This window comes from Ursus americanus, chromosome 9, assembly GCF_024610735.1.
Source record: "Ursus americanus isolate L20-20 chromosome 9, mUrsAme1.1.p, whole genome shotgun sequence".
Lineage (NCBI taxonomy): Eukaryota > Metazoa > Chordata > Mammalia > Carnivora > Ursidae > Ursus > Ursus americanus.
The window spans coordinates 31,860,688-31,991,648 of record NC_142135.1 but is presented as its reverse complement, the minus strand read 5'-3'; the positions used below and the strand labels follow the sequence as shown (position 1 = coordinate 31,991,648).

Here is a 130,961-nt window from a genome sequence, read left to right as displayed (position 1 = left end):
AAAGTTGCTACATCCAAGATAACGGCATTTTGTTTATCTAGGAAATGGTAATGATCATTGGTGGATGCAAGAGAAATGCCAAGACCATTAGTAACCAAAGTCATAAGATGATTGTATCCCTTTATTCTTATTGTTAGCTATATATTTCTCAGAAATCCTTTTTGTTGTCCACAAAGGCTGTGAATCAGCTATTATCACCGAATTTAGGGCTAAAATATGCACATTTAATTATAACTGAGTTAACAAAAGCTAAGTGCTGAGAAAAACTATTAGAAGTTTTTGTGTAATGATGATTATATTCCCAGACTCCTAATTAGGATGGGATACAATAATTATTGTATTGATTAGAGCTATATACTGCTTTAGTTTGACAATCAGAGCCAAAGACATAGCAATCTTCCTTCAAATACATGAAAGGCCTGTTCTGTTGAATGACTCACTACAATATTTCAAATAATTTCTTTTATGATCAAACTTGAACAATAAATAACTATGTAGACGATAGAGTAGATAAAAATAAATTCAATTAACGAATGCCAACAAAACAAGGCATTGTCATATTAGGAAATATAAATTAAGATGTTTAGGTCTTAATACTCACTATTTTGATTTGAAGCATTGGACTGTTGACTATGTACTGCTAGTTTAGAAAGCTTTACTCTGTTTTAGATGTGCTATTTATACCCAACTTTAAATGGGCCATTTATGTAAAATTAGCAAAAAAAAAAAAATGTCGGTAGAACTGATTTTAATGTGTTGCTAACTACTCACATTTCAAAATTATTTTCTATACTAACCTGTGACAAAAGATCCTAAAGGACTTCCTATTCAAGAATACCATGAGAGAGTGCGATTGGAGGATAAGATAAGGAGAACCATATAGTGTTTTCTCTTTACAAGAATCAAGAATAAAAATACGCTTCACGTGGAATATTAAGTATCATCATAGTGACTGCTTCTTTGACCAACAGGAATCATCATAGACCAAAAGCTTTGTCAGTTGTGCCTTGAACGAAGTTATTGTTTTGTCAAAATCAAGTGAATGAATGAAAAAATAAATGGATACATTTAAAGAACTAAGTTCGTAATATCTGTGCACAGCTCTATGGTTCCCTATTGAACAGGTCTCATACTGAGAAAGCAATCAATTAAGAGTTCCAGGTAAAGATGGAGGACTGAGCATACACATCTAAGTTTCAGTCCCTAAATTCCCACTTAATAACAATAAATGGATTTTTATGAGTTAGTTTTTGCAGCATAAGAAAATACTACAAAACGTAGTGGCTTAAAACAACACCTGTCTATTTAGCTCATGATTCTGAGATCAGTGCTGTGACCTGGGCTCAAAAAACTGATTTATCTGGTCTCAGTAGGTCTTCCTAAGTCAGCTGCAAGTCAAGTTCAGCTTTGCTCACCTTGGCTGGGCTTTCACATCTCTGGGGCCTCCACTGGGACCACAGGGCTGACTCAAGCTACCATCCTCTATCAGGCCAGATTGGGTTTGTTCATATGAAAAGGGAGGGGGTGACTAAAAAAGAAGGCGAGTGGAAATGTGTAAGCTCTCCTGAGGTTGACCTTTAGAACTGACACATTGTCACTTCTGCTTCATTCTATTGGCCCAAGCAAGTCACAAGTCCTGTCTAGATTTAAGGGATGGGAAAATTGGCTCCATTTCTTGATTGGAGGAGTAGCAAATTTATATTGCAAGAAGGATGAATATGAGGAGGAAAAATTAGAGGTATTTATAAAATCAATCTACCACAAAGGCACAAGGACAAAGAGAACAGAAGAGAAGAGAACAATAATGAAATTTTGGAAGCTGGAAAGAAAACACATGAGTCACAATTGACTTAAAGACATCCAAGAAAGCTGAATCCTAACCTGGCAGAAAGCCAAGAAGCAATTCAAGGTACTGGTATAATTCACGCATCTTCCAAAGTCTCAGGAATTGGTATGTCTGGTGTATATACTAAGCATTTGTGGAAGCAGAGGGTGGGCAGAGAAGATAGAGATAAAAACAGGAGGATTCATAGAAATTCTCTTTAAGAAGTACTGGGGCGCCTGGGTGGCACAGCGGTTGGGCATCTGCCTTCGGCTCAGGGCGTGATCCCGGAGTTCTGGGATCGAGCCCCGCGTCAGGCTCTTCCGCTATGAGCCTGCTTCTTCCTCTCCCGCTCCCCCTGCTTGTGTTCCCTCTCTCGCTGTCGAATAAATAAAATCTTTAAAAAAAAAAAAAAAGAAAGAAATTCTCTTTAAGAAGTACTGTAGCTGGACGCTCCAAGCAGATTCGCTAGTCTTCCTACTCATTAATTGCCCCCTCTTCTACATCCTATCACAGAGAAAATAGGAGATTTACTTTATAAAGAGGGTAAAACCAAGGGTCCCTAGGCTTGTTGATACCTTAGGCACAACTGAGCACTGAGATGACATGGTAGACAAAATCATGGCCACCAAAGGTGACTACACCCCAGAACCCATGAATATATTAGGTTACAGGGAAAAAGGGAATTAAGACTACTGATCAACAGACTTTGAGATGGGAAGTTACCCTGGATGAGTTGGGCAGACCCAATGCATTCACAGTATCCTTGTAAGGGGAAGAGGGAGGCAGAAGAGGAAGGATCAGAGGTAGGCAGTTTGAGAAGGACGTGACTGTTGTTGGTTTTGAATATGGAGAAAGAGGGCACGAGCCAAGGAGTGTGGGTAGCCTCTAGAAGCCGGAAAGGGTAGATTTGGAAATGGATTCTCCCTAGAGGTTCCAAAAAAAAAACCTAGCCCTGCTGACACCTTGATTTTATTCCAGTGGAACCCTTTAAGATTCTGAACTCTAGAACTGTAAGGTAATCAATTTGTATTCTGTTAAGCCACTAAGTATGTGGCCATTTGTTAGACCAGCAATAGGAAACAAATACAGGTGCTTACTGAAAATGGAAGGACAGAGTAAGCATTTATGTATTAAATACTAAGACTCTTATTAGGCTTGGTCTGTACGGTTTCCAGAATGCTGGCAGCCAGGCATTTACCCTTTAGTCAGGAGCCTCAAGGATCTTCTCTGACCCGATCAGTCCAGACAGATTACTTAAGGATGCTGACATCTGGAATTGGCCATAGAATGGTTCAGTCAGATCACTCTACATTAAAGCCCACAGTTGAAAAGCACCGCCATGTATCCAAGCTTACTAAAGTTTTGAGTGTCTCATTCCTAAGGCTGAATAGACACCTGAGGAGAACATGTAAAAAGAAATTTATAGAGCAAAACAAATAGAGTCTGAGGAATACAGATGAAGCTTCTTGAGGAAATAGTATGAAGCAATGATGAAGAGAATAGTAAATAATTAAGCAAAGGTTGGTGGCAGGGGGTGGGAAGAGGTCATTCCAGTTAGAAAGAAGCACATGTTTAAATCCCTGAAGAGAACCACATCCGGGTGTGGTTTTGGTTTAGTTAGTCAGAATGACTAGAGCTTAGAGAATGAAAGAATAAGGAAGAAAGTGAAGCAAAAAAAGCGAAGGAATAGTGTGAAAGAATAAAGCATCAGAGTAGTCAAGGGCCAATTCAGGGCTTCTCTAAGCCCACAGTCTAATCACAAAGAAAACATTTATAGACATATAAATACACACATCCATGTCCATATACACACATTATACAAATACATAATACATACATATATATTTATGTAAATCTCAACTTCTAACGAGTATTTGATATTCTTTATGTTTTCTGATGGACAGATAGGAGAAGATCATCAACTTTTTGCATATTGAACATGCGTGGGGAGGAGAGGTTGTAAGAATTGTTGATTCCTTTGTGTGTAATGGAGGCAAAGAGGGGCCCGGCCTTCACAGGAGATAGTGGCAGAATCTAGGAATGAGATGTAGTCAGACTGACAGTTCTGTTTACTGTTCCCCAGGTCCCATGACTGTCACAGCTGATGAAAGACATGTGACAGGTCTATTGACTATTGTATCTTTCCCCTTAATGTCATAGCTTGTGTCATACCCACCTATTCCCATGACTTATGACTAAGAAGCAAAAATTCAATCTCATGGCATTTCTGGAGCTGGATGACCCGGAAGTTTAGGCTTTTTGTTTGGACTGGCTTTGCTTTTTCCCTGAAATTTTTCAACCTTGGGAGCGTTGTATATACAGAGAAGGGAAAGGACCCCCTCTTTGGCAGCACTTATGATGGTGAGTTAAGCAAAAAAACAGAACTTGCTTTTGCTAAATGAAAAAAGAACCTTTAAACTCATAAAAAGGGAATCTCTCTCTCTCTCTCTCTCTCTCTCTCTCTCACACACACACACACACACACACACACACACACACACTAGACCATGCTGTTAACTGTCCAAATGTGCAATTAAGGACATTGGAGTTTTAAGTGGCCTACAAAATGGTTTCTGAATAATCTAGTTAACATGCGGCAATGGCTCCACATTAATCGTGACTCTTCAAATGGAGTAACTCTCCGTGCCCTTCTCTGGAGAGCACACTGGAGGGGGAAAAAAAGTTGGCCCTTCTGACTCACTCTGCTTGTTCTTAAAACAGCAACAGAAGCAGCAAAATGCTGGGTTTAGCCTGTTGTCTTTCTCGATGCTGCAAGAGTTGCTGAAGGAGGCTGGGATCTGTAGCTAGCCTGAAGCTGTCAGCTGCATCCCCCACAGCTTGACAGCAAATAGTGGTTACGTTTCAGCTTGCCTACTCTTTTTTTCCAGAGCCGTCTAACTTTTCTTCATGGGCACGCGCCTTTTCAGAGCTGTAGTGAGAATTTTACTGAAACGGCGCTGTGGGTACAGCGTAATGAGGCACACAGAGTAGACCCCTCAATAAATGTGGGTTCGAGTGGGCTGAGTAAGATTTAAAAGGTAACTGAAAAGGTGGATTAGCAAAAATCTTATTTATAGAATGTGTTGTAAACCTCCTTTAATTATAGGCATCGTTTTTAGGTCCAAGTATTTTATGATTATATATTGATTCAATTTAACAAATATTTACTGAGCCCTAATAGCCATACTTCACCAAGAGTCTAGAGAAGGAGGAGGGTGTCATATAAAACTATAACAGATCTGTTGCTGTCATGAAGCTTTTAATCCAGCAGGACAGATGGACTAGAATGATGATTTGTCTTTTAAAAGTTGGGTGACACAGTTGGAATGTCCTTGAAGCAAGAATCTCTTTTCATTTACTCAAGCAAAATCTCTCTTCATTTACTCTCTTCATTACTCATTTAAATGAAGAGAAAACTAAGGTGACTAGTCTAAGGTTGTGAAAAAGAAAAAAAAAGGTTTGGGTGCATGGTATTCTCTGAGAGTAAATGAAATGCTTCTGGAGCCATTCCACTAAAAGCCAGGGCTTCTTGTTCCAGAGTTAAGACTAGCTCATAGGCTGGTTCCCATCCTTTCCAATGTCATCCTGTCCCCCTACTCATTCTTCCATCTCTCCTTGAGTAACTCTGTTGGGCTTTGGTATTAACTGTTCAAGAGAAGGGAGCTTCCATTCCAAATGGTGCCACCCTCTCCCAATCCCCCATGCCTCATAGATGGCCTTTCCTATTCTGGCTTGCTCATGAACTATCATATTAAGAATTCAGTTTCCAAAGTCTGAGATTTGTAAGACTTCTTAATAAGAAAATGCTTAAATTGGCCTTGGAGGAATCTTTCTGGGTGCTCTTTATCTCCTGGGACTGTGCCGTCATCATGGGGCATATTCCAGGAGTTGGATGGAACCCCCAAACCAAACAGGCACTGGTGGAGAGAATGACCCATGGAGGAGCCTACTTGCTTTATACTTTCTAGGGAGACAGGAAGCTACAATGATATGTTGTTATCTCTCAAACTTCTTCCAAATGGTTTGCATTCATGCTGCTTTGAGAACAGTAGTACACATCTGTAGTTTGTCTGTCTGGGGCCTTCTGGAAACAGTCTCATTCTTTTGGGAACTACTTTTTCTTTCATTCTAAACATGTAGTTCTAGAGGGCATCACCACGGTCTTACTTGACTTGAGTCCCTGTTTCCTGTTGCTCAGGAGGCAAAGCTTAACTCTGCATGGATTTGGTTGTTTAATCTTTCCTTTAGTTACTAGATATACACCAGTACACGACCAAATAACCCCTACCCCCTGTTGTGTATCTGGCCTCACACTGAGTTTTTATCACTTTCAACCTTTAAAAGAGTCTTGCTTAGTAAGTGGATCTGCTCTGACCCTGGTCCCGTGTCTCCCCTTCTCGTATATTCTTCTTTTCACTTTTATAAACTACCAGTGATTTCCATTCTTTCGTACGTAATTATCCCAGTCTATCTCCTCTCCAGTTCTCCCTGGTCTTACCTTCTTTCCTTTTCCTTTTTCTCTCTCTCTGTCTCTTTTTAAACACTGCTCAGATGTCCACTGTTCTTCCTTCCTAGTGATTAATCAACATTCATTTTATGTAAACAACCAGTTTAAAGATGTTCTCAATTACATCCTGAAGCCCCCTTTGGAAGTGATTCTTTCATGGTTATTATTTGGGATTATGTTGAAGGTAAAGATTTAGAAAATAGAAATAAATGTGTTCCTGTTGATTACCTGTGGGTTATTTATATTACAGATGATTTTTTTGTTCTTTGCTTTTGTATATTTGAGGAAATTCCTATAATAAACATATTTTGCTTTTATTAAAAAATCATTAAAATATTTTGTCATGGATCACCTAAACTTGGTACATGAATACCAACCCATTTCTCATTTGTCCTTTTTGGTAAACTACTTAATTTTAAAAGATCTAAGGATAAAGCCATCAAAATATCTCGCCTAGGAGAGTCAAGGAACTTAATAGCTTGATTCTCCTTGGTATATGGATGGGAAAATGAATAAATACATGAATAGGTGAACGAATAATATTTCCCCTGAACAAAAAGCCAATACCATATGGGAAAGCCTGATTCAGTATAAGGCCCTCAGATAATTTGTTAAACTGTCAACTTCTTTCAGCAGATACTTCTGGACTATTTGACCAGAGATGAACATTCAGTAAACTCTTTGGGCTAAACCTAGTAATGGTATGTTTGATAGCTTTAAAGAGGGAAGGGAAGCTATGCTTCTGGACTCATCCCAGCTGGTAGAGGAAAAACAGACGCTCAATACAAATATTTTAGCACGCTACAAAGACAGCGAGGAAGAAAAAGGTCAGACTGAAAATAATGGTCTCTCAAATGAAACATCTGGTCACGGACCTCACAGATGCAGTATGTGGTCTAAAGGGAGGTATAACCCATACGACTTTAGCCAGAGTTGCCACATGGATGGCAAATTAGGAGAAAAGAGCCAGTTAAGGAGAAACTGAGGTGATTTAAAGAGAACGATAGTACCCAGAATACGGAGAAACTGGCACATCATATAGATACAGTACCATGAAAGTATATATGGGATCCACATTTATGCAAAATACTCTGGTCCTATGCCTCATGCTTTCTAACCAACAGATCCACCTGAACTATTTTATATTAAGGAAAGTTTCAGGAGATTGTACAGATGCATGTATAAAGATGTTGATTGGAGTATTTTTGTAAATAACAAGGAAGACATTGAAATAAGTTAACATCAACAGGAGGTGCCTGGTTGAATTAGGGCACATCTAAAAAAATGAATATTATGGAGTAGTTAGAAATGACATTGGTTTAGGGGTGCCTGGCTGGCTGTCGGTGGAGTTATGTGACTCTTGATCTCAGGGCTGTGAGTTTGAGCCCCATGTTGGGTGCAGAGATTACTTGAAAATTAAATATTTAAAAAAAAAAAAGATATTGATTTATATACATGGACATGGATATACATCCATTCCATTCACATGTATTTTTAAGTAAAAAAGCAAATTTTAAAGTGGTATGTAAAGTGATCCTGCTTTTGTTAAAAATATTAGCATGCATACGAATACAAGCCTGTAAATACAGAATTTAAAATCTTCTGAAAAGTGCCAAATTGTTTGCAGCCATCATATTTAGGATTACAGGTATTTAAAAATGTGTTTGCAGGGCACCTGGGTGGCTCAGGTGGTTAAACGCTTGCCTTTGGGAGAGATGTTGGGCTCCCTGCTCAGCAGGGAGCCTATTTCTCCCTCTCCCTCTGCCACTTCCCCTGCCTATGCTCTCTCTCTCTTAAATAAATAAGTAAAATCTTTTTAAAAATGTGTTTGCTTATCTTAATTTTCTGTTTCTGTACAAAGAATACAAGCTACTAGTATAATAATATAAATTAAATTTTAAAGGGGAGATGGGGACATTGATAAGTCAATTACTTCTTCCCTTCTCCCATTCCTTTCTTAGAGACCCCGCTCTCCCCAGCACCTTCTTCCTACCCTCAGTCCCTGGAAGATGTAGGCATACTATATGTCACAGGACGCCATCTGTCCTGGACACTCCCCCTAGAAATCTGGAATTGAGACACTGAAAGGCACAGGTAGACAAGCGGTGCCTGCACTGAAAGGTCGCGCAGAGCGGGATCCAGAGTTGGCACGGTGACAAGATGAAGGCACCTGCAGGCTGAACTATGGGGGAGCAGAGAAGCCCTGAATCAGCCCTCAAAGCCAGCCTGCAGAGAGGGAGCAGGGGTGGAGGTGGGGGCGGGAGGGGAGCTGAGATGAGCTGGGAGGCCCACTGAGGAAGGGATGGGCTAACCTTGGCACTGAACCTCCAGCTTCTGTTCCTGCGTGACCAGACTTGATTTCATTTTGGGCCTTTAGAAGGTCTATGAAATTGTCTCTTTTATTTTTTTAAATAAAAAATCCCTTTTACCTGGGTGGATTGGAGTGAGTTTCTGGTCATTGCGATAGTCTCAATAGGGACAGCCAGGCGTCCTCGGGAGAAGCAGCGGGATGGGACTGCGGAAGAGAGGCTGCCCATCGCCACCCACAGCTTCCGCAGGAGGGTCCCCCGCGCGGCCAACACCCACCTGGGCTTCTACTTGTCCATCCTGGGCCACCGAGACTGGGACATCAGAGGGGCAGTTCCCTTTCAAGAACCAGGTGAAAAAAATGAGGAAGTAAAATCTGGACAAATGTCTCACCTGTGGCCGCTGGAATTCCTAAGTCCTATCTAACCCCCAAAATGTGGTTTTGTGCATTTCCTTAAAGACTTTTGAAGGTGAGGGATTTTACAGTGCAGCTCTCCTTTTCTATATTCTGAATTCTGTTGTGCAGAACTTAGCCTAATGGGCTTGACAGCCTTGGCGAAAAAAGCGCTATATAAATGCATCATCAATATAATAATATAAATTGAATTAGAATGTTCATTCTGTTCTGCCGAGTTTCTTTCCTGAGCTGATTATGTCTGAAATGGCTCTTGTTAGAAGCTTTCTCATTATGAGGAACTCGCTGTTCTGTTCCAGCCCTCTGTCAAGTACCACCTGTTTGGCACTTTCTACTCTGTTTTTTTTTTAAGTCAAGTAACCCATCATGTGAGGATTTGAAGTTTGGAGTCAGAGCATTAGAATTGCAGCGTGCTACTTCTCCTGGTTAAGTTTTTCTGCTAGGAAGTTAAGGTTGCATTTTGAAGAGTAAAGGACGACAGTGCGGTTACGTGATTGTTGACAAGGTCAAATTGTGGCCCAACACATGACAATCTTAACATTCTCTCTGAGAATCTCCCAGTGGCACAACTCGTCTTTTATTGTTACACAGAAGTATTTGCAGTGTTCCAAGTCACTTGCCTTTCAAGCGGACTGGATGAGTGTCTAAATTATGTGTTGGAGGGATGGGGTGTTTTTTTTTTTTATTATTATAGACTTTATTTTTTAGAATAGTTTTGGAATTACAGAAAAATGGATCAGCTAGTACAGGGAGCTCCCATGTGCCTCTCCCTACCACTCCCAGTCCAGTCTCCCTTATATTGTTGACATCTCATATCAATATGGTACCTTTGTTACAATTAATGAACTAATATTGATACATTATGAACTTGAGTCCATAGTTCATTCAGATTTATTTAGTGTCGCCCTAATGCCTGTTTCTGTTTCAGGACCCTAGCCAGGATACCACAGTACACGGCGCTGTCACGCCTCCTTAGGCCACCCTCAGCTATGTAATATAAAACTCAGAACAAACAGAAGCTCCTCAAAACCAGTTCTTGGGCAAGAGACTCAGCTTCTGAGATTCACCTCCCTGTGGTCTCACAGTGGGCATGTCCCCCTCTTCCCTCCCATTGGCTCATCCCTTAACATTGGTTAAAACGGGCTGTAATTTTCACAAATGACTGAAAAGGTGAGAAACAAAAAAGTTTAAAATGTATAAAAAAACCCCAAACAACTCAATAATAATTTTCTGAATTATAACTATAGTATTCACCATCACAACAGAAGTATCAGCATGCTTTATTAAGCCACTAAAGATCTTTATTACAACATAAAGTTGGTACTCATGTATGGCTTTTCTCCCTCCTAGCGTCCTAGGTCACTTGTCTTGGTACTGTCTGGTCATTATGTTCATGGCCTTCTATGGTCCTTTCATGGCCATACAAGTACCAAAGTCCTTTCTTTATTAAAACTTGAACACTTTTTGAGTTTGAAGGTTCTAGATTATTTTTTTTTCTCTGCTCAGTTCATAGTTTGAGATACTTGCTGCAGAGGATAGATCAAGCTTCAGAATGCCTGCAAAATCTATGATCCTTTTATAGAGAGCCACTTCCTTCTTTGCTGAAGAAAGGTTCTAGGCAGTGCTTTATGAAAATATGTTCCTATTGGTACCATTGTGACCTTGTTTTCTTAGCTATGGCTGATTAGACCAGATGCAGATACCGGTCCAAGGACAATCTATAAGCCATGAGGTCATTCATGTTGTCATCCAAAGTGATAGCTTTGTTCAACCAGAACAATGGGGATTAAATTGGACAAATCAGAATTTCTGAACAGAAATCCAGAGAATGAAGGCAGCTAAGCCATAGGGCAGAGGGCTGTAAAGATCATGAAAAACAAATTGTGAGTAAGCAGAAGTCATGAGTAAACCAAAATGATGAGTAAAAGGAAACCAGATGACATAGGTGCTTTAGGGCAGTAGAAGAGGCACAAGGAGGAACAGTAAAAAGCTGACTCATTATCCTAGTGGAACTCTCTGGGCTCCTGGGGATGACAAGGCAGCTGGGATCTAGAATTGCCTAGGATCCCAGGCCACCTCCTGGTTCATGCGCTTCTTTCCTTCTCTGGGAGGACTAATCTTCCAGTATCCTCAGGTTGCAAAGACATTCACGTTGCTCTCATTTCCATGTGCACACTTACATTATGTAGGTTTGTCCTTCAAGGTCACATAAGGGAGTTTAAATAGCACTTACGCCTTGTCTCTGTTCAGGTTGGCAGGAGTTGTGATTAACACTGCAAGTGATCTAGCCTGTTCTTTGCACATCTCAGAGATGTTCCAACTTGTTTCATAGAGGTTTGACAGTCACTCCCAATGGGGAAGTAGTTTTATGAAAGCCCAAGTAATGCAATAAAAAATAATTTATATCATGGGTAAAAAAAAAAAAAGGTTGTACCCCCCCAAATTCCCTTTGTCAGCTCCTCCCCATTTGCATTGGGTCCTTACCACAATCAAGTTAGTTACTCATTGCTTGATTTCAGACTCGTTATAGGCCTGTTCTTCATGCGCTCTCTGATAAAAAGAGTCACTAATATTTATATGGGCAAGTTACTGTTCTAAGAAATGTGCATATATTAATTTATTTGATCCTCACATCAACCTTCTAAGAAGGTGTAATCATCATTCTCTTTTTGTATGTAAGGAAGTACATTGAGGCTTGGATAGCCTAAAATCAAACAGAGTTCTTACAAGTGGTAAGAGTTGAAGTATAATCTGAGAATAGAACCTTAGTTCTCAACTAGGGGCCGTGTTCTCTGATGCCTACCAGCTTGGTGACTGAGTCCTTCTTACCTTCTGATAGTTGGCTCTGTGGCTAACATCCAGTTGACTACTAGCCTGGATCTCCCTTGGGTCTAGATTCCCTGTGAGTGTGCTCTGCCCGCCTGCAGGCAACTCCCTGATAAACACCGTAAGGGTGAGTATTGGGGGAAATACACTAGAATGGCGTTTTACTTTGGAGCCATAGGAATCCAACCCCCAATGTCTGTTTCCTCAAAATAACCTGTCTGAACCAGATTTCCTCGATATCCAGTCATTTCCACAACATTTTCTCATAGAGATTGATGTTTTTTTTTTTTCTATTTCATATACTGTTGGCCTTGATCCTTTTCTCCAAACATCAGAGATTCCCAGACAAGAGGGGAATGAAGGCAGTGGTGTTAGCCACTCTCTTCATGCAGTTGCCCCACGTAGACAGTTCCCTGTCTTCCAGTGACAGTGACTTCCTGCTGAGTTCCTCTTCCCTGGGGTCTGGCTGCCCCGCTTTGGCTGCATGGTTCTGTGGCAGACTCCAGCAGATGCTGTACTGGAAGTGCTCTGCTTTGTTTCTGGAAACTTCCATTACAGAAGTTGCCATTTCCCAAGGAGGCCTCATATTATGCTGATTTCTTGCTAAGGGAGTAGGTGACACTCCTCATTCAGGCTCCTAATGCCAACCTCAAGCTGTCTACTAGCATCTTTTTCTCACTTAGGAATTTCCTACTTCCAGAGAAAGGCCCCGTGGTACAGGACTGATAGCTCTCCATCCTTTCTGAACAGTGTCTTGAGGGAGAACTAGCCTAATAATAAGGGTGGTGACACAATTAGTTGCCTTCCCAGGAGCCACCCTTTTCCTCGCCTTATTGGACAAGCCCTCTCCTACTACCAAAATGCCAGTTGCTCTTTTCCCAGCCTCCCCTATAGGCAAGTAACTCAATATTGATTAGTAAAACTCAAAGAGATGTCTGCTAAGAGTTTTAGGGAAAGTCTTCTCTTCCTAGAAAAAGTGGAAGCATCCCATTTTAAAAATTTCTGAATATGATGTGCCTGTCTGTGACCTCTGGAACCACTGTAGCCTTTTTGGGTCATGAAGGGGAGAACTCAAGGTCACATTGTGATTGCCAGAGCACAAAGAAGAAAAGTGCTTGGGTCCTTGAGCTATTGCGCCAACCTTGCAACTTCCCTGCCTTCTTGTTATAATGACTGTTATAGTTGTTATTACCATCAGCAATAAGAACAGCTAACACTTCTATATAGCCTGTTATGTACCAAGTGCATTTAATTATTATGTGAGATCTTAAGTGTCTAGATTGTTTAAACCACACCCTTTAGTAGGGTGTCCTATTATTTGCAGCTGAAAACACCCTAACCGGTAGGCTTGCAATTCTGGTTCTTATTCTCTCCAAGCCTTTGAGGTCCTTGAGAGGTTTCTGCCGGAAGCAGAGTTGAGTCTTGCCCTCTAAAATATCTGATCTTCCCATCATGTGATGGATCTTCTTTTTCCAGAAGCCTTCAATGAAACCCCTTCAATGAAACCCCTTCCAAGTATCTTGAAGTCTACACATAAAGTGTCCTCGGAAACCAGATGTGAACTTGCCATGCCTTCATTTCCAGCCTAGTGATTTCTGAGTTACACAGCAAACAAGAATTAGTACACATATAGTTCCTAGAGGACCACGCTGTCACAAAAACATCTGAAAGTAAGAGCTTGGAGTGAGGGTGGGGAAGTGCTCCTGAGATTCCTCCATTTCCCTCATTCCCTCACTATAATATTTCAGGAAGTCAGTCAGGTTACTCTAGGGGCTCAGGCTTCCCCTGAGGATCTGTAATTAGGCCACCGCAGTGAATGTTCATCTGGACACATCTGCCCAGAGCAATTACTTTCCAGGATCACATGCTCCACTTGACAAGACCCCGTCCACATTACATAACTTTATATAATAAAATAAACACCATCACCAAAGAGCTCTATAAATTGTAAAATACTATACAGATAGAACTTTCGATGATCACAAAGATTTATTCATTACCTGCTTTCAATATTACTGGTTCTGGGTCCTAGAAATATATTTATGCCCTCGTCTGTTTTATTGCCTTATTCAACTGTCAACATAACCTGGTTCTCCACCAAATATATTGACTGTGTCAGACCTGGTAGTGTTTTCTTTTATTGCTAGGGAATACATCTCACATTTTTATTAATAATTATGACTAATGTTTGTCAACATTTTACAATTTACAGTTTGCTTTCCAGATATGTTCTCTCCTATGAGCTTCATAACAACCCCCATTAAAAATGAGAATATGGAGGCTCAGTGTTGCCCAAGATGATTCAGGAAAAAGTGGTCAAGTCAGGGAAGGAGTAGTTTCTTCTGAAGCCAAGGAACGTTCTTTCCACTGAAATGCGCTAACACCCCTTTAGATCGTGCGTGGCTTCAAGATGGAGGAGGGAGCACAGGGGCAAGATGGCGCAGTTGGGCGAGAAAGGTAAGCACACTGAAGTCCTGCTAGGCAGAGTCTGCTGGGGCCGGAAGTGGTGTGGGGGAGAGATTTCATGAATTGGCAGAAACCTGAATGACCACATCACAGATTTTAGTGACTCCTGGGCAAGATATTTGGGCAAGCTGCTTGCCCTAGTTTCCTCATTTGTAAAATAGAGTTCCCAATACACCCATCTCATTATATTGTTGGTTTACATGAGCTGGAAGAGTGTTTACCATATAATAAGCACTTAATAAAAATTTGCTATTTTGGTTTCTACCCTGTAGAGGCGGCTGTGCCTCCTTCGGCAATATTTTACTTTATAACTGGGACGTTTTAGGTGGCCTGTCCTTCTGTATATGGCTTGAGGAGAGGGGTAGGGCAACTCAGCCGCTTTTCTCTCCTTACAGATCCTTCCCTTTTCTCTCTCTTTGGAAACGTTCAGGATAACGTATAGATTACAGAGCCTGTGCGCAAAATGTCCTCAGGGATCATCTAACCTTGATTGTATGCACCCTGGTAGTAAAGGGAATCCTGAGCTTAAATGAAAACTCTAATATTCAGCCGGCTCACTGTTTAAAGAGTTCCTTTAAAGAGCTTAATAAAGAGGATCAGCCGGATTCTTGGGTATTAAACACGTCTCTCAATGCAATATTTTCATGAGGTAAGTGTAACGCAGCAAGCCCTTGGATTAATCTTCTCTTAAACTACCCATGAGCTCAAGATGCAGAGAAAAATATCCTCGAAAAGTTGCGGGCACTTTTATTGAACCCACAGGTCGAACACAAGAAACAGGGGGCTCGATTCCTAACTCCCATCAGGACGGGCTTTGCCGCTCCTTAAAAATCCCGAGGCAAAAATGACGACCACTGAGGGAACTTGACAGTATCATTTCTGTGCCGTCCCTTTTCAGGTCCTGAGGCAGCTGTCTCTGCCTCAGTTTACCCTGGGGGCTGGTCGGAGGGCTGGGCCAGCGGGGCCCACGGAGGTTGCTCTCAGTGCCAGGGACGGAGGGCTGCTTTGCTGAAGGCACAACAGTGTGTCCTCAATGCAGAGACTGTTTTTCCTCTGCGAGCTCACGGTTTATTTTTAACCGCCGGTACGGAGACTTGTGTTGTTTGCCTGCATCAGAGCGTGGGCAGCGAGGACGCGCACAGGCAATTTCCGAGCATGGGAGCCGTTTGCCTGGTGTTAGTCATTAGAGGGCGGCCGTGCCCCCTTCGGCAGTCCTTGTGACGGGGCCGTTTTAGGTCGCCTGTCCTTATGTATACGGCTTAATTTTGAGCTCTTTCGCTCAATTTTGTCCTTTGACATCCTTTATAAATTACAGCATCTTGTGATGATTGTTTGTTTTTCAAAAAGGAAAGACTAGTATGTAAGTCTCTGAAGTGAAAGAGAAAAAGGATGAGGAAAGAGAGAGGAAGAGCAAGGTGTGTGTGTGGGGGGGGGGGGTCTTCTCTTTTCTCTTAGACACGGCGAGACAGGCACAAGGGACCCCGGTGGACTTCAAAGGGCAGATGGACTCGATGATTTCTGCGGGGCTCGATTTGCTAAGCTGGACATGGATCGTCCGATGACCTCAAATAACCTCTCCACTTCCTGCTTTTGATTTACTCCTTTGATGTAGGCATTGCCTTTCTCTATGAGGCTCTTTAAAAGGGAAATCTCTTGTGAAGGCTAACCAGGAAGTTTTAAATGCCTGATGAATGAAATTCTCAGATTGGTGGTGCCCCAATCTAGCCGGTCATCCCAAACCCCGGGGTACTTGTTAGGCATATGGATTCCGGGGCCTCACCCCAGACCTGGGAAGGAATCAGAATATCTAATACCTGCATCTATATTTATACAGAAATTTCTCCGATATTTGAATGATTTGGAAATTTCTTACAGACTCCCAGACATGCTTCCATGTCTGATTTATCTTCCTAGGAAGAAAGGAAAGGCAGGGAAGCAGAACTGCACTGTGTCCTTTGGGAGAATGAAAATTCTAGAAGGAAGATCCTAAAATAGAGGGGATGGTTTTTTTAAAAAACCAGTGGAGGGTTCCAAAACGAGTTTGCCTACCTCACAATCTTGCTCTAAGTTAGCTGTGTCAGTGGAGTATAAACCTTCATCAAAAGCCATCTTTATTACTACAATTTCACGAAACCATTAGAGAAGTCCTTGTTTTCCTTCTAGCATACACTAGTCTAATGTTGATGCCAGTCTACAAGTTAATGCTGCTTTTCTGGCCTTGATATTTTGCCCATTTGAACAAAGAGCTAGTTTATGTCAAAGAAAAGATAGCTTCATTAATTAATTAAAAAGAACACACATTCACTAAAATCACCAGGTTATTTCAGTTTACCTGGAGGTGCCACAGTCATGGACATAAGTCCTATTGCTGAAACAGCATCATTTTGGCTCTGTTCCTTTCTTCCTTAGTTTCCTTATTCCTAAAATAAAAGGAAGAGATGAGAGTAGATTCTATTCTTGGGGCACATGAAGGTAATAATGGGAGTCCATATGCTATTTGCCATATTTGAAAAAGAAACCAGGATTAAACATCATATATTTACTTTGCAATAAAAGTGCATAAACTAACAAAAAGAAACCCCATGCTTCTTTGTTTTTTGGTAATAAGTGTGTCCAGTCCATTTATTAATACTGGCTCACTCATGTTGAATTAAAGTTGTGATTGGCATTATATTGTTAATAAACGAAAAAGAAGCAAAATGTTTGAAAACATCGGGTCTATTTGTTCATTCATTTGGTCGTTCTAGCTAAGAGTAGGTTCAGAGATCACTCCCAGAAGCATTTAGAAAACAGAAATAAAAAATATTCCAAAGGTTTCAAAACACAAAGCAATGGGAGAAATATTTTAAATAGGGCACTTTCGATAGGCCCACAAGTATAAAATCCTGTCACAGGATAAGACCTCTGTTTTATGGTGGGGCTCTTCAGGAAATAGATTCTGAGATGGGGATTTTCACTCAGGAAGTTTATTGGGGAGTGCTTATAGGAACTCCTGTGAGACAGTGAAGGAAGTGCTTTTGGGCAAAGCAGAAGTCCCCAGCCACCCCCACAGAGAGCTAGGGAAGCAGAGTGGCCCTTCAGAATAATGGCGATTTCCAGAGAGGGACTCAGCCGAGCCATCAGCCTCTGGGACTCCAGAGGGTATCTGGAAGTGCAACAGGCTGGCTCTGGTGGTGTGCAATCCCTGGTGCACCCCCTGTGACACATGTGCATCCTTGTTTCCCCCAAATATAGAATCTAGAATGCCGTTTCCTTTAGATGTCTTGGTTGCTGAAGGACATAAACTGGACACACTGAGCAACGCTAAAATGCCAGTTCTTTGCTTGTTTTCATAGGAGGTGGGTCTCAGAGTTGAAAGCTCATGAATACCCTTTTTGGTAATAAGATTTTGGCCATGAAGGGAGGGCTAGGCCAGGGAAGAGAAACTAAGAGACACACGTAGCTACCATATGCTGGGTTCTATGAATTAGACACTTCAGGAATGCACAGACTTGCAAATTAGTAATTACAGCAAAGTAATATGGGTGCTCGGAATAAAGTGTGATTAGAATACAATGGAGACCATTAAAAAGACTGTGGTTAGCTTACCGTGAGGAGTATTCAGGCAAAGCTTTTCTATGTAATATGAAATTTGAAATGACTTTTGAAAGATGACTGAATATTGACCAGGGAGTGGCACAGTGAATGATGTTCCAGGCCGAAGAAGCAGGGTATGCAAAGGCCTGGAAGTCTGGACGTGCCTGGGGAGTTCCAATCCTTATGACGCTGTGCAAGCTTAGGTTTGGGGGAATGTCAGGCTGAGTGGCAAAGCTTGAAAAGGAGGCAGATCGCAGAGGCTTTGATATCTCGCCAAGCGATTTGACTGCGACTTGAAGGTGAAGGGGAACATCTGAAAGGGGTGTGTGTGTGTGTGTGTGTGTGTATGTGTGTTTCCTCCTTAAGGAGAAGAGTGACATGATCAGATGTACATTTTTGAGAACCCGCTTGGGCAGTACACATGGGTACTAGGCTAAGGCACATTGTAAACTCTTTGAGGGACAGACCTTTTTGATCTTCATTTTATGTAAATGTTGTGGGTATTCAGGAAATAAAAGCTGAGAATGGTGGTGCTTAAAATATGCTGACTTCACTTCATATTTGCTTTTTTCTGTTAAATAGAAGAAAATGTGAGGACCTATATTTATCATCCCTATTATAGTCTTCAGCAAAATTAAAAAAACTCAATTAACCTTTGCCAGACCACTTTAGAAATTCATGCTAGTGCTTTCTGTTTATCCGGAAACAATCTAATAAAATTTAGACAGATAACTTCCTTCGAACATGTTTGGCAAAGAAAGGCATATTCTTAGATATAATGAAAATGTAGAGCAGAGATGTAGTCGTAGACCCATTGATCCATTGATACACCCATCCATGTATTTATCCATTTATATCTTTCCTGGCCCGTTCCAGGCATTGTGTGAGACACCGGGGATGTGAAGATGAGTAAACTCAGCGTCTGTTCAAAGAACTTAGTATCTAGGGGCGCCTGGGTGGCGCAGTCGTTAAGCGTCTGCCTTCGGCTCAGGGCGTGATCCCAGCGTTCTGGGATCGAGCCCCGCATCAGGCTTCTCCGCTTGGAGCCTGCTTCTTCCTCTCCCACTCCCCCTGCTTGTGTTCCCTCTCTTGCTGGCTGTCTCTCTCTGTCAAATAAATAAATAAAATCTTTAAAAAAAAAAAAGAACTTAGTATGTAAGTTCAGAGACACATTATAAGCAGATGATGGCAATACTATGTGGTAATGTAAATGCTATTTTAAAAAATTGTGTGTCAACTATACTTCAAAATATAAACTTCCAAATAAATTAGACACATTATTTATCTTGAAAAGACTAAGCATTTGAAATTGTAATAGCAGGGTTTAAATTCCAGATGAAGAATTTACTACGAGGAGACCTTGATCATGTTATTTAACCACACTGACATATTAGTTTTGTTCTTTGTTTTTTGTGTTTTTTGTTTTTTTAATACAGACAAAGGGAATAATGATTGTACCTTATCCCAAAGGATCAATTAAAAAGCCATTCAAAGTAAGAGTTCACTAAAGGTGCTGCATGCAAGACCATTCATATATATCTTTTGTGAGAGCCAGTCCGCCATCGGTCCTGAGTATCCTTGCATGTTCTTGCTGATATGCCAAGATTTCAAGGCCCTGGCCTGACCGTTCTTTATTTTGGCCATCTCTCATGGTTGTGTTTGCAGCAAGCTATTTTGAGGGATGAGATAACATCTCCACCCAGGCAAAGAGTGGCTTGCTGTTCACTATTCAAGCAGAGACTACCCCAATTTCAGCGTCTGCAAATGCTGCGCCCGGTGTGTGCAGGCACCTGTGATGGGTGCTGTGTTTCCTCCCCATGTACTTGTAGGTCTATATACATATATTTAATGTAGGTGTATGTATATGTGAGAATACACATGTCTGTGCAAATATATACATACAGTATATAGATACACAGATATTTATAATAAAAATCTATTCACAGGTGAATAGAAAAGGGAAACGTATATATATGCTCATATGTAGTATGTTCATTCATACACACATACGCATATATATAATAAGATGCCTACTTCAAAAGGTTGGGAGTCAGGGCCAAATCCAATGAAAAGATAGCTCCCCAATAGACTAATAATTTAAAAGAAAATCCCTTAGAACATGCTAAACCTTATTTGGTATGGAATCCTAACCACTAGGAAATACTTTATGCAAAATTCCCATTGAATAAGCTCTTCTTTCCTGTTTCTTTAGGCTGCCAAAACCAAATACAGTCCGTAGTGCAAAGGTTAATCACATCCCTTTAAGGGGAGAACCCTCTAAAATCTGATTGCCAAGTGTTAGGGGAAAGTTGTAAATATGTAGTAAGTTCTGAATTAAATGTAAGGCTATTTTAATTATAAAAGCATTAATAACAGCAGGAAATTTAATGAAATAGTGGACCATGAAATCAGTGTTATCATTTTAATACATAACAGAATATGACAAACTCTATAAGATTCCTGTTCTCTTTCATGTCTATTACAATTTTCTTCTATTAGTTTCTACAAATAGAAAATTACATATAAAATTGAGTTTAACCAAATCTTTGTTAAAATCAGACAATCTGATTTGGTATTATATAACCACACTGAAATTTCATTTAATTTAGAAAGGGCTTCTCCTGGTGCCTTGAATACTAACTACTTTTCTAACAACACGTATGTAGCTCTGGGTTTGACAGGGGAATAATCCTTGTGCTGAACAATAGATCCAGATTTTAACAGAAAGAATGAAATCGGATAGAAATGGAGAGCTTGACCCAGCCTCCTATAGGAGAGATTTCAAAAGCATTTCTTGAAATGGTCTGAAAATATTTACTCTTGCTTATCATCTCACAAAAGAATTCTTTCTGAGAAAAAGCTGAAGATTCAGATGTCAGTGCTGACTGTCTCCAACTGAGGCATGTCTGGGTCTCCCCTGTGGTCTCTATGAAGAATAAAAAGCTCGGGAAAACAGGTCTTACGCGCTTCGGCTATACCAGCGGGATCGTCATTATAGCGGTCTATTGTAAGTTGTAACTATTTGAGGTTTGCCTACTCTTTCACGCAGATGAAGAGTGCTTCAAAACGGAGTGTTTTGACAGAAGCTTAGCTTGTTTATTTTTGAGGAAAGAACCAAATCTAGAAGGTAGGAGAGAGGTGACCTTCAGGGGAAGAGTATCGATCTAACGGGAAGATGAGGCAGACTCTGAGGGCTAGTAGTGTTCTTGACCTGGGTGCTGGTTATAGAGTGTGAGGCTTGTGAAAATCATTTAACGATCATGTGTGCACTTTTCTGTATGCATATCATACTTTACAAAGTGTTGGGGTTTTTGTTTGTTTTTCAGAGAGAGAGGGGGCGTGAGAGGAGGCAGAAAGAGAACCTTCAGCAGGCTCCATGCCTAGCACGGAGCTCCTCATGAGGCTCAATCTCATGACCCTGAGCTCATGACCTGAGCTGAGATCAAGAGTGGGATGCTTAACCAACTGAGCCACTCAGGTGCCCCTACAAAGTGTTTTTTAAACTAGAAAGTAATTGCCTTAATAGTCTCTGTTAAGAATATAGTTGCCCGAAATGTAAAAATCTCAATCCGTAAAAATTTCTAAGTTAGTATTTAGTGGAAATTTCTAGGTTTGACTTTATCTTGCACATCATAGGTAAGATTAGAAGACAATAACAGGATCCCTATCTCCTTTGAATCTGGCTAGTCTCCTGTGATTTGTCCAATTCTATCTCCTAAGATCCATCCAATGAAAGTATCTTAACCATGCAACCCTACAGAATCCCAAAATGGATGCTCTCAAATGAAAGCCTAGGCTGTTAATTTGATTTTGATTGATCTTCAAGTTTTCAACTCTTTGGCAGCATCTAATCTCCATTGAATCCCAGCACCTAACACACATCGAATCACTCACTCATTTAGACAAATTATCCTTCTGAGCACCTAGAAATATATAATTCATTCCATCCCTTACGGGTTTTTTTCACCATCAGCCAACTTTCTTCTTTCCTTTGGTTAACTCTATCCTCAGTGCTATGGCAGATACCTCTAGCCCCTGACTCTAAATTTCTTAAAGGTGATTACTACAAAGTCAGGCTGGGAAGCAATGCAGAGCAATAAAAGTAGCACAAAACCAGGAATCAGAACAAGAATCCATTGGTTTCAACCCAAGTTTTACTTTTCCATAGTTGTATGACTTTGTGCAACAATTTGTAAAATAGGGATCAACGCTCTGCCCTCACGGGTTTGTTACGAGGACTGAGGAAGATGATGTACGTGACCATGGCCTGTATGCCATAGCAGTGGTGTGAGAGTTATCGCAGTCATGTAACTTAGGGACCGTAGGCCGTAGGCTTGTGCGGGGGAGGGGCGGGCAGGAAGTTTCTATTACTAGGCAAATATTTCCAGCTCTCCTCTTGTAGAGAGGTATTCAAGGCATAGGAGGGCAGACCCGTCTCTGGTTCTACTTCTGGCCACTTCATTAGGCATCTTTCAGAGGCAGCCTGACTTAGCTGGCCTTGTGGGGCAGATGGCAAATTACGGTGCCAAACCAGAGACACATGACCGTCCCCTTCTCTCCTTCCAGATGACCAGAAGAATTTTGTGTTCGTCCTCAATTTGCTGTGTTGGGAGCTTCCCAGATAACCGACTCAACCTGCATTGTGACAGTGGCGTCTAGGTCACTGGAGGCATCTTAGAGCAAGTCTATACAGAATAGCTAAATGAGCTTACAATTTTAAGCTCCCGTGATAATGGACAATGGGTCAATGGGGCTCTATTAAGAAGGTGGGTTGGGGAGACTTCTTAGGGTTCTTTACCAGATTGAGGTAATTCATGAAGAGGTGGATTATTTCCTAGATCAAGGAGCCATTTCCTTGGGGGAAAACTATCGTATAACCTTTAACTGTCTCCCGTGGCGTCCTGGGGACCCCATCCCCATGTAATTCAAGCAATGTTTTAAAAAATATTCCAGTTCTACTCTGCTGGAATTCTGAAACTTGCCTCAAAGGGTTTGTAAGGTTACATAGCCCAGAGGGAGTTGGAAACGAAATTGAATTCTTTAGCTTTACAATTTCTTTCCCCAGCTGGAGCTTACATATTACATTATTTACTGCACTTCGGAATAGTAGCCTCTTTCTTGTTCTTAAGTCCCAGATAAGCCATAACTAATACTTAAAGAATTACAAATGCAGAGAATAGACAGCTTAAAATAAACATAAAGATGTGTGCAATTCTCATGGAAAATAACAACTCTCTATTCCAAGGAATACAGGCCATAAATATGCCCATAGACCAGAGTTCTAAATCTTTTTCAGGGGAAGCCGGGTGGCTATGTGAGTTAATTATATTGTTGTCCTAGGGGCTGGATGGAAGGTCATGCAACGCCTTCGAATGCTTTCTGCAGGCCAATGTATTAGAAGAATGGCGCTCTCATCAAAGTGGCAATCAAGCTGTCCCTTTTGCGGTCTCACTTCATTACATGCTTTCAGAAGCTACCTCTCTTTAGCCATAACCTGTGACAACTCAAAGAGACAGGAGAGGGGGGACAGAAGGGATGCTGCAGAAGGGGGCCTCGCGGTCAACCCCGACAACAGGGGATAGGGCAGTTTTGAAAGAAGGAAGCCTGGGGCCGGAGGCGGGGGGTGAAACTGAGGAGCCAGACAGCGTTGTCAGCAAAGGAATTGGTGTCACGTGCAGATTTCGCCCAGGCCTGGGTAGAGAAGGCAAAATTCTCTGGGCTGTGATTTTCAGCAGCTAATCACCATCCTCGTTGGCCGAATACGGGTGTCTAACGTTGCGTGTTGCATCCCTTGAGTTAAACGGTGGCTTAGCTGAGCTGTCTCTTTAAAAGTACAAATCTTCTCAAGAGAGGCAAGTCCCGAAGACACTTAACACCCTAGCATGAATGAATCATAAATCAGGAGAGGTAGGGCTGTGTTTGGGGGGTAAGAGGAAAGGGGGAAAGGAGAGTGAGGGATAACAAAACTCACACCTAAGTTTATGTGGGGCCTTGCCTAGGGAGGGGAGGCTGGCTGGACACCTGGCAGAGGAGGGGCTGCTTGTGGCCTCTTTGCTTGCACAGTCCCAGGGGAGTGTCGTGAGCGGGGGGGTCATTATTAGGGGAGGGTGGCCACGTGTGGGTCCCTGCTTGAAGAGGAGCGCCTTGCCACCCTGCTCCCATTCTCCAGCTCTCTGTGTGTCACTCCTTCGCTCCTCACCCTCCTTAGGGATGCCTCCCAGCCCCTCCTGTACTTGGTTGTCAGCCCCTTCTGAAGGTCACTCCGTGTCCATTTCTGTTTGCGACAGCCCTGCTGCGCACTTTGCTCTCAGGCTCCCCGGAAGGGAGCTGGTAGCAGGTGGGTGCAGCCACTGAAAGCCTTGAACAAAACCCCGGGAGGGGACGTGAAATGAAGTGGGTGATGCTGCCTAGAGGAGATCAAGCTGAAGGACACTTGGATGAACATTCTGGAACACAGAAGGGCCCTTCGCATGGGGTGGGCACCACCGGCCTCCACCGTCTCTGAGGGTCACCCAGAAGGAAGGGGAATGGACAGCAGGTGAGGGGTCCCGGCTGGAGTGAAGGAAGGACTGTCATCCCCATTTACAAAATAGAGTAGGAGGGGCTGCACTGCAGGGGAAAAGCAAGCGAAAAGAAATGATTTATAAAATACCACAATTTTCCAGTGTTTAAGGTTCACTGAACCCCTTTTCTTGGAGTTAAATTGTACACACAAAGTCTAAGGAAGGCCGCACCTCTCTGGTGGAACTGGAGGTAGGCGGCCAGGAAGCCAGTTCAGTCATTTCTGTCTCTTGCTGACAGTCTCCTGAGGGGTCCCAGGCTTTTTGAAACAAAAATGAAAAATCCCCGGTGGAGCGATGTCCGTTTGCACACCGCTTCCCACACCCTCGCCCGTCTGATCTGAACAGCAGCCTCGGCCCATCCTCTTGCTGCAGGTGAGGTCAGGCCCAGACAGCTGGGAAGTGGCCCTTCCACCGCACAAGGACTGCACCAGGCTTCCGGCTGCCACCACAGGGCCGCTCCCCCGCGTCCCGCCTGCCTCTGCCTGCCTCGTTCGAGGTGTTTCCAGGCCCGTAGGAACCCCTGGGTCTCCTCCTCTGGAACCGCAGTGGGAAAGCCAAGCGGGCGGACCGGGCTTCAGAGTCGTTCATTTCCTAAAACCCAACGCTGGACTCTTGAGCTGTTGGGGACCGTGCAAGGACAGAGAGCAAGCGAGGACGCTGGGATGACGCAATCCTGACGTGCCTCTTCCTACCGCACAGATGACCCAGGAGTGCACTGTACCAGGTCTGGGACGCGAGAGTCAGCCAGGAGTCTGAGAGGAGGGCTCGGTGAGACAATAAGGCGAAGGTGAGGTGGCGGAAGAGCCAGCTTTTACATTAATTGGAAAAAGGGAGGCAGATGTGGCCTGAAAATGCTGGCTTGGAATTGTTGAAACTAAAGCATAAATAAGGCCACACCTGTCTTGTCTTCATTCCAGGCCGCATTCGAGAAGGGAGGTGCAGGTCCCAGCTTCGTCACCCACTCTGGGCACACTGTTGATATCAGCCTCGTGTGGAACAGGGACATTTAACTGGAGTTTGGTTTTAGACGCTCTACACCCCTTGCTCCCGTCTTATGTTAGAATTCCTTCCTGCCTGCCTTCCTGCCTTCTTCCTTCCTTCCTCCCTGCCTTCCTTTCTTCCTTCCTGCCTTCCCTCCTTCCTGCCTTCCCATTTCCTTGCCTTCCCTTCTTTCTTCCTTCCTAATTACGCAGAATTTGCTCTTAGGCATTTTAATTGACTTCAGCACTCACTGCTCTCCATGCTGCCCTTCCTTTTCCTGACTCTTCTCTGACTTGCTTCCCCCCTCCCTCTCGTCCACCTACATCCACCTCTCCCTGAAGGGTTTCTCTTCTCTCTGCTCCCCCCATTTCTCTCTCCGGAGCAACAGAGAGAAAAGAAGGGCAGTAAGAGAATTCCACAGCTTGGGTACCTTATTCTGTGTATTCTCTACTACCTGCGATTGGCAGAAGTTGCTGTTCTATACATTAAAACCAGTTTTGTATTTTCTGCATAGGTTGATACATTTTAAAATATTCAAAAAGAAAAAAATAACGTTTTCACTGCATGACAAAATATGATGTGTGGAAAAGCAAGTCTGGCAGAAAGTGGCATTAGCAGGAACAGGGACAGCCTGCAGGCAAGGGCAGGGGCCATCCCCCAGCTCCCAGCTTCTTCGCAGCTGCCAGAAACACCCACTGGCAGGGCCTTCCATCCTCAGTGGGCAGCACAGAACAAGGCAAGGAACACAGGGCCATTGTCCTAGGATCCCACAACAACAATTCTACGTGCTTGGTCTGGCCTGGTGCACTCTGGACTCCTGCCTCTCCCTCTCTCTCCCTCGTTCTCACTCTCTGAAGTAAATAAATAAAATCTTAAAAAAAAAAGATATGCTTGCAATAGAGAAATATTGGCATGGTAATAAGCATTAGCGAAGTGAAGGAAATAATCTGAATATGCAGAAAACCCTGGTGATCACCAACTTGACCTCCCTCCGGAGTCGGGTACTCCTCCTGTTTGTTAGCGTGTTAATGGTAGCGCCGTCTTGCCATTCCTTCCCATACTTTTATTTCTTCTTCAAGAAATAAAATTTCTATCATTTACATGATAATCATACTTCAGGCTTTTTATATGCTGCCTGCAAAGTGTCCCTGGACTTTGTCCCCAGCTCAGGCTCCTGCTGTACCTTCGAGATGCCCTTCTGTGATTCTTTCCACTTTCCTGTTTACCTCCCTCATTCCAGATCATCTGCTAAAGTCTGAAATATGAATTTCATCACTCACTGGCCTAAATATTGCTGCTGGCTCCCTGCTGTTTGGCTCCACGTCCACGCCCCTAATGACCTGGACCCAGCACACTTTCCAGTCTCACGCGCCATCGTATGTCCTCTCCTCCCTCACATGCCAGCTCTTGTTCTGACCACAAGCCAGCCCCGCTAGCCCCTTGTCCAGTCCTTGAACATACTCCATCGTTGCCTTTATGCTCCAGGTAAAACCGCTTCCTTCTCTTGGATTGTATTTTCTCACCTTCGTTTGTCTGAACCGAATGGAACTTCCAAGGTGGAGCTCAAATGCTGCTTGTACTCAGGGTCCTCTTCTGCTGGGCAGGCACCACACAGCCGCCCTCTCTGGTCCCACAGCACTTGGTTCACACACCTCGTGACACACCCACCATGTTTCCTCGTATTGTTATTATTTACAGCTCTGTTTTTTCCACCAAACTGTGAGTATTCCAAGATTAGGGGTTGTTGTTGTTGTGAAATATCCCTAGCACACACCCTGGTATCCAAAAGACAACAAATGAGAGGCAGGTAGGACATTGGCAATCAGGGCCTTATAGGGTGATGTTTGCTGACCCTAATATTACCAGCTGCCCCTGCAGCCAGCACACAGAGTGGTGGTGCCCCTTGTGATGGCCAGGCCCAAGGAGAGGTCCATTCCATTAACATCAGTGAGGGTAACAGAGTGCTAAAATGGGACCCTTCCTGTCTTGAAGTATTGTCTGAAGCCTCAAAGCTGAGAACAATGGAGTCCAAGTATCTATATATTCTAAAGCAGATGTTAGACCATCTATGAAGAATTTGCAAAAGGAATCATAAAAACTAGTTCTATCAGACTACAAAAGAAAAGATTTATTTACTGAATCATTCAAAAGAATTCATTAACTAAAGTGGCTTCCCAGCTAGTTTCCCCCATTTCATCTTTTCTCTCTAGTGTTTTCCACACAGCCACCAGAGTGATCCCAGTCAATCGTGCCTCTCATCTTCTCAGAAACCACCATGGTTCCCACTCAGAGTGAAAGCCCAAATCCTTACAATGGCTTCTGAGGCTTGACAAAAGCAACTCTCATTTACTTCTTGAACCTCAACTCCTGCTGTGCCTTCCCTTGTTCTCTCTGCTCCAACCACACAGGCCTCTTTGCTATTTTTTAAACATATAAGCACCCTTCTGCCTCAGGGTGAAGGGCGCTGCCTTTTCCTGGCTAACCACCTCACCTTCAAGACTTTGCTTAAGCGTCCTGTTCTTACTGAGGCCATCACCCTATTAAAATTGCAAGCCATAAATGCAAGTACTCCTAATTCCTCATATCCTGCTCTACTTTTTCTTTTCCACAGGAGTAACACACTATAAGATCGAATTATTCATTACTTTTTGGTTTATTGTCTGTCTTTGAGGGTGGGGATGTTTATCTTTTCTGTTCACAAAGCATCCATTCTATCGATGAAGCATAGAATGCACTTGTTTTCTGTACTAGTCATCAGCTAAGTCAGGATTTCCAGAAAAGAAAGGATGGCTCATCAAACTCACTTCCCATAACAACCATATTTTCCCTTGGATTCAACTCCTACTCACATGTCTTTTGAATTCTTCAAAGTGGCCCTTTCATTAAAATAATCTTTCTCTATTGTTTACTAAAATTTTAAAGAAGCTATTCAGAGTAGCTTTATCAAAAAAGAAGTCTCCTTTGAGATGTAGGTAATACAAAAGATTTTCTGTCTTGTTTTCCTCTTGCTCTATCTTGTTTGTCTTTTCAATGTCTCACTTCACTCCTTTCCCAGGTGGAGGAGACAATTCATCTGTGTGTTCTGATGAACTGAACTGAAAGAAGAGGGATCAAGTGAGCCAACTTAGTCAAAAACCCAATGGGACTAGGAAGGAGAAATGTGAAGACGTGTGAAATTAGATTGAAGAGACTTAAAGCCAATCTCTAATTCCAGGCTCTTCCAAACAGAGGTTGTGGCAACTGCTGTCACTGATTTCAGTATGTGCTCAAACCTGGAAATCGCAGGTAAAAGCACAAGTATCGAGCTCTTAAACTACTCCACGGATCGCAGAGATAGTGGTGGAAAAACCAGAGGACCGGAAGCCAGAAGCCTGGACCACATTCTGATTCATCCTCTAGCTCTTGTGTAGGGACTGGCCTGTCAATCAGTCTCTAAAGTGGGGATAATAATAGACAGGTCATCCTATTTCACAGAGTTGTAGGAAGATAAATGAGAAAATATTTGGGAAGGCACTTTGCTAAGTGCTCCATAAATATTGGAATCGTTTATTCCAGGATTAAGGGGATTTGTTTATTAGCTTACAAAACAAAGGCACCAAGATTCATTTGAATCTCCATGAAAAAATTCAACACTGTTCCATTTCCTCACACCGGGGAAGCAAATCCTTTTATGCTTATGTGTCCACGTTCATCAACTGGGGAATCCAGCCCTCAGCTGTCCTCCTTCCCACCAAGATTAAGAAACACAACAGTGGCAGCTGGAAAAACACAGAAGTATGAATAGGAAATAAGAATTTCAGCCTCTTAACATCTTCATCTCCCAATATTTTCCAGATCAGCAGGGTTTTTTCTCATCACTGGTGTTGCCTGTGTCTTATCAGCAGGAGCTCTAAAGGCCCCTGTACTCTCTAGAAATTCTGTCCTTATTGCCAACAGTCCATCATTAGAGATTCTATTTATTTGCATTAAGACATTAATTTCTGCTCAATTCTTTTTGAATTGTCACGCAGAAGAAAGGGGCAAGTGAGGTCCAGAATATCAGGTAGTCCAGGAGAAGAACAGACACTGGCTGTACAAAGGAAAGAATCCCTTAAAAAGGGCATGAGAAGATACCAGCGCCCAGCTTTATCCCCTGTGGTATCACCTTGAGCGGCCTTCAGGACAACGCCTTCTGCCCCACCCTGACTTAAGTATGGTGAAAGATGTTAACAGCAGGATCTGTAGCAAAAAGGTAAGTTCTTAGATTTCTCTCTCTTACTTGCGAATACTAAACATAATTTTGAGATGCAGGTCAGTTTTGTCTTTAGAGTGTCTTCGTTCTAGGAAATTGCCCCCAACCAATGGCCTATGTTCGTTTCCGCCAACGTTTTAGCACCATTTTTCTTCCTAAGTGTGCCATCAAGGAGCCACTGAAGATTTTGGATCGCCCATTATTTGGCTCAGTTATGAAGCATGAGGTTAGTTATGAAGGCCTAGATTTCTGCCAGGTACAAGCAGAAGAGCTCCTTTGGGATTCAACACAATTCCTGGATAAGCCTGATAGTCTTGAGCTTGCGTTGCTTATTGTAAGGGAAGCCTGGGGCATCTTGGTTATTGATTTTGGGATTCCAGTGCAAGCCTCTTTGTTCATGGGTTTGTATTTTGGGCCATGGATTTATATGTTGACTTGGTTTATATGGGGCTTGTCACTCTAAGGTGCTGCTTTCTTTTTAGTCGCATCTTTTTGGAATGAGGTTATGGAGAGTAAGGAGGAATGAGAAAGTATAAAGATGATTCAGTGATGGTTGAGGCCAGAAAACAAGACAAAAATTTTAATATGAGACTAAGCAGTTTTGCAAAGACCAAACTTTTGTGCTTCTTTTGAGGGCAAGTCAATCAAATAGACACAAAGGTGATTGGCAGCCTTCTGCTCTCTAAGGCTATAAAAAAGGGAGAGAATCAGCCATGTGTATTACCAAGATCCACCATGATCCCAAGACAAAGCCTTAAGTGCTACTTCTACATGGCAGATATTGGAGGGTGATGCACAGCAGTCCAAAAGGGCTAAACCAGAGGCGATGATAAATACTCATAATTAAAGGTACACGGTGACGGGCACCTGGATGGCTCAGTTGGCATTGCATTGCCTTCGACTCAGGTTATGATCTCAGGGTCCTGGGATTGAGCCCTACCTGGGGCTCCCTGCTCAGTGGGGAGTCTGCTTCTCCCTCTGACCCTTCCCACACTCGTGTGCTCACTCTCTCTCAAATAAACAAAATCTTTAAAAAAAAATTAAAGGTGCATGGTAAGAGGTGAGAACCTGTTTAGTAATCCAAAGAAAACAGGACTGAAGGCAAAACAAAATTGTGAGTTTGGAAAATAATCAACATTTTAAAAATGAATATAATCTTGCTTTCTTGCCTGTTTGGCCAACTTCAAATATACCAAGGGCTTCTCCTTTCACCATGTCAATATGCCCTTGATTACCTGTTTGAGTTTATTTGGAAGTAAGTGTACAATATAGAAATTAAGGGCAAATGCCCCAGTCATACTGCCTGTATTCAGCTCTGTCACTGACCAGCTGTGTGACCCTGGATAAGTTAAATGGCTTCTCCACACTCCAATTTCCTCATTTATAAGAAAAAGGTGCCACATAATAAGCACTCAATAAAGTTTACATATTTATGACTATAGGAAACACTATTGGTACCCAGCCGCATTCCCTTGACCAGTACATTCATTCTCCAGCTGTTTTGAGTGTGATGCTAAAAGATCACAGCTAATCCCCTCCCTGAAGACTTGCTCTCATCAGGGGAGGAAGCTCGCTGGGGAGATTGCAACCCATCCAGCCTTCTGCTGTTGGCCACCAATGACTGACTGTCATGGATTACAAAAGGCCACGGAGTTCTTGTCCCCACCCCCCCTCCCCCACTCCCCAGCTTGGAGCAGGTCAGAGCTTGACTTCTCTTGAGATCACATTCTTGCTCAGCTCTTCCCCTTCTTATCCTGATTCTCTCCCTCCTCTACAGAATTTTTTTTTTCTTAAAAAGCACTTCCTCAATAAACCCCATGTACTTGCATGTCTGTTTCAGCCTATTAACCTCACTTAAGACAAGAATCAAATTCTTTGATTTTAAGCCACATACATTTTCATATTCTAATAATTCTGAAATCAGGACATATCTCCACAATCACTGTTGGCTTAGCTAAAGTTGTCACTTTCTGCACACTGAAATCAAAATTTGCAGAAAATCCTGAGATAACAATGGAGCATTCTTTTGCTGCATTGCCAACATTCTTGACAACACAGAGGACCATACTTCGTGGAAAAGCAGTCATCAGCGACTGAGCTGAAAAGTTGAAGAGTCAGACATAGAGTGAGTGAAAGTTTTAAGAATATTTTAATCTCTTTATTTTGCTTTTGTTTTCCTTTTGCAACTATGAATTGTGAAACGGTGACATGTAATCAGTTTTATCAAAATAATTCTAAAAGAGCTCTTTTAATAATAAAGAAATCTAAATGATTATGATAAAGGTGGCCCTGCGGTGCAGTAGGAAAGGGCAATGCTCTGAATCAGCTGGCTGTGCATGTGGGGTCATTGGGATGTCCACGTTATCCTACCTATCACCGTACCCCAAGTCAACTGCAGAGGGATTGTGCATTTATCCATCTGATAAATCTAAAAGACAAGACAATAAAACTACTGAAAGATAACATAGGAGACTGTCTTCATGAGCTTGAGTTGGAGAAATACTTATGAAGCAGAACCTCAGAAGCTCTAATTAAAAAAAAAACATAAATACACTGGGCTACATTAAAATTAGGAACTTTTCTTGATCAAAACACACAATTAAAAGAGTGACAAAACAAGTCACAAGGTGAGAGAAAATATTTGCAGTATGTATATTTGACGAAGGGCTCTATTCCATATAGTAAAAGAGCTACGAATCAATAATAAGACAAACATTCCAATAGAAAAATGGGCAAAAGCATGAATAGACACATCAGAAATGAGGATATCAAATGACCAATAAACCTATGAAAGGGGCTTACCTTCAGTCATCAGGACAATGCAGATTAAAGCCGCAGTCAGTAACACCACCTGCCCACCAGAATGGCTGAAACAAAAAGACAATCTCAAGTTGAGAGGTTGTTGAGCAGCTGGAATTCTTACACACCTGCTGGTGGGGGTATAAATTGGGCAACTACTGTGGAGACAGTTTTGGCAAAATCTGCTAAGAGTCTCTTCTGCCCCAGCAGTTCTCCCTCTAGGTATGAACCCAACAGAAAGACATATGAATGTTCATCAAAATAAAAGGATAAGAATGTTTCTAGCAGCACTATTTGTAACACCCCCACATGGCCCATTTGTAATGCAATGGACAATTATATTGTGGTTTATTCATACATGGAATGCTATACAGAATGACAACGAATATATTAAAACTCGATGCAAAAACATGGGGGAATGTTATCAACATAATCTTGAATAAAGCCAGACTCCAAAGAGCATATAATGTATAATTCCATTTAGGTAGAACTCAGAAGTAGACAAATGTCCTTATTTAATTGGCAGCATTTTTCCCTCTTTCTTAGCAGTATTGAAATAATGATGTATCATTTAATTGATGGCATCTTGGTTGAGGTAAAACATAATATTACTATTATTTTTTGGTAAATTTTTGTTATCTATTACTATTACTAGTCAAGTAGGAGATCTCCCTGACTCTGATCTGTGTCTTGCTCTCACTTTTCCAGCTCCCCTCAAGTGTCGGTGGGGCACCCCAAATCTCTTCCCAACTTTCTGTTGAAGAGTAGCGCTCCTGTTTCTTAGCTTGATGTGTAAAAACTACTCTTCCCAGACTCACCTGCATCTAGGTGGGGCCAAGGTGATTGTGTTTGGGTCTTTATCAGAGGAAAGTATATGGGATCCCGTTCAGGGAAGTGTTAACTGAACAGGCCCAAATTGCTCAAATCTTGCACACGCCCCAGAACAGTCTGTTCCATGACTGGCCCTGTGCTGCTTCCCGAATTGAGCTCTTGGAATGTTTTAACTGATAAGAGTCTTTGCATGCTCAGGGCTTTGAATCACACTGTACCAGTTTGTGTAGATATTTTGCAGAAACAGTTACTTTCTTGGGGTCTGGAGCTCCAGCAGTCCGGTTAGTCACACAGGCACTGTAAGTTTGAGCGACTGACACCGGGCTCCTAGACTCAGTCAAGTTTTCCTGACTGATCACATTTCGCCGGGGTTGTCACAATTTGTTTCTGGAGAAAGTGGTGTCCTGGGTGACACCACTGGGGGAGACTCTCGGATGTTTGCACTTGGTCTCCTCTGGGCTTCACCCTTTGTCGAATTTTGCTCTGTACCCTTCACCATAATAAACCATGGCTGTGAGTATGATGACCTGTGAGTCCTAGTGAATCATCAAAACCATGGGTGATCTTGGGACCCCTGGCACAGATAGTGTAATATATGATATCATTAATAAGAGAATACTCACTCTTCTTCCTCAACTTTCGTGGGAAGAGTATACTTTCCTCTCCAATTGATATTGAACTTGGCCATATGACTTGCTTTGGTCAATCACATGCGCGTCAAAGTGATTGTGTGCCATTCAATGTTTAGACCTTAGAAGACACTGCGTGTTTCTATTTGACCATTTGGGAGCATTTGACCAGCATGTTTCAGAAAGCTGGTGACTGTATCTTTCTTGGCCATGGAACGAACAGACACGAAGCAGACCAGAGTCCAAACAGCAGCATGGTGCCCAATCTGGTCAGACCTGCAATCTGAAGTTAAGTTGCAGGGAAATGATATAGACAGCCCTGGAAACCTCCCTAAAGAACAGCCTGTGTGTGTCCTCTCTTCCTTGGCTGTTTTGTCTGGAAAACCAGATTTTGATCCTAAAGCTCTAATCACTTCTGTGGGGCGAGAGGGTGCCGGCCAGACCCTCAGGATGGCAGAGCAATGAGCTGGAAGGTACCTGGATCCTTAATGACCCTGTGGAGCCAACATACTTCTGAGTTGTTCAGAGCACTGATAGGTTAGATTATCTGTCAGGTACAGCTACATTTAATCCTAACTAATATAATCAGCAAACTCTTATCCATCATAGACTCTCAGGGAGACCAGGCAAATGCAGAACACTTGGGTGAACTGCTTTTACTGTCTCCTGTTACGTTCTGGGCTGTTATCAGAATACTAGTCTGCTACCAATTTTCATATTTACCCTCATCCTATGCCTAAAAGAACTCAACGCGGGAGGAAGAACAAATGGGCAAAGATTGACCTTTGGAATATTCCACCAGACAATTTCTTTTTAAAAAATGTGTTTCTTTTTTTGCCTCCAAGCTCTTTCAAATGAAAATTGACTGAAAGCCAATAAGTAAAGTAAACATGGGCCAAAATGCTCTGAAAGAGGGACGGTGACAAAGTATCGCATTGTAAATCTTCCCTTGCCTAGTCCCAGGGGGGCTCTGCTGATCGCTCCGGCCTCGGAAAGCACAGAGCTGTGCCCAGAAGGGGTGCTGCATCCCCGTTTTTTGGATTCCAGCCCCTCTCCCCACCCAGCCCAGGGCTTTGCTGAGAACTCCTTATTGAGTGTCACATTATTATTCTCTTCAATGCCTTCTCTCTTCCATCTGGGGTGGAAGGGAGACAGTGAGGCAGACAATTACATTGCTGATGTGGGATTTTTAGAGGAAAATTGAGGGAAATTATAGGGACTACCCAGCTGTGGTGAAAACTCCTCACTCTCTTCCCACAGGACCCATTATTTTACAAACTGCGACGATTTAAAATGATTTACAGTCACTTGCCAACTTTACCACGCTGTTAGAGCCACTTGAATCTTACCTAGCTCTTAAAAAGAGTACAGATGGTGAAAGCATGTTCACTCTCAAAACAGTGTGGACTTGATGACTCCTATTTAGAAAGTTGAAATCTGCTACACTATCAAGGTCAATCTGATCTCCCCAATATCGCCTGTTCTGTTTGATCTAATTTCCCATCTCCTGGATCCTGTCTCCTGCATCAGCTTCTTTGTACCTTGGAATTTTCTTTCACTATAGTGTCTCTGGACTTCTGCCTGCTCAGTCCTCCTTTTCCAAATAGAGAGGAAACCCCTGGAAATGTTATCCTTACCCTTTATTTAAAGATACTCACTATGTAATTATATTCACTATCTTCCTTTTATGTTTCGTCAAGAAAGACAACTAAGAGGACTGATAATCCTGTAAGATTCCAGTTGAGTCTAGTCTCCTGGTTGCTTTATTAGCTTAGAATTTTGAAGCGCGATGGCACAGACGAAATAAACAGTGAGGTGTCTATACCGTAGCAGCTGTGAGCGGACGGGTAGCTCGTTACTGAAAGCATCTCCAAAGCTTGATGTAAACATCGGGGACCCGACTTTAGGAGGGAACTACTAGCTGGTTCACTTTGTATTTGCACATTAGAGGCTGCTGCTTTATACAATTAACACTTAGGAAATGGAGAAGAAAGTGTTTTTCTGGAGAAAATGCTCAGGGGACCTCCCGGTAGTTTAGAGTACAGCACAGGAAATGTCTTTAGTGGAAAGAAAAAAAAAAAAAAGACAAATGGATAAGGGATAAAATGAGTCACTTCCAAGATGTACATTTAAGAACTGGAGAGCAATGGGATATTTTAAGCAGAGGAAAAATAGATAATTTTGCCATTTAGCTTTTTTTTTTTTTTTTGGAAGAACTTCTAAGGTTCTAGCTGGATACTTGAAAAAAATGCAGTATATTAGGTTTTAATTTTGTTTTACGTTATGGAAATAACTCACGCTTGCTGTAAAAAATGTCAACCAGTAGAGAACGACATTGCCTTGTTCAGGGTCGGCTAGGCTGTGTTGCATGTGGTAGGCAGTCTTAGAGATGGCTCCAGTCAGCTGCCTCCTGGTTCGCACAGTCTTGAAATTCTCATTCCTTTGCGTGTGGGCTAGATTTAGTGATTCACTTCTAACAACAGAGTAAGGCAGAGTGACGGGATGGCACGTGTTATAGGAAGACCGAGCCTTCCACCTCTCTGTCTCTGCCTCTCACCCTTAACTCTTTCCCTCTGGGAAAGCAAGCTGCCCCTCCTTGAGTGAGCCTACGGAGTGTTCCCTGCTATGTCTGGCCAGCAGCCACATGAGTGAGCATGTGAGCAGATTCTCCAGCCCTGGTAGAACCTTGAGGTGTTCACAGCCTTGGCCAACACCTTGATCAAAGCCTCATGAAGTGTCCTCAGTCAGAACAGCTCCTGAGATCCTCACCAGTAAACTAATAAATGTTTGTTGCTTTTAGTTGCTAAGCTTGTGAGGTAATTTGTTATGTCCAACAGATAACTAATACACTATATTAATTAAATACCAAATCTCAGTGGCTTTACCCAATAAGTACCCCACCTACAATGCACACAGAGATGCTCACACTATATTTTTAGCTCGAGTTAGGGAGCTCCTGGGAACCTGTCCTACTTGGGTAACAAAGCAATCCAGGCTGCTTCCATTTGGTGGTAGGGAGATTGCTTGGAGGACTCAACTCTAAGGATCCCAGACAGAAAGTGATGTACGTCACCTCTGCTCACATTTCAAGGGCAGAAACCAGTCACATGACTTCACCCAACCGCATGGGAAAATGGAGGATCATATGGATAGTCAATGAGTATTAGGTGTTTCTGCCACGCATGTAACGTAAAAAGTGAAAATCCCCTTTTTTCCTCCCATCACACGTTCCACATTTAACTACTTGAATCGTGGCCTTTCTGATAGACACACTCATTGCACAAGCACATGGGCTTATGTGTAAAACAGGATCAAATTTCTACATTGAGATTTATCTCATTCTTGGTAACATCTGCTTCGTATTCTATGGTAGGGATGTATCATCATTCATTTAATTGTTTCTCTATTAGTGAGGATTAACTTAATAATTTCTATGGCTAATGAAATGTCTTAATAGATTTTTCAGCTATTACTTCTCTAACTTGACCATATGACATCATGTACATGTATCAACACTAGTCTACAGAGAGAACAAATCCTTTTTTTTTTTTTTTAAGATTTTACTCACTTATTTGACAGAGAGAGAGACAGCCAGCGAGAGAGGGAACACAAGCAGGGGGAGTGGGAGAGGAAGAAGCAGGCTCCCAGTGGAGGAGCCTGATGTGGGGCTCAATCCCAGAACTCCGGGATCACGCCCTGAGCCAAAGGCAGACGCCCAATGACTGAGCCACCCAGGTGCCCCCAGAGAGAACAAATCTTGTCCCTATCAGCCCCTGCCTCACCCCACTCTTGCTTGCTTCTTAAATAAAGGGCATCATCATATTTGCCCCCAGTTTTAGAGGCAGTAAGAGACGGTAGGGAGTTGTTAAAATATTCGACTTCACTAACCATCGTTCAGATATGGATATAAAGGAAAGGACAGAAGAGGACCAGCATCTGCACACACAGGGTGCCTAGGCACGGTGCTATTCATTTATATATCAATTTCACTACATCCTCATAGTACGCGATGAAACAGGTAATTATTTAGCTCCTGTGGTGAAATCCTATTCATGGACTTTAAGTACCTCCCTGCTTCAACGCCCACCATGTATACTCACCATGTAATTTCTTTTTCTTTTCTTTTTTTCTAGAAAGCAGATAGAGTTAACAGGCTGTGATGATTGCTGCTTTTCTTAGTGAAGATACTATCAAGATCTCTGTGCCCTTTCCCAGAAGATAGACCAAAAGAGGAAAGAATATGCAATGTTTGCAAATTTTCTGGGATGGCGTATGCTATAAGTACCCTAGTTTCTTTCCACAGCTCTATTAAGGAGCAGACTAAAAAATAAATACATCCCAAATGATGAGACAGAGGTATGACTGGCTGTCTCTGTTGGTTCCCCATTTCCACTCAGGAATCTATTCAAGAGGCAGAACATTCTATGCCTTCGAATCAGTTGCCAACTCATGTCTAAGGTTTCTGAGAGTTGCAGGCAAACTCCTCTGGGTCCTTCTTTTCGACCAAGTGAACAGTTCCAGTTCAGAGGCTTGAGACTGCGAGACAGCAAAGCATTCCAACTTTGGCAGAGAGATGGGAATAGGGAGGGTAGTATCTAAATGTTTATAGCATTTTCGTGGATGGGAAATAAAGAAAGAGACAATTTTCTTGACTGATTTCTGGCTCCTAGAGTCCTACAACTACCTTCTCCCTGCACCAAAAGAAATACAGTAAGGCTCAGTCTGGACAAAGCACCATCTCCAATCCAGGCAGGTACTAAGATATTATTACCATTTCGATATTGCAGATGAGCAGAGGCTCTGAGAGATTAAGGATCTTGACCCCAAGATCTGAGGAACCACACAGACCTCAGGACATCCAGTCTACCTGTTTGGATTGAAATAAGTGATCTGTTGGCACTACTCCACATTTAAAATATACGACCTACAGAGCTGAGGCCAAATGACTTGCATCTAGAAGAGCCCTCCTTCCATCCCAACACCTCCAACGCTTTCTCTGGACAACCTAAGAATCCATTCTTCCCCTACAGCCCTTCAGCTGACAAAGAGTTTGGGGAGGGCCGGGGAGAGCCCTCTGCTCAAGAATTTGTTTGCACCAGGTCTTCCTGCAAATGGAGGTGGGAGATGATAAAGCTTCCATCAGACGGGGTTCTAATGGGATTTGTTTTCTAGGATCTGCCGGCTCCTGGCCTTTGTATGGAACCAGGAAAGGGGAAGTGAAGCTGCCCTGTAAACTGACGGGAAACGCTGAATCCACGTTGAGATCGGAAGGCTGTACGGATTAGGTTACATTCGTGAAGAGTTTGCCTTTTCATTTATTAAATTAGATCATCCCTCCAAGAATCATCTATTATTGGAAGATGTGTGTGTGTTCTGACAGTCCATTCACTCACTTATTCATTCATTTATTAACTTAATAAATATTTACTGAGTGTCCGCTGTGCCTCAAACACAGTAGTAGCTGGGAATAAAGCAGTGCACGAGACAAAGACCAAAATTCTTACCTTCGTAAAGTTGGGTTTTTTTGTTTTCCATTCTTGTGGGGGAAGAGAAGCAAAGCTGTAATTAAGTAACGCCAGCAGTGTGTCAGATTACAAAGGATTACTATGGAAAAAAACAAAGCAGAGAAGGGCAAACGTGAGTGTGGGGTAGGGGTGAATGCGATTTTAAATAGAATAAGGAGGAGGTAACATTTGTGAGAGTGGAGTTTTCCAGTAAGGAGCAGCAGAGTCAAAGTCCGCTAGGAAAGGCAGGAGTCGGGAGTAGGAATGAGAGGGAAGGTCTAGCAGATTAGGAAGGGTCAGGACAGGTGGTGCCTTCCGAGGATGCTAGAAGGACTGTGGCTTTGATTCTGAGTGGGCTGGAAGCATTGCAGGATCCCAGCAGAGAATGGATAAGATCTGACTTATTTTGTGATGGGATCACTCTGGCTGATCTGGTGAAGATCAGCTGTGGGGAGGCCATTTGGAAACGTTTGCAATAATCTAGGGGAAAACTGAGGATAGCTTCGTTCAGATTAATATGGTGGAGGGAGCAAGAAATAGATTGATTCTGGATATATTTACTGATCTGTGGAATGTGGGATGTGAGAGAGGGGGAGTCACAGAGGACACCTACGTTTTTGGTCTGAACAATTAGGAGGATGGAGTTCACTACTGGGGCGATCAGGAGTTCAGTTTTCAACATGCTAAGTTTGAGATGCCAACTAGATGCTTAAACGGCAATCTATCAGTGTATCCCTAGCTTCTACCCACTAGGTGCCAGCAGCATCCCCCATCCCAGTGGTGGCAACCCAAAACATCTCCAGACATGGCCAGATATCCCCTGGTTGAGAACCACTGGTGGAGGGTCTCCACTCTGGACTGGGCCAAGAGCAGCCCCTCTGTCAGCAGTTGCCCGGTGGGGCCGAGTGCTGGGGTAGCCAGTCAGAGGCTCTGCACTGCCCACACCCTGCTTGCAGGACGCTGGGGTCCCACGGCGGGCCCGCTGTGGCATCTCCTGCTCGGTGGGGAATCGCCGCACTACGTCTCCCACAAGGTTCTCTCCTTGGCTCATCCCTGCCTCGAAGGGGGTTGGCTTATAGGCTTGTATACGCTCACCTTTTGGCTGGCATTTTCTATGTTCCCTCCAGCGTCCAGGAAAGAAAGCAAAGGACAGGCCTCTGGCGGCTCTCCTCTGATTTCGTGTCTATTAGCTAAATGAACGGCAGGTGTAGGCAGCTGTTACCCCTCCGGGGAAAATGTTAGACACCTGGATTTGATTGGCTTGCTCTGATCACAACGAACAAGAAGCTGATGGATATTTCTCGGTAGAAAGACATCCTACCACCAGTCAAGCAAAAAGTATTTAATGAATCCCTAACCTAAATGCACTTAGCACAACTGTGACATTCCCCACAACCCCAGATGAGGCATTTCCGTACACCAATGTAGAGGCACTAATTTGGAATTTAATATGAAGTATCTTACAGCTTTTTTTATGTCTCTGATCTTCCCACCCCCCGGATGGGCTGGGATTGCTTCAGAAAGCCTGGTGTGTCGCCTGGATTTGTGTGTTTCAGTACATTCTATTGGAATGTTTTCTTTCAGACATTTATGTCTGCCAAGTTGGTGACATTTCTCTCATGATGCGTGTCTCTACAAGTTACCAAATGCTATCATTTAGGCTGGAGCTAAATTTCTGCATTGACTAATTCGGCTTTCTACACCGGATCCCACTGGGGTTGTGCTCAGAAAGCGGACTCAGGAGTGGCTGCTGGGAGGGCAGGGAGATGTGTGAAACGAAAGGCACGCAGACTTTGACCAGTTGTTGTCCGATTTAAATTCATCAGGACAAGCTAATCCTAATTCACGGCATGTTATGATTTTGTGAGAGAATTGCTGCTCAGTCTTCCACTTGTGATTTATTAGTAAGTGCTCTCCTGGAGGGTGAAAGGGCCAGGGTATCATTTGGTAGGCGACTTGAAGCGCTTCTGAATCTTCTCCCGTATTCCATTTTCTGGCTTTCTTTCTAAATTATTTCCCTATAGGAAGGGTTTCCTTTTAGTCACCATTTGAATCATGCAGGACGCTCCTTCATTTATTACATGCTTCTGTCTTATTACGAGTCAGGAGGCTCTGATAAAGTTTTAAGTATAGCAGCTCTGGAGAATATTCTCATAAGGGGTCCCATTTGGTTAATAGGAGTTTTTCAGGAACGGCCACTGTCCCAGCTCTGTCTATATACTTTCTCTCGTACCTGCCTGCCCCGATAAAGCCTGATAAAACTACCCACTTTCCCAGCCTCCCTTGAAGCTAGACCTTGTTCAGGCCGATGAAATGGCAAAGGAAGTGTACTGGCATGGAAGGGTTTCTGGGAAGGATTTTTCCACAATGACAATAAGAGAGTGATGTATCAGGACAGTGCTTTCTAACGGCCCTGACTACCCACCTGCTTCCTGCCTTTAACTAAAGCCATGTGGGATCACTGCGAGGTAGCAGCCATCTTGTGACCATGAGGGCAAGGTCCGTCCTCCAGAGAATAGCCGAGATGCCAGATTCAGCACTTTGACATAATCGGAAACCCAGCTAAAAGGAGCTTAAGCCATAAGGATGTTTATTATTTCCTTAGAGATGGGTGTTTCTGGTGGTGTTTTAATAATCTACAGCTAAAAGCCATTTAGCTGTAACTAAAATTCAATCACCAAAGTTCACACTCTCATTAACAGAGCTAACATAGGAGCCTAGGAGTGCTCTCCTCTATGCCTCTCACTCTGTATATGTAGTCTATAAAGTTAAAGAAATGCAAAATACTCCCACAACAGAACAGTGAGATGTGTGTGTAAGTGTCTAGGAAGAGACAGAATTTCAAATTATGTTTAATCTATAAGAATCTTTAAGATTGACCAAAGCAGGCAAATAAGACAGCAAAAGTAAGGCTGCCAGTAAGTTCTAAAGACGAAAATATCTACATAACATTTAAGTCTGGGTTAAGGCAAGCTGCGCAGAGGCTCTGAAATCCCATACTCTGTGATTTAAGTGACCCATTTACAATTTAATTTGTCCCCAGCCCTTTCACTCAGGAGTCTCTTTTGGATTCTTTTTTTTTTTCTTAAGATTTTATTTTTGTTTATTTGACAGAGAGAGAACAGAAGCAGGGGGAGCAGCAAGCAGAGCAGGCAGAGGGGGAAGCAGGCTCACCGAGTAGGGAGCCCGATGTGGGGCTCAATCCCAGGACCCTGGGATCATGACCCGAGCCAAGGACAGACTAATGCTTACTGACTGAGCCACCCAGGCGCCCCTCCTTTGGATTCTTTGCTGCGTGGAAGTCTAGCTGTGAGTGAGTGCATTCTCTTATTATCTACAAAAGAACCCGGGTAAACTGAAAGCAGGTCCCCAGTGCTCTGAGCGGGATTGAACCGCTTCCCTTTGGCTTTCTCTGTCAAGTCTAGCAGTCCTGAAAAAAGACGCTTCTCTCCCACATTCTGAGCATTCCTGAAAGGACTTGGCCTTTTGTTCACAACTGCTCCTACACTAAGGGCAAACGTTCAGTTAGTAGAAGGTCTAGGTGTGCAATGGCATTTTGAATATAATTCTTTAAGATACAGAACCTTGTAGGATCTGGAAATCGAAATTATACTTGGACTGGCAGCTTGTAGCAGTAAGATTCATCTCAATGTAATTTTAAAGAGCTGAGTTCCTAAGCTGCCTGAATCAGCCTTTGAAAGAAAACAGACGCGCTCGGGATGCCAGGGCTATGCTACGCCAGCAATCCCAAGATGCTCAAATATGCTCACTCCGAACGGGGTGATGCACTGCGACATGTTCGGAGGGAGGACTGAATTCCACGAGACGAGAAAGCCATTGATACAGGCTTTTTCATGCAAGTTGATTAATAAACTTCTCAAAGGATTATACTAACATCAACTACTTTCTCTAGAATAATGTACACCAGGAGGTTGAAAACTTCTCGGTGGGCCGCTGGCAGCAGAATTTATCACCAGAAGGGAGCCGGCTCTGGCAGGGAGAGCCCTCCAAGATCTCTTGGGGACGAAGGTGAGAGCTGGAGGGCTTGCATGTTGGCGGGTCCTGCAGAGGCCCGGAAGGAAATGGCAAACTGCTCCCTGTGAGGCATTTCTGTACTGCTGTGCCAGGGTGTGAGCGGAAGGGGGAGGCGAGGGAGAGGCAGGGGGACTTGGAGTGAGGCCATGGAAATACAGGGCATTAGGTGGTCCTTGGAGCGTTCCACGTGGCTGGAGGGCTGGAAGGGCTTCAAAGTACAAGGGTGTCTTGTTGAACTTGGTGTTCCCTGTGTTGTAAACTCTTCTTTGGATTCCCTCTAAGTCTTCAGTGCAACCTACTAAACACCGAATCTACCCACTGTGAATGGATGCTTTTGGTGGCATTTGAGGAGCGGGCTGCGTTTTAGGTCTGATCTGCACAGTACCCACTAGAGATGACATCCGTAGGATGGCAAGGTGGTTTGCAGTCTGAAGAAGGGTTGGGGGACAGAGGGGAGCAGAAGAATTTAAAGCACCCTTCCCCCAGCCCCATTCTGTTGGAAATGTTTGGAAATCATAGACAGGGTTGGCGGATTTGTGTAATACCATCTTGCTCCTTGCATCAGGACTTGTGAGTCCCTCCCAGATGGGGAGCGGGGCATCTTCCTCAGGCTCTTTTGTATGCCCAAGGTCTGGACTGGTGCTGTTTGCTGCTCCAGAGGCACCCTCCACCCTTCTCTGTTCTGCTCTCTGCCCCGGGAGGCTGGCAGGGTGGACCTGGCTTCTGGTTGGCTCTGGCTCATGGGGAGCCCCATGCAGAGCCTCTGCAGGAGGTTAGAAGAAGGGAGGAGAGTGAAGGCAGGGTTCCTACTCCCTGACCTCCTCCCTGTGAGGTCACTTTGGGTTATGTTTGGCCCTGTCCTATGATCCCTGCTTTCTCTTAAGGTGACCATCTTTCTTTTCAGGTTTTAATCACCATTCCCTTCCTATTAGGTAGGGTGATCAATTTTCCTGGTTTGCTGGAACTGAGGGTATTCCCAGACCATGGGATTTTGGGTTCTACAACCAAGACAGTCCTGGGCAAATGGGGACGAGCTGGTCACTTGAGCCCGAGGAACAGTTAACAGCTCCCTTGCTAGTTCTAGCTTCGGGTTACTGAGCTGTCTCTTGTGATTCCCACACCCCCATCCCTACCTTTGTAAATAGTCCTTTGGTAAAACAAACAAACACACCGTCCTGGAATGATCTCATTCAAGCATGTTATCTCTTTCCTGTTGGGTCCTGAGTGACACACTAGGTGTCCATGAACACTCATGACCATGTTCTTTCTCAGCTGTGGTTTCCTCAACTGTCAAATGAGAGAGTTACACTAGAACATTCCCTTACAGCTTTCCAGCTCCAACATCACATTGAAATATTATCTCGATGCCTTAAAAAGTTTGTTTCTAAAAACAAAACAAAAAAATTAAAATTTACTGCCAAATAATAAAGAAAAAAGAAGGGGAAAAAGGAGGGAAAGTAGGGAGGAAGGAAGGAGGCAGAGAAGGAGGAAGTGAGCTAGTTGCAGTAGGGAAAAGCTTCTGGACTGGAAAACACAACATTCCCAAGGTTACACATACTAGGGAGCAAACCTGCTTCATGAAGGGCATGAAATGAAAGGATAATCACAGTGTGGGTAGAAACCAGGAAGAAGGGACTGGGGAGGAGTAAATTTTGAGTGAGTTTTCTTAGGCTCATGACAAAAGCCCATCTCGGATGGAAGTCTCCTGTTTCTTGCCTATTCTCTACATTAGTGGAACAATGTTCTTCGTTTCCTTTCCAAGACTAGTCTCATTTAGAAGAAATAAAATGGTGTAAGACACTACCTTGTGACAACTTGGCTCTCAGTGATCCTGGTAGTTGCCTATAAATGATGCTCGTTAGAGGCTAGTTGTGTGGCCTTCGCTACTGACAAACACATTGTTCTTTCACTAATTCATTAAAATCTTTCCGAGTGTTTACTATGTCGTGAGTGATGCATTGGACACAGAAGCAGAAACTATGGCAAGTTTCCTGCTTTCATGACGCTTACATGCTAGCAGACACTTGGGGGAATAGGGTCACAGTTTACCAAGAGCTTACACGTATGTGATTGTTTTTCTCGCCTTTGATCTTGGCAACAATCTGGTGAGATTAGCCGCTGTTTAAAACAACCTTCCTTTTGGGGCGTCTGGGTGGCTTAGCCAGTTAATCATCCGACTCTTGATTTTGGCTCAGGTCATGATCTCAGAGTCGTGGGATGAGCCCCCAGTCGGGTCGTGGGTCGAGCCTCTGGTGGAGTCCCGTGTAGGGCTCCAAGCTCAGCACGGAGTCTGCTTGTCCCTCTCCCTCTGCTCCTCCCTCCCACTTGCTCTCTCTCTTTAAAATAAATACATAAAATCTTTAATACGAACCAAAACCCAAACCTTCCTATTAAACCCAAGGTTCAGACTGTCCCGTGACTCGCCCACGGCTGTGTCCCTCATAAATGGCAGCAGCGTGACTGGAATGTGGCTCTTCTCACCTGGAGTCCGGCGCGCCCCCAACACACCGCAGTCCGCGCTCCCTTGGGTGTCTTCTGTTACCCTGACGGAAGCGCAGGTATGATGCACGGGCCTGGTCTAACGATGAACGTCTGGAATGCGGGGAGCAGCGACAGCTCTTTGCACATAAGCAAGTGTTCTACTTAGAGCCAGCCTGGGGCGCGGATCTGAGGGGGCTCTGTGAGGTACAAGCACTCTGTGACACGTCAGGGGAGATTTTCTGTTACCAGCTAATTATCACTTGAATTTGTCAAGAAGGAAAAAAGCGCCTCTCACATTTTATTTTAAAATAGGAAAACCTTTGGAAAATATGAAAAAGTTGGAGGGTGATTTGCTCTCTTCTCTCTCCGCAGGCGGCCCCAGTCAGACCTGAAACAAGGGGTGGCGGGAGGGCTGTCAGCGCGGTGCCCCTGGGGCGCTCCGCAGGGGGGCACTCCCTGGACGTGATTTCACACCGAATGAGATGCAAACCTCACAGACCAGCGCCTGGGAAGGAAACAGAGAGGATGGAAATGAAAGATGGATCTCAAAGCAATTAACTAGAGATGATTTATACCCAGAAGGGTTGCTGAGGCAGAGAATGAAGCCAGACTCAAAAGACCACATAAAATATGATTCCATTTATATGAAATATCCAGAACAGACAAATCCCTAGAGATAGATACAAAACAGATTACTGGTTGCCAGGGGCTCGGAAGGCAGGGAGGGAGGATAGGGAGGGACTGCTTAATGGGTACAGATTTCCTTTTAGGGTAATGAAAATGTTCTGGAACTAGGCAGTGGTGATGCTGTGAACCCGCTGAATGTCACCAGTTTTTATGTTAAGTGTATTTTACCACAATAAAAAAAATAGACACACATACACACACTTTAAAAAAATCATCCTACTGGTGGGTTAATACCAATTTCAGTCTCTAAGATACTTTTGCAACATAGCTGATGAATGGTCATCCGGATTGTACCAGAATATCCTCACTGAAAAGAAAATTGTTCAAAAGTAAGCGTATTTCATTTTTAGGAAGCCTCGATTATTAGAAAACTCACTGTTAAAGTGAATTCAAATCGATATTCTTGAGAGAGAGAGGGAGAAAGGAGGTGGCAGTTTGCTGAGTGATCAGGGTGAAATTCAAGTATTTCCCACATTTGTATTTGTGCCTTGAGAGCGCAATTCTGGTCTTGGGGGCGACAGTCTCGCAAGGACAGGTACATTAAGGTATCTTCCAGTCTGAAGTGGGGTGGCTACATTTTCCTGAGCACATGAAACTAAAAGGCTTGTATAGAATTATGTCTGGAGTTATGTCTGGAATTATTCCAGAACTTGGAATCATAAACAATTCAAAATTGACCCTTGATGAGCACTGGAATAGAGGGACAGGAATCTAGAAAAATTCTCAGAATTTTCTATTTGAAGAAACAACACTACTACGCTCATTTTAAAATGAGAGAATCGTGGGGGGAAATGCACGAGAAAAACCACATTACCAGTAATGTTCTGTGTTTTATAAACAGATACACAAATGTCTTTCTAAAATGAAGCCCCCAAGAGCTTGGATTTATAGAATATTATGCATCCACTTTTCCAAAAACGTGTCTACTGTGTAAATCCAAATACATGTGCACTCCCTTTATATGCTATACCCTAAATCGTCCACACGCATACATAGTTTAATATTACGAGACATTGATAGTTCAGAAACTCTTTTGCATTCCGGTTTAATTAATAGTGAGAAAGATCAACAGAAACGAGTAAGTCGTTTCCTGGGAGCCGGGCTCATGGAGTTCTGGGGGGAAAAGGCAGTAACAGTTGATTCCGACTTCGGATTTGCACGGGGCTCGGGTCCCCAGTCCCTCATCTTTGTGCATCAGCTCCCTTTGTGCTTCTCACGGCTCATCTACGGAGCGCCATGAGTAATTAGGGCTCCCTTCTACCGGGTGTTGAAGAGCTTTGTGGTGGCACAAAGAAAAATGCGAATTTTGTCCCTGGGAGCTAGCCGTGTTTTGTTTTCAAAGCTCTGCTTTTAGACGGTTCCCAGCAAAGGAACATACTTACCTTTTATCATCATTGTAGCGGAAAAACACCCGCCTGAGGATGTGGGCTGCTGAAAGCTGTCGGAGCCTGCCTACCTTCAGTATTTAGTGACGACGTTAGAAGCGTTCTGCAACCCATACTCGGATCTGACTCAATGTGGGCAGAAGCCAGAAATACCAGTGCAATTGAGGGAAAACACGAGAGCAGCAAGGGAGAAGCCCGGAGAAAAGGAACCTTAGTTTTAGACCTCGGGAGGAGACATAAGCAGGTGAAGTCTGCAAAGGACGGGAAAAACATTATCTCTCCCAGAAAGTGGTGAGCGCAGGGTAAAGAAAGACCCACGCAACGCTCCTATTCATTGGAGCTTCGAGGCCTATGATTTTCTCTAAGTGTGGGAGGGGCAGGTAGTTTGAGATGAAGGAGAGGCCCAGAACATCCTGTCAGGGTGAACACTTCGCTCCCCACTCCCTCCCTCCCTTCCTGTGGATTTATTAGGCAGGCGGGCAAATCGGTGTGCAAAGAATAGATTTGCTGGAATAACAGCTGGGTAAATGGCACATTATGCAATTTCGCAGGCACACGGTGATCTGCAGTTGCACAGAAATGAGATTATAGGAGGCAAAGGGCTCTGCAGCGCCAGCTTTGGGCCGAGCATTGCCCTTGCCGCCCGCGCTGCTCGCGGAAGGGGTTTTATTTGCAGTCTGTCGTTCTGCCGCAAGTCCGTGCGGCGCCGTCCCTAGCACGGAGGTGGTGTTACTCACCCGCGCGAGGAGGACGTTTTAACTCTCCATCTTCCCCTCCAGCGTGCAGTATTGATTTTCTGCTGTAAGGAGACAGAAAGACCTTTCTTCAAAGTACCTTTGGAGGCAGGGCTGGCCGTGGACTGAGCTTTGTGAGCGAGGACCTGCGTTCAGGGAATGCAGAATCTCTTTCAAAGTCGCAAATTGTGTTTGTGCGATTTACTAGTCACAACAAGTTCGTGTTTTACTGTTAAGTGTTCGAGAAAAATCCAACCGACCGAAGCCGCTTCATCACTTGATTAGTCTAAACAAGTCTGGATCATTAGCCTGGTGAATTAATACTATGTCTCTTGCGCCGTTTGAGCGGACATATTTTGAAGGTGGTGCCAGTTCAAAAATGTAGAGATAATCGCTCCATGAAACTGGGCGTGAGGGATATTCCACGGGATGGCACCTTGACTGTGCAAATGCTTTCCTTTTAAAATGTGATTTGCAAAAATAAGGAGTATTGGAAAATTCTCCAATCTGGAATTGTTTTTTGCAGGAGTTTATGAGAACTCTGATCCTGCCCTGCAGGCATGAGGCACTCACCAGTAGCATCTCTTAAAGGAAAAAAAAAGTTAACAGAGCTATCCCTTGTCTAAAAAAATATCCCTGTATATAGTATGCTGAATTTGTAGTCTTGATAGAGCAGAGAATTAGTCTTTTATTACTTTGAAATTAAGTGCTCAGGTTCAATGGCTCCCCATTGCTTAACAAATTAAGTACAGGGTCCTTTGCCTGGTTTCAAAAGGCCTTGAATCACATACACCTACATCTACACGCCGAGTGTGAGATTGCAATGTGTTTTTATTAAATATAAATACCATAAAATACAGGAGGAGAAATTCCTGAGGTCTGGAGTGGGAGGAAAAAAACCAGAATGCATGGAACACAGGAGAACTGATTCTTCGATTCATTGATCCAATCGAGACATATTTCCTGAGAAGTAACTGACGGAGATGCATGGTGAATGGTACTCAAAAGGAAATAAAAAATGCCATTAATGACTTCCTGGTAGCTAGAGGTGAACATACTCATTGACTTTGGAGTACACCCTCTCTGTTTTGGAAAGGACCAACTTTTTGGTGCCTTTTCGTTATGCAGCTGTAAGGCAAATTTGGATAGGGACCAAGGAGGTCTCTTGGAGGAAGGGAACAGAGAAGTTTGCGTTTGAGGTTTTGTGCTCTACAGCATGTCGGGTGGATTGAGGTGACCATGATTGAGGATGGCCGTTTATAAATGAAGTCCTCAAGAAGAAACTGACTTGAAGGAGGACGGCAGTCTAGAGCGGTGGCCAAGGCCATCATCATCATTAGAAATAGACACGGGGCATCAGGGTTTGGCTGATGCTAGAACCCCTCTTGGCCAAGGAGGAGAGAGAGGGAGAGAGAGAGAGAGAGAGAGAGAGAGAGACTCTGTGTGTGTGTGTGTGTGTGTGTGTGTGTGTGTGTGTAAACATAAAAAGCTCAGTACACAACAGGTGATGGCTTTGGAAGCCCAGGCTGATGGCAGTGTGCTGTGAGCACCGCTGGGTACAAGGAAGAGATGGGGTTCCAACCCTTCCCTGCCCCCAAGGAAATGCCATCATACTAGTGAGTTCCTTGTCACCAGCACATGACCAGGAGTGGACAGGGACTGCTCAGAATTGCCAGAGCTTCTGATTAAGGGCACCTTTTGGGGGGGGGGGGAGAAACCCCATGATGCAGAGAAGGGGACTTTTCAAAAGATAGACACAATTTTACAGGCCACTGGAGTTCTCGACTTACCTTGTAGCTGGGGGTGGCAGTGAGACTTTGTATCGAGGGAAGATGCACATGATTGAGGTACATGGAAACGGGGATCTGAACTGGTTGGATTGAAAACAATGGAATATCCTAATCACATGGCCTGAGTTGAGAGTATCAGTCAGGGTTCTTCAGAGAAGCAAATATAGCTATGTTTAATATACCGATAGGGAGAGAAAGAGAGGGAGGAAGAGAGAGAAAGAAATTCATTTTAAGGAATAAGTTCACATGGTTATGGAGGCTTAGCAACTCTGAAACCTGCAGGACAGGCAGGCAGACTGGAAATTTAGATAAAAGTTGATGTTTCACAGACACATGAAAAAATGTTCAAAATCATTAGCCATCAAGGAAATTCAAATCAAAACCACACTGAGATACCACCTTACGCCAGTTAGAATGGCAAAAATAGACAAGGCAAGAAACAACAATTGTTGGAGAGGATGTGGAGAAAGGGGATCCCTCCTACATTGTTGGTGGGAATGCAAGTTGGTACAGCAACTCTGGAAAACAGTGTGGAGGTCCCTTAAAAAGTTAAAAATTGAGCTACCCTATGATCCAGCCATTGCACTACTGGGTGTTTACCCCAAAGATACAGACGTAGTGAAGAGAAGGGCCATATGCACCCCAATGTTCATAGCAGCAATGTCCACAATAGCTAAATCATGGAAGGAGCCGAGATGCCCTGCAACAGATGACTGGATTAAGAAGTTGTGGTCCATATATACAATGGAATATTACTCAGCAATCAGAAAGAACGAGTTCTCAACATTTGCAGCAACATGGACGGCACTGGAGGAGATAATGCTTAGTGAAATAAGTCAAGCAGAGAAAGACAACTATCATATGATTTCTCTCATCTATGGAACATAAGAACTAGAATGATCAGTAGGGGAAGAAAGGGATAAAGAAAGGGGGGGTAATCAGAAGGGGGAATGAAACATGAGAGACTATGGACTATGAGAAACAAACTGAGGGCTACAGAGGGGAGGGGGGTGGGGGAATGGGATAGGCTGGTGATGGGTAGTAAGGAGGGCACATATTGCATGGTGCACTGGGTGTTATACACAACTAATGAATCATCGAGCCTTACATCGAAAACCGGGGATGTACTGTATGGTGACTAACATAATATAATAAAAAATCATTATAAAAAAAAAAAGTTGATGTTTCAGTGTTGAGTTCAGAATCCACACAGTAGGTCAGCAGCCTGGCAACTCAGGAAGGACTTTCATGTTCCATTCCTGAGGTAGAATTCCTTCTTCCCTGGGAATCCTCAGGCTCTGCTCAGAAAGCGTTCAGTCGATTGGTAGGTAGGGTGACACCTACCTACATTATGGGGGGTAAGCGTCTATTTAAAATCTGCTGCTTGGAAATGTGAAGCACGTCTGCAACAGATCTTCACAGTAATACCTAGATCAGTATTTGCCCAATGAACTGGGCACCTACGGCCGAGCCAAGCTGACCTCTAAAATCAACTGTCAACACTGGGAAACGGGGCAGCCTGGTTATTGAACATAGGGATTGCCAACTTGGTAATGGAGTAGCAAATTTATCACAAAATTAAGGTACTAAGCAGTATGTAGAATGTGTCATAAAAGGGGTGCAAAGTGATATAGGAGTTTAAGGAGTGGAAGTTTATATACACCTGCGGTGACCCAGATAAGGACATTATAGTTAGAAAGTAAGGCCAGACCAATTTCAGAGGAAAGCATTGACTTGGCATAACACAGCATCGCATCGCATAGCATAGCATGAGACACGTAGAAGGCACCAGAGAACTGGAACAGACTGGACATAGAGAATTAAATGGAAGGTGACTATTGAAGTTTCTGAGCATAGGAGTGACATAAATACAATGACTGTACAGGATGGGTTGGTGTGCAAATACTTTTGAAAGCAATGGTGAAAAACAAAAGCAATCTGGTTGATTGGCAGCAGAATAAGAACCTTTATGGATCTGTCTTGAGTGATGCACTTCCCTTCAGTGATCCTGCAACCCCGTAAAAGACAACATGAGGAAGACCTCTGGATGGAGATGTGTGTGTGTGTGTGTGTGTGCGCGTGTGTGTGCAGGCACAGGTGTGTGCGCACGTGTGCATGTGTGTGTGTGAGTGTGCGTGAAGAATCTGGACAGGGTTGGTTTGCATTTTTGAAACATTACTCTGGCCACCACATTGGGTATAGGTGGCAAAGAGCAAGACTGAGGACAGGGAGCACAGCTCAGAAGAGAAGAAATGTTCTGGGATTTCAGTGTTGTGGGAGAGAGCCGCTCAAAGAAGACTCCACAGAAGCTGCCTTTGATGTGGGTCTTAGAGGACAAGGGGATTCCGTAGGTGGAAGAACACAGGCAAGTGTTAGAACAAAAGCAGGAATAAAATATATACACAAAGAAAGCCAGTTGGCTGAAGCATATGGTTTGTGGTGACGTAGGAGAAAAGGCTTGAGAGGTGTCTCGGAGATAAATGGGGGGGGGGGACTTTGTCATTTGGTACGCAATATCAGGGGGTCAGAGGTGTCATAGAAGGTTTGATTTTTGAACAGGATAGTGATGGGATCAGCACTGTGCTCCAGGGAGACTATTATAACAAAGGCGTTCTGGATAGATTTGAGAGAGAATGACGTGGGATAAACAGTTGGGAGGCTAACAGCTGTTAGGCGTTGAGGGATGGAAACCAGGGTTGAAGGTATAACAATTGAATTAAGGAGTCCTGTTCTAAAGATATTGCAGCAGTCAAACCTATAGGACATGATAACTAATTTGGGGTAGAGTGAACAGGAATAGAAGCAGAAATTACTATTTGCAGACAGTGTGAGTGAAAAAACAGGGATCATATTAACAGATGAGAAACTAGTATGGAAGACAAGGTAATGATTTCATCTTCAGACATCTTGAGTTTAGCATTCTGGTGGGACAGTCTGGGGAAATTCTTTAGAACCCAGTTATAAACATGGTTTGGAATTTAAGAAGGAGGTCAGGATTAGAAATACGTATTTGTTTCTAATGGTTGTCTCGGGGAGTATGCCTGGGATAATCCTATGCCTGGAGGGTTTGCCTTGTAAATATCACTTCCTGTTTACAAGGACAATACAGAGCAGTGGTCAAAAGCTTTGCTTTGGCTTCAGCTAGGTCCAACCCAGCTATTTACAGACTCCATTAACATTGGGGGATATTACCGCCTCTCTGTGACTTGGTTTTCTTTATCTGTGAGTTGGAAATAATAATATCAGGATAGTTATATTAGCTAAATTAATGCACATGAAATACCTGGCTGGGCTGCTTTCGTTACACTGCTGGAACTGTTAGCAGAAGTGCCTTTCCTCCTCTGGCCAGACCCAAGACAATCTTCCTTTCCTGCCCACCTAAAATCTCACGTGAAATTCCTTTTCCTCCGCCAGCATGAATTGAATTCACCTGTTACGATGAGGAAGTGCAATCATAACTTGTCCCTCTATGGGTCGTCTTTCTTCTCCTCTGTGTCTTGGGAGACCAGTTGGTGACGTAAAGGTTGAATTGTCTGAGGATGTGTCTCTGGTTTAGTTTCACGCATGTAACAGAAAAGAAGTTGTTTATTTTTCCCCTTGGAAGAAGAAAAATCAATCCTTAACCTGACAAATTCACTTGCATAGAGATGATAGCTAAACTTGCAGGAGTGGATGGCTTTGCCCCTGGAGTAGGGGTGGAGAGAGAAGAACATCTAGAATAGAACCTTGGGGGATATTCTCATTTATGAGTTATGGAGAAGAAGAACTTGCTGTTGTTGACACTGATGAGACAACCATAATTCATAAGAAGGACCTTATTTCTTTTGTTCACCAGCAGTATTCATCCATTCATTCATTCAACAGTTATTTATTATTATCTACTATATATAAGCCACTAAATAGAGCAGTGAAAAAATTAGGCAAAAACATATTGGCTTTCATGGAGCTCGGACTATAGCAGGCACTTGAAAGAACACTTGTTAAATGAATATTTGGGCAAGAAGCATTTTGAATGGAGCCTCTATTAAGTGCAAGCACCGTGTTTGATAGGCACTGGGAAGTTTTTGTAAAGGAGTAAAGCTAGTAGGTGATACTTGGAGGATAGATCGGACTTAGAGGAATGGAAAGAAGGGCAAATACTTCAGGCAGAAAGATGGATGCAAGGAAAGGGCAGAGATGAGTGTTCGTGTAACGTCTTTAAGGAATAAAAAGACAGTAGCTGGTAGTTTTGGGGAAACACCCAGTTGGCTATAGGAGTGGAAAGGAAGGGAATAGAGATAATGAGGTCAAAAGTCCTGACTCATGTTGCAAAATAAAGAACACCTTTCTTTATTTTGCAACAGTGTTCTTTATTTTGCAACATGAGGCTCCTACTTTGAGCAGGAGCCTTCTTCCATCATCTCTGAGATAGACAAATTTGACCATTACAGAATTTTCTGGTCAATAAGAAGAGAAAACTAGCATCTGTTAAGTTTCTACTAAGTGCCTGACATTAGATTAGGAGGTATGCATATGTAGGACCTATATGAATTAGTTCTAGAATGCTCTTGTGCAATAAACATTATATTTCTTCTTTAATTAATTAAGATTATGTCTGAGTTGGCCCAAACCAGCAAGGGTTGGTGAGAAACTGAATTTCAATTCTTGCTGGGAAGGAACAGCTTCTTCCTCTCCCTTTGGGGAGTACCATAACCTCAGGATTTGCAGTATCCAGGAGGTGTGGATAGGATCTCTGGTCTTTGGTCCCTTGTTATTAAATTGTTTATTTTGTATGTCTTCTCTGTCAGCTTAGTCCCTGAGCCATTGCCCAGACCTCCACCCTTGGTGTTAAACCCCCACCCGTCCATGAGGCACCTCCATTAGGGCTTCTGTCATCTTTGGGGGCAGGTTTCTGGCTCTCCTCCAGTCCCCAGTCTACACGGTACCTGGGGGTGGGGCACTCTCAAAGCACCTGGCTCCTCCCTATCTCTTTTCCCTCATCCCCCTCCAAGGATCTGGTTCTCTTAGACTGGCCTGTGTGAAGTTATTTTTAGGGCAGCTCATGCAGCCAAAGAATTTCTTTCCCTCTGTGGCCAGGAAGTCAAAGACAGAGGAATTATGGAAGGAAGAAGAAGATAGAGGCTTATGATGCTAGGACATGGGAGAAAAAGGGGGCCAAAAAGAAAAAAGAGAGAAGCAAGAATAAGACGAAAATTAATATGCCGAGGTACCATCCTGCCATATGCATTATATCCTCTAATCCTCCAAATCCCAGAGCAACATAGGTATTGTTATTACCATTTTATAGAGGAACTCATTCATTCAATAAATGTGTACTGAGTGTCTTTTTTCTGCCTTAGTGTTCTAGGCTCTGGAAGAAAAAAACCCAACAGTGAACAAGACAGACGAAAATCCAGATGAAGACACTAAGTCTCTGAAAGTAAATAACACGCTTGAGCTCACATAATCCATAAGTGGAAAAGCTAGAATTGAGCCCAGGCCTGTCTTTCTCCCAAGTCCACATCATCGGATCACGTGACGCTGGTGTTGCAATGCAGGCTGTTCTGCAAAACATGCTGGAACTTCTGGCGGAAATGTGACGTCACGGGCAGTCATAATAACACTCGCTATCATTCACTGACTGCTTGACAACCGTCAGGCGGTTTGAGGGGTAAGGCATGCTCTATCTCATTTAACCCTCACAAGAAATCCATGCTCTCATTTTTCTGGGTTCAAGGACACTAAAAATGAAGTGTTACATTCCTTACCTAAATCATCGGGCTAGCAAGTAAATGAGCAGAATTTCATTCTAAATTTACCTTATTCCAATCTGGGGCTCTAAAGAGCATTGTGCCTCATCCTAATTGTCTTGGGGGTCTTGTCTTTGGGGAAAAAAAGTAAGTCAAACTCCCCCTTTCTCCCTGCTCAGTCCTGCCTCAGGACTGAGTGCCTATCAAGCTGGCCAGGTGCGGATAGCCAGCTTCTCTTCCTTGTTCAAACTTTCCTCCCCCTTGGTTATCAACACCAACTGTTTGGGTTTCTCCCAGTTGGTTATAGGGATCAGGAAGGACACACAAGGGACAGGGAAAGTCTTAGAACTTGGGGCCTCTTGTGGACTCAAAAAGTCCTGTGTTAACCCTTGCTCCCAAGGGTCTCCACAGAGGTTCCTTGGGGATTCCCCTACTCTGGACATGGCTTCTAGAGGTCCTCTGGCTAGCCCTAGACTCTCCCCATTTTGACTTCTCAGTTATAAGTGAAGATCTGGTCCTTGCAGTCTTCAAATTCCAGAAAGCATGTATTTTGCTCTCTAGATGGTTCTTTTGAAGGCCCCGCACTTGGCTTAACATGGCATGGGGCAGGATCACTTCCTTGCCCTCTGCCATGGAAGGGTGACTCAAAGGGAAGGGAAATGACCCAATCCAACGCGTGACTTATTGCCTGCCCCTGCAGCCCTGAGAGAGTTTCTGAGTGCCTTTGACACAGCCTGGAGCTGGAGGGTGGGCTAAGGTGGCAAAATGCGGGGTCTCGGTGGATCTTGCAGAGAATATGAGACTATACTGAAAACAGAAACAGTGTCATGTAACGTCCAGTTCGCATTGGCCCCAGAAACTTCTTAAGGAGGCACAAGACCACAGGCCCTGGAATTGAATTGCTGGGTTGGAATCCTTATTTTTTTTACTTACTAGCTATGTGACTTAAGGCAAGTTATGAACCTTGCTGTATGTCCATTTTCTCCGCATATCTGTAACCAGGGCTTCTAAGGCACCAACCTCCCAAGGTCGCTGGAAGAATGAATGAGGCAGGCTGTGTAAACGGGGGGAGCACCTGTCATGTGGTTGACGTTCCCCAGATTGTGGGCTGTAGTTACTCTCACTGCTTTTTCCTGTACATCAGCTTCTGAGACAGACTGAAGATCAACACTTCTGATTGCTTCCAATGGTGGAGCACAGGCTTTTGTAAAACCCAAACTCAAGAGGGCAGGTGGGAGAGAGGCCCAACATACGTAACTCCCTCTAGAGCTATGGCTTACTTTGCTTTAGGGCTGCCATGATTTTTTAAAAACTAATTAATTAATTAATTTTTACCTTTCAAGAAAGGGTGCTGCCTAGTCTGGGCTGCTACATCTCTTCCAATGTGGTTTTTCCTTCATTTGGGCTGATTACAGGCAGTGTGGCATGGTAGCCAAGAAGGCTCAGTCGGACCTCGGCCATAATCGCCGCTCTGACACTTAATAGCTATTGTACCTTAATGAAGATGACTTCTTTTTCTGTGCCTCCATTTCCTCATCTCAAGAAAGAAGGCAATATTACTTGAGTCCTCACCTTGTAGTTTTCACCCTGGGCTGGTCCTGTCTGAGTGGTTTACCCAAAGGACATAGCAATCCTATGGTCCTGTTGCTTGGTTTCTGGAGATCTTCCATTCAGTAGAACACTTTGAGCTGGCATGACTTCTTGCTAGTGTTCCCTCCCACAGCCGCCTGGGCACTGGCTGCCCAGGGACCCCAGTGCTTTTGAGGGCCACTGCTGCTTGGGTGATCATCTCTCTCTTTTTCATAAAGTTGTCTTCCTCGTGTGCTTACCTCTAAATAGAAATTACTAAAACATCAAGTCAATGAGGAGCTCAGATTATTATGATTATTTGAGAAGAGAGAGGGAAAGGGGGAGGGAGGGAAGAAAAGAAAGAGAGAGAACAAGAGAGACCTTAATATCACAATTAAACATACATGTCTGGCTCCATGTCATATTGCCTTTATCAGATTTTTTTTCCTGGGTGTCCATTTCAGTTTGTTGACTATGAATTTTTGTTGATATCAGTCTTTGCACTTATATATTTTTCCCCTCTGGATCCTCAGTGAGGTATGAAGAAGGCAGTGAGGTGTGCTCAGCCGCGGATGGGAGTTTGACAGGAGAGTAGGTGAAGAAAGGGCAAATGAGCAAGGATGCTGAATGTGTGGACAGGGAGGTGACTGAAGATATGGTTTGAAATCCCCGTCAAAAAGGGAGGGCAGTGAAGATAGTAGTGTTATTGAAGGTCCTGGTGAGGTCCCAGGATAGGGGTACTCATGCTGGTCGTGCAGGTAACCTGGAAGGAAAGGAGGGTGTGACGCCCTTCTGAATCAGGATTTGGAGGGTAAACTGCAAAGAGAGGACAATAAATCAGGTATGCAATAATCCCTGTAAAGGAACCTCGGGTGATCCGAAAATTGAATGGTCTGTCACTCACCCCAGGCTTTAATTTGGTCCTCAGTTTTCCTCCAGGTTGCATTTAGTCTCTACTTAATATCCGATTCCCTTATTTTCATCACTAATTTATAGCTTCTCACGTGGCCCTTGGCTGTTGATAGAAGTTGGCATCCTGGCTCTGAACCTTGATGATAGAAAATTTCTATCCTTCCATGGGCATTTCCTACTTGCTGGCTGCTCCAGGGAACCACCCAAATGAATCTCTGGCCCTTCCACTATGTATCAACACCGATTCTCTTAGACAGAACCCTTCATAGGTTTACCTTGGCCTCTGCAGGGAGGAGTTGGACACCAGGTTTCTTGTCTTCCAGTCCAGAGCTTTTCCTAACACACACTTCCACGCAACCCTACATGCATGGGAGCCTATTTGTGGGAGACTGTCTGTGCCCAAAGTCCCTGTTTCACACTCTGGTCGTGCACACTTTGGAGCTCCATTGCTGGGTTCCATGGACTTTCCCAGACCTTTGGTCAGACAGCTGCCCTGAGAATGAGGTGATAGTGCTTTGGGGGTGACCAGTCTGTTGTTCCTCTGTCTCAGCACTTCTCTAGCTGGGTGGCCTGACTTGAGCTCAGCCCTCGATACATTTCTGAGGATGTTCTCTTCTCTATGCTGTTTGGAATCAATCAATGGGTTTTCCTAACCCTAACAGTGATCAATCAATGATTCAGGAAGCTGCAGACAGGACATTCAGTGTAGAACTGGATGTGGTCTTAGCCTAATACTGATGCTGATTTGAGTAATTTGACATTGACTAGAGTCAGAACTAGGGTGCGCTGTGCCGTAGAGCATTAATAAGGCACTAGGAAATGTAGCTAACTGTTTGTAGGCACCACTGCTACTCAGTTTACATTTGGAATTCATGAACGTTCAGTGAAAAATCATGTTTCTCACCAGGTTTCATGCAACCTGACATTACCCAACCCTATCACTAGACCTTAGTAAAAAGACAAAAATGTCTATCACAAACACATATTCCCTAAAATCTAGAGTAACGGTAACAAGAAGATGACAACAAGGGATAGAATGTGTTAACTTTATGTTGTTTCATTATTTCATTTCCTTTAGATCTGTGCGAAAGAAACATCTAAAGCACTTGTAAACAGCCAGCATGGTAGAAAGAACAGCCTTAAAATTGTGACTTGTTTCTGAATCAGAGTCCACCCCAACTAGCTATGTTACCTAGGACACAGTTTACTCTCTCTGAGCTAAGTCTCTTCATTGGTAAAGTGTGGGTACCCAGCTGTCAAAACACCTGCTACACAGGAGATATTTGTGGATAGTGTGGATTGGCTCTTCCGTGTCCACCCAAAACTCTCTATGGGGGACCCCCTCCTTGCAGAGGCTGGAAAGTTAGAAAAGATGTTTCCTAGACTCCCTTGCAGCTCATGTTTTGAGTGTGATTGGAGTTCCGTCAATTACATGCACCTAAACTAAGACTCGACTATGGAATGGAGTTAAGGAGAGAGATATTGGCAGGGAGCAAAGTGCTCATTTCACTGATGTAGATGGTGATGGAGGCCAGGTGATGGCCGTTGGCAGCTCCAGAGGGAGTGGCTTCCTGCAACCGCAGCAGCGTTCGCTTTCCTTATTATGTGTGATTCTGAGGACTTAGTCTAGAGCTTGCTCCTTCAGGCCTTCCCGCAATTGTGTAAGCGCCCTAATACCTGGTGTAATTCTCTTTGTGCTTAAACTCTAATGGTGATTTCTGCTGTCTAAGACTATTACTGAAACAAACCTGAATAAATGTAGCTAGTCCTCCTCATGATGACTACCTGTATGCTAGCATATATGTGGATGCCACACAGATCGTAGGAAATACAACAAGGAACAGGGCACAATCCCTAAAGAACTTATTATTTTGTGGAAGAGGCACACCTATAAGTGGATATATTTAAAATGATCTAAGCACCGAATGCTATCAGCAAATTGTTTTGAGAACCAAAGAATGGAGTAAATGACAATGGCTTCATGAGCTCGATCAGAAGACGACATTTTATAGACTTGAAAAAGAACGAGTAGGACATCAATAGGTGGGGGAAAAGGCGGGGGTGGAATGGGAGGAGGACCCAGCATTTGCAGAGAAATGAAAGTGTCTCTGTATCAGAGAAGCATGAGGGGCTCGGTGGGTCTTGGGTGCGGCCGGGATGGAGTGTGGTTGGTGTAGAATGAGGACCATTAAGGAGTTTGAAAAGTTAAGTTCTGACCAGATTGTGTAAAACTGGATGTGTCTAATTAGGGAATTTAAATTTTATCATCTAGTGATAGTGAGCCAGCAGGGATTTTGAAGCAAAGGAGTGAAAATAAACAATTTTTCTGCTTATGAGGAAAGCTCTGGCTTTAATGTGGAGAATAAACTGGAGGATGAAAGGTCCTCAAAGACATACAGGAGGCTGTTTAAAAAAGAATGAGAGAATGAGGGTAGCATTCATAATGGAGAAGGGGGTCAGAATTTGGGATTTATTTGTGAAATAAAAATGTACAAAATTAGAAACCAATTGGATTGGAAGGAGAAGAAAAATTGAAGTTTCCAGCTAAAATATAGGTTTCACTGGAGTGAGGACTTTGTTCATGGATATATTCTCCATCCTGAGAGTAATGCCTAGCACATAATAGATGGCCAATAAATATTTATTAGGTGAATAAGGTGAATGGCAATGTCATGAGTATTGTCACGATGTGGTTATTTTCAGATGTCTTTGGAGCTTCCAAGTTGAAATGTTCCTGATGCAAGTCTGGTGCTTAGGAGAAAGAAAAGGCTGAAGTTATAAACAGGAGTCATAGAGACAGAAGGTGAAGCATAGATAAGATTCCAGAGAAAGTACATCAGGGGAGGAGAGAACTAATGGTGGACGCTGGGATCCGACAGACTTAAAAAGTTGGCAGAGCAGAGCTTCCTATGAAGCTTGAAATGCCAATGGCCAGCAATGGCCAGCAACGGATGGGATCCAGGAGAGGGTGGCATGTTGGAAAAGCAGGTTAGAAGCAATTTTTTGGTGCATAGTGTCAACTCTATGGTGAGATCGAGTTGGATAAACACGTATAACATAGGCCATACCATCTCTAAATGAGGTCTTTAGTCATTCTTTTCTAGTCTCACTTTAATAGAGTTATGGAGATGGGACTCATACTGCAATGGGTTTGGCACTAGGCGGATGGGGGGAGAGCCACTCTGCCATTTGCCACTACTAGGATAAGCCAGTGTGTTTGTACCTTCTTTTCTAGTCATATGTAGACCAGTATTCTCAAGGGGGCACAATCTGTCCCCCTCAGGGGACATTTGGTTATGTCCATAGCACTTGTGGTAGTCATGGCTGGAAGCTGCTCCTGGGATCTCGTGAGCAGAGGTCACAGATGCAACCAGACATCCCTCCTACAGTGCACAGGGCAGCCCCAACAACAAGGAATAATCTGGCCATAATACCGATGTCGAGAAACCCTACTAGAGCTGAGAGCACGGCTGAAATGAAGCTGGTAGGAAGAAACGGTGAGGTGTGAGAGGAAGAGGGGGACATTTTTCCTCTTTGGATGTGTGACCCAGGTTCATCAAGCAGAGCTTTTGAAAGGCTCTGAGAGGAGAATACAGACGGACCAGGTCAACCAGGGAGCAAATGGCCTCTGGAGTGCTGCTGCCTCCTTTTTTTCCTTCTTCCACATCTGCGTCGGAAAGCTTGCTGCCACTTACCCTCGTTGTAACGGAACATTGCCCGAGGACTCTTTGTGGTCAACATCGCTCCGTGTGCAATCAAGACTGCAACCACTTTTCTGAGCTAAAAATTGGGTTACCTGGTGAGTCAAGTACGAGTGTATTTATGGCAACCAACGGGACAGGGCTTTTGAAATTGAGGCAGCCTGGGGCCTCCAGGTGATGTCGCTGGAAAAGAGAAGACAGAAAGAGTCCTGGACAGGGAACTGAGACCCAGCAAATCTCAGCTTCCCTGAGTACGGGCTGCCTGATCCGAGGACATCCCTACGTTTCCCGAGCCTCAGTTTCTTCGTGTGTAGAACTACTTGAGTGATCCTTAGCCCAGTGACCCGCGTGTGGATTAAAACCGCCATGCATGGGAACGTGCTTTCGGACTGCGTAAGCCCGGTCAGCTAATGTTATCCTGCAGGATGTTTCACTAAGTAGTGGCATACAAAAGGTGCGGATATAAAGTAATACGATTATGTTTTCTCTATGAAATCCATACATCAGTGTAGCCAGAATTTAGTACCCAGTTGGCTAGAAGCTTCTCAAGGGCAGAGTCCTTGGCTGTTTTGTTCATTCCTGGCGCATGGATCAAAGAAAAAGTACACAGACAACGTTGGAGTCCTGAACGAAGATTTCTGTTCTTTTTCTTTTTTCTTTGCAAGTGTATAACATATGCAGAGGATCCCAGCTTTCAGATTTACTGGCGCTCTGAATAAAGAGAGAAAGTGATATGTGGAGTTGAAACTATGACAGTTGGCAGTTCTGATTAGATGCATTTTGGGTCAGTTTTGATAAACTGGAAGTTCTGTCTTTGATAAAAATAAAATCTGAAAAAACCCCCAACTCCTCCTCCCGCACAGAATGTCCCTGGCTTTTGCTCACTTGCTTTGTTTTTTGTGGTTTATCTCAGGATAGAAAACTTTTGGGAAGGCCCTGGAATTCATTCATAGCTTATTTCTCACAGCGAAAATCTTTAGAAATGTAAATCTTCTGGGTCCTGATTAACTGTGCTAGCAGTTAGCCTAAGTTTTACTATTTTTGCACAGAAGGCATTCAATAAATAATTGTTGAAGAAATACATAGCAGAGGAGATAATGAATGTGAAGTGGTTATCCGATGTGAATATGAATGTGAACTGGCTCCCAGTAGTCGCTCAGGAGAGAGAGCTGCTTGGATTTGTACACAGCGAGGTTCTGCGAGTAAGAATATTAAATGTGTGGTGAGATTCTGAAGAAGACACTCAAGAGAAGTATTCGAGGGGCTCCTGTAGATTAATACCTTTGCCCTCGCGGTCAAAGGGACAGTTGTTGATGGAACCGCCTCTGTTCCCCTTGCGCTTACATGAGCACAGACACGATGCCAAAATCGTGGTATGAAGTGACAGGGAAGAGGGCAAGAGGCATAGCTAGGGAGACGAGGCGGCAAGCATGTGCTCCAGGCAGCGCACCGGAGCCTCCGGGGCTGACCTCCTGACTCGTGGTTCTGTGAGAAATAAACAAAGCTCTGTGTGGACAAGCCACTAGAGGCTAGATTGTCATCATGCGCAGCCAGACCGGATCCTTACCACGTAGCCCACGTGAGACTCAGCAGGCCCATCTGCACACCTAGATCCCACCTCTCGTAGGATGGCCTCTTGAAATGGAAGCGCAATGGCGAGCCTCCATGCCTCCTTTTCCCTTGCCTTCAAGTTCATTTCTGGTAAGTTTCAAGCTCTATTTTTATTGATGTTACACATAGGACGGTCATTTCCTGAGCTGCCTTTCTGCTCCCACTTTATTCCCCAGGGCCTTTCCTCTGTGCGATGCTGGCCGAGAGGAGCGCAAGGTCCACACCCCAGTCTTCAGGCCCGGCTCAGCTCAGATGCTCTTCAGGGCCCCGGAGAGCCGCGTGATCTTAGAGCCGGAACCGCCCTCAGGCACAAAGGAAGTAGGCAGGGAATGCCAGTTCTCCCTGGACCTACAGCTGGTCCAGTCCAAGGGCTGCTTGGAGATGCATCAGAAATTGAGAGGCTAGGTTTGTGGGGTGCTGGGATGGTCAGGGTCCATTCTCTCCCCTGTCTCCCTTCCACTAGGATTTTTCCATTTCGATCTGTATTGTATTATGTACTTTACGAAAAGGTGTCTATGGCTAGAAAACCCTGCTTCTTACATCAGTAACAGGAGGATCACAGAAGTTAATCTGACACGTACTTGTTGAGAGTCCAATATTTACAAAACGTTCCCAGGGGCAGGTCTGCACACCGTGCGAGTCTGCAGCATGCAGCCCCCCCCCAATACATTACAAGGCACATGCCACCCTGGGGACCGGCAATGAGGCAGCTCTAACTTAGCAGCCACAGAGATGTGGAGGGAGGTAGTGTTCTGACCCAAGGTACTTACAGTTGTGCGGAAGGAAAGAACGGGAAGGTATCAAAGACACACCGTGCTTGTTGGGTAAGGCAGAGTGAGATAAAGATAAGACGTATCAAGTATCAACACAAGAAATATTATGGAAGTTAAAGAAAACAGAAGGTGTAAAAAGAGGAGCGGTATCAGGAAGGACTTTGTGCAGAAAGTAACATTCAATATGGACCTTGAAAGAAAACTAGAACCATGTGTGGGTTAGTTTATACTGGCGAAGCTGAAATAAATCTTCACTGAGTATAAGTGATAGGTGAGCACATAGCTCCAATTTCATTTAAACCTCACGCAAGTGGGGCGCCTGGGTGGCTCAATCGGTTGTGTCTGCCTTCAGCTCAGGTTATGATCTCAGGCTCCTGGGATCGAGTCCCACCCACATTGGGCTCCCGGCTCAGTCGGGAGTCTGCTTCTCTCTCTGCCTGCCGCTCCCCCTGCTCATGCTCTCTCTCTCTCTCTCTAACAAACAAACAAAAAACAAATAAATAAATAAAATCTTTAAAATAAAAAAGAAGTCCATGCAAGCAAGTTTATTACTGCATTTTACAGATAAGAATACTGATAGAAAGAGGTTGAAGAATTCGCCCAAGGCCTTACAGCTAATAAGGGGGGGACAAAGCATTCAAAATGAGGTCCAGTCGCCATCAAAGCCTGTGCTCTTTCTAGGTTCCTCCTGAAAAATTGTAGGCAGAGGAGAGGGACACTCTCTGCTATATGAGAAGGGAGCTATTGACTCTACAATGTGCTTGGAAGATGCAGTCCTCTAACCCGCTGGCCACCCCAGAAAGTCGGTGCTACCATCCTGTCCTTACAGAGAGCCCCGCCACAGGTCACGCAGGTGGTGGGAATGGTGAAGCCTCAGGTTCCAACTAAGTATCCCTGACTTCAAGGCACACGCCTTCTCCTCATTCACACGGCCTCCTCAGGTAACTCAGGACAAAAGGAACCCATGATTGTGCGTGTGCGTGTGTGTGTGTGTAACTGTAGGTTATGTCTTGGGGAATGATGGATGGTAGGCGACTCTAGCTTGACAGCTGAGGTGAGGAGCTGTATCAGAAGCTGAAAACCTCAGTGACCCCCTTCTCCCATCTGGTGTTTTCTGTCAACAGTACGCTTTCTGAAGGCCTGGTCTTCCCTCTGGAAGCAATGGCTTGTGATCTGGGGTTTGTTCTGGGAAGTGACTCCAGGGACAGGGGTGAGGAGAGTAAATGAGGAAGGAGGGGGTGCCATCTAGGGGTTTGGTCTTGAGGGGTCAGGGCCTTGAGAGACCGGAGCTTTGCTTGATTCCACTGGAGCCTTTGGGGAGCCAGGCAGAATGTACTTCAGGATTGTCTGGCCACGGACAGAGGAAGGTGGCATTGCCCATTGGGGCCTAACCCCTGAGCATTAACTCCCAGCACTGCCAGGCCGAACGTACGCTGGGCAGGATCCTTCAGGGCCCCTCCCAGGTGGCAGAGAAACGCACGGTGCACCTGAAGAGAGGTGCTGATGATCACTGCAGCAGGGGTGGAGTAAGGGTGGGCAGGGAGGTGTAAGGTGGAGACAAGAAATATCAGAACATGGGACTCGGGTCGGGAGCTTCCTCCGGAATGGAAGAAAGAGTCAACAAATACAGAACTGATAGTGTTTCTTAAGAGGTCAATTTAGGATCTCCGAATAGGAGTTTTATATGGAGCAGGACAGGTGTAAATGGCAGAAAGCAAGAAATACTGGAAAACATTTTTTTTTTCATTGTGGTGAAATGTACATAACACAAAATTCACCATCTTAATTTTAAAAAGTGCAACTGAGTGGCATTAAATATAGGCACCATGTTGCACAACCATCACCACTATCTAGTTCCAGGACTTGATCATCACCTCAAAAGGAAACCCTGAATCTATTAATTACTCACTTGCCCTCCCCCGGCCCCGCCCCCTTTCCCCCCAGTCCCTGCCCCCGAGGAATCGGCTATAGATCTGCCTACTCTGGATCTTTTGCATAAATGAAATCATACAATACGTGGCCTTTGTGTCTGTCTTCTTTTACTTAGCATAGTGCTTTCGAGGTTGGAAAATATATTGTGAAAGGAGTATTTTTGTTGCGTCCACCAGCAATTTCGTCCTGTTTGCAGATGGAAGGCGAGTCCGCCCCTAAAGATGTCACTGCTTGCAGAATAGCGGCCCCTGGTGGACTCTAGGTGCCATTGTCCGGCCCGACTGTGTGCACAATCATCTGGCAGTCGCTCTCGTCCAGGGGGAGGAAATAAAGGTGCAAGGGTCCTTTTGAAAAGCCAGGGAGTTTTAAAAAATCAAATTTAGCTTGTCCCTACTGCTGAAGCTTTACTAAAACAAGCCCGCAGGGGAAAATACCTGTCAAACTGTCACTAACAATAGTGGGTCATCGTGCTCTGTATTACAAGGGATCTGTAGGGTTGAGGTCAGTCTACGGGGCCGTTTGCACTGCTTGCGATCACTCCAGCAGGGTTTGATGTCCTTATACGTTGACTCCAGAGAAGCAGCAAGTGTATTTGCAGAAATCCATACCTGAAGTTATGCTAAACACCCATAAATTAACCCTAAACACAGTTATGTTAAATACCCATAAATTAACCCTTAACACACTTGTGCTATTACTTTGGTTATAAGCAGCAATCGAATGTTTAAGCCCTGAAAATTGCCCCATCCAAATTCAAGCCTATGGCAAACAAGACAATAAAGAAGAAGCATATTCTTATGTTAATAAGGCTATATTGGACCTTGTTTTCCTCCTGTGAGACAGGCTGAGATTTTTAAATAGGTCTTTGGCCAAATATTTGTTCCCATTATTTGGCTCCTGCACTGTTTCAGCTCTAGCTCTCTCCTGGGCACATTTTTTTCTCACATAAAGTGGACCCAGGGCAATAGAAGAGAGACATCTGAAAAGGGATTTTGTTGAGAGCAGGTGGGAAGCTAATATTTACTAATCCAAATAAGAGCCTCCTTGTATGGGCTTCCTTGGCCTCCTGAACTTTTTTCAGTGCATTTGTGATTACTTAATTATTTTATGTCTGTTCTTCCTCCATGAGGCGCGCTCTCTCTCTCTCTCCATACATATATATACACACATGCATACTGTGTGTGGGCATGTGAATATTGTGTTTCTCAAAGCCTAGAAGAAGGTCTAGCACATAGCAGGTGCTCAGTAAATATTGTTGGATTAATTGTTCAAATGACAAGTGTTCTGAAGTTGTGGTTTCTAATTCTAACTCAATGGCTCGTGTTTTGACCTATCTCACTAAATTTTTGTGAGAATCAGATGAGACAGCACTTAAAAAAAGTAATAGAGTATAATTCTAAAAACAGTAATAGTAATAATGGTAATAATTAGCCTTTCTTAGTCTTTGATTTGGTTCAATTTAACTGACTGCCCGGTGCATGCAAGATAGAAGTATGGATCTTGCCTGGAAGTCCCAGAAAAGTTAGGCACAACCCTTATTCTAAAAGAGATTTATAAGACGTTACAAAAGGAACACAGAATAAGACAACTCCAAAAGTCAGCACATCAGAGGAGCTTATTCTGGTGTGACATAGGCGGCTAACAATGAAACAGAAGTCCGCTGGTAAAACGGAATATCGATCCTAAGTAGAAGTAAAACGGACCTTACCATTATGTCTTCACTAGTGAAGAAGAGAATAAAAAACAAAGTCATAGTGTTATAAAAATTTTCCCACATATAACAGCAAAGAGGAGTTTAAAAAAATTTTCTATCAGTCTGGGCCTATGTGGCCCCAAATGGCCTGCTATGATTTTGAAATTACCTTGAAGTCCTGGGCTTTATCTCAAACATCAGGTACATTTTGAATTCTGTACCATAATTACCTTGTATTATAGTAGAAAAATACCCTGGCCTCCCACTCAAAATCTGAACATAACTGATGTTCCAGGGAGCCTTGCTGAGCTTATTTGGGTATCTTCGGGCATGTTTCCTTGCACTGTAGGCGACGTATCCCAATGGAGAAGCTGGGGATCCCAGCAGGAGAAGCATGGAGTAAATCCTGCGGTCAGAAGTGGACTTCTGTTCCAAAGGATCGATTTTCCTTATGGGTCTGCACATTCTGTGTGTGAAGGAGAGCACAGCTTCTTCATTTTATTTTATTTATTGCAAGCCCCAAAGACTGGGAATTCTGTCCTTCCCTGTGGAATTGGGGGATAAAGTTCTCAGTTTTCATGTTTCCACACTGGTTTGGCTCAATATTTTATAGCAATTACATATTAAATACTTTATCCATGTATACTGATTGTACTGGAATAAAAGACAAAGCAAAACAAAACAAAAACTTTAGTGAGTGTTAATTCTTCAATTACCCTATTTCTCTCCATGGATGAAGAAATAAAGGACCCACGTGACCACCGCGGCCATGTTCTCACAGTTGGTAGGTGGCCGAACAGCAACTGATCCAAGTATGGGGAATTAAAATCCAGTGCTTTTCCCACCATACCTACACTTGCTTCTCTTCAAACCCAAATCGCGAATATAAACCTTTATTTTAAAAAGTGTCCCTATGTGAAAAGGAAGTTTGTGTAATGGCGACTCTTGTAAATAATGGTGCCCTCAGGAGCTCCCCAAAGTTCTTGGATGACGTGCCAGGGCATGGAAGGGCAGGCAGGGTCAGAGGTTTGGTTAACACTCTACCTCCCTGACTCCAACCACTCTCTGAGGTCTCTGGTAATGTTCTGATGACCAAATGCAAGTGTTTTTGTTTTTTCCTCAAATTCATTCACCTTGACCTCTCTGCAGTGTGTGGACGTGGGGGACTACTTTCTCCAACTTGAGAGAAAATCTTGGGCTTTTGTGAAAATGTGTTTCTTTCATTTTCCTTCTAGTTAATGCAGTCAACATTGCTAGATTTTCGTCTTACTCTTGCCTCCAAAATGTGGGTGGCTTTTTGTTTTTAATAGTAGCGACTCCCTCGTACTATTTATCTCTAGGCAACGCCTACTAAAGTATGATGCTAGAAACAAGCCTGCATCGATAACACTGTCTGCTCTCTACCTCTGTGCCCGTCAGTGTAGAAGACGGTCCACTTGGCTGTCTTCCCGTCACTTTAACCTAACAAGTCCTGGGCACAAGTCACACTCGCTCCTCATCTTCCCTAGACCCGCCTCACCTCCCAACCGGCCCATTTCTGCCAGTGTCACCACCTTCCTCACAGTTACCCTGGTTCGAAATTTTAGAATCATCTTTCCCTTTTCTTATTAGTACCTTATATCGAGCCAGTTGCCAATGCCCATTGGGTGAATGACTATTGGTCCTTGAACTCTGAAAGAGTCAGTATCAAGGTTTCACTTAGTATTAATCTTGGTGCTCTTCTTACTTTCCTGCCCACGCTTTCGGACCCCTTCCCTAGTCTGTCTGAGGTAGACTAAGAAGAATTGGGATTCCAGGGAAGGAATGTAAGATAAGAGTTAGCTTTCAGTTATTTTGACTTCCAAACTAGATCCTTGAGAATCAGAAGGAATGGCAGATAGGACTGAGTAATAAAGATTAGAAAGAGAATTGAAGGGGAGAATGGAAGGGTAAAGACCACAGGGCTAGGTGGAGAGTGACCTGGGAGACTGTTTTAGGGAAGTATGTGAAAAGCTTGGAAGGTGGCAAATGCCAAGGAGCCCTTGGGAGCTGAGCTCTCACCTGCCACACACCCAGCCAGCTGCCTCCTTAGGGGAGGACGGTTCTTCCAGGCACTTTGCCACACCCATGGATTACGCCATAGGATTTGCACATTAGCCCGCCCAGAAACAGAGGGTTTGGAAGACTTGTAACCTAGCAGGGCAGTGGTGGTGTGGAGGAGAGAGCCCCACCATCTGGACTTGGGCAGGACACTCGTTACAAGCACCTTAGCAACCGATGTCTGCCAGAGCAACATTTCACAATCTCAGCTTGGAAGGCTGATGGGAGAGTGAAATCCAAGTCCTTTCTTTCTCCCTGCGTGGGTTGCTTGGCCCAAAGGAGATTTGGAGATACTAATCTTCCTCTGACCAGCCCTGAGGTCCGGTTGCCTAAAATACAGTGAAAAGAACAGGGGACAGATAGGAGGGTGAGAAAGGCCACCAAGGATGGCCACTTAGGCTATCGCAATAGGGAAACCCATCATCGGTGAGGACTGTCTCAAAGGAACGAGAGGAAGCCTGGAGTTCTAGAGAAGCAAGAACACGAAGTGCTGAGGAAATGTGGACAGCAAACCAAATCTTGCCCAAATCTTATCTGCGTCATGAGGAGTATATGTGAGGGCTGGGGGGTGGGGGGGCTCTGTGCTTTGTTCTTTCTGGGAATACAGTAGGGTGAGGGGGATTTCTTAAGTGTGGCTCCTTTCTGGGACCACAGGAACCAGGTGGAGTTCAACACTGTCAAAGGGAAACTGTAAAGCCAATATGTGTGTTTTGCTCTTCCCCATCTCTGCAGTTCAAGGCTAGTTGTCAACTAATTCTTAATAAAGTGGGAAACACCTAAGGTTCCAATCTGCATAAAAATGCTATTTGTGAGGTTATGGTTGGCCTATGTTGTGACTTCTAGTCTTTGAAAGCCAAGCTTCTGACAGATGGCAGTTCACCTGGACTAGTGCATGGAAATCTCTGCCCCACACATGCAGACCCGCTCTGCTAGCACGCCTGTAACCGCAGCTTCCTGCCCCCCAGCTTCTAAGTCAGACTTCCTTGGCCGCTGCGTAGGAGAGGCTGATCAGTTCTTGGTGCTGGGGCCGTCCTGGGCACCGTAGAATTTTAGCAGCAACCTTGACTCTGTCAGCGGCATCCCAGTTCCGCTCTCCCCTCTGCAGCTGGGACCATCAGAAAGGTCTGCAGACATTGCCAGATGCCCTCTGGGGGGCAAAAATGTCCCCAGTTGAGAACTACTGCTTTAAAAGTCTGTTTTAAGGGCGCGTGGGTGGCTCAGTCGGTTGAGCTTCTGCCTTCAGCTCAGGTCACCATCCCAGGGTCCTAGGGTCGAGCCCCACGTCCAGCTCCCTCCTTCTCCCTCTCCCTCTGCCTGCTGCTCTCCCTGCTTGTGCCCTCTCTTTCTGTCAAGTAAATAAATAAAATCTTTAAAAAAAAAAGAGTCTATGTTTTAGATTCAGAAAATGTCAGGATTTGACTGTGAATGGAGAATATAAGCCCTACTTTGAGATGGAGTTTATTTATTTATTTATTTAAAGATTTCATTTATTTATTTGACAGAGAGGCAGTGAGAGAGGGAACACAAGCAGGGGGAGTGGGAGAGGGAGAAGCAGGCTCCCCACGGAGCAGGGAGCCCGATCCGGGGCTCGATCCCAGAACGCTGGATCATGACCTGAGCCGAAGGCAGACGCTCAATGACTGAGCCACCCAGGCGCCCCTGAGACAGAGTTTAATAAAAGAATGAGGTCGATAGGGTAGCAGCCTGAAACAGCCTCGGAGGCCAGGGACGAGCGTGAAAAGCACATTCTGAGAAGCACAGAATAACTAGTCCCAGGTAGTAAAGATCCAAAAATGAGGGGGAGAGAAAGACTGGGGCCTGATTAGGAATGACCCAGAAGTTTCCAAATAAATAAAATTAAAGAACAGGTGGGTACAGGAGACTACAAGTCCACCCAAAGGACGTGGGATTCTTACTTTGTTATTGAATTGTTGTTGAATTCTTACTTTGTTATTGTTATATTTAATTATTTCATATGAAGATTGTTTTGTTACTTCATTCAACTTATATTAATAAATCATATTTTATCTTTTAAGGGACCTGTGTCCAGCCATGCTTTGTTTACTTTTTAATATTCCAAACTATGAGAACTTAATGACTCGCACTTCGAGTGAGACTTCATTGTGCCATCTGGTGTTACAAACCTCAGACTTCAGGCAAAAGAATCCAGAGAAAGATTTTTGGGGGCCGGAGGCAGGTTTACTCCTTTCAGGGACAAAAACAAAACAGAACACAAATCGACAAAGTGGTATAGATAACAGTCTAACATGCTGTTCTCAGTGGTATTTCTGTCTTAACAGTATTTTCACTAATTTTAAGCTTCTTGAGGACAAAGACCATATCTCACTTGCTTTTGTATCTCTAGCATGATCCTTGGAACACAGTAGATGCTTAATAAATACCCATTAAATAAATGAATGAATATATACAGTTTGAGACTCCAAGAAATGGGTCCCCCTGTGGATCCCATGTGCAGTGGTGGTGGGCAGGGGTAGGACAAGGGGGAAAGCATCACAGCTTGTAAGGAGTTTCTAAGCCATCACTAGGAAGCGATCTTTATAGAATAGACCCACATAGTAAGGGAGCCCAACGTTTCAGCAAGGCCTGCAACACTGGTCATTATCTCTCCAAAGAGCATTAACTGGGACTGGACATGTTTTCCAGTTTCTCACCTCCGAGCCACAGACCTTTTCCTCCTAGCTCCAGCTAGATCAAGAGGACATAATCTTCATTTTGCAACCAAACCCTCTGAGGCTTGCAAGTTGCCTGTACGTGAAACTGTAGCTCCGTGCAGTGGTAGGAACCAGCGAGTTTGAGTTTTCTTGAATCCTGCTCACTCTTGAATTTGCATGTCGAAAGGAAGATGTAGAAATATCCATTACAGACGTTCTCCCATATTTGACAATATGGTTGAGTGCCATGGGATTTACAGCTTGAAAACGCAATGCACAGATTTATAAAATCTCATAGAGTTTTTGCCAGAATGGAAGAAAAGGAGTCAGCGACATTCCTCTGTTCTTAAGTATTTATTTTATAGATTGGTGAAATGATACTCAATTTTATTCTTTTATTGCCTCATTCCTTCTATAAATAGGTAAATGTGTACTAATTGAGTGCTCAGTCCAAGTAGAGACTTGTGCTAGGAGCCATTAAAGGTCTATGAGTGAGCAAGGTGGAATCTCTGTCTTACAAGAGTTTAATCCAGTTGGGGTAAATTAGAAGAGACAAAGCACATTCTCTTCTTACTTATTAAAAAAAAAAAGCAGAGAGAGAAAAGAGTAGGAAAGTTAAGTAAAAATGCAACTAGTGTAACTTTATAAGCCCTGGCTACATTCCGTGATTATGGATCTACGTTGAATATGCCTGTTTGGTGTAATGAAGTGAGAGTCAAGGAAAGTAAATCCTCACTGTTCCCTCCTGTTGTTCATTGTTTTGTTAATTCATTGTTGGGAATAAATGAGTCCTAATGAGTGTTTCTTTAAATGTACTAGCTAAGTGCTCTCGTGCTTTTAGTAATTATCAGTTAATTGAGGGAGGAAGGTGGAGCATGTTTTTGCCCTTCTTTAAAGGGACGATTCTGGCTAGGGTTCCAGATAAACACGTAACTACTGGAAACATCCAGGGGATTTGGGTTGGGTGGTGGGGAGAGTGGGAGATGGAGAGAGAGAAGGGAAAGGAGAGAGAGATTCTGAAAGAAAATTAGTGCCCTGTGGGGAAGACACACTCCCATGTGAGTGATTAAAGGACTTGGTATGGTATGCCCAATTAACACATGCAATTTAACAGTATCTTGAAGCAGGAGGACAGGTGTTGCTATTTTCCTTTAATAGAGGATGAAGCTGAAGTTTAGAGATAATATTTAATTTGTGTACAAACTAAAAGTGGTAAATATAGAAACCAAGATTTGGAAATCGACACTTCTGATTCCAGATTTGATGTTTTGCCCCATTCTACAGGGAACTACTCCAAAGTTGGGAGTAACCAGACAGTGGAAAAGAGGGTGGAAACAGTGTCCATTGTTCGCTGTTTACCATTCCTCACACAGTCACCCATTCTTTCAGCAGGTACTTATTGTGTGCCTAACACATACAGAGCCGTACAACACACATTCCACTCTGAGGATGGAGGGGAGGTGAAAGGGAGTATAAGTTTTCCTGTTCTAAAGAACCTTAGAACGTTCTCCTAGGGTCATCCTCTTACCCTTTATACTGTCATTCCAAACCGTCTCTTTCTTCGTTTCATTAAGTGTATCATCTTTCCCAAACCTAGACATTTCTAAACCTAGACATTTTCTTATTTTTTCTTTTACACCTGCACCAAAGTGATCACTAGGTACTTCTCCAATTTTCTAATACAGACAGGGCAGGTCTTCATGAGTATATGTTTTCATTTCTTAATGGTCTGTCTCCTGAGCAACTCCTCCTAATTCAGTGTATTTCTCATGAAGATTTTGGACCCATATTTTATGATCATATTTATGATCTCTTTTTCTGTATCCCATCTGTATGAGTCACGGTTCTTCAGAGACACAGAACCAATAAGACATAAACAGATATACCACTGGTTTTTCTGGGTCTCCAGTTTGCAGATGACAGACTGTGGGATGTCTTGTCCTCTATACGTGTGTGAGCCAGTTCCCATAAATAAATCTCCTCTTACATATAATTCAGTCCAAGCATGAAGGCCTGAGAAACAGCAGCTTCGATGTCTAAGAGCAGGAGAAGATGGACATCACAGCTCAAGAAGAGCGGGAGGGGAATCGCCCTTCTTCTGCCTTTCTGTTGTATTTAGACCCTCAATGGACTGCATGATATCCACCCACGTTGGTGAGGGTGGATCTTCTTTCCTTGGGATTAATAATACTTAATAAATTACTTTACAAATTTATTATTAATATTAATATATTATATTATAATATATTATAATAATATAACAATATATTAGTATTAATATTATTAGTATTAATATTATTATAAATGATACAATATTAATATTATATATTATTATAAATATATAACATATAAATATAAATATGAAATAGTATTAATTATATATTATTATTAAATTATAAATATATTTTATAAATAATACTTAATAAATTATTTATAGATTTATTAAAATAAAGTATTTATAGATCAATACTTAATAAATTAATAATTAATAAATGGGATTAATAGTACTAGTTGCAAAAGACTGGTATAATAATTAAATAATATAACACAAAGAAGGCTCTGCCTGGCATGGAATAAACTTTAATAAGTAAATAAACTATTAATTTAGGCTCATTCATACCCTAAAACTCAGTCCTCATTGACCACTCTTTTGGCAATCTCCTTAGAATTTACATTATTATTTATAAATATCATCTTCTAATTATTACCTTTCTTAGGTTTGCTCATCTGGTTACTATAGCTGTACCTTTTCTCCTCAAGTAGATTGTAATCTGCTTTAGATCAAGAACCATATTTGTGTGTGTGTGTGTGTGTGTGTGTGCTCTTTGCGGCACCTGTTCGGTGCTGCGGATACCATAACATTAAAAGAAGATCTGTTACAACTTGGCATAGGAAAGAAACAATAATTTCGAATGAATGAATAAATGATAGAGGAGATCAGGGAGATTAGTCACCTGATGATTAATCTTTAGAGTGCAGTGCTGCCTCTGAGGACCTCTTTATAACCATTTGCTCCTTTCTAGCTACTGTTTTTGATTTCTTCTCCTTCAGTCCTCATATCCCGTCAATCATTACATTTTGTCAGTTCCACTTTCCTTTTCGGTCTTGAGTCTCCATTTCCATTAGTCTAGGCCATCATCATTTCTTGCTCAGGTTCATATTCCATAAGGTAGCCTAGATGGATCTTTCTAAAATACAGTGATGATTATGTCACTCTCTTACTTAAAATCCTTTATTGGTTCTCACTGCCCTTGGGAGAAAGTCCAAATTGCTCCATGTGCCTGCATTAGTTTGGGTTCTCCAGAGAGTGGAGCCTGAGCCATTGACTTGGATAGAGGTAGTTTATTTGAGACATGATTCTTGGGGATTGAGTGAGGCAATCAGGAGAGTGAGACTGAGAAAAAAGAAAAGTCAATACCCAATTTGTTATTTAGCTGCTTCCTGTGGTAGGCAACTGGGCTCATTCTCCTGAGGACATCTGAGGATCCATGTAGTATCCTCAGAATTGTCCCACATGGATGGGATTTAATGCAGATCTACTGACTCCGTTTCTATTAGCTGGACAGCTGTATCTGGAGGTGGGCTGCCTGCTCCCCCCAGACTTCTTGCTGCTTCTCAGCTCGGAGAAAATCTGGAAGCGGAATACAGACTCAGGCAAGGTTAACAGCCCACACTCTAGCCATACTGATTTTCCTCGTCTCCCTGAGATGAACCTGTGTTCTCTCACTTTTGTTCATTGTACATCTGATCCCTCTGCCTGGAATGCTTTTCTCCTTGATGATTCTGTTTGCCTTTAAGTTTTTCAATCAGATACTACCTCCTCCAGGAAATCTTCCCTGACTAGTGCTCCCACTCCCTGCAATGTGCATGAAAAGGACTTAATTACTTCTCCTGTGTGTTCCTATAACAGACAGGTTGTTTTTCAATTTTAAGATGTTATTTATTTATTTGACACAGAGAGAGAGAGAGATCACAAGCAGGGGGAGCAGCAGAGGGAGAAGCGGGGCTCGATCCCAGGACCCTGAGATCATGACCTGAGCCAAAGGCAGATGCTTAACCGACTGAGCCACCCAGGTGCCCCAACAGATTGTTTTTCATTACACTTATCGCTCTACATTGCCGTTAAGGTTGCTGGAAACTGAGAGTTATTTGAGGGCAGGAACTCTATCTTTTGTATTATATCCACAGAGCCTAGCAAATTAGCTGGAACACAACAGGTGCTCAATAAATATTTATAGAAAGAAGAATAAATGAACCAGGATATAGTCCTATCTTCTCATATATTAGTACCCTTTAGTATAAGCAACTCAAAACCTAACCCAAAGTAGTTTAAGGAAAAAAGATCATTTAGTAGCTTACCTAACCAAAAAAATTCCAGGGACAGGACTATCTTAATAAGGACTCAAATCTTGTCCTTGGGATATGGCTCTTCTTCAGGAGAGGACTTAAAGGGGAGATGGCTGGGGTGAAGGAGTAAACTGAGGCAGAGTTCTCAAGAAGCAGAAACTGAAACAGGAAATCTTGTGCAAGTGATTGATTGAAGAAACACTTTCAGAATGAGGCTGAGGAGAGCAAGATAGGCCGCAGGAAAACCTTGGCAAGGATGTGGTCTCAACAGGAGACCATCTATAGCCTGATCCCATGGAAGCCCTGGGGCATGAATTGCACCACTAAATTGGTTCCACCTTAGGGCAAGGGGATGACCTTTTGTATTCCCCTGTCAGTGAAGGAGTCATTGGCTGTGTGCCTCTTCTGGAGGTGGGGGAGGTAAGGTCCTAAACTTCTGTCTGGGTGGGTTTTTTTGTTTTTTTTTTTTTTTTGGCCCACGGTACCTCTTTCAAAAAGGAGAGCTGAGAACTTTTAGCAGCCAAGGGGTGGGGACATTGGCCTGGTTAAAGGGGTCTCGGTAAAGGGAAGATGACGGTTCAGCTTTTCTGGAATCGTATGGATGGAGGAGATTCTGTCATGGTGAATCTACAAAGAGAAGCCTGGGTCTTGGCTCCCAAAGAAGGAGAGGCAGATGCTGGATGGGCAAAGAGCAACCCAGTTACTAGGTCCCGGGAGCAAGTGTTCTCATCTGTTCAAAGTGGTGAGCGCCTCACCTTCTGGCTTCCATATTTCAGCATAGCCCTGACACTGTGAGAGTTTGTAAAAAGGTCCAGAATTTATCTGGATAAACTGGAGACTTTCTTTCTGATCATTCCCTAGATTGTCATTTTATTTGATTAACCACCTGGATGACTGACTATATGATGATGGCGGACGGCCAGGAGAAAAGGCAAGCTCCACGAAAGGACAGCGAGGAGGTGAAACTGAGCACCGTCTCCAACAGGGGAGAGTCCCACTTGCAGCATTTTTGCTTTTTAGGTAAGGAGAGAGAATGAAAAATTGACTCCTAAATCCTACAATCAAAGTCTTAGGCCTTGTTGGGCTCCCTACCATCAGTTGGAGGGTCTGGAAAGAAATCTGTAAAAACCAATCAGAACGCTTTCAGAAGAAATGTGAAGTTTCCATTGTACCAGTGCGCCTTGAGAAGTGTACGACATCTGACTTACCCAAAATGTGAAAAAGGCACGCTACCCGATCTTCTTCTCTGTCTTCTAGTTTCCTTTAATTAGCTCTAGGTAGTAGACCTTAACAGATCTGGCAGATGGAACTTTCACACATTGGATCATTTACTTTCACAGACCCTTACCTCCTTGGAGCATGGCAGTAGATTTATTTAAACAGTCGTGCATTTTAGTGGTCGCTCTGTTCAGATTTCAACTTGAACATATGTCTGTTATAGTTTCTGAACTTGAGTTAATGTCTTGAAGGGACAACCATGAGAAAATCCCTTAATTGGGGTTCTGTTTGAGTTCGATTATTAAGGATAATGAGCGTAACTATTTATTAGTCCAAGTAAGTCCCTCTGCCATGGAAACATCTGTCATGTGAAAGGACTAAGCCTACATATTTTGCCGGCAAGCGTGCTGTATGATTCTGCCTCCGTGATGAAATTTAATCTTACCACCAATAAAAGAGCCTGCAATGACATAAAAGATGGCCGACTGAAAAGAAGTGTAAACTTGACTTTGAATAAATGCTGCTAGCGAGTGCTCCTTAGTCACGAACATTAATCCCGGTTTGAACTGTAACCTGATGTGGTCTATTACATTGTTCGGATCCTGTTCTTTTGGTATGTTCTTCTCCCCTACCCCCAAATTTTAATCACCCTTCTGATTGTAACTGAAAGCTTTCTTTCATGCTGTAGGTGGAATTAATGAGAGCCTTGGGAACAAGGTCTAGGGGGTGTTATCATGAGTGTGCACGAACGGTGGACTGGCTACCTCATTGCTGGCTGCAGAAACTGCTGTTTGTTGGTACACAAGCCCCCCTCATGAATCAGGCATGATATAATGATATAATGCTGGTCTTCTTGAAGTTCAGTTATTGACTGTCTTCACAGTTTTGCCATATCAGTGTATTGCCTGTGCAACTTTTACTTTTTAAATTTTTAAAATTTTAAAAAAGATTTTATTTATTTATTTGAGAGAGAGAGAGAGAGCATGAGCAGAGAGAGGGGCATAGGGAGAGGGAGAAGCAGACTTCCCACTGAGCAGGGAACCAGACATGGTTCTGGGACCCCGGGATCATGACTTGATCTGAAGGCAGCCACTTAACCAACTGAGCCACCCAGGCACCCCAACTTGTGCAACTATTAGTTTAAAATTTTTCCCTTAAACCGACTCATCTTTGAAAAATTTACATACTACTCTAGCCCCATCTGAAGTAGTAATAGCTGTGTGTCAGAGATTTGATGTACCATCTGCATACTTTATTTCATTAGATCTATGATACACTTTTTTTTTCACGTTGTGAACATATCTGAGGTCATGATGTGTCTTACGATGGGTATCAATGGTCGGGCAGCAGTCAGGCTTTAGTTCCTAGTTGTCATTGACACCTTCTGGTGAGAAGAAGAAGGCACCAGATAAATCCTTGAAGAATGGATGTCAGCAGCATGGATGAAAATCCCGAAGTCAATGAGGGAACATCCTTGAAAAAAATGCAGCTTCATCAGTGCTGTCCATGCCATCGATGACGGTGTCGTGTGGCAAATCATGGACATTGTTGACTTCAAGTCTAGAAAGTGATTCAGAGGAATTGGGTACTTGACTGTAGAGACATTAAAGATATATTTTAGCCAATTACATTTGATTAAGTGTTTATTTTTATGTATGCCCACGTGTAATTTATTTTAAAACACTGTGTTCAAAGATGCCTAAAGGAGTTTTACCAGTAAGAATAAAATAGGTGTGGTAAGTGTCAAGAAAACATTAGGTCATAGCCATGTTCTTTGTTTTCTTAGAAGTACCTGAAATATTGGTGTAGGTTATAATCAAAAGTCTCTTAGATTTGACGAAATGTTATATTACCTTTAATACACAGTCAAATAAAAGCAAAGCAGTCCATCTACATACAAACTAAAAGTTTCACAAGTACCGTCGGTGGTGCGTGCACTGTTCGGGGTAACATCGGCATAGTGATAAAGCGGAGGCAGTCGTGGGCTGGGATCTGGCTCGCTTCACTCACTAGTCGCGTGATTTGGGCAAGTTGTTAAGTCCCAGTTGTTTTATCTTTTAAATGGGTGTCTTGAGTGGATATTCTCTGAAGACGACCCTGAGACAAAAATGTGAGTATAAATAGTATTGGGGATTCTAGGAAGCAAACGTAGTGGGGAAGGGAGACAAAGAGAGAAAAGAAGCCAACGTGGGTGTGTCCAGGAGCAGGTCACCACGGCGGGCAAGTGAGACTGGATCCCCCTGGGATCCTCTGACCCCAGTACATATAGAACGTGCCTCAGAGTTCCAAGGGTGAGGGCACTATTTATTTTTCAAGTACTTATTTATCAAGTAATTGATGCATTATAAGGAGTACTGTTCTGTATTATCAAAAGCCATTCCCAGGTTGTTAGCTCCGTAGTTCTGTCCTATGCACCCTCGGCCTTCTCCTGGGGCATAGAAGTCACGTGCTTGCAGGATGCTGTTTGGTGTGCATGATAATGCTGAGCGCCAAGGGAATACACGCAGAGCATCAACAACGCTTCAGCCAATGAGATAATATTACTCCCAAGCACTATTGTGACTGTTAATTGTGATCAGACGTACAAACACTAGCATGTAGTAAATTTTAATAAATATTGGCTAGCTTATTACATTTCATCCTCATCTTGGACTGAGATCTGTCTTGCCAAGCTGTTGGGCTGCGGCATTATATGAAGTTTGGCTTTGGTAGGTCCTTAAAAGTAGTCCTTCCCTACCTCTTGGTTAGTGTGTATTCACTCCAAATGGCCAACTGGCAAAACTGTAAGAAATATGTTCTCTCTGTATTTGAATGGGGTACTGTTGTCTCTCCATTGTATGCATTGTAGAGGATTTTCCTTCTTCGGGTATTTGTTCACTTGGCTCTGCTCTTCACAAATTTAAAAAAATAACATAAGAATTTCATGCTTATATAAGGATCAAACAGTTACTTCTAACCCTGCCATTGAGATAACCACCGCTAACCTTTGGTTTATATTTTTTCAGGTCTTTATGTACTTTAGTGGACATTCATTCATCTCCCACCCAATACTGATATCTTCCCTCTTCCCTCCTAACTACACTTAGATTTTTGGAGGTATAAACTTTCCCCACCATCACAACTATGTAAGTAGCTTTATGGTTTCACAGAACAGTCCCAACGGTTCCAGTTCCAGTCTCCAGAAACAGGCCTTAATTGACCTAAGTCTTTCAGAGAAAAAAAAAAAAATCCCACCTCCTTGATAGAATTTTGAGTTCAAGGATGGGCATTAATTCAGGCCTAAGTCAATTGGTATGTAAAATTCTTCCGGTTCAGAAGTAATTATAATATCTACAATGGTCCAGCTAGATTGAAGAGAAGGGTCTTTGTTTGATGATTGAGAAGAGACACTGCTTCCCCTTTGCTGGACCAGGATGAGCAAGTCTGTAGCCTTGACTGCAGCTGACAGATTTCCATGCTGTAAATTGGAGAGGCCTGAGCTTGAGCTGTCATTGTGGATGAAAGAGTAAAGAGAAGTCAAGAAGGAATGGGTTGAGTCTGTTTTAAAACACAGCCAACTCCAGAGACTCCTGGAGGGGTGGGGTAGGGATCAACCAGGTCTCTCTTGCACGCCTTCCTCTATAGACAGGGCAGTGCCAGGAATTTTTTCTTGAAGTTCCTCATGAAAGATCAGAGTTCATAGAGATGGATAATACAAATACTCATTTTTTTTTTTTCATAGACTGGGAGATGTTCTATGGTGAGTGTCAACCCTTTTGGGAAGCCACGTGGCCCTAACATATCCTCTCGCAAGATACCTTCCATTTTCTCTCTGCTGTATGAAGATGTGTCAGGATATTTGCGTTCCTCAGGGGACGGGGAAGTGAAAGGAGGGTCCTGACATTCTTTTCTTATGAGAGACTCTCAAAATTTGCTCCAAGGTAGCACTGTGCTCCAAGCCGAGCCACAAAGTAGTGGGAGGGATGATATTTACTGGTCACGTGTGTTCAGATGTGGAGAAGGTAGGAGATGGCTGGGCTCAAGGGTTCTGAGTCCTCAAACAGCTCTTTGCCACACCTATCCGTTCTTGTGGGGGCTCTGAGGCAAGGATGCACGGGGGTCTCGGACGCCGGCTCCTTGGCTCTGTGAGCTGGGCTGGGCTCCTTGGAGCAACTAGAGGTCCCACTGCCTAGGTTAGAACTGCGCTCCCTAAATCCCTGTCTTCATAACAGACAAGTAACATAAACCCGCCGAAGCTCAGTTTATCATCTGCAAGGAACGTGTAATAGCAGCACTTATCTCATAGGGCCGCGGTGAGGAATGAATAAGAAAATGGTTGTAAAACACTTGGCACAATCCTTGGCGCAGAGTTGCTGCTTGATACAAATTATCTGCTGCTGCTGCTGGTACTGTTATTTGCCTGATCAGACTTAAGTGGATTGTCCTGGAAACAGAGCTGCTACCCTTGGACCCAGGTCCTAACTTGTTTGTCCTCTTACCCCTCTCCCGGTGAGGAGAGAACCTGAGGGAAAAGTAAACCATCTGAGTCTCTACGTTGGCGTCCTTGGCTGTGATCGTCCGAGGGATGCCTCCTGGGAGATGATGGATCAGAGGGAGGGAGAACGTGTGATGAGGCCAGGAGGCTTGAGCTGTTCCTAGAACAGATGATACTGTGGAACCTTGTAATGCTAACCCGGACATTACTTCCAGTTTTGAAAGTGTTTTCATCAGTATTTCTTATAAATCTTACTAAATATTAAAAAGCATAAAGTGTTCCTTGAAGAAGCTATGAAACACACGTGATTCACTAGCACACAAATTTATGCATACAATTCATACATATTCATGAATGCATTTCTAGTAACCCAAGGAATATTAGCAATAGATTGATTTGGGTAGCGGCAGGGCATGTTATGAATTAGTCTGAGGCTTGAGGCTGAACATAAGCAAAGGAGAAGGGAAGTGAGGCAGGAATGGAGCCTCTTCTAAGTCTAGTTGCCTTACACGTGTATTCTCACACGCATATAAAGTACTAGTTTATCAAAGAGTTGTTATTCTTCTCATTGGCTGACACCTAACATCACAGACAACAAGCAGCAGAATCTGGCTTCAAACATTAGACTATCTAATTTTGGAGCCTGCATTTTGTCCATTAGAACCAGGCTGCAGTTTCCTTTAAATAGTAAAAAACTGCCTTCTGATCAATTTATATGGAACTTGTATGCCCATGAGTTGCTCTGAGTTAACCTGGAAGGTTCCCTTGCTTCCTTACCAGTGTTGTGCAAGTTCCCGCCCAGTCTCACCTAGCCGAATTTTCATTCTGCAGGAACACAGTGGAGACTCTGTTCTGTCAAGGCCAGACTCCGGACTTCAGCCCATTCCCCCTTGCCTGTGCTGTTTCTCACATCTGGGATGCCCTCTTCTTACCGGCGAAACACTGGATGCTTCCTTCTTTTCTTGTTATCCCTTTCCACCACTGCCCCCAATTTTGGCAGTTAGACCGGCAACTTTCTTCCTTAGATCAGATGGCAGAAGTCAATACTTGGGATTTGTTTCAAAGCCTAGTCCTGGAAAGAAAGAAGATATTTACACGACTACATGATAAGTAGGTTGCACAACTGATAATCGATGAATGTTCCCAGGGCTGTGTGAGGAGGAAAGCAGCAAAAAATCAGAGGGATAGAGATTTTACGTAGCTGGGTCCCAGAGGAGCTGACCTTTAAGAAGCTGAGTCCGGGGGGTGAGGTGTGTTGATGGAATCCCAGTTTGTTTGGAGAGTTTGAGGGTAGAGATGGTCCGCATATCAGATATCCCTGTGCTTCCCCTAGATATGGGGCCGTATAATGGTGCCCTGTGCTGAGAGGGCCGGAAGCAGTCCCTGCAGCTGAGTGTGGATACGGACGTGTTCCTAACCGAGCAGCCCAGACAGGACATCCAGAGAGCCACCAGATTCACGGGTCTTTGCAGCTGGGAGCACGGAAGATGCAGCTTTGTGTTATGCAGACTGATAACTGATGGGAAGGAGGACATCTAGGCAGGTGACAATGTAGGAGGAGTAGGATGAGGCCCTATGCACTCTGGTCTCCAGACCCGAATACTACAGAAGACCCTCCTCACCCAACTCGAGTTAGATCCAGGGAGGTAGGGGCAGATTAAGTTTTGCCTTTCGAATGGGGCTTAAAGCCAAAGTCTAGCTCAGTTTAAACAAAAACATCAGTCTGTGAAGTAATACTCGGAGATCATTGACCCAGGCTGGAGAAGTGGAAGGATGGCCACTCCAGCCCCATGATGGGCCAGCTCTTCTCTTTCTTCTTTTCAGGAATCACTTCTCTGATGTGGAAAAACCGTCTGTTCTTCAGCCTCGCAAAGCTTGAGGCAACTTCAAGTGCAGGAGGGACACAGACAGTTATTTCTGGCATCGTGGTGGGTAGCAGATGGGGTCGGGGAGACTTCCGAGACAACTTCACTAGCTTTGCAATCAAGTGGAAATCTGCCTGGAGACATTCCATCCAGCATCAGGGGAGAAAGTCATGAGGAAAATGAATAGAAATGCAGTTGACTAGCACCAATCAGACAATGGTTGGCAGGAGTGCCTCCAAGTGCAGAATATTCCCAAGGAATTGAACAAACACAGATTAAAACAACAGTTCCCGTTTTATAGTGACCAGATAGACAAAGATGAGAGAAGAATGACAACACCTAGTGCTGGTGAGAGGAGCTGGTGGGAGTATGAATTGTTCCATTCCTTTTGGAAGGGAATTTGGTCCCAGGGATCCAAATGTAGACTGGCTGTTTCCCTTCGAGTCGCCAGTTCTAGGAATGCATCCAAAGGGAAGGATTAGACAAGTGGGAAAACACGTAGGTGCGAAGAACCTGATTCCAGCTTTGTTTATAGCAGTGGGACGTTAGAGACCACAAACATATTCATGAAGAGTGGAGCAAATAAATTACAGAGCGTTCGTCTACCGGCCAACAATCCGTATGCAAACAAGTCCAGGGATGTGATGTGGACGTTGCAATGGCTATGCAGGTTTATGCTGATCAGCATGGTGGGTGCTTAAGATACGTTGCTAGGTACTAGAAGCAGCTTAGAATTGGCCTATTTGGTGTGAATGAATTAAAAATGTGCAGAGATAAGAAGCTGAGGACCTAATGTACGGCCTGGCTGTAGTTAATAACATAGTATTGCGTACTTCAAAGTTGTTGAAAATAGATCGTAAGGATTCTCACCATATACAGACTCTACAAAGTGCGGGATGCGTTCTTTACCTTGGTCTTGGTAATCATTCTATAATGTGTATGAGTATCAAAGCATCATGCTGTGTACTTGGAATCTACACTGTTATATTTGTCAATTACTTCTCAATAAAGTTAAAAAATATGCATAGGCATAGGCAGAGAGGAATCTGGAGGTCTCTACACCAAACTATTAAAGATAGGTGTTTTAGGGCAGTGGTGATATTAACATGATTATTAACCTGATTTTATGTTCTCTTTTTTCACTTCAGTGAATTATCTGAAAAACTTTTTTAGAATGAGCATGAATTACATATTTATGTTTATTTAAGTATTCTGGGTGTTGGCCCAGGTGGCCTCTAAGGTCCCCCGCTGCCATGCTCAGCTTTCCCCTCCCCACTCCCATATTTTCTCTTTTCTCTGAGCTCCTGGGGCAGTTAAAACCTGAGTTCCAGAGTTCTGCCCAAGGTAGGAGTTCAATAAAGCCTTATCATTAAAGATAATGTTGATGGTGACTCTGTCATGTGCTGTTTCTCCTGCAGCTTTGTGAATTCAAATCGATCCTAAATTATTTGGCACCAAGCATTATGACATTTTTTTAATGGCCCATTACTCATACACTTCTGCAATCCCATGAGACAACACATGACCCTTTGTGGATTGTTTTGGGTGTAGACGGGTTATGGAGGGAAAAGACCAACATGGATTTTGATGACATTTTCAAATGGGGCTTGAAAACCGGGAATAGGGTCAATGCCAAGCACCTCATAATGATCGAACTATAGAGTTCTATAAGATAGAGCACCAACAACCACTCTGTCCTGGGATCCTTCTCTTCCCTCCTTCCTGGGAGTCAATGCAGAAGCCGCTTTTGTACTGCTCGGGGAAAATGGTCCTGTGAAATGTTGAATGTCTGCTTGGCTCTGCCTGTGGGACAAACCTCTCGTTCTTGGGGCAGGGAGAGACAGCGGGGGCAGCATCACCCTTGAGCATAGCTCAGGGGTCAAATTTGGGAACCAATGGTCTGAATTTCAAACAATTCCCTCACTGTTGATAAGCCAACTGAAATGAAAACTTTGGTTATTAAGTAAGGATACCATGGAGAAAGAGAAAAGACCAAAGACGAAACTGTAAGAGGAAATGGAGTCAGAGGAGGAAGGAAGGAAGGAAGGCAAGAAGTAAGGGAATTGTTTGGAAGAAAAATGGTTGAGGAACTGTCGCAGATACCATCTCTGAAAACAGTTGTAAAGATTTTTGGAGGCCTTGGATGGTGTTCTCCTTACCACGCTTTACAGAGATTTTAGGACCCTGGGAAGGGGAAAGATGAGAAGTCAGAAAGACTGGGTAGAGGTCTAGCTCTGTCACTAATCGTGTGCCTCTGACTCCGCATAAACCCTCCGGGCTTACCTTGACAACGTAGGCAGGAGCCATAGGAAGTGTCTTACCAGCTGTAACATTCCGTGTCCTGCAAGTTCCAAGAGCACACATTCTAAAGAAGGATGGGCAGGATTTGTTGTGTTGCCCATGTTGCAAATGTACCCACCTGTTTCCATTTTTCCACTTGCCTTTTTTCTACCCTTTGCCCTAACCCATGACCGTCAGAAGTCATTCTCATAGTTCCTCACAGAAAATGGACTGCTCCCATGAAAACGATGCTGAGTACAATTCCCTTTGTTTGCTTAAAATCTGCGCTAAGAGGTTACCCTAAATTTTCAGTCACATTATAGAAATGACAGGATCCCAAATCCTAACTGATGTTTAGGTTTGGTAGATTTTGAACTTCTTACCTAAGTTCCTGAGTCTCCGTAAGAAATCTTTGTGAGACGTGGCTCTGACTAGGAGACAGATGCACTATGTTATCCAGTTGGTGTTCTCTCTCAGGATGAGGATAAAACAACAGTATGGAGCCTCATTAAAAAAAAAAAATACATCTTTCTGAGATACATCGTGTATATAGCCAAGGTATAAAATGCATTAAATACACTGATCATAAATATACAGTTAGGTATTTAACATACATACACACCTATGTAATCACCATCCAGATGAAGATACAGAACATTCTGCCACCTTAGAATATTTATTCATGCCCTGTTTAAACCAACTACCTCCTCCAAACCCCCATCCCCTCAAAGGTCAGCTGTTTTTTTTTTGTTTTTGTTTTTGTTTTTTTTTTAAGATTTTACTTATTTATTCGACAGAGAGAGAGACAGCCAGCGAGAGAGGGAACACAAGCAGGGGGAGTGGGAGAGGAAGAAGCGGGCTCATAGCAGAGGAGCCTGACGTGGGGCTCGATCCCACAACGCTGGGATCACGCCCTGAGCCGAAGGCAGACGCTTAACCGCTGTGCCACCCAGGCGCCCCAAAGGTCAGCTGTTTTGACCTCTGTCACCATTGATTGGTTTTGTCTGTTCTTAAACTTCATATGATGGACTCGCGCAGTATGTACATTTCCGGTGTGACGCGAGCAGTTCGTATCACTGAAACCACTGGTTTCAGTCTGGTCTATGCCTCTCTTAACCACTATAGACGAGGGGCCACCGTACGCTTCTTGACATAAAGTATATTTTATCTGACTGCCATACGTACTGTTACATGCAACATGTACGATTTTACTCCGATGGCTTTAAACTCGGGTCAAGGGTTCCCAGCCTCTTTGATCAGGTGCCACAAGAGTCAGGGAATTAAGGGTGAATCTAGAGAGAAAATCAGTCTCTGCGGAAAACAGATAAACAAGCTCAGAAGCGAACCACAGTAATTGTGAAGGGGCTAAATAGTTCCCAAGGATACTCTTTAAAACGGCATAATAAGAGGAAGCATCTCACTTCTGAACAATGAACCACGTAAAAGCCTAATTCATTAGACTTCCAGGCCTACCCAGAAATGCAAACAAACAACCTGCCATTCAGCATAGCGTCACTAGATGGGGATCTTGAGTCAATCATCGCTTGCTGGTTTTCTTTATCTCAGGTTTTCTTTATTTGAATCTGTTTTTACCAAGGGTCTGAATACACATAATACAAGTTTACAATTTTGGCATTTCACGTTGTTTTTTTTTTTTTTTCCTGAACTTTTTGGGGATGGCAATTTGGAGTAAAATGGATTTAGTTTTAAATGTATTAGCTTAATTAATTTCTCATCCGGGGTCCCAGGGAGGTGGACGTGCCCCTGACGAGCAGGCTGCGTGCTATTCATCTGGTGTTTGTTTCTGGCAGAAGCTACCAGTGTTTATTCACATTGCCCCCACAGGGTGTGGCTGGTTGTGAAGACTGTCATTATACTTTATAACTGATTAAAAGAGGAAATCCTCACTAGAAATTTCTCTTCAGCGGCCAACAAGTGAACCCAACTGTTTTATTTCCATAGAATAAGCAGTTTTGATCTCTTTATTTATAAAACTGTAGCAGTGAAAGCTAATGCTTTCTGTCCTTTTTTATGCACCAGGAAATTCCAAAGTGATTTTTATATTTCATCACATTTTGACCTCTTAGAAGAATCTAGACGTATGAAAGAAAAACCTTTGCTTTCTCTTTTATTTGTCAAGGCAGTCCTGCCATTCAGGAATAAAATCCTCAGTTCGCTGAGAGCAGGGACTAAAGCAGCCTGTCCTCACGTGTAAGTGTTCGAGAAAACTCAGGAGCTGGACAGTTTTGCCTGTGCCGTACTGACCTTCTATCTAGGGACAATGTGGCCATTTAGCTTTGGCTGCTATCTGAAATGAGTTTGAGTGTCTCAGCTCATTTCATAAGAAACACAAATAAAGCCACATAATAAAGCACGCAGTTTGGGATTTTTGCCAGTCTCTGTTCAGAAGGTGCCCAGAACTACATTTCTGAAAAGTACATTCCTGTTCCACGTAGATAGAGACTCTTGTATTTTCAGATGGGTCCACTTGGAGGGCAAGGCAGGAAGAAAGAGAAAAGAAAATGGTAAACGGGGCAGCATCATGCTGGAGGAGATGGCTCTGGTGACCCAGGCTGGAGGCCCCGCAGTCCCAAGGACCCCACACTCAAGCTGGCGACACATGTGAACCTGCGTGATTTAAAGTCTCGGGCAGAGGCCGTGTCTGCTTTCCCATTTCGTCTTCTGCTCTCCAGCTTCTTCAAAGCTACACGATAAAGAATGGTATGGACTTCACTTCCGACCGCCTTTACCTGTCCCTGTCACAGCTCACAGGCTCACTGTTCCAGGGTTTGCCTCTGCCCTGCATGTCCCGCCAGAGGAATGGGCTCCAAGGCCTGGTTGGGGCGAAAGAAGGGGCTTTGTCATTTGGGTAGAATTCTGAACCAATTTTTGTAAGTCTGAGGCGTTATGCAAAAATTGCCTCAGGTTTCAAATTTACAGTGGTCCTTTCATCAAGGGAAGATATTTTTGTTTGCTTCCACGTTTTCCCCTACATTTCTTTTTCTTAAACAAAAGTAAACCGTGTTCAGTAGAGAGAAGAATTCTAGTAAATGCAGATAGTTCCCCTCCCCCCAATTAAAAATCATCTGTACTCCTCCCACATAGATGTAAACTATTAATGCCTGCCTCTCTGTGTCCCCTTCAATCAAAGGTCTGTGGGTATGAACATATGTAAATGTTTTACAAAAATAGGAGTCATTTTATACATACTGCCTTATGACTTTTATTTTCACACAATGCTGTATCGTATCTTTCCATATATTACCAAGCATTTATAGTAAATGCTTACTTTACCTCGCAGGCTGACTTGTATTCTATTATAAACAATCCCTCCTTGTTGAACAGTAAACTCTCCCCCCTCCAATTTTACTGATGATACAAACAAAACGGTGATTAACTTTCAAAGGTGATTTTTACTGCATATTCTAATTTTCAAATATATCCAATTTGGAAACATTTGACGACTGAGAGGTTCCTTCCAATATGAGAAACTATGCCTTTTAGAGGAACATGAAGAACGTAAGTCAACATTCATAAAAGATACAACCTTTTCATCTCCCCATCTATATTAAATTATATTATAATACTCCCCACATAATTTACATGAATTGTGTATATATGCCTTAATCCTCCTACATGGTACCCTCTTTTAATGTAATGGAAAATGGTTACTTTAATTCTTAGGGTCGATTCTTATGTGGGTAAATGGAAAAAAAATATGCTAGGAATACAAGATGCATGAAAAATGTTTTAAAGTCTTTATTGGGCTTGAAATGATGAGAGTTTACATAATTAATCATAAGGGGATGTTTTTAGTCACAGAAATGATCATTAGTACCGCACTAGAGTTAAGTAATCTTTATAGCAGTATAAAAATGCATCTCACCCTTAGATCTTACCGAGATTTTGTCTCTCTTTTATGCTCTCTGGCATTACAACACTCAGTAATTGAATGCTACTTAATAATGAGGGTGGGTAATGAAACCATCTAAGCTAATGTGTCCATGGACATTTCTGAAGCGCAAACCCCAAATATCACCACAGTATGTTGTGTTAGCCCAAAGCTAGGAAAAAGAGAAATTAAGTGCTATCACAGTGATGTTTAAAAAATTACCCCACTTTTAAAATTAATAGCCTTTGTTCTTCATCTTTGTTTTTTTTTTATTTTTTTAATTAAAATTTTTTTTTTAATTTTTTTTTTTTTTAAGCGATGTTTTAAGATGGAAATTCTGTAGTTCAGCCTGGGCTGGCTCCCGTTTTCATCAGTCACTTTTGTGGGGGCCGTCGTACATTTTAATTCTCCTTCCTAAATTGCAAGAATGTCTGTGGTGAATTTTTTGACAAACAGATGGCTCGTATTTGATCCATTCTGACAAAGAGGCGGTAATACAGACAATTAGCGAGGTGCATTCACTCACAAGAGAATGTCAGTCCACAGCCAGCGGTGCAGCCTCTGGAGTCAGAGCAACTTTGCTGGTGTCCGGACGCTGCCTTTTACTTGCTGTAGGACCTGGGGGTGATTCACGACCCCCCAGAGGGTGTTTCACCTGAAAAATGAGGATAAAAATGTTGTGGAGATTAAGTGAAGAAAGGCAAGGCGTGCACCATTGTACCTAACACAGAAAAGAAGTTCGATACATTTTTAACTGTTGTTTAAGAAGTTGGCTAACCGTATTTGAACGTTCAGTGGAGTGAAATTATACTTTGTTTTGACCCCAAAACAAAGAGCCTACGAGTAAGGGTTGTTGCAGATTTTCCAGCCTATTTGGTTAGAAATAATTGTGTCATCATCGTCTAACTAAAATCCCTCAAGAGCTTACTTCAAAGACATTTACATCTCTAGAAACAAAAGCACACAGCCGTGGTGTAGATGTTTTGACTTTTCTCTGATCTGTTCAGTGAAATGAGCCTTCAGTTGAGATACATGTCTTCTTATCACAAATGTGTTCTCATAATGGCTTTTAGCAAATGTAACTTATTGAAAATAGGAAAAGCTGCCTAAAGTATCATTTAATGAAACACCTTTAAATTTAAAAAAGCAAGAATATCTCTTGTGCCTTCGAAATGGAACTTAATTGGTTCTAAACACGAACAGTTGGATTTTGATCTCGGCGTATAAAAAAAAAAGTTTGATTTTGACTATAAGACTGGTTTAAAATTTAACTGCAAGTAATTGATTTGTAATATTTCAAAAGCAACTCTTTAATCTTTTACTAAAGTATTAATAAGTTAATAACCTTATTTCATTGAATTTGCTCTTTTATTATATAAGTCCAGCTCCTTGAGTAGGTCCTTGTTCATTCAAAAAATATGCTCTTATTTTTTGAAATGTCGATCTTGCTGTGTAAGAAAATGAATTTGTAGCATCTTTTCTTAGTTGCAATTCTCCATTAAAATTTACCTGTAAGTGAAAGTGAGATGGGGGCGGGTGGGAGAGAGTGACCAAGAAAAGATTTCTTAACCTCATACTCACATGGGCTCTGAATTTTAGCAAATCTGGTTTTTAAGAAGTAAATTCCAATTTTCTTTCATCTTTCCTGACAATAGATACATTTGGATAGAAGATCATCGGATTCCTTTGTCTATATATTTTTAAAAAGGCTTCCTTTTATGACTATCACAGAGAAAAGAATATAAATCATGTCTGTCCCATAATAAATAGACTTCTCTATTCAGTTTTGTGTGGGAAACAGTTTATACAAACTTTTTCTGTGTCTACACCTTAATTATTAAATCTTCCTCAGAATTGGTCCTGTATCACTTACCAAATATTGACATTATCTGTTTTAAGCTTGACATGATTGTTGTTTTACTTTAAGAAAAGAATTTTTTAAAAGTTGAGTTATGTCTGTTCAGCCTCTCAACTGTTAGAAGACCGGCATATTTAAATGCTGTAATGCTGGGGGAAAAATCGTCTTCCCATTTGAGATCAATAATCTAACTGATCTAAAAGGAAAAGCAAAAACCAGATGAAGCTTTCGTAATTTCTTTGAGTCTATCAAAGGTGAGGACTCTCTGAGTCTGTGTGTGAGTGGGAACAGCTAGGTTTAGTAATTCATGAGAAGTGGCTCTTCTTTTTTTTTTTTTTTTTTTAAAGATTTTATTTATTTATTTGACAGAGACAGAGACAGCCAGCGAGAGAGGGAACACAAGCAGGGGGAGCGGGAGAGGAAGAAGCAGGCTCATAGCGGAGGAGCCTGATGTGGGGCTCGATCCCATAATGCCAGGATCACGCCCTGAGCCGAAGGCAGACACTTAACCGCTGTGCCACCCAGGCGCCCCGAGAAGTGGCTCTTCTGACAGCTTTTAAAAACAAATAGATCCCTGTAGGGGTTAAAGGTTACTCTAACCTCACAGCCCTGTTATAGGATGGTCAACAAAGACTCCTGAGCATCTATTTTATAATATGATTCCAGATCTTTTTTAAAAAGTTTATTTCCTTCTTAAAGCTAAAGCCTTTGGATATTAGGCCTTCCAATAATTCGTGACATGTTGAGACAGCGATCGTGACTCGGGGACAGTTGAGAGGATGAGATACTTATTTTCTTATTTGCTTGTACGTGATCTAATGAGGCATATGACAGCACATTCGTTTGTTTTAGTCAGTGTTGTACCCTTAGTGCCTAGAAGGGAATTGGGGACATAGTAGGGCCTCACTAATATTCATGGAATGATCATATCGATTGAAAAGAAGAAACAAATCTGTTCAGAGAGGAAGAAGGTACAGCAATGGAGAGTCAATGCCGAGTTTCAACCACAGCAAGCAAGGAAATCCCAGTGCTGCTAGTCCTGAAAGTTCGGAGGTGTGTGTGAGTGATGGTGGCAAGTTGAAACCATGCAGGGAGTGTCATTTGGTTGTCTAGGTCCCTCTTCTGTTGGCCCACGTGACTGCAGTGTCTGGCTGCTTCCTAGCTCTCTGCCTCTGAGTCCCACGAGGGTTTCTTCTCTCCCTGTTGCCTCCTGCTTGAGTCAACACGAAGGCTGAGCTCTCTGGGTAATGAGCAGAACGGTGATGCGGTTGAGAATCCGGGTGGGCTGCAGACCTCCTCGGGCACGAGCTCAGGCTCCGCCACCTTGACGTGCCCGATCCCGCACAAGCTCCTCGGTCTGGCTCAGCCTCAGTTCCCCCTGTGTGTTTGTGTTGAGCGTGGTTGTGCCTATCTTGTTGGCTTGCTGTAGGATGGATGAGAAGATGCCTCGTATGATGAGGACCGGAGGGTAAAGACACCAGATGCTGTGGGTGGCTCCTCGCTTTCAAGAAGCAAACTTCGTGTAGAGGGACCGTGAATGCACTCAGCATAGGATTGGCTCGGAAGAAGCCCTTGACCGTTTGTGACCTTCTGCTTCCACGTTCGTCCTTCCATTTTCCCAGTGTCGAGAAACAGAATAGGAGTAGGGAGCAGAGGAGATGGACATTGGAAAGACTCTGAACCTAAGAAAGGATATGGAGTGAAGGATCGTTCTAGATTGGGTAGCATCCTTGGGTCTGCGTTCTCCGGACCCTGAGATGAGCCAGATGTGTGTGACTTCCAACACCGAAGTGACCTACAGGCAATAAGCCTTTTCTGGTCTGGGCATTAAAGTTCTTTCAAGATATTATCGTGGTCATTTCAGTTTTGCTGTTGCAGAGACATTTCTTCCTGGATTTTCTTTCTCCTTTCGAGTTGATTTTAAGAGGTTCGAATAGCATTTGCCATCAGGTAATCAGGTCGGGTTTGTCAGGCTGGCGCTTAGTAGGCTATTTCCATCTTTTATGTTATGAGAGTAGCTGCTGGGGAGAGGGCTGTGTGTGGGCCTCGTGTGTGGTCTCGGGGTTCAAGTGGCCAACTTCACCACGGGCGCAGGTAAGCAGTTTGTCTTCCGACAGAAAGAAAGAGAAACAGTTTGACAGGCTTTTTCCCACTTAACTATTAATAATCCATTTGAAGACAAATAGAACTCCTTATTAAAATACCTACGCATAAACATAGGCCGAGGCTACTAATTTTCCTGTATAGAATATGCAATTAGAACAAGATAATAAAGAAAATAAGCACCTAATTACAATTTGATGCCTTTATCATTAACCTTCAACTGTTATGAATGTTAATTCTTTCCCTTGCTTCCTTCCCTTTGTAACTTTAAACAAAGATGGAAGCATTCAGGCTATTTCTTTCTACAAATCTTTCCTGACACCCTCCGCCTCTTCCCAGGTACTGACTCCTTGACTTTTAGAATTCAAATATTCTTATCTTTCTAGAAGCCTAAAGCTTTCATCTGCCTCTTTGCCTCACACTTTCGTATATGCCACTCTGTTCCCTCAGTCAGGAAAGCCCTTCCTCAGTCACCCCTGATACTGAGATTTGGTTCAAACAACCTCTCTTGTGTAAGGGACTCTCCCAGGCACAGAACCCTTTAAAAACGAGTTTAATTTTTTGTGAGTTCCTATTACCTTGTCATTCTACTTATGTGTTTACATGTCTGTCTCCCCAACCAGCAAGACTTAATTTTTTCAAGGACCTGACTTTGGGGGGGAGGGTTCATTTTTGTTTGTTTGTTTCGTAACGTTAACAGTTTTATTGAGATATAATCCATATACTATGTGATGTTGCCTGTTTAATACGTATAATTCAATGGGTTTTAGTATATTCACAGAGTTGTACCACCATCACCTCAATCGCTTTTGGAATGTTTTCATCACCCCAAGGAAAACCCTGTACCTATGAACAGTCATTCCCTTTTTACCCTCCGCTGTCCCCACCTTAGCCAGAGGGAACCACTAATCTACTTTCTATCTCTAGAGATCTGCTTATTCTGGACTTTTTATATAAACGTCATGTGCTTTTAAACTGCACTGCCCAAAATTAGATGCGAAGAAAGTTCGTTAAATGCCAGATTCAAAAATGCATCCCTAAATATTTTGCCTTAACACAGGAGAGAAGCCCACTGGAATGAATCCTATCATTTTAATTATGGGATAATACAGATACCAGATCATCACAGATTTAACTTAACAAAGAACACTTTACCTTCCCTTTCAGGGACTCACTATCAGTAACAATATCCCAGGAGGCAAAGTTACTTGGCTCCCCTCTCATATTTTAGGGACTCAGTTCTGTTCAATTTGTATAAAATTCTGAAAGAAAAAAAGCTACCTCTTAGTATTATGTGCAAGCCACTTGCCTTCTCTTGTCATAACTGAATGCTGACATAAATCTTTTTTTAATAAAATGAACTATTAAAATTATTTCTTTCCTGAATGATGGCTGAAACAGATGTATTTTAATCTACAGGGCATAGAAAATGAAATTTACATGACACTGAGGTCTCTCTGGTTAATAAATGTTTTAAATAGAACGAAAGCGCTAAGCTAAATAAATATGAAACTATGCTGCTTTGCATAGGATTAAAAAAGTAAAATTAGAGGTCTTTCTCTCCACCAAAGAACTGATTTATAAGGAGAAGGTATCTTACACTATCAAATACCAGTGTTTTAGAAAATCATGAAAATGCAGCCTTGCTGTTCTTCTTTAAAAAAAAAAAACACCAAAAAACAAAAACAAAAAACCCACCACATGTAGTTCAAAATATTGCCTCTGCCTTTCTAACTTGATTGCTGTGCCTGGTTTGTAAGTACCAACCTGACTGTTTTCACTAATACTGTAACATTTTCTCTTTTCGCGTGCTGGTGAGCTAAAATAAGGGCCTGGCTCTAAAATTTTGCAAAGTTTTGTTGTTGTGGTGGTAAAATATCATAAGGTTTGTCTACATTTTGTTAATTACTGTCAGAAAACGTCTATGATTAAAAATGAGGAAATCGGAACTGCCCTTTAAAAAGCTTGGCAGACAATTTTTTTTCCTTTAAATCACACACACATACACCCCTCCCCCCAAACTTTTCCTGGGTGCTTTGAACTGTTGCCAAACTAGATAAGGGTAAAAATGGCTGAGTTTTCCTAAATTGCTTGCATGGAAAAGCTTCAAATCACTTTCGTGGGCAGGCAGTCTAAACACTCAGGGTTTTGAATCCACCTCCCCCAACCTTTGCATCCTCCCACCTGCCCCGAGATGTATCCCTGTAAGAATCAACCTTGGAAAAAGAAAATGGCAACTTGGATGACCTGACTTGTACCCTGAACACCACAATGCCTTGAAAGCTACTCTTTTCGTTGTAGTCAATGGGCTGAAAATACAGGAGTTGTATTCCAAATTCACCTCTCTATAGTTAAAAATTGCGGTAAAAGTCATTTTTTATAAAAAGTGTTTATAGGAAGGGCTCAGGTGCTACCCTAGTCTGATTAAAATGGGTTGTGGGTTCCCCCCTCCTGCTTTTAAATTGCAACAAGACAGAGTCTGATATGATGCACAGATTTTTTTTTAACAACAAACTGAGTTTTAGAATTATAATTTAGAGTGTACTGGATGTATCACCGAAAGGCAGGGTGGTTGTGCAATTGTAAGGGAGTATTGTATTGTTGCTAGTCTGAGTAAATCTAAATCTTTTCAAGCTTTGGTTGAGTGGGTTAATTCCAGGACCTGAATTACAAGTGCAATTTGAATTACATTGCAAACGCCGAACTTCCTTCACTTTCGCAAAGTGCTTTCTTTTCCCCTTCTCAGACTTATGAATTCTGGCTATTTTGATGGTTTTCAAATGTTGAAATATTTCAGTTAGCTGTAAAAAATAGCAGTTCCAACTAGAAATGGAGGAAAAGATTTTTTTCCCCTTTGCCCCTTTGTTTATTAATTCCTCTCTCTCTCTCTTTCCCTCCCTCCCTCCCTCTCTCTCTCTCTCTCTCTCTCTCAGCTTGCCTCTATTTTGTGAAAGCTCCCTTCTAACATCATTTTAAGCCTTTAAAATTGTAGCAACCCTGACCCATTCCAGGCAGGACAGCATTAACCCTTTGATTCTAGCATATTTTGTAGAGTGAGTGCCACAAACATTAAGAACGGCCCCGGGCTTCAGGTTGGTGGGGGGTGGTGGACGACGACTGAACAGGTAAGAAATTAATATATGATACAAATTGGGATTTCTGATTTCGAGATTCTTCCCAAGCATCAACGAACACTGATAAATACAATCTCTCTGAGACCCTGTGAAGTAGGGCCATAGGGTGACACTGATTTTATGGACAAAGAACAAAGAGATGAAGTGGATTGTTCAGAGCTTGAATTCCTGTCTCCCAGCCCGATTCTCACCCCTGGGCCTCCGTGGGGAGGATGGAAAAGTCCCGCAAAGAGGGAACGACAGGCCTGGGGTGGGACCCGGGGTTTCTGCAGCAATGCTAGAGATAATGTCAGGCATTTTAACAGTCGGGAGAGGTGCTAGACAAACTGCTTGGTAATTATTTAAGAACATCGCAATTTATTTGTAGCATGAAGTCCAAGATCAGCTGCTCGAGCATGACACTATAGTTTTCAGACTGTGGAGGCATTTATCTCCCAGTCTTCACAAAAGAAGTCTGATTGAATAATTGTCGTCAGAAGACAAGAAAATACAGGTTCGTATTGGGAGTTCAAAAGCTTGACAAATTTTTTAAGAGAACCTGTAAATGGGTACTAACACTGTAGAAAATTGCAGTAATCAAGGGCTTTCAGCGAAGAGCTAGAAATGAGTAATCAGTCTAGAACATTGTACGCTGTGGTGACAGATGTGTTTTGGGGGCTTTGTTCATCTGTGCCTGCGTTTCCCTCCCAGTTTTAAAGTCCCCATTCATTACAGCACCTTTCCTGCAGGGGACCCGGGTGATGCGGCCACTCAGTTACTGAGGACCAAAGAGGACACTAGGAAACCCCGCACACAACCCAGGACCCTTGTCTGTCCTCTCTTAAGAGATTATCACTGCAAGCAACAGCACTGCAGATTTTCTCTGGCTTGCACATTATTGTTCTTCTTTCGTTTCTGTTGTTTTTTCTAACATCACAATTTAACTAAGGCAGATTTAGCCAATCAAACCTTAGGCAACTAACAAAATGTTTCATTGCAACCACTGAATATTTACAGGAGATGCTAGTTAAATTGGAAAAAAAATAGTGAAATATATTATTTTCAGCTTTCAAAAATATTTTAACAACACACTATGCTTTTCTCCAAAAGTGAAAGGGAAAAATGGCTTTGAGGAAAACTATGCCAAAGATCAGGGATAAAAATAGCACGGAATTTCATTTTTTTAAAAAATCATCCAATGTGTTCCCTCTCAAATCTATATTTTATAAAAATTCTTGCTTCATTTATTCTTTGAATAATTTCTGTATTATACATAAATACCAGCAAATGCAACTTCACAGAGGTTGTAATATATTTCTACAAATCTCTAACCTAGAATATCTCAAGGTGCCGTCCAGTTAATCCAAGCAAAGTGGAAATTTTTCAATTGGAAAACTCGAGAAAGTGTCCAAGCATGTATTTGTGTCACCTATTAACTAAAAGATAGTCCAAGGGCAGGATCCTGTATTGATGGAAAATACAGTGACATTTGTTCCTCCTCTGTTTTCTTTCTATTTTAGGAAAATAGCATTGTAAGGATAGGAATGATGCAATATTCAGGCAGTAACTTTGAAAACAAAGTCAGAGGTTGTAAAATTTAACGTTCTCATAACAGCATTAACTTATCCAGGTTGTACATATAGTACATTAAGGGATCGCATTTTGCTGTCTTCCATGTAATTGGAAATATTCTATATGTACAGTTTGAGTGAGTTAATGTTTCTAGGAGAACCTTAACTTTTGCATTTCTTGACTTTTTTATGTTTGAATTTGTAGCTTTAACATTTGCATTAACATAGTTATTTGCATTTCATTACAGCCCAGTTAGCATATTCAAGAACTAGTCATCAGTGAGTGTTTACTTAAAGATCTCTTTAAATGAAAATATTCAACTTTTTTTTTTGTTTACATATTTATGGTTGGAAGGTGTACTAGTTTAAAACTGTGATTTTTTGTGTGTGCTAACTTGAGTCGAACAGTTTTTGTGCATGGTAAGTGCCCAAGAATTTGGCAACAATTGAATAGGTGAGTCAATGAACAATTGTCGCAACAGTTTAGCAGCAATATAAAAATAGAAAAAAGTGGCAATAAGATTAGTGGATTGTTTGAATTAAAAAGCAACTCTCAGGAAACTTGTCCCAAAAAGAGAAGAATGTCTCGGTCTTTTATAATATCTTGCTATTGGTTTTTGCTCTTCTAAATGTTCCTATTGTGTTGTTTCCATTATTCTTCAGTTGAATGGAAAAATCCTATTTCTCCAATTTTGCATATAAAGAAAACAAGTTCCTAAGAGATCATATGATTATCTCAAAGAGGAAAAAGAGGGGAGGGTATGCTACACTGAAAAAAGTTTGGAAACCCAATGTATCTTGAGTTTTGGAAATCTATGAAGATATAGCTATAAATAAATGCAAAATGGAAGGGATCAGGAAAAAAAACTGGTATTTTAATTATGAAGAAAAATTTAGCCTAGAAATCCCTTCCTCTTACTATAGACTCCAGTGCAGGCAGCAGTTGCCCTGTTTTTGTATCCTACTGTCTAGCACACGCTAGGGAATGTCAACTCTTTTTCTAAATAACACAGTTAATACAAAAACATAGCCAATTGCGTTATTCTATGTACCTCAGATTATATTAACCAAAAGTTATATTTTCAGGGCATCACGACTGCTTAAGAGCAGAGTGAAACCAACTCTGATCTGTCTTAGATTATGCTCCTTTATATTGTAGGTTAGCAAATGTTGCCACCCTAAAATATGTCTCTTTGGCATGTTAATTATTTTAAGCTGACTATTTCTAAGAAACAGCAGACACAGGGAAGCTCTGGAAACCAAGTAGATTCATTTGTAAGATTCATTTACAACTCATAGGGGAAATCTCCATTTGCAAGCCTCTGTCCCCCAGGAAGAAGGGGATGACTTTTAATCTCCAGGGACTGTTACCAGTGGAGACTATATGGACTTAAATCTCCGTGAGAGATTTATTGTTTCTTGTGCTTTTTCTGGTGACCTACTGGTCAACTTCCATAACTGACTTCCCACCTATAACACCTTTTTGTCTTTAGGCTGAAATGGTATTTCAGGTGGTGATTTCAGCCATTTCAGGGAGTTGCTCAGTTTTCCTGGGTCTCTCCCATGTACAGGAAGGAGGTTGACATGTTATTAAACTTTTGTTTTCTTTTTTTCCTGTGAATCCATCTCATGTCAATTTGATTCTTAGACCAGCTAGAAGAGTTTTGAAGAGTATGGAAAATTTTCTCCTTCCCAAAAATATGCAAAAAGTTTTTAGGTGCTTGTAAAAATTATGGATCAAAAATGTTTTAAGAGTTATTATATATCTGTAATAAGGATATTTTTCTTAACCAAAAGTTGCTTTGTTAAGAAAACCTTTGCACCTTCTGGGTGCAAAACCTTAACAAAAATTTGAGTTTCACAAAACTCTGAGGGAACAAGAATTTCCTGTTCCTTTTAATGGGTCTTTCTAGTTAAACTAAAAATCAAATTGACATGAGACAGATTAACAGGTGAAAATCAAATTTAATTTTGTGCTATGAGAAATCCACATAGACATGGAAATTCCCAAAGGGACAAAATGAGGTATATATGTCATTCTGAACTAAGGAGAAGGGGAAGGGATCTGGAACTTTAAAGGAAGAGAAAGTAATTCACAGGAAAATAAAACAGAGTAAATGTTTGGTAAACAAATGTGTGCTGGGACACTCTGAAACAATGGGACGTGGAGGACTTTGATCAAGTAGGTCTGATTCCTCCCCGTCTACCATACCTACTTTATATTATAATGTAGTTCTCTGTGGTGATAGGTCTCTTCCCTGAGCGTATCCTCAATCTAAATTCTTTTCAGGCAGGTTAGAGGGGGAGGTAAAGAGCTTTTCTTGAATCTGCTAGGTTTCAACTGCTTTTTACCTCAAAATAATCTTCATGCCAAAGGGACTAATCTTGGGGTGGCCTGCCCTTGGTCCCTAGAAAACCATATTAGAGATAAATATAGATGTTACACAGATTTAATTTGGGGGGGAAGGGGGAGAAAATAGAGAAGAAATAAAAGACATGTGGAAAAAATCCAAGAGAATAAAAAGCAGCAAAGCACATTTACCTATTCATTGAACAAATATTTATTGAGCAACTATTATGTGCCAGGTGCCTGAATGCTGGGTATGCAGCAATGAAGGAGACAAATAAGGTCCCTGCTCTGATGGGATTTCCCATCTAGTGGGTAGACAGTAAGAAGAGAAAATAAATACATGACTAAGATTATGTCACATCATTAAATTCTATAAATAAAATAAAACAGGGTGGAAGGGAGCTATTTTAAATTGGGTAGTTAGGGGAGGAGTGGCATTTTAGACTTGGTGAACAGGGGAGACTTCTCCCAGGAGGTCACACTTAAGGTATGACACCTGAAAGATGGAAAATGAACCTACATTGACACATCATTATCACCCAAAGTCCACAATGTACATTAGAGTTCACTTTTGTCATTTTATTTTCTATGGGTTTTGACAAATGTATAGTAACATGTATCGACCATTATAGTATCATACAGGGTAGTTACAAAAATCTCTATGCTCTTGTCTATTCATCCCTCCTTCTCCACAAATCTCGACCGACTACAGATCTTTTACTGTCTCCAAAATTTTGCCTTTTCAAGAATGTCCTGCAGGAGGAATCATACAGTATGTAGCCTTCTTACAGTGTGTTGGCTTCTTTCATTTAGTAAGATGGTTTTAAGTTCCTCCATGTCTTTTCATGGCTTGATAGTTCATTTCTTTTAGCTGAATACTATTCCATTGTCTGGGTGGACCACTGTTTATTCCAGCAATTTGTTTCTTCATTCAGCCAAGTATGTGCCAGCCAGTGTGTTTGTGAAGGGGGATATCGTGATTAGCTAAATAAATTTAGCCTGTGGAACTCACAGTCTAGTGGGGAAGAGAGATGCCAAGTAATTAATAAAGGGAATGAATGCAAAATTACAAGCAGATATGTGCTCTGAAGGACTGGAACACCTTTTGCTAGGTATGGGTAAAGAGAGCCTTGGAGTCAGGAAGGAATTTCCCGACAAAATGATACTTGGAGTGGGATCTAGGATACAGTGAAGAAGGAGGTGGTGGGGGAGAGAAGAACATTCCAGACAAATGATGCTTGGCTCATTCAAGGAACAGGAAGAAGGTCCAAGAGCCTAAAGCACAGCTCTCAGTGGGAGGCAGAATGCCTGACTGAGTCGGACCCTGTGGGAAGGTCACACTGTCATCCCAGGAGTAGTGGGAAGGCCCTGATGGGTTCCAAGCAGAGAAATGACATGGGCAGACGGGTGTGCTGGAAGAACAGAGGCTGGCGGGCAGAGGAGAGCAGGGAGGAGACTTTTCAGCAGTCCCCACAGCAGCACCCATGGCTTGAACACCAGTGATGGAAAAGGAAGTAAGGAAGGGAAGCAGGTTGGAGAGATACTTTGGAAGTGAAATTGAGTCGGACGAGAAGCAAGGGGGGAGGGAATGAAAGAGATCTCCTGGGTTTCAGGCTCGAACAACAAGAAGGACTGAGATGGGGAGTGTTAGATGAGGATCAGGGCTGACCGCAAAGTAATCTAGTCACATTTTCCCACATTAGGAAAAATGTGCCATGGGGCTGCTACCAGGTGTATGCAGATTCTAGAACCAAAGAGGACAGACCTTTTCTCAAATTGTAAAGAGGAAAATTGTCAGGGCAGCTCTTAAGAAAGGAACTGTAACAGAATTAGACACGGAATTCTTTTTCTTGTTTTGGAACTCAGTAACTGAGCAAAAGTGAAACTCATGCAAATTTTAGTAGAATTTTACTTGGTTTTAGAATCAGCAAGATTTGGAAGAATAGCATCACATTTTCCTATAACTTTTTAAATAGATGATAGCCTATAATAAAATGAAAATAATACTTATGAAAAGCATAGTATATATTTAGGATGGTGTTACATGATTTATTATTTGCATGATTTATTTCCTATAATAATAAAAACACCCAAAAACACTTTTTAAATAAATATTCTTTTTATCTCCAGGGCTATGCTGGTAAATGTCTGACAACTGGCTCTCCAGGGAAAGCAGAGAGCTCTGTTTGTGGCTTTTGCCAATTTCCTTCTCTGTGGTGTAAATTTTCCCATCATGGCCAATTCAAACTACCAGGGTGACGTCACTGAACATAAAGTTGGGAAGAGATGTGCACAGTTCTTTCCCAAGTCCCTGTGAGTCAGTTCCAGCACACCACTGAATCTCCCTTTTATTAATAAGGAATTTAGGCCTTAGAAAGTAAGAAACTTACCCAAGTTCACCAAGAGTAAGTGGCAGAGTGAGAATTTACACTCTGGCAGAGATCCCGAAGCCAGGTGTTTAACTGCTATTCCATATACACCAAGTGTTGAATCATAATGTTGAAAGATTGTTGCAAACCCAGGGCTCATTTAAGTCCAACTTCTTTTAACAAGCAAGAAAACTGAACCCCAAAAGGTTTTTATTGATTTCCTCAAGGTTAAAAGGCTGTTTGCTAACAAAGCTGGGGCTAGAACCCAATTCTTGGGTCATCGCCCTATACTATGCTGTCGCTGCTTGGTTTTCGCAAACCTCCTCCACAAAATGTTTAAATAGTTTCTTTTACAGAAAAAACAATTGTGGGAGATGTTTTTCCTCCACATATTTGGAGTGAAAAATATGTCATCATCTGGCAATGCAACTCAACAAAATCACCCTGCTTGGAAGCAATTAATTAATTGTGTACAGAATCCCTAAAGCACAGTCATCATGATAACAGTCAGAGCCACTATCACTTGTTTTATACATTGTAGTTTATTTCACACAAAGGCAATAAACTATGGAGACCTAAATGTGCTCCCAGTCGCATGTACCCTAGAGTGTATGTGTGTGTGTGTGTGTGTGTGTGTGTGTGTGTATAACATAAAGCAACAAAGACTCATTTATTCTATAACTAATTGCATAACTAGGGGCATAACTAAAAATGGAGCTCTGTTTGGAGACTCCAAAACCCACACTTCAAGAAGCTGGTCCTGTGCAATTCCAGCTCATTTTAGGGCCAAGCGAATGACACAATTTGCTTTAATCTCAAATTTAGCAGTTTAAAAGCGAAGGAGAGAAGGAAAATGAATTACGGATTGAACATAAACATGACAGCAAAATTGCAGAACTTCTAGTAAAATTTCAAAACATACTTTGGCCAAGTTACCAATCCTCCCTAAATCAGGGAAAATAGCTACTCATCTCACAGCAGCATCGTTAGTGAAAAATGATTAGCAATGGTGTTGTTATCTACAACTGTATTTCTAGAGAGGTTCTGAATTTCAAGGAGACTCCAATTCCAAAAGCAATTGAAGATTGAACTTGTATTACTTATAAGAGGATATATAGTATGAAAGACATTATTTACATAATTTTTGACCAAAGTTTTTAAAAAACAAAACAAAACTATGCCACACGTGGAGAAACATTTTATTTTCTTGATCATTAACAAGGAGAGACTTGCTCTTTGTTGCTTCTTAAAAGATTTTATTTTTTCATCTTGTTCTTTAAATCAAATTATAACCTACTGAGTATGGAAGTAAGAAGCATTCTAAGAGTTATATGTGAAAATTATTAAAGAAAAGTGACTTTTATTACGGTAAATGGTTCATTACACTTTTAGGGGTTTAAATTTGGCCTATCAGTGTTTCTATAGCCCAGCAGGTAGCCCTGCAATCTTAGAAAGAAGAAAAGAGCTGTGTATTTTTCTCTGTCTTCAAAATGTGCTCGGTACAGATTGGGCCTAGGGAAGTATGACGCTCAAATTAACATGAGATTGAAGGAAAGCGTGAGATAAATGAAGATCTTAACTACGTGCTTGACTGTTGTAGATGTTCCTAGGGAGAATCTTTGACCTTTTTTGGAGCCGGCACTTTAAGCCTGGGGACAAATAGTTGCATTTTTGACAGTCATGTGAAGATTACATTGGGGACTGAAGATGTGAGACCCTTTCTCTGTCAGAACTTAGAATTAAACCCACATCAAAAGCATTTTGAGAAGTAGAAGATCAGTGGGACACACTCAGTAAAAAACTCTTAATGAGCAGATAGACTGCTGTATAGCTTCTGTGATGTGTGTCAACTTAGTCTTGACATAACCAATTCCCAATTCTCTGTGCAAGATAGAATAAGGGTAACAAGGATAATTGAAACCCACAGATAATCCTCGGGTTCCATTTTAACCCTCAATTGTAGCTGACTGCTTTGCAAGCCTTTCAGGAGATCCAGGGAAGAGTTGCATCTCCTCTTCGTGATATTGGCTCATCAGCATATCCTGAAAGTGTTGGGGAACCATGAAATAAATAGACAGAGGTTGTACCATTCAGGGGCCCAGTAGGAAACAGATGGTACACTCTCAGAAGGTAATTAAAAGGAGTTGAATGAAGAGACCATTTTCAAAGATATGGGTAAGATCAAGGGAAGCCAAATGGCTGAGAAAACATCCTGGGGTCAGCAATAACCAGGAGGTGTTTCCACCCTTAGGGATGAAGGAGCAGGAGGACAGAGCTGTGAGTAGAACCAAGCTGCTTGTCAGGGACTGTGGTCTTCCCTGCAGCAAGGCAGCCATGGGCAACCAGAGCTCCACAGAGCAGGAGCCAGGGCAGTAAACACCAAACCCCTCTCTCCTCTTGCCCTCTGATCTCCTGCCAGCGACTCCCACCGGCTAAACCCATCTGGAAGCCAGAAAGAAAGGAAAGCTGTTGATGTGGTCTACAGATGTCAGGGTCCTGGGGCACAGAGAAGGGTGGAGAAGGGTCAAGAGTAAATCTGGAGGGACAAACAACATGTAACCCAAAGGAGATAAGGAAAATGATCTCGGGGGACGTCAACTAGTCATGGTTAACGGCCCCTGCATTTGAATGCAAGGTGATCTACATCCTTTAGAAGTGATCTACATCCTTTAGAAGTGATACTTCTAGAAAGCAAGGTGATCTACATCCTTTAGATGTGATCTACATCCTTTAGAAGTGATACTTCTAGAAAGCCAATCAAGACAGAATGTAAAAGAAAAAAAAATTCTCTAGGAAATGGCCGTCTACACTACAAAACATGTAAGTGTTGGGAATACAGTCTTTCATCCTTTAGAGAGAGAGAGAGATGTAGTAAGGGGAAAGTTAATGCTCATTTTGCTGTTTAAATTTTGGGGGATAGAAAATCTTAGCTGTGATTACATTAACTTTTATCAACAGGGAGTCCTGAGGCATGCTTTGATGAAGCCTAACGCATGACCATTCCAAAGGCCAATTTGAAAAGCAAAAGTTTCCATTTTTCTTTCTGAAATTCAGACCCAACATAAGTAGCCACACTTGTATTTCAGTGGCTCATGGGAGAGACAATGCTATTTGTATCATTAGTTACAAAAAAGATCCTAAAATGAGCCTTTCTTGGAGATTCAGATACTGCAGGGAAGTGAACTGTAGTACCTCAAAGTGTTACAAAAGTATTATAAAGTATTATGGCTTAACTATTTTAGTATGTTAATGGATTAAACAATATAGAAGAGCCTGTGTTCATGCAGCTCTCTCTCTTTATCTTAACGGAAAATATGCTATTCTAAGGGATTTCTGGAGCGCATGGAAATACGCAGGGGAACATGAGTACCCGTCACCCCCCATTCCTGTCCACTTTCCGTGACAGGCTCCACCCTGTCACATTCCCTAGCTCAATCCTACCAACATATGCATGTGTTTTAACTTTTTTGACTCCATATTTGTTGAGGGCTAGAATAAGTTTCACTGACGCTATCTCCGAATCTCAAATGCTGGGGTGAGCCCCAAGTGCCCAGAACTTTCCCTGACCCCAGTGGTGGGTTCTCACTTTAGGTAACAAGTCATATTTAGAGTGGTAAATTTTCATAGCGCTATCCTGAACTTCAACTTGCTTGACCAAGAAATTGATACTTTCCCTAGCCTTTGCCAGACCTCCTGTCTCTCCTGAACAGTGTCTGGGCCATGACCTCATCATCTTTCTTGCTGTTCTTCTGGGCTTCTGCTGCTGTGCTCTGACTCCCGTACTGAGCCACATATAACAAGCCACTTGCCCCTTTTACTCCACTTCCCTACACTTGCCCCCATTCCTGCCATATTGTCCCAGCATATAAGACTTGGCTTCTGTCTCCAAGGCGAAGTTGACTCCCCATTGAGATGGATATGCAGAGAGATTGAGCAGAAACACAGTCACCCCCCCCCCCATCACGAGGATTTCTGCCACCTGGCTTCTTCTGTTTCTCACTTGCTGAGTTCGATGTTTTATGTTTTATGAGTTTGTTAAAGCCCTGTTAACCCTGCTAAGGTCAGTCCCATATCAGGGTCTATGATGGTACCTTCGCAACCTATCTGGTCCCAGCATCCCTCTCCTTTTTATTGTCCAATGCTGCTAAACTCTCCACTCACCTGGAGGCTGACCCACCTAATGTATGACAGATTGCCTCAGATAAATAAATACCCTATTTTCCAATAATTGGTTGTATTCCAGCAGGATATGATATTGAAATGTTAATCTTTTGAATACGAGACACACTGGAGGGCTAGAACTTTATTATTGGCTCTGAAAATGTCATATAAGTTTAGGAAACTTTAAACTCCTCTTTGGTTATTTCATTAGGAAAAAAGTAATCTCATGTAACTGGCACTTTTACATCCACATTCATGCTTTTAAAACACTGAAGTGAGTGTTCTACAGCTATGTAAAGAAACACATTATCAAAGCATTAGGAAATGATTAAACTGACATTTTCTTAAGAAAACGAAAGGAGCAGGAAAAAGCCATTCTAAAAGGACTGAGTGCTACATACTCCAGATATTATCTGCAGTGCTTACTCAGGGATCTTTAAAGAAGCTTATTACCAAGTACCCTAAGAAGACAAGTGTGGATGTGTACAGATCAGAGGAGTGCAAGTTAATGCACCTGCCAGATTTTACTATCATACAAAGTATGTCAATCAGCACTCAGACCTTGCATTTAAAAATGTGTTCTTTCAGGTTTTCTCTGTGCTATATCATTCATAACTTAATCCTCCCAGTCAGTAACCATTCTGTGTTGCCAATTGTCATAAATGGCATATGTACACACACACACACACACACACACACACACACACACACAGCTCTTAAGGTTATTAATAATCTTTTCTGGACATAAGGAAATATTTTGAAACATGAAAAAGTTAGAATCTTGACTATCTCAACTGTTCAAACATTTTCTTATTCAGCTAGCATTTATTAAGCATTTGCTGTATGCTGGGCACCACTTTTCATGCTTTCATGCATGCCATCTCAGGTGATCAGTATTACAAAGTTCCAGGATGTAGATCCGAATTGGAGGGAAATCATAGTCTTCTATGGAAGAGGAAAACTAACCTAAACTAACTTAAAAAAAACAAAAAACTTCATTAGGAGAACATTTCTAGTAGTGAGACTAGCCCCAAGAGAAAGGAACAAGATTAGGAGGTCAGGGATGGCAGACAGAGGTTGTGAATGATCTGGCCTCTTTCTAAGGGCTTGGCCAGCGAGTCAGGGGAACAATGCCAGATACATGTTTTTTCAACATATATGGGAAAGGGAGTGGTCAGGATTGGTAAGTGTTCATTATATGTCGATTGACACTTTTAAAATTTGACCGCTGATATCTCAACAGCAATTGGCATAGTTGAACACACTCCCCTCCAGATGCTATGTTTCCTTGGTTTCTCAACAAGTTCTCAGCCGATTGTCCTCTATCTCCCCGGCTACTTCTTCTCAAGGTCACCTACAGTATCCCCCTCCTCTTCCGTTTCTTCAGATGTCATTGTTCCTGAGGGCTCTGCCTACAGAACCCTTCTTATTTTGCATACTATCTCTGGGAGATCTTCTTTATCTCTGGGCCTCTAAGACATCAAATCTCTTCCTGAGTTTCAGGCCCTACAACTTATGTTTGTATTACATTTGGCTAGACATTCCATTACTCTTCAGACTCAACACACATCCAGAACCAAGCTTATCTCTCCCTTATGCCCTCTACCTCTTTTTGAAAATCTGCTTTGAGTAGTCATTATCTTGGGAAGAACCACCATTATCTATTCATGGGCCCTAGCCATTCTGGGCATCATTCTTTACTTCTTTTCTTCTTCACCCTGAACATCCTCTAAGCCAACGTCAACCACCTGATCCAGCTTTAGGTCTAACCTATCACACTTTTTATATCCATCTTCTCTCTCCATTGCCATCATCCATGCTGTCAGTCTATGCTACAGGAAACCCCCATAAACAAATAGATTAGATAATGAGAAATTGGAAAACTTAAGAAGGCTCATGACTAAGAATTTGAGACCTACATTTTGTCTCCACTTTATCTGGCCAGAAGGATGAGAAATGTCTTTCACAGAGCAATGGTATTGGTTTTTTGAGGCTAGGAACTATTTGTCCCTTATTTGTCTCTTTTTTTGAGGAGTATAGCACTACTGTATGTTTTAGTAAGTGTTTGTTGAATGAAGGATCAGGATCAGAGACCATTCATTAATGTAACATTTTAATAAAGTTCAGAAATTTTTTTGTCTCTAGAAATAAAGACATTTTAGGTAAAGGCAGGATAAAATTAAACAAGGGGATAAAGTGGTAAGGTGGAGTAAATGCAATCTGTAGCCTCTTGTAAGATCCATAAGGGGAGAAGTATGACATGATAATTAGGGCAAATCCAGGGGCCAACTATAGACTTTCCAGATTTTACCTTTGCACCAAGTATGTCAAACAGCATTCAGACCTTGCATTGAAAATGTGTTCTTTCATATGTTTTCTGTGCTGTATCCTTCATAACCATCCTCCAAGTCAGTAATGGTGTTGTGTTGCCAGGGACTGTGTGCAGGATTAATAGGATCATGCTGTAATTCTGTGTGAAGGGAACAGAGCCCATTTGTTTTTATTTTGTCTTCTTACACTGTGTTGGGTTAGTCTTTTTGGTCCAGTTTCCCAGAGGCAGACCCTGAGATAAGGATTCATGTACATGTGATTGCTTAAGGAAGTGCTCCGAAGAAATACTTACAGGGAACAAGAGGGAGCTGGACAGGGAAGGGGGGAGGCCATGTAAGGGTGTGATTTCTGGTCAAATCCTATGAAGGGTAGCTTTCACCTGATGCCACAGAGACAGTCTGGAATGTTGATTTTGTTTCTAAACTGTCTCAATCTGATGGCAGGGATCTGGGTAGTCCTCTGAAGAAGCATAGTGATGTGCAGATGTAGGCCCTGTAAGCAGAAATGACTGAAGTCAAGACAGAGCCCATGGGAATGGGAAAGAATTGAAGGAAGGAATCTGAAACCATTTGGGACACTGACAGGATTTCCTTTAGTCTTTCATCTTCAGATATGCCTGACCTTTCTGGTATTGACTGTTTGATTAAAATTGGAATTGTCCCCTACACTGAATGAAGAAGAACACAATTGTGATAGTTGGCAGTTGCTCTTTGGAGAGTCCACACTTGTTTGTCCTACCTTGGGATGGTGTGTGGTTAAGGCTGGTTCTTCCTTTTGGTTGGAATGGCCACCCCATCCTCAGATAAGTAACTTGTGTTTTCAGGAAAAGGCCAGAGGAGATCACTGAAGCCTTGTTCGTTTTTGACACACAGTATGCTTGTTTCAACAGTAATCTCCTTATAGATATTGTCTCTTTTGCATTGCTTAACCCAAAATGCTTTTTTGGTGAGAAAGAAGTGGGAAAGATTGTGCTAGGGCACCAAGTAATGTACCCAAGGTCACACACAGAGGCTCTTCTGACTCTTGCCCTGAGTAGAAAGATGCCTCAGCCATAAGAGTCTTGCCTAATATTCTGTTCTGAGGGAGACAATAAGGAATGTGAAATAGAAAAAGCATCTCTGGGGGCACCTGGGTGGCTCAGCCGGTTACGTGTCTGCCTTCGGTTCAGGTCATGATCTCTGGGCCCTGGGATTGAGCTCCACATCGGACTCCCTGCTCAGTGGGAGCCTGCTTCTCCCTCTCCCTCTGCCTACCCCACTCATGCGCTCTCTCTCAAATAAATAAATAAATCTTAAAAAAAAAAAGGAAAAGCATCTCTATGGGATTCTTTTGAAGCACAGTTAAGATGCACCTTATGACGTGGGCACTGAGGTCATTGTAGAATGTAAAATACCATTATTCACAACAATGGTGGTTAGTGATTTACTAATTTATTCAAGAACATTACTGAATGTCTGTTATATTGCAAGCAATGTGCTAAATGTTGGGGATCTACTGTTGACTCTCAGAGACATAGTCTTTATTTTCAAGGCACTTTTAGAAGGAAAACACATGCATACATAATCTTTCCTGGTACCTAGTTTAGAATATTAAAATCTCTGTTGATAATTAAGCCTGCTACTTTTGTTTAGCCCAGAATTTCTCATGGTTATTTGATCATGGAAATAGTAACCTTGTCATTGTTCTTTGCATTTCATGCAAGCCCACTGAGATGTCATGCAACACAACTTGGGAAACACCATTGAAGCAAGCAGGATTTCTTCTCCCATGAGGCCTCGTATGTATTCCCTCAATGTGCTGTATTTGCATAAGTCATATTATGTAGGTGGCTGCCTGTTTTGCCCATGGTCAGGGCCAGCCCTAGATAGGGTACAACCCTGGAGTGAACAAAACAGGAGTCACTCCTGGGCAGAGAACACAAACTTTGTCAGAAAATAAATTACTGGAAACATTTTTATTAAAGAAGAGGAGTAGTTTTGAGGGTGTGATAACTTCCGTTAAAGCTTACGCAGTTAATCATTCCTTGTTCGAGGTTTGGACTTTCTTCCCTTTGATGTAATTAGCCATTAGGCTTTCTGAAGTACATTTTTCATGTCAAGGAGACAATGGTTTCAAAGGAGAGATAGGGTGGGGCTGAAAGGAAGGCCAAGTTAATGCACAGAACAGCAAAAGACACAGGAAAATATCAACACTCCTTGCACGAGCTGTTTGCTAACGGTGCATTGGAACATGTTGCTGTTTTCACCATAAATACAGCAATGTTTTACACTCTGCTGCACTGTAAGGGTTTTCTGGTGCTTTCTTCAGAACCGTGGGATGGAGAAGTATGTGTCTTTGGAAATGATATAGAACCACTTTTCCTGCTTAACCAGAAAAGCTCTCCTATTATGTTTTATTTGTTTATGCTTCAAAGTAAGATGCCATTTGCAAAACTAATAATTGCTAAAAACATTTTATAACCTCTGAAATGGATGATTTGACTGAGTAAGACAGGATTGGCTAGTCACCTGTTGGCCCATTCATATCAGAATTGGTTTTGCTATGGCAGAAGAAATAACCAGGTCAAGTTATTCAAAGAAAGAGTAGTTTATCCCAACTCTTTATTCATTCCATACATGTTTATGGAAAGTACTCTACATGCAAGATACTGCTTGGTTTTGTATAAATTTATGAACATACGCACACTTTGCAGGAATGGGTATATGTGTGTGTGTGTATACGTACATGCATGTATATACACGTGTGTGTATGTGTGTCCGTGTGTGCATGCATGCACGTTTGCGTGTGTGTGAATTAGAGGAACTTCGAAGCTGACATCGATTTGAATCCTACCTTTAAAGAGCTTGGTCTAGTACGAGAACTAAGGCACGCAGACATGTAATTATAATCAAAAGCAGGAAGTATTATGTGCCGTCTAGTAGACGGACATTAGTTCACATTCAACTTTAAATAAAAATATCACTCCCCAAGAGGATGTCCTTGTCTTTGTTGTCTTAGAAAAATATTTTTAAAATACAAAGTGGATAGGTTGATATTAAAAACACCAAATTTTTGCTGCTCCAGACTGATTTTTTAAAATTATTTTTTGGCCATATTTGTGTGAGCCATTTTATGGAAAAACTAAGACAAAGTTGAAGTTTCCTTTGCTCCTCCAACTCCATTCACCTGGGCCTGTACGCAGCTTCAATCACTCTCGTGCCTCTGGGAGGTGCCCTTCCAACTCTTGCTCTGATTTCTCTACACATATATTTGTATCCATGTATACTGTTTTTTCACATGTGCCTGTGTAGCGTTACACTTTTTACCTTTTGGCATTATATACAGATGTTGAAATAAACAGATACAACACTCATTCAGACTTTGTTCCTGTTTTAGTATCCTAGGTTGGGACAGTATCTCTTTTCATTGATTCCTTTCCCTTGAGGTGAGTATTTAAGTTCTTTCCGATTTTCCATAATTACAAATAATGCCGTAGTGAATGTTTTTGCATATGTGTCCTTACAAGAGTTTCTGTAGGGAAAGATTCCTTCTCAAGGTTAACAGAAGTGAGGAGTTGCAGGGTGCACCCTTTTACCAGATCCTGCCAAATTGCTCTCCAAAGCAGCTCAACCCATTCCTGCTTCCAGCATCAACGTCTGAGAGTTCCTGTTCTTCCACATCCAGGTCAGTGCAGAGTGTGGTTGAGCTTGTAGGTTTTTGCTAATTTGATATATGGTTTGATTTTTTTTTCATTTGCCATTCTTTGATAACTAGTGAGTTTGAACATCATTTTAACATTTTAGTGACCATTTGAATTTCTTCTATGAATTCTTCATATCATTTCCTCACTTTCCTATTAGGTTATACTAATTATTTCTCTGTAACATATTTTGCAAATGTTTTCTTTTGGTTATTACTTTTCTTTGAAATTTTTAATAATATCTTTTGACATACATATGTTTAAAGTTTTCTAATAAATGAAATTTAGTTTTTGTTAGGTGTGAAAATTGGAATCCAATTAAAATTTTTTTTGCAAGGATCATTGATATTCTTTAAGTCTCATTCAATGTGGCATTTTGATGGGAGAGAGTGGCAGGTTATGGTGATAAGAACGCAGGCTCTGGAGGCAGGCTGCCTAGATTCAAATCTTAGACCTGCCACCTACAGGCTTTGTTGCTTTAGCCAACTTATTTTTGGAGCCTCAGTTTTCTCATCTGTAAAATGGGTGTAGTAATGATATTACTTTTTATAAGTATTTTTGTCAGGGCTAAATTAGCTAACATATTTAAAGCATTTAGAACAGTCTAGAATCTAGTAGTATTTTATGTATTTACTATTATTATGAATTCTTCATGAGCAAAAATGCTATAACCTGAGTTTGTAAATACTTATATTTGAGCTAACTGTTATTTCAGACATGATGAAAGTATTGAATCTGGGGCACAGTGGCATATGTATTCACAGGGCTGAAAGGACATATGGCTGACTATTAATTCTATTTCTTTATGAGTATCTCCAGGACAAAGACAATAAATAGCTCATTTCCTTTTTCATCCTTAGTACCTATCACAGTGCCTGGCATAAGTAAGATCTCATCTAGGATCTGATGAGTGAATGAATGAATGATTTTCTTACATTTATGTTTAGCCATACACCCCACTATTTCCCGACAGTATTTTCTCAGAATGAAAATTGCCTTAATATCAGCACAAACAAACCCTGGAGGATCAATCAGCTGCAAAATTATTATGCAAAGCATTCCCGAGCCAAATATAAATGACTTTGGATTATCTGATGTTATGTATTTTCTGCATCACTACCCCCTCCATCAGTGTGAATATTCAACAGATAGGTGTGCTGAGCGATCAAGTGCCTGTTTCACCATCAGGGAGTCCAAGAAAGTGAAAACATTCCAAATTGTTTCAGAATGGCCTCCTCCTTGTTAATGCTATTCACTCCAATTGTGTTCTTGAATCGATCCCAGTATAAGGCACTCAGAGGTTTTTAAATTTAATTTATTGTGATGAAATTTTCTGGTATCTGAATTTTGGGGGGGGGGCAAATGTTGTGCCATGGTTCATGTGTCAAGTTACTGCCCATCCATCCACTCACTCATGTATCCATCTATTCTATGGTTACTTGGGGAGATTCTGCTATATGCATGTATGCATTGGGTGCTGTGGAGGCTGCCAAGATAATGTGATGTGTCTGGCTGTTCCAAGAACCTGTAGGAAATCATCATGCCCAACCCTTGAAAAATGCTCAGATTCTAGTATAAGATTCTCCGTCTTCAAGTGAAAGCTCTCATATTTACTGTGATACTTGGAGCAAATATTTAAACTTCCGTGACTGTCAGTAAGTCGTATGGAAAATAGTAAATACTCTCTGAAGTTTAGCTTTTATTCCTACAACCTTGGATGGCAAATGGATTAAAGGGAGTGTTCACCTTAAAGGCGAGCCATAATTCTGACAACATGGCAGATCTGATGAAGATACCCATGACTGTTAGAAACTGTGGATGAGGCAATCCTGACCATAATTTAACGTCAGCTCCTGCAAACATATGTGTGCCGTCATTTACAGCTAATATTAACTGGGTGCTTGCTATTAGTCTCTATTGGAAGTGCTCTTGCAACTATTAATTATTTTATTTTTTATTTTTATTTTTTAAAAGATTTTATTTATTTATTTGAGAGAGAGGGAGAAAGAGCATGAGTTGGGGGAGAGGCAGAGAGAGAGGGAAAAGCAGCCTCCCTGCTGAGCAGGGAACCCCACAGGGAGTTCTATCCCAGGACCCTGGGATCATGACCTGAGCTGAAGGCAGACGCTTAACCAACTGAAACACCCAGGCGCCCCTACAACTATTAATTATTTTAATCCTTCCAGAAATAATGTGCAGAGAGTGAAATGGAACCATTGAGAAGTTAACCATGTTTCCTCAGGTCACATTATAGTAATTGGTAAAATCAGATTCAAACTCTGATTCCTGGCTCCAGAGCCCATGCTCCAGCTCCTGTCTTTGCTTAAGATGATGGGTTGGAGACTGTTGGACCCACAGGAAACTTATGGGCTTTGGGTTCGTCTATGGTTCCAGGTCTGTTTTTAGGAATTTTAGGGACCTGTGAGATGCAGAAGACATGGAAGCCAGTTTTATGCTTCCCTCAAGCCAAAGAAGTAGGTCTTGGTCTACCAGAAAAAGTTTTCTTGTCTTCTAAGTGATGGGACTAGACACTTCTGAATTTGAGTCTAAGGTAGAGGTTTCTGGTATTTATACAAGAAATATTTCTTGAGCACATACATTTACCAATGAGGTGTTGTCGGGATATAGTGGATAGCAAAATGGGCATGATCTTGGCTCTGAATGAGTATATTGCATTATACCTTGTCACTGTACTCCAATTTTTTCTATTTTGGGGAATCAAAGCAATTAATTGAAAGTATTTAAAAATCTAATATCTATCATCAGATTTATTACTGTTACCTGTTGCTAAGTTGCGTGCAGTATAGATCAAGTTCCCCTGAAACATGTGAAGAATTTGTTCCAAATTAATTGGGTATAGCAAGGACTGCGCAGTGGTTTCACCAAATCTTATTAGTGCGTCACTGGACTACATTTCCCAGCCTCCTTTGCACTCTAAGTATGGGTATGTGACTGAGTACTGGCCAATGGGATGTGGGCAAAAGAAAGGTACACGATTTGTAGTCCTGTCCCAAAGCATCTCTCACATGACCCTCCACCCTCTCTCTTCCCCAGTTTGCTGGCTGGATTCCAACACCCAGAGTAACTTTGGAAACTATCTATGGAAGATGACTGTGTCAGCATGGGACCTTGAGGATGCCGTGGAGCCCAACACACACAGGCACCATCACTCTAGCCAACTGGACTTTGCGAGATTGACAGACAAAATTCTGCTGTGCTAAACCCCTGAGTTTTCAGAACTGATCTGTGGCCATTGCTTTCTTGTATGGGCCAGGTTTTGAACTTTTTTGTGTGTATCCTAATGATTTTTTTTATAAGTTCAAATTACCTTTTGCTTCCTGATGCCCAATTGGCTAACGCCCTATTCTTCCTGTTGTAGCTTCTACATTTTTTTTTAAAGATTTTATTTATTTATTCGACAGAGATAGAGACAGCCAGCAAGAGAGGGAACACAAGCAGGGGGAATGGGAGAGGAAGAAGCAGGCTCATAGTGGAGGACCCTGATGTGGGGCTCGATCCCGGAACGCCGGGATCACGCCCTGAGCCGAAGGCAGACGCTTAACCGCTGTGCCACCCAGGCGCCCCATGTAGCTTCTACTTTTAAGCATGTCTTAGTCAGGGCCTTATTGAAGAAATGCCTGCATACAGAAATAATTAAAGAATGTTTAAAGTGGGAGAGATTTGTAGAGAAATGTGGACTGCCGTCTGACGCAGTTTTTAGCAGGAACAAATACCCCCGGATTTCTACACTCACTTGGCAAACACACAGTCTTGTACACCATCAGCGGGCCACAGAATCTAGAACCTGCTCCCTGAGAGTGAAGAAGATATCTTCCAATCAAAGCAACTGCCTATGAGACATGTGTTAATCCTCCCCAAGGGTGTAGTAGCTCCATTATAATTGAAATGCCACCATTTTTCAGTTTGTTGGGGTCCTGTGTTCCAGCCATTTTCATTGTATTCCCTTTCTTGTGTCAGTTTCTGTTCTACAATGATAAAATATTTGAAATTCTGGTATTGAATTTCATCCCCTCGTGAGACTTGCCCATTTCGAGACATGGCTCTCTCGCAGTGCCAAAGTTTTAGCTTCTAAAATTCAGATGCAGAGTTTTAAAACCAGTAGCAATCTGGGCAGATGTCAGCGGGTGAGAGGTTGCCACAGCCAGTACTCATAAAGCACATGTCCATCCTGCACTGTGGCTTCTAATCCACAAATAAAGCACAGATCCCACTGCGATCATCGGCAGAGACTCATGTCCGAAGGCAGATATTTTATTCAAATAATCTCACAGTGCTCTGTGGGAAATACTATTTTCATTATGTTTGCAAACATGTTAGCATTCATTAAAGTGTGCACTGCCTGCAAGAAAGATTCATGGCGAGCTTTTCCTGTTAAAGGACACATTTGTGAACAGCTCTCGTGAGGCAGAAGTTTATAACATTGGTGGTTTGAAGTGTGTAATATTTATACGGCTATTCTCATTAGAAGGTTTCAGAGTGCGGGCATCTGGGGTGGTTTCCACCCTCTGGCCATCCGACAGGCCAGAACTTCAACAGTCTTTGAAGTTTGTCTGTTTATATTTTTGTAGGTTTCTATATGTACCACAACTGTCAACTTGTCAAAAAGAACATAATTTAAATGGGGGATCCATGTGGGCTAGCAGTTAAATTCTCAATTCACGTGGAACCCAGAAAGGAGGTTTTTGTCCTTCTAAACTGGAACCTGGGAATCAGCAGCCCTTGTGTGCTTTTGCCCTTGAAAATGTGTCTGTTGGGGCTTGAAGATAATTCATTAAGCAAATGTTTTAGAACTACACAAACTACAGAATTGAGAATTGGAAGGACCTCAAGCTCCCTTTCTGCATATGTTGGACTTCATGCTGGACTTTTGGTTTTATACTGTTTCTCTTCTCTTTCATGCGTGTATCCTTATCTGTTTAATTCTTTTGAAGGCTTTTCTTTTGTTTCTTTATTATTGCTCTGATGTAATTTTCTGTCATCTGTTTAGATTTTCTTCTTGTCTTAACAACTTCATATCCTAATTCGTCTGCTGAGAACATACTCAGTTCTTTTCCTCCATTGTATATTTTTATTGCCTATCTGGGTTTTATTCTGCTTTACAATGGATGTGATACTGAAAACTTATTTTGTGTAGATTTACATTGTGTTTTCAAAGATGCTTAATGTTAGTCTGATGAAATGCTATCTAGTTCCAGAGCTGCCATTAGAGTAGATTCTTTCCTTTCTAAATGAATGGATGTTTATATAGAGGCCAAGATTCATAAAGTATGGATAAAAATTTAAATAAACTTCAATTTCTAAATGAATGTGATCCCACAATCATGCTTGCATTGCAAACACATGGTACACACACACATCACACACACACACACACACACACACACACACACACACACCCCTGTACTTAGTCATGGTAATGGCCAGGCAAGCAAGGGCAGGACAGCCAATCATGTCAAAAATGACTGGTATCTAGAGGTGGGTTGGACCATTGAACACCTTCAAAAATTTGAGTTCAGATAGAGAAGGTTTAACCATCACCTACCCCCCCATTATCTATTTATCCTTGAAAGTTATGCTAAATGACAATCACATCTTTCATTTTAAATAAAAGCTAAAGCCAAACTGCCATGTTGTCTAATTGCATTGCTATGCTTGTATCTAAGGCTTACAGGTTGTAACTCCTTTATGAGACAGTCTAGTGAACAATAGAAGAAAATCTTATCCTTGGGAGGGTCTCACTAGGAAGAGGCTAGGCCCCTGGGAAAAAGAACAGTCCAGGATACTTTACCAAGACTTGTAATTTTTACCTTTATTCTGATAGATCTTAAATTGACTGAAAAATTATTTGGTTTTTTTTGTCAGTGATCAGAAGAGTGGCCATCCTTGTACTGAGCAAGCTCCTTAACTTTTATTTCCTCATCTATAAAAGGGATTACAATTACAACTTAATTGAATTGTTGGGAGGATTAGGGGATGTGATCCCTGTAAAGGTCAGAACAAAACCTGATACATAATAGGGACTCCATGTTGGTTGCTCTTTCTGACACTGTCTTTTGGCAATCACTTCCTGGCTAGTAGCCTTTATCTTCAAACTGTCCTTTTTATCACTTTTTTTTTTAAGATTTTATTTATTTGAGACAGAGAGAGAGAGAGGGAGAGAGAGCACAAGTAGGGAGGAGGGTCAGAAGGAGAGGGAAGACTCCCTGCTGAGCTAGGAGCTCAAAGAGGGGCTCCACCCCAGGACCCTGAGATCATAACCTGAGCCCAAGGCAGACGCTTGTACATTAAGATCTTCATAGATTGGATTCAGTCATTCTACTTTACTCTAATATTTAAAGTCTACTATTATCTTCTTACTTATAAACAGAGAATCTGATAATCTAACCAAAACATTCATTCTAACCGAAGTAAGTACTACTGACTTTGGTGATCAGGCCCTGGTATTTTGGCCTAATTTAAAGGAGGTTTCTATTGGCAGAAAATTTCAGAACAAAAAAGTAAATACAGACTGTAATATATATAATAGATTAGAGTTGGAAAAGATATAGGAGATTCTTTGTCTCAATTTCTCATTACATAGATGGAACTGAAGGCCAAAGAGGTTAAATAAATCTTCCAAGGTCACTCAATGAATTAAACTAATTGAGACTAGAACTTGAGTATTTGATTACTAGTGTTTTGGGTTTTTTCCACCAGTACTTCATTGTCTTTTGACAAAAGATGGTTTCCTGCTGGTTGGATCCATAGGACTCCTCAGCTCATAGCGCACAGGCAACTTGATGCTTCTATCCTCAAATTTCCATACTCTGGCCTTTATCCCTCTCTTTTCTGTCTGTTCTGATAGTCAAAGACTTAAAAACCCTATGTCAGCAGTTTTATTCATTGACAACTACTATAAAGATGTTACATTTAACTAACAATAAAACTGTAGAAATGTAGGGTTCATCAGATATATATTGAGCACATGACAGACATCATGCTAGTTGTTATGGATACAACAATGGACCATATATCATGAAAAAGCTCACAATCTCATGGGAAAATAGATTCATAAACAAATATTTGTAATTCAAATAAATATTACAACTTACAGTGTAAACAGGCTCCATTTCTAATAGTTTGAGTATAATTGGGAAATATGTATAGATAGTTTTTGAGTATTATTTTCTTGTATTAAATGAATATATCAGGTTATATATTAATCAATTCTTTTTTCCCCTTCTTTAATCCCCCTACCATTTAGCATAAATTGTATTGCTAATACAGTTAACCTTAGTAATAATTAACCTTATATCTCACTATTTAAGTTATAGGATATTCAAGTGGGATATTCAGCTCCAAGAGTAAAGGACATCACTTAAAAATGGATGAAGAGACATCTTTGTATTATTTTTTGTTTGTATGTTTTCAGTTGTATGGAAGAGAGCTGCATCATATTAGGTGGAAGGGTGATTTTGCTATTTCTTTCTTTAGAAGTTAAGCAAGGTTAAAGAGGTTTATTTAACTTCTAAATAAAGAAGGACTTGTAAATAAAGAAAGGTTAGACTGTGTGGTGGGATGACAAAGGGATGTATGCAAAGGCAAATGATTTAAGCTGAAACTATAATTTCTGGAATTCTCTTAACTGTATTCCTGGTTGTGGGAATTGCATGATATGTGGAAGGCAGAGTGTAGCTAAGGCTTCTATGGTCTGAAGCTCACGAGGGCTCTGGGTGCTACCACAGTTCATGCATATTGGAGCTGATCTGTGGACCCGCCTTGCGGGCTTGTGACCCCTGTGAAGCGCACTACTCTTCGAGCTCTCACTGGTCAACCTCCTCCTTCAATTTCATACAGTTCTGGGCTAGGTGAATGCACAGCCACATGGCCCTGGACACCGGCTGCTTTTGGCGGATCACCTGGTATCGTTGAGTTGCAAGTGTTAAGAAATAGATTCAAGTTCCAGTTTGTCCTCATGGGGTGCTGTTTGTCCTGACTCTGTCCCTTTTCACTTATAGCTTTCCTTTCTGATTGTCTGCTTTTGCTGACCTACACTAGACTCAGGAGAAGACTTCATTAATCCTCATGACTGGGCAAGGTCTAATCCCTGCTATATAGCCATCATTCTTTATCACTAAGAGTGGTTCTGCTTCTTTGAAGGAACCATTTCTAATTTAAATAAAGACATTGATATTTATGTTTTATTAATCTTTTAAAAAGTTTCTATCTTTAATTTAGGTGATTCTTTCTAGATGTTGATTATGGCACTAATGTATTTCATGTTCTTTTGGATTTCATGTCCACTGCAAATTTGGTGAACAGGTCATCTATATTTTCATCCACATCATATATAAAAATAGTGGTTTGTTTTAGATTCATTAGCATACTTTTGGTAAGTCAAATAATCAATTATTATCACTTTATTCAGTGAATATTTTATCAGAGACTTTCCTCAGAGACTAACGAGAGAATCTGTGAGAAACTTTGGTCAAACATATAACATACATATAGATATGCTATATTTACTGTACTTTTATAATGCCACAAGTTACTAGTTCTGTGAGATTAAAATTAGTTACTTTTAATCTGATTGGAAAATGGGCAAGGACTTGAATCGACGTTTGTTCAAAGAAGGTATACAAACGGCCAACAGGTACATGAAATAACACTCAATGTTACTAATCATGAGGGAAATGCAAATCAAAACCACAACAGAAGATCATCTTACATCGGTTAGGATGGCTATTATAAACAAAATAAGACAAGATGAAATAAAACAAAACAAAACCAAAAACCAAAAACCAAAACCAAAAGATAAGTATTGGTGAGGATGTGGAGGAAATTGGAAGTCTTATACGCTGTTGGTGTGAATGTAAGATGGTGCAGCCGCCATGGAAAACAGTATGAAAATATCTCAAAAAATAAGACTAGAACTACCATATGATCCAGCAATTCCAGTCTTCCGTATGTATCAGAAAGAATCAAAATGAGGATCTCAAAGAGGTATCTTTATTCCCATGTTCAATGCACCATTATTCATAATAACCAAGATAAGAAAATAACTTAAAAGTCTATAGATAGGTGAATGGATAAAGAAAATGTGGAATATACATACAATGGGATATTCTTTAACTACAAAAAGGAAGGGAGGAGGAGCTGAGATGGCTGCGTAGTAGGAGAACTGAGTCTCTTCTCATCCCTCGGACACATCTAGGTATCAAATCATCCTAAATACCCTAGAAGTCAACCTGAAGACTGACAGAACAAACTCCATAACTAAAGGGAGGGAAGAAGTCACGTCAAGGAAGGTAGAAGTACGGAGACAAGGTTTGGGGAAGAAACAGATCACAGGTGCTGCAGAGGGGAGGGAGCTTGTGGCCATGGAGAAAGGTGAGAGAGGAGCACACAGGGGGATGTACAAGGAGAACATTTCCTAAGGCCATTGCCTGGGAAAACAAGAGGGGCTGATTTTCATGTGCTTTTGCAACCAGTGGGGGCTTAAAGACTACAGTTTTAAAGGTTGAGGGCTTGGCTGAGATCAAGTCCTGAGGGCACTGCCCTGCTCCCGGAAAGAAGGCAGCAGGCAAGCAACCCCAGGGGCAGATGGCAGGATCTGATGAAGGATGGGGGCACTCAGTGGGGAGATTATTAGCTCTTTTGGGAGTGCTTCCCTGAGAGGCAGCATGCATGGAGACTCACCTCCAGGGACAAAGGAGCTGCCTGGTGCCATTTCCTACCCCCATCCCTCAGCATAAATGCAGAGCCAATAGCACAGCACTGACATTGGCTGCCTAACCTGCTTACATCAAGTCCCACACCCCTGCACTCTGCCAGTATGGCCCTTCTCAGTCCCAGCGCAGCAGACCCCTTCCTCACAAGACCAGCAGAAACCCCGGCCCACACCACATCTCCCAACCAGAGAGTTCTGCAGGGCTTCAGTTCTAGTGGAAGAATGCATCAGGTCTCATTTAAAAAGCAGACCAGAACACACCTACTTAAAACTTGCTACATTCTGGCCAAGGTCCAAACACTCCCCACTGCAGGCAAGGAGATCCTCTGCAGACGACTGACCAGGAGGATAGAGCAGCCAAAACACAACAGCAGGGTGCAAGCAGCAAACACCAGAGACACTTCCTGAAGTGCCAGGCCCTGGACACTATCTGACCTCTTCTTCATAAAGCCATTATTCTCAGGAGCAGAAAACATAGCAGGCATTTCTAACACACAGAGGAAGACAGAGAATTGGACAAGATGCCAAGACTGAGGAGTTCATCCCACGTGAAAAAACATGATAATGTCATGGCCAGAGATCTAAGGGAAACAGTTATAAGTAACGTGCCTGATGGAGAATTTAAAGCAAAAATTATAAGGATACTCGCTGGGCTTGAGAAAAGAATGGAAGACTTCAGGGAGGTCCTTACTGCAGAGATAAAATAGTTAAAGAAAACAATTAGTCAGAAATAAAAAATGCAATAACTGATATTTGAAATAGATTGGATGCAATGAACACAAGGATGGAAGAAGCAGAGCAACAAATAAGTGATATAGAAGATGGAATAATGGAAAATAATGAAGCTGAACAAAAGAGAGAAAGAATTATGGATCATGAGAATAGACTTAGGGAATTCAGTGACTCCATCAAATGTAATAGCATTTGTATCATAGGAGTCCCAGAAGTAGAAGAGAGAGAAAAGGGGCAGAAAATTTATTTGAGGAAATAATAGCTGAAAACTTCTCTAATCTGGGGAAGGGAACAGACATCTACATCCAGGAGGCACACAGAACTCCAATCAAATTAACAAAAACAGACCAATACCACAATGTATTGCAGTTAAATTTGCAAAATATAGTGATAGAGAAAAAAATCTTAAGAGCAGCAAGACAAAAGCAGTCATTAACTTATAAGGGAGGACCCATAAGGCTAGCTGCAGATCTCTCAACAGAAACTTGGCAAGCCAGAAGAAAGTGGCATGATATGTTCAATGGGCTGAATAGGAAAAATCTGCAGCCAGTAATACTCTATCCAGAAAGACTGTCATTCAGAATTGAAGGAGAGATAAAGAGTTTCCCAGGCAAACACAAACTAGAGTTCGTGACCACTAAACCAGATCCACAAGAAATAGTAAAGGGGACCGTTTGAGTGGAAAGGAAAGAACCAAAAGTGACAAACACAAGAAAGGAACAGAGAAAATCCCCAGAAACAATGACAAAGCAAGTAGTAAAATGGCACTAAATACATATCTATCATTAATTACTTTGAATGTGAATGGACTAAATGCTCCAATCAAATGACATAGGGTGTTAGGATGGATTTAAAAACAAAACAAAACAAAACAAAAAAAACCAAACAGGAACCATCTATATGTTGCCTACAAGAGACTCATTTTAGGCCTAAAGACACCTGCAGATTAAAAGGGAGGAGATGGAGAAACATCATGCAAATGGACATCAAAAGAAAGCTGGAGTAGCCATGCTTATATTGGACAGACTAAACTTTAAACCAAAAACTGTACCAAGAAATGAACACCACAATCCACCAAGAAGATCTAACAATTGTAAATATTTATGCACCCAACATGGGAGCACCCAAATATATAAAAAAATTAATAATAAATATAAAGGAACTCATTGATAATAAAGCAATAATAGTGGATGACTTTAACACCCCACTTACATCAATGGGCAGATTAAGCAGAAAATCAACAAGTAAACAATGGCTTTGAATGACCCACTGGACAGGGTGGACTTAACAGAGATACTCAGAATATTCCATCCTAAAGCAGCAGAATACACATTCTTTTTAAATGCACATGGGACAGTCTCCAGAATAGATCACACACAAGGTCACAAATCAGGCCTCAACAAGTACAAAAAGATTGAGATCATACCATGCATATGTTCAGACCACAATGTTGTGAAACTTGAAGTCAACGACAAGAAAAAATTTGGAAAGACTACAAATACATGGAGGTTAAACAACACGCTACTAAACAGTGAATGGGTCAATGAGGAAATCAAAGAAAAAATAAAAAAAATACGTGGAAGCAAATGAAAACAAAAACACAACAGTCCAGAACCTTTGGGATGCGGCAAAAGTGGTCTTAAGGGGAAAGTATATAGCAATACAGGCCTATGTCAAGGAGCAAGAAAAATCTCAAGTAAACAACCTAAACCTTATACCTAAAAGAGCTAGAAAAAGAACAAGAAATGAAGTCTAAAGCCAGGAGAAGAAGGGCAATAATGATTAGAGCAGGAATAAATGATACAGAAACTTAAAAAAAAAAGAGAAAGTAATAGAACAGATCAATGAAACCAGGAGCTGTTTCTTTGAAAAAATTAATAAAATCAATAAACCCCTAGCCAGACTTACCAAAAAGTAAAGAGAAAGGACCAAAATAAATAAAATCACAAATGAGGAGAAATAACAACCAACACCACAGAAATATAAGCAATTTTAAGAGACTATTATGAAAAACTATATGCCAACTAATTGGACAAGCTGGAAGAAATGGGTAAGTTCCGAGAAACATAAACTACCAAAACTGAAACATGAAAAAATAGAAAGCCTGAACAGACTGACAACCCACAAAGAAATGAATCAATATCAAAAATCTCCCAACAAACAACAGTCCAGGTCCAGATGGCTTCATAGGTGATTTCCACCAAACATTTAAAAAAAAGCTAATGCCTATTTTTCTCAAACTATTCCAAAAAATAGAAATGGAAAGAAAAGTTCCAAATTCATTTATGAGGCCAGCATTACCCTGATATCGAAACCAGACTGACTCCACTAAAAAAGAGAACCACAGGCCAATATCCCTGATGAACATGGATGCAAAAATTCTCGATAAAATACTAGCAAACTGAATCCAACAGTACATTAAAAGAATCTTTTACCACAATCAAGTGGGATTTATTACTGGGCTGCAAGTGTGGTCCAGTATTCACAAATCAATCAATGTGATACACCACATTAATAAAAGAAAGGATAAGAACCATATGATCTTCTCCATAGATGTACTTTGTCAAATGTTTTCATTTGGCAGCATTTGACAAAAGACATCATCCATTCATGATAAAACTCTCAACAAAGTAGAGTTGGAGGGAACATACCTCACCATAATCAAGGACATACCTGAAAAACCCACAGCTAAAATCCTCATTGGGGAAAAATTGAGACTTTTTCCTACATCAGGAACAAGACAGGGATGTCTACCACAGTTATTTAATATAGTATTGGAAGTCCTAGCCACAGCAATCAGACAACAAAAAGAAATAAAAGGCATACAAATTGGCAAAAAGGAAGTCAAACTTTCACTATTTGCAGATGGCATAATACTCTATATAGAAAACTCCATCAAAAAATTGCTAGAACTGATAAATGAATTCAGTTAAGTCGCAGGATACAAAACCAATGTACAGAAATCTGTCGCATTTCTAAATGCCAGTAATGCAGCAGCAGAAAGAGAAATCAAGGAATCAATCCCATTTACAATTGCACCAAAAAAACTAAGATTCCTAGGAATAAACCTAACCAAAGAGGTAAAAGATCTGTACTCTGAAAACTATAAAATACTGATGAAAGAAATTGGAGATGATGCAAAGAAATGGAAAAATATTCCATGCTCATGGATTGGAAGAACACATATTGTTAAAATGTCTATACTACCCAGAGCAGTCTACACATTCAATGCAACCCCTATCAAAAATACCATCGGCATTTTTCACAGAGCTAGAACAAACAATCCTAAAATTTGTATGGAACCACAAAAAACCCCGAGTAGCCAAAGTAACCTTCAAAAAGAAAAGCAAAGCTGGAGGCATCACAATTCCTGACTTCAAATTATATTACAAAGCTGTAGTGATCAAGACAGTATGGTAATGGCACAAAAACAGATCAATAGAAAACCCAGCAATGAACCCAAGACTACATGGTCAACTCATCTATAAGGCAGGAAAGAATATCCAATGAAAAAAGTCTCTTCAACAAACGGTATTGGGAAAACTGGACAACAATGTGCAAAAGAATGAAACTGGACCACTTTCTTACACTGTACACAAAAATAAATTCAAAATGGATTAAACTTAAAGACTTGAATGTGAGAGAGGAAATCATTAAAATCCTGGAGGAGAACATAGTCAGTAACCTCTTTGACATCACGTGTAGCAACTTTTTACTACACGTGTTTGCTGAGGCAAGGTAAACTAAAGCAAAAATAAACTATTGGATTTCGCCAAATAAAAAGCTTCTGCACAGCAAGGAAACAATCAACAAAACTAAAAGGCAACCTATGGAATGGAAGAAGATATTTGCAAATGACATATCTGATAAAGGGCTAGTATCCAGAATCTATAAAGAACTCAACAAACTCAATACCCAAAAGACCAAATAATCCAGTTAAAAAATGGGAAGAGACATGAACAGACATTTTTCCAAAGAAGACATCCAGATAGCCAACAGACACATGAAAAGATGCTCAACATCACTCATCATCAGGGAAATGCAAATCAAAACTGCAATGAGATACCACCTCACACCTGTCAGAATGGCTAAAATTAACAACACAAGAAACAACAGGTGGTGGTGAGGATGCGGAGAAAGGGGAACTCTCTTACACTGAAGGTGGGAATGCAAACTTGCAGCCACTGTGGAAAACAGTATGGAGGTTCCTCCAATAGTTAAAATAGAACTGCCCCATGACCCAGCAATTGCACTACTAGGTATTTACCCAAAGGATACAAAAATACTAATTTGAAGGGATATGTGTACCCTGATGTTTATAGCAACATTATCAACAATAGGCAAATTATGGAACAGCCCAAATGTTCATCAACTGATGAATGGATAAAGAAGATGTCCCCCCCCCACACACTCACACACATAGAGGAATATTACTCAGCAATAAAAAAGGATGAAATCTTGCCATTTGCAACAACATGGATAGAGTTAGAGAGTATTATGCTAAGTGAAATAAGTCAGTCAGAGAAAGACAAATACTATATGATTTCACTCCCATGTGGAATTTAAGAAACTAAACAAATGAATATGGGGGGGGAAAGAGAGGAAAACCAAGAAACAGACTCTTAACTCTAGAGAACAAACTGACAGTTACCTGAGAGGAGGTGGATAGGGTGACGGGTTAAATAGGTGATGGGTACAAAGGAGGGCACTTGTGATGAGCGCTGGGTGTCATATGTAAGTGACGAATCACCAAATTCTGCACCTGAATCTAATATTACACTGTATGCTAAGTGGAATTTAAATAAAAACTTTTTTAAAAAAGGAAATCTTGTCATATACAACAACATGGCTGGACCCAGAGAACATTAAAATCCAGTTGCAGAAGGACAAATACTGTGTGATTTCATTTAAGTTATCTAAAGTGCTATTAAATGGCTAATTTAATAATGATGATGATGATGATTAACTTGGCATTTCAGATATTTCAGATCAATTGTGAAAAGTTTGATTATTTAAAAAGTAGTCCTAGATTACATGGTTAAAAATAAGAAAAAAAAAGTTAGATCCTTAACTCAATCACTTCATGTTATATTAAAGAACAAGGAAAGTGGGGCACCTAGGTGGCTCAGTTGGTTAAGTGACTGCCTTCAGCTCAGGTCATGATCTCAGGATCCTGGGATCGAGTCCCACGTCCAGCTTCCTGCTCAGAAGGGAGCCTGCTTCTCCCTCTCCTTCTGCCTCTCCCTCCAGCTTGTGTGCTCCTTCTCTCTCTTTCTCTCTCTCTCTCAAATAAATAAAATCTTAGAAAAAAAAAAGAGCAAGGAAAGTGCATAATGTAATGGTTAAGAACAGACACCTGGGGTCCGCTTGCTTCTGTTCACACCTCCTCTCCACCCCTTTCTAAGTATGATTGATAGCAGTCTAGTTGTGACAAATTTTTAAAAAATGACCATGAAAATAATGTGATGTGTAAATTGTTTGCATTCACTCTTGGTGAAACTTTAACTTGGTTAAATTGGAAAATTGGCATATGTATCAAAAGCCTTAAACATTTCCATAATTTTATTGTACCCATCGAGCTTCTAGGAATTTACCTTAAAGAAATAATCACAAAAGTATAAAATGTATTTACGTAATGCTTATAG

General features: G+C 42.1%; 1 protein-coding gene and 1 long non-coding RNA gene across 2 annotated transcripts; one reads left to right on the top strand and one right to left on the bottom strand.

The window, feature by feature from the left end:
- Positions 1 to 16,687: 16,687 nt before the first annotated feature.
- LOC148109438 (uncharacterized) lies at positions 16,688 to 41,912 on the bottom strand. Its single transcript, XM_087864898.1, has 5 exons — positions 41,886 to 41,912; positions 40,556 to 40,643; positions 39,461 to 39,560; positions 32,500 to 32,564; positions 16,688 to 16,766 (listed from the first exon to the last, which is right to left on the bottom strand). The coding sequence occupies exons 1-5, from the start codon at positions 41,910 to 41,912 to the stop codon at positions 16,726 to 16,728; spliced, it is 321 nt and encodes a 106-aa protein (XP_087721024.1). The 3' UTR covers positions 16,688 to 16,725.
- A 1,332-nt stretch (positions 41,913 to 43,244) lies between these two features.
- Positions 43,245 to 80,477, top strand: LOC148109437 (uncharacterized). The gene is made up of 3 exons (XR_015725776.1): positions 43,245 to 43,489; positions 55,912 to 56,222; positions 78,452 to 80,477. It is a non-coding gene; the product is annotated as an uncharacterized LOC148109437 (long non-coding RNA).
- The last annotated feature ends 50,484 nt before the right edge of the window (positions 80,478 to 130,961 follow it).

Excerpts from the sequence above, each read along its gene's own strand:
- LOC148109438 (XM_087864898.1), bottom strand. The coding sequence starts at position 41,912 with ATGGCTTTAGTTAAAGGCAGGAAGCAG. Across the intron at positions 32,565-39,460 it reads AAAAACCCAACTTTACGAAG|CCATTCTGGTGGGCAGGTGG; the intron begins GTAAGAATTTTG and ends TTTTTGTTTCAG. Across the intron at positions 16,767-32,499 it reads CATTGTCCTGATGACTGAAG|GAATAAGGAAACTAAGGAAG; the intron begins GTAAGCCCCTTT and ends CTTTTATTTTAG.